Source organism: Aethalodelphis obliquidens, unplaced genomic scaffold (genome assembly GCF_003676395.1).
Source record: "Aethalodelphis obliquidens isolate GAN/ISIS:26980383/991018 unplaced genomic scaffold, ASM367639v1 scaffold5, whole genome shotgun sequence".
NCBI lineage: Eukaryota > Metazoa > Chordata > Mammalia > Artiodactyla > Delphinidae > Aethalodelphis > Aethalodelphis obliquidens.
The window spans coordinates 13,338,805-13,460,700 of NW_020837949.1; the positions used below are offsets into that span (position 1 = coordinate 13,338,805).

At 43.7% G+C, this 121,896-nt stretch overlaps 3 protein-coding genes and 1 non-coding gene across 12 annotated transcripts; 2 read left to right on the forward strand and 2 right to left on the reverse strand.

The window, feature by feature from the left end:
• Positions 1-1,487: 1,487 nt before the first annotated feature.
• On the reverse strand, positions 1,488-1,560 carry TRNAG-UCC (transfer RNA glycine (anticodon UCC)). Its single transcript has one exon. It is a non-coding gene; the product is annotated as a tRNA-Gly (tRNA).
• A 16,124-nt stretch (positions 1,561-17,684) lies between these two features.
• Positions 17,685-46,665, forward strand: MKRN1 (makorin ring finger protein 1). 3 transcript variants are annotated; one of them, XM_027101728.1, is made up of 8 exons: positions 17,686-18,023; positions 25,597-25,725; positions 38,855-39,084; positions 39,856-40,082; positions 42,828-43,042; positions 43,793-43,903; positions 44,460-44,598; positions 44,955-46,665. In XM_027101728.1, the coding sequence occupies exons 1-8, from the start codon at positions 17,845-17,847 to the stop codon at positions 45,165-45,167; spliced, it is 1,443 nt and encodes a 480-aa protein (XP_026957529.1). In that variant the 5' UTR covers positions 17,686-17,844; the 3' UTR covers positions 45,168-46,665. The 3 variants fall into 3 exon arrangements, with proteins under 3 accessions (XP_026957530.1, XP_026957529.1, XP_026957531.1); XM_027101730.1 differs by lacking the exon at positions 17,686-18,023 and adding an exon at positions 18,217-18,329; XM_027101729.1 differs by lacking the exon at positions 25,597-25,725 and having other exon boundaries at positions 17,685-18,023.
• An 11,208-nt stretch (positions 46,666-57,873) lies between these two features.
• RAB19 (RAB19, member RAS oncogene family) lies at positions 57,874-73,698 on the reverse strand. Of its 2 annotated transcripts, none has more exons than XM_027101731.1 (4): positions 72,368-73,698; positions 69,911-70,123; positions 68,544-68,727; positions 57,874-59,319 (listed from the first exon to the last, which is right to left on the reverse strand). In XM_027101731.1, the coding sequence occupies exons 1-4, from the start codon at positions 72,626-72,628 to the stop codon at positions 59,051-59,053; spliced, it is 927 nt and encodes a 308-aa protein (XP_026957532.1). In that variant the 5' UTR covers positions 72,629-73,698; the 3' UTR covers positions 57,874-59,050. The 2 variants fall into 2 exon arrangements, with proteins under 2 accessions (XP_026957532.1, XP_026957533.1); XM_027101732.1 differs by having other exon boundaries at positions 72,352-72,476.
• A 2,425-nt stretch (positions 73,699-76,123) lies between these two features.
• SLC37A3 (solute carrier family 37 member 3) lies at positions 76,124-121,688 on the forward strand. Of its 6 annotated transcripts, none has more exons than XM_027101734.1 (15): positions 76,124-76,218; positions 85,220-85,380; positions 86,625-86,733; positions 93,313-93,405; positions 98,171-98,254; positions 100,094-100,239; positions 105,540-105,636; positions 107,831-107,915; positions 108,651-108,829; positions 111,045-111,186; positions 112,743-112,844; positions 113,448-113,495; positions 114,455-114,606; positions 118,589-118,654; positions 120,293-121,688. In XM_027101734.1, the coding sequence occupies exons 2-15, from the start codon at positions 85,292-85,294 to the stop codon at positions 120,383-120,385; spliced, it is 1,485 nt and encodes a 494-aa protein (XP_026957535.1). In that variant the 5' UTR covers positions 76,124-76,218; positions 85,220-85,291; the 3' UTR covers positions 120,386-121,688. The 6 variants fall into 6 exon arrangements, with proteins under 6 accessions (XP_026957535.1, XP_026957540.1, XP_026957538.1 ...); XM_027101733.1 differs by lacking the exon at positions 76,124-76,218 and adding an exon at positions 76,300-76,474; XM_027101735.1 differs by lacking the exon at positions 76,124-76,218 and adding an exon at positions 77,356-77,965.
• The last annotated feature ends 208 nt before the right edge of the window (positions 121,689-121,896 follow it).

Genomic DNA, 121,896 nt, shown 5'->3' on the forward strand with positions numbered 1-121,896 from the left:
ATGGTGGGGAAGGGGGGAGGGATAAATTGGGAGATTGGGATTGACATATACACACTACTATATATAAAACAGATAGCTAATAAGAACCTGCTGTATAGCCCAGGGAACTCTACTCAATACTCTGTAATGACCTATATGGGAAAAGAATCTAAACAAGAGTGGGTATATGTGTATGTAAAACTGATTCACTTTGCTGTACAGCAGAAACTAACACAACAGTGTAACTCAACTATACTCCAATAAAAATAAAAATAAAAAAAAAAAAGGAAGAAGAGGCACACAGGGCAGGACTTCTAGGATATGATAATATTCTACTTCGTGATATGGGTGATAGGTGCCTGGGTGTGTTTTGTTGGAGGAAAACTTCCTCTGAGCTCTTAGGGTCTGTGAATTAGACTAACAAAAGACAGATTGTCAGGATAAAATGTACACAGTTTTTATCAATATTTATGTGCATGGGAGTTGACAGAAAATAAGTGAAAATCAAAGAAATGGTGGGACTCAGGAGCTCATATACCATTTTAACAAAGGAAACATGGTTTGGGTTTCAAAGGACGATAAACTGTGGAGAAGGGACTAGGAAATATATGGGGGAAGCTAATGACAGATAAGGGTTATGTTAGTGAGATTTGGTTGTGCAGACTCACCCCAATGCTGGTGCCTCCACCTCTGTAATAAGAGTTGCATTCTTCTTTCTGGTACCTTCACAAGGGAAATATATATCCTGCTTTTAGGAGGAAAAGGGGCAGAAGGACAGAGAACCCTTCCTGCATCTGTTGATTCTCAATTGCCTTCAGCTCAAAATAATCTTCATTCCAGAATGGCACATTTTGGGGTAGCATAGACTGTTCTTCTTCAGTTCGAACTATGCACGTTGTTTTTACACACTCTTCTGTTTGCATGCATGTGCGTGCGCGCGCGCATACACACACACCAGAAAGAAAAGTCGTCACCCCCGTTGTTTTTTTTGTTTGTTTTTTAATTCATTTGATTGCACCAAGTCTTAGTTGCAACTGGCAGACTCCTTAGTTGCGGCATGCATGTGGGATCTAGTTCCCTGGCCAGGGCCCCCTGCATCGGGAGGGCGGAGCCTTAACCACTGCGCCACCAGGAAGTCCCACTCCCTCACCAGGAAGTCCCACTCCCTGAGTGTTTTGTGTAGGCCCAGCAGATGGACATCTCACTGGCAAACTGATAATGTCCTATAGCCTCACCTGGGGGAGAGGAAGAGATAAATTTCAGCCACCCCTCCGGATTCTTACCTGTCCCCCGGGAAGGCCCTGGCACCAAAAGGACAGTGAAGTTTGGGAGAGAGGGAGGCATGGAACATCCTCACCCAGCTCTGCCTCCGGGTGACGGTGGAACTTGGGGCACAGCTCCTCGCCTCCAGCCCTTCCATTTCCCCATCTGTAAAGTAGGTGAAGAGGTCCCTTCTTAATTATTTTTTATTCTTTGGCCACGCCATGTGGCATGTGGGATGACCTTAGTTCCCCAACCAGGGATCAAACCTGGGCCCCCTGCATTGGAAGTGCAGAGTCTTAACCACTTGACCACCAGGGAGGTCCCTGAAGAGGTCCCTTCTGACCCCAGACTTGACTACCTGCTGGAGCACCTGTGGCCACAACCAGGAAGTGTGTCTATAAGCCCGGTCAGGGCAGGATCCCAGGGCCTTCAGCTGATGGGGCCACTGGGGAGATGCAAGAGGGAGGGAGCAGCTGGAGGCCTTGGCAGGACAGGTGGGGTGTGAGGAGGGAGGAAACACACTGAGCTAGAGCCCAGTGTATCCCAGGCAGCTAACAGCTGAGCTGGTCTTAAAGTCAGGGCATGCCTCAACCAGTCTTAGCAGCTATTTATATCTCATACACCTCCTTATTTGGTAGCTGCCTGCAGTGCCCGGTACTGGATCCTCTTTCCAGTGATGTCTGCCTTCCTGATGAGCACGCTGGGCTCCTGGTGCAGCTCTGACTCACACAGGGCTTCACACAGAACAGGCACTCGACTGTGTATGTGTTATCTGTTCCAAATACTCCTAAACCCATTCATATTTTTGAAATTTCTAATTGTGTTAAGTTACACATAATACAAAATTGGCCACCTTAAGCGTTCCTGAGTGTAGAGTTCGCAGTGGTGAGCACATTCATACTGTTGTGCAACCATAATGACATCCTTCATCTCCACAAACTTTTCACCATCCCCAACTGAAAATTGGTACCCATTCTCCCAGTTCCCTGCTTCTCCCCTCCCCTGGCCTTGACAACCTCCATTCTACTTTCTGTCTATGAATTTGACTAGTTTAGGTACCTCATATAAGCAGAATCATGCAGGATTTGACCTTTTGTGACTGGCTCATTTCACTTAGCATAATGTCCTCAAGGTTCATCCATGTTGGAGATGTGTCAGAATTTCATTCTGTTTTTTTTTTTTTGCGGTACGTGGCCCTCTCACTGCTGTGGCCTCTCCCATTGTGGAGCACAGGCTCCGGACGCGCAGGCTCAGCGGCCATGGCTCACGGGCCAGCCGCTCCGCGGCATGTGGGATCTTCCCGGACTGGGGCACGAACCCGTGTCCCCTGCATCGGCAGGCGGACTCTCAACCACTGCACCACCAGGGAAGCCCTTCATTCTGTTTTAAAGCTGAATCATATTCATTGCATCGTATTAGTTCCCAGACTAGGGATCGAACCCATGCCCCCTGCAGTGGACATGCGGAGCCCTAACCACTGGACTACCAGGGAATGTTAAACACGTTTTGTTTTATCCATTCATCTGTTGATGGACACTTGGATCACACCACACATTTTTACATTTCAAATGCAGTGTTGGAACCAGAATCCCCATTGCCAGAGTATAATCAAATGGAATCGGCCAGCTTTCTATCTTTCTATTTATTTTTTATTTTAAAATTTTATTTATTTATTTATTTTTGGCTGCGTTGGGTCTTCATTGCTGCTCGCGGGCTTTCTCTAGCAGCGTCAAGCAGGGGCTGCTCTTCATTGCGGTGCTCAGGCTTCTCACTGCAGTGGCTTCTCTTGTTGCGGAGCACGGCCTCTAGCTGCGCGGGCTTCAGTAGTTGTGGCATGCAGGCTCAGGAGTCATGGCTCACGGGCTCTAGAGCGCAGGCTCAGTAGTTGTGGCACACGGGCTTAGTTGATCCTTAGTTGTGGGATCTTCCCAGACCAGGGCTCAAACCCACGTCCCCTGCATTGGCAGGTGGATTCTTAACCACTGCGCCACCAGGGAAGTCTCAGCTTTCTATTTAAAGCCTGAAGCTTTTCATTGATTTAGGGCAGGATCTGATGACCAAGAAAGATTTTATGACAAGTGGCATTTTCTTGGGGGGTCTTGGGCTCACAGGATGATTGTCCCTGAAACCCCTAGAGAATGGGCTATAAGAGCAGTGGCTGGAGGTAGAGCAGTTAGGGGGGCTGAAAAGGCCTGGGTATAAACAGTAGAGAAGGTATCTGGGATTTTTTTTTTAAATTGGAGATATATATATATATATATTTATTTAAGTCTAGTTGATTTACAATGTTGTGTTAGTTTCAGGTGTACAGCAAAGTGATTCAGTTATGCATACATGTATATCTAATTTTTCTTCAGATTCTTTTCCCTTATAGGTTATTACAAAATAATGAATACAGTTCCTTGTGCTATATAGTAGGTCCTTGTTGGTTATCTATTTTATATATAGTAGGGATTTGTTTTTTTAAGGTAGGAAATGGCCCCTGAGGGTGAGTACATGGAAAACTGGAGTCAGGGTGGTCCCCGTGGATTTGATTTGCTTTTTTTTTTTAATCTCTAAAGTGAGTTAGTTTATTTTATTTATTTATTTTTAACATCTTTATTGGAGTATTATTGCTTTACAATGGTGTGTTAGTTTCTGCTTTACAACAAAGTGAATCAGTTATACATATATCCCCATATCTCCTCCCTCTTGCATCTCCCTCCCACCCTCCCTATCCCACCCCTCTAGGTGGTCACAAAGCACCGAGCTGATCTCCCTGTGCTATGTGGCTGCTTCCCACTAGCTATCTACCTTACGTTTGGTAGTGTATATATGTCCATGTCTCTCTCTCGCTTTGTCACAGCTTACCCTTCCCCCTCCCCATATCCTCAAGTCCATTCTCTAGTAGGTCTGTGTTACCCCTAGGTTCTTCATGACATTTTTTTTTCTTAAATTCCATATATATGTGTTAGCATACTGCTTTGCTTTATTTATTTTTTTGGCCATGCTGCGTGGCATGTGGGATCTTAGTTCCCCGACCAGGGATCGAACCCACGCTCGGAGTCTTAACCACTGGACTACCAGGGAAGTCTCCCCGTGGATTTTAAAGACAACTGACCTTCTGGTCTGGCCTGGGGTGGAGAGACTGCGGGGCAGGTGCCAGAGTCCTTGATGAATGGTCAGGACCCATTTCCTTGACTCAGTTAACAGGGTTGATTTGTTTTTCGGAACAGCTTGTGTGGAGAAACCTTGCCTGGGACTCAGAATCATCCCAGTTAGAAGGGTAGGTAACCACGGTGAAGCTGGCAGCTCAGGACTCAGAGCTACCTTTCTTCTGCTGCTAGATTGTGATCTGACCACCTGCACCGGCGCCAGGCTCCTGCCCAAGACCTTCCCAGGGCTCCCCACTGCCTGCAGGCCAAGTCCAACCCCTCCCTGCCCTCCCCACCTCCCCCAGAGCTGGCTGCAGCCTGCCCTTTCCTGCCGAGGATTTTATGCTTCAACAGTGAATGTAGAACTGCTTCCAGCTGCCCTCCTCCACCATCCGGTCCCTGAGCTCCACGCCTGTGCATCTGCAGTCTGCAGCAAGGGCACACGGCTGGCTCAGCTCATGTGGCACCTTCCCTGCTACCCTCACTCTCAACCAGTCTGGCATAATGGCTGCTTCTCTGACCTCTGACAGCACCTTGCAGGTGCCTCTACCACTGCACATTCCCAGTAAAATGTTCTGCTTTGGGGTCTGCTTCCCCTCTTAGCTTCTAAATTCCTTGAGGACAGGTGCTGCTACTTTTCACCTTTGTTTCCCCCATTCATTCACTCATTAGACATATATTGAACTGAAATGATGCACCAGACACTGCTCTAGTTTGAATGAATGCATGTCCTGGGATTGGGCCTTTTTGACATTCATTCATTCATTCATTCTACACATATTGAGTGTCATAGATACTGGTGGTACAACAGTGAACAAATATAAATACAGTCCCTGCTCTCAAGAGATTTTGGGGGGAAGACCGACATTCAGATAATCATACACAAACAAACATAATGTTTCCATCATGACAGGTGTTATGAAGGATGGGGAATTGGAGTGTGAGAGTGGATCAGAGGGGTTGGACTTGGTCAGGAGCCTAGAGAACACTTCCCCAAGAAAGTGATACTTGAGCTGAGGTCTGAAGGTTGGGGAGAGGAGGGAATAGCATTCCAGAGAAGGGAATAGCATGTGCAAAGCCTTAAGTCATACATTGGTTAGAAATGCTTTTGGCTTCAAGAAACAAAATCTGACTGCCAGTGGCTAAAACAATGGGGTGTTTTTGTTTTTCCTCATACAACAAAAAATATGGAGGTGGTGGCTGCTGGCACTGGGCCAGTTCTTGCACTCTGTCTTTGAGGCTCTTTCTGCTCTACCATCTTCTGTACATTACTTCTTGTGCTCAGGCCTGTCCTCTTATCAGCCCAGCTCCAGACATAAGGATGGTTTTCAAAGGCAGGAGGTAGGGAGGACCAAGCAGAAGCCTGACTTATCCAGAAAACCCAGGACATCTTTCCCAGAGGCCTCCCTGCAGCCTTCCCCTCATAGCTCCTTGGTCTATGATCATATGACCATCCCTTGGTGCAAGGGATGCTGGGAAAGCTAGTATTTCACTTCTGTGGTGGGAACAGGCAAGGGAAAGAAGGTTGGGAATAGCTTGGTACCGATACATAGTGGGAGGGACCAAGGCAAGTTCTAGAAACTTAGTAAAGGGAGCTTTGTAGAGACATTAAAGCTGGCTGGGTACGTAGGGGCCAGTATTAGTTTGCTAGGGCTGCCATAACAAAGTACCACAGACTAGGCCGCTTAAGCAATGGAAATGTATTGTCTGACAGCTGGGGAGGCTGGAAGTCCCAGGGTTGCTTTCTTCTGGGGCCTCTCTCCTTGACTTGCAGATGAACTGTATCTTCATATTGTCTTTCCTCTTTGCTTGTCTGTGTCCTAAGTGCCTCTTTTTTTTTTTTTTTTTTTTGCGGTACGCGGGCCTCTCACTGCTGTGGCCTCTCCCGTTGCGGAGCACAGGCTCCGGACGCGCAGACTCAGCGGCCATGGCTCACGGGCCCAGCCGCTCTGTGGCATGTGGGATCTTCCCGGACCGGGGCACGAACCCGCGTCCCCTGCATCGGCAGGCAGACTCTCAACCACTGCGCCACCAGGGAAGCCCTAAGTGCCTCTTCTTATAAGGACACCAGTCATTTTAGATTAGGGGCAACCCCAATGACCTTATATAACCTCAGTTACCTCTTTAAAGGTTGTGTCTCCAAATACAGTCACATTCTGTGGTGCTGGGAATTGGGACTTCAACACAGGAATTTGGGGGAGAGAGGGCCACAGTTCAGTCCATAACAGGGCCAAAATTTGTAAGGCTCTGTAGATCCTACTAAGGATTTAATTCTCATTCTAAAAGTAACCAGAGGGACTTCCCTGGTGGTGCAGTGGATAGGACTCGTACTTCCAATGCAGGGGCCCCAGGTTTGATCCCACATGAATGCCACAACTAAGATTTCACATGCCACAACTGGGGAGCCCACATGCTGCAACTAAGGAGCCCGCCTGCTGCAGCTGAGTCCCAGTGCAACCAAATAAGTAACTAAATATATATATATAAATGATGTTTAAAAAATAAATTAAAAAATAATAAAAGTAACCAGAAACTATGAAAAAGTTTTAAGCAAGAGAATGACACAGCATCTTCAGATTTAGATCACTGGCTACAATGCAGAGGATGGAATGGGATGAGCCAGAGTAGATGCCCACAGACCAATTACCAGGCCACTGAAATAGCCCAGCAAGAAATGATGATAGCTTAGAGTAGTGGCAGTGGAGATGCAAGAGGGCAAATTTGAGATAGATTTCAGAAGTGAAAAGGCCAGGACTTGGGCACAGGGGGGCTTTGGGAAGAGGGAGAGGAAGGCATCCGTCGCTTCTGGGCCTGGCTGGTGGTCCTGCATGGGAACCAGTGCTCAGGAAGCCTGGCCGCTGCTGTGAGAGGCAACAAGGAGCTGCAGGCACCGAGCTGAGGTGGGGTCAGCGAGGTGAAGGCTCCTCTGCGGCTTGGGGGGCTGGTGGTCTTGTACTGCTCTTCAAGGGTGAGTCCTAGGAGCTCAGATCCCCGTCCTATGAGGACACATAAAGTGAGTATTCTCTGCGCAGCTCTCTGATCAAAGGGCATTAGTTTCATCTGTCAATTACCTGTGCATTTTTATATTTTGGAAAATAGGCACAAGATGCTATGAGATATATATTAGATAATGTGGGGACCCACTCAAGGCCCCAGAGTTGATATCAAGATGATTTTAAGCTAAAGACATTTAAGATTCAACAGATGCAGAAAAAAAGCTTTTCTGAGTTTTCCTTACCTAACTAAAATCAGCAACTGCTAGGAAATGAGGATACCATAAATCCCCTTAATGGCCCTCAAGAAGGCAGAAATACAGTGCATACCCATGTAGACAATCATTATCACAAACCTTCTTATCTCTCACCTGTTCTAAAAACCCACTGGGCTTCCCTAAAGAAACCTATTGGGTTTTTCCCATAGAAGCCTTCTCTCTCCCTCCCTTTTCCCTACTAAGTTAGGTGTATAAGCCTTTAATTTTAGCCATTTAAAAAGCCAGCTACTTCTTTCGCTGGCTACTCTTATGCGTATGAAACAAACTCTTTTCTCCTGTTAATCTGTCTTTTATCAGTTTAATTTGCATGTCCTAGATAATGAACCTAAGAGAGTAGAGAAAGTTTTTTTTTCTCCCATGTAATTACCAAATCCAGAATGCATTGCCATAATCCTTCAGATCAAAGCTCCCTGCTACGTGTGAAGCCAGAAAGATAAACAGACAGAAAGCTAGAAAGACACTCTGTACCTGTGATTATTTGAGAATGAAAAAGGAGTCTGTGTTGTCCCTCCCCTCCCCTCACAGTATCCCTTTGTCTCCTCCCTTCAGGTAGCCACACCAGGATGCCCGCTGCTTCGGTGCAGTTTCAATAGGTTTGATAACTTCTGCCTGGCTGGTAGACTCTCACCCAAAGCATGCTGTGAACTGGTGTTAGGAGGAATCTGCTCCTCGGGACCCTGGCTCTCACTCTCTCTTCCCATTTCTCCCCAGCCAGCCTGCCCCATCTCTGGCCACACTCAGCCTGGCTCAGTGGGCTCCAGCCACACTGGCATTGGCAGTTCTTGGATTATATCAAGCATGACCCCATCTCAGGGCTTCTGTACTCGCTGTTCCCTCTGTCCTGTACACTATTCCCTTAGATTTTCAATTGGCTTATTCTTGCCAATCCTTTAGGTGTCTGTTCAAATATCATCTTAGAAAAGCCTTCCCTGGACTTCCCTGGTTGCGCAGTGGTTAAGAATCCGCCTGCCAATGCAGGAGAGATGGCTTCGAGCCCTGGTCTGGGAAGATCCCACACACCGCAGAGCAACTAAGCCCATGGGCCACAACTACTGAGCCTGCGCCCCTAGAGCCCATGCTCTGCCACAAGAGAAGCCACTGCAATGAGAAGCCCGCATAATGCAATGAAGTATAGCCCCCGCTCTCTGCAACTAGAGAAAGCCCGTGCAGCAGCGAAGGCCCAACACAGCCAAAAATACATAAATAAATAAATTTATAAAAAAAAAAAGAAAAGAAAAGCCTTCCCTGATGATCCTATCTAAATGAATGAATAAGTGAATACATTCACTGATGCCATCATTCTAAGACTGTGGCCCATTTAGACTGTACCCAGAAGAAACTTTTTCTTAAAAAGACAAACAAACAAACAAAATTCTGTTTTTTAACCAAATAAGGCTAAGGAATTGTTTTTTTAATTGATTTATAATATCATGTGAGTTTCAGGTGTACAGCACAGCTATTTACGTATATATATACACACACACACATATATATATGCTTTTTTAGATTCTTTTCCCTTATAGATTATTATGTAATATTGAGTATAGTTCCCTGCGCTATACAGTAGGCCCTTGTTGGTTATCTATTTTATACATAGTAGTGTGTATCTGTTAATCCCAGCCTAGGGAATTCTTAAATTCATTCTCAGCACCCATTTCTTAGTCTGGACTCAAGAAGTCTTCTGAAATAGATAATTCCTACGGAGATTAGGCTGCCCTCTCCAGCCTCTGTTTCCTAGAAAGCTTGGTTTCACTAGGGCAGAAGAGAGAGTAGCATTTACTCTAACGGTTAAAACACACACACACACACGCACACACACACACACACACACACACACACACACACACACCCACACACACACCCTAGAAAGTACAGGTTAAAGCAGATAAGATTTTTCTAACTTCTTGGTATTTTAAATGCTTACTTTTCTCAAAACTAGTTGATCTTTTTCCCACCCACCCCTAGGGCTGTCCCTGGGCCTTTTTGTACTTTTGGAGATTACAGCTCACACTCCTAGCAAGGGCAAGAATGGAAACTGGAAACATTATTAGCATTTTTTTGCTCCCTGCTTAAAAGAAAGCCCTCAAACTGCAAAAGCTATTTGGTCTGCACAAAGGCTTGGGGGTGTGGGAATGCCGAAGGGCTGAGACACCAGGCCATTTAAAGAGGAGGCACTGAGTTTGCTACAAGTTTTCCTAATTTTTTTCCTAAGACCTTAGCTCCTGTCCTTTAGAGTGGGGGAGGGGAGCTTCACACTAGGGTAAACCAGCACAAACCTAAATTTGCATGCATTCCTGCATCTACCCGTTGGTTTATCTATTCATTTGTTTACTCAACAAAGATTTTGGGCCAGGCAGTGAGCTAAAGCTGAGGACAAAGAGCTCCAAGCATTATGTGCAGATTGTGGGAGGGGTAGGGCAAAATGTTTAAGGTTAAAAATAAAAATAACAGGATTTTAAAAATTAGACAATCAGATTCTAAATTTCATATGTAAAAGATAAAGTGAGAACTTTTCTGGAAAAAATAGTAGGATGGCACTAACAGATATTATATACCTTCAATAATATACAGCACTGGGATTTAAATAAACAGAACAGAAAGTTCACAAACAGACTTGAGTATAAGAATTTAATATGGGACTTCCCTGTGGCGCAGTGGTTAGGAATCTGCCTGCCAATGCAGGGAACACGCATTCGAGTCCTGGTCTGGGAAGATCCCACCTGCTGCGGAGCAAGTAAGCCCGTGTGCCACAACTACTGAGCCTGTGCTGTAGAGCCCACGAGCCACAACTACTGAAGCCCGCTGGCCCAGTGCCGGTGGTCCGCAACAAGAGAAGCCACCGCAATGAGAAGCCCGCCCACCACTCTGTAACTGAAGAGAGCCCGTGCAGCAATGAAGACCCAATGCAACCAAAAATAAATAAATTTCTTAAGAAAAAAAAAAGAAATGAACACTATTAAAATTTTTAAAAAAAGAATTTAATATGCCATAAAGATGGCATCTCAAGTCAGTGGAGAAAAGATGAACTATTCAATAAATGGTGTTGAGGCAACTGGGTAACCATCTGGGAAAAATCAAAGCTGTCACACCTAACACCTTGTGCCCGGACAAATTACAAAAGGATCATAAATTTAAACGTAGTAAATCAAACCATAAAATTACTAGGGAAAAAAAAAAGGGGGTGAATACTTTAATAACCTTGGGGTGGGGAAGACTTTTATAACTATGATACAAAATCCAGAAAACATAGAATTAGACTGCATCTTAAAAAAAAAAATCCACATGGCAAAAATCACAAGGAAAATCAGAACACCAACAACAAACTGAGAAACATATTTGCAGTTCATGAGAAACAAAATGCTAATTTCCCTAATTCCGCTTACAAATGATCTAAGAGAAAAATGGGCAAAGGTTGAGAATAGACAGAAAAGGAAATAAAGTGTCTCTTAAACTTATGAGGATTAAGGGGAATGGCAAATAATTGTAAATCAACTCTACTTCCATTTAAAAAAAGAGAGAGAGGGGAATTCCCTGGTGGTCCAGTGCTTAGTGAAACGGGGGTGGGGTTATGGGATCCTGGGCAAGGAAGCCTTTTTTTGTCCCCCGTTTCTTGTAGGCAAGACTCCAGCCTCCTTGACCTTTCCTGAGTTCCAAAGGGCAGATTCGAACAGTTGCTAATCAAAGGAGGAGCTGCCGAGAAACCACCCGAGGCAAGATTAAAGGGAGCAGAGAAGCCCATCAAATCAGGAGACCCTGAGACCCTGCACACACCCTCATCTTGTCAGCAACCCCACCTTTGAAGTATTGTTATAAAACTCCTCCTCAAATCCTCTTGGGTTGGCACACACATTTTTTTGAGGCAGGAACCTTGTGTGTTCCCATTTGCCTGGCAAAGCAATAGTGTCCTTTACTACTTCACCCAAAACTCTGTCTCCCAGATTCGACCCGGCACCGGTGCGATGGAGGATTCTGGCTAAAGCAATTTAACAGGATTCTTGCTAAAATTGGATGCAGAGATGAACACGGAAGTCCAAAAATTGAGGCCTCATTGTAAAGTTCAGGGGAGCCTGAGTAGAGTTTAGTCAAAGAATCTTTGTCATGACCTCCTCCCCGCCCTCTTTTTTTGGCTGCCCTGCACGCTTGTGGGATCTTAGTTCCCTGATCAGGGATCGAACCCCGGCCCTGGGCAGTGAGAGGCTGGAGTCCTAACCACTGGACCACCAGGGAAGTCCCTGTCAGGCCCTTTTCTACTTTTAAAAAAATGTTTAGTCACATGATTGTATTATTATAAAAAAAATTATACAAAGGAAAAATTAACACAGCCTCTAATACAAAATAATTCATAAATTGTTGGAGAGGATACTTACACCGAAGAAGGCAGGGAACCACTGACCTATGTGAAAATACAAAGTGTTTTTACAGAGACCAAATCATTATTTGAACCCCCTTTGGAAAGAAAATAACAGGAAGATTAATATTGGTGCTTATTGTGTGGACTAGAATTCACACAGTAAGGTTTTCAAGGTTGTTCCACAGAGTGCAAAGTAGATCTGCCCACAGCAATAGAATCCACAGCAGCTTGGCACGATGCTAGCCTTATCTCTTATACTTTCTTTAATTTTGTAGCACTCGGCACAGACCGACAAGTGGGATTGCATCTTGTCTGTAGTCTTCCCTTTTACATTAAAAGCTTCCCGTAGGGGAGAGCCTGACTTCCAGTACCGGCTGGGGAAGGAACACTAGCCCCACAGCTACAATTCCTCAAGCTTCAAGCTCTGCTCTGTCACTCATGGGCTGTGTGATCCTGCACAGCATCTCTGCCTGTCTCTTCAACTTCATCTGCTCAGATTCATAGGGGCAAAATAATCTGTGCTTGCTCAACTTGACAAGCCTGTTGTGAGACTAGAACTAGACAAGGAGGTGACAGGCCTTTGAAAAGCATCAGTATGATTCTGATGTAGGGTTGCCAGATAAAATATAGGAGGCCTAGTTATATTTGAAGTTCAGACAACGAATGCTTTAAGTATAAGTATATCCCATGCAATATTTGGGATATACTTACACTAAAACTCGATTTGTTATTTATCTGAAGTTCAAATTTAACTGGGCATCCTGTATTTTCATATGCTAAATCTGGCAACCCTGTTTTAACATCATATAACAACATCAATGGAAACAATAATAAATACTTACCTAGCAGTTACTACACCTAGGGACTGTTTCTTGAGGCTTATATATATTAACTCATTTAATACTTATAAGGAAGGTGTACCACTGGCCTTATTTCACCAGTGAGGAGACTTAGGCAGGAACTTGCCCAATGTCACCGGGCTACTATGTTCAGGCACTAAAGTCCGCTCATGATTCCTATGTAACCTGGCTGTTTGGGTAGCATGGGTCCAGCAAAATCAAAATCACTAATAAATATTTTGTGAGGGAAGAGGTAAATGGATTGCCTTGTGCTGAACTTTTCTCCCAGAGAAAGGGATGACTCTGTTTATTTTGTTTCCCTATAATACAAAACATCATTATTCCTATTGGTATGGATGGTGAGACAAGGCGTAGTAATTTTTCTAACAACAGAGAATTCTTTCATCCATTGCTCACATATTATTGAGCACCTACTATATGCCAGACACTGTACTAGGGACTTGGGATACATCTGAACAAAATAGGTAAAGATTCCTGCCCTCAGGGAACTTATATTCTAGCTAGGAGAGATAGACAATTAAAAAATAAATAACAAGAAATTCTATAGTAAATTAGAAGGTAAATAGTATGCAATAAAGAAGAATAGAGAGGGACTTCCCTGGTGATCCAGTGGTTAAGACTCCAGCTTCCACTGCAGGGGCATGGGTTCGATCCCTGGTCGGGTAACTAAGATCCTGCATGCCAAAAAAAAAAAAATGAAAGAAAGAAAAAGAAAGATGGAGCGGAGTAAGGGGATTAGGAGTGTAGGAGGGTGGGGTGAGGTGGTGAGGAAACGTGTTGCAATATTTTAAAAGGCAGTCAGAGGAGAAATTGAGATTTGAGAATTTCTTTTTCTTAATTGTTTTAATTTTTAAATTAATTTTTAAAAATTTATTTGTTTAAATTATTTTTCACTGCGTTGGGTCTTCGTTGCTGTGCGCGGGCTTTCTCTAGTTGCAGTGAGTGGGAGGCTACTCTTCGTTGTGGTGCGCGGGCTTCTCATTGCGGTGGCTTCTCTTGTTGCGGAGCACGGGCTCTAGGCACACAGCCTCAGTAGTTGTGGCGCACGGGCTCAGTAGTTGTGGCTCGCAGACTTAGTTGCTCCGTGGCATGTGGGATCTTCCTGGACCAGGGCTCGAACCTGTGTCCCCTGCATTGGCAGGCGGATTCTTAACCCCTGTGCCACCAGGGAATCCCTTAATTAATTTTTTATCGGAGTATAGTTGATTTGCAATGTTGTGTTAGTTTCTGCTGTACAGCAAAGTGAATCAGTTATACATATACATATGATAAATGGAATATTGCCTGCCATTATCAGTAAACAAAGGATGTCACAGTCATCAGCAGTTGCAGCTCACTAGGCTGCGCTGGTGATCCCTGAGGGGACTCAGGAAGGAAAGAATACCTGCCATCTAGCAGCCATCAGACTGCAGCCACTCCCTGCGGTGAGCCCTGAGGAAACTCAGGACGTGAAAACACAGGATACTGGCCCCAGACAGCTGAGGTGCATATCAAAGGAATGATTTCAGTGAGCCCAACTCTTGCATCTTCCCATACATAGAAAAATGTTAAATTCCTTAACTTGAGATATCTGGTTTTCTTTTATTAACAGTAATCTTTTGTTCCTACTAACTTCCCTTTGTTACAAAAGTATATATCCCAGCTCCCCTCCTCTCCTCGGAGCAATTTTCTCAGGGTTACTTGAGACGCTGACTCCCGGGCTTGAAGTCCTAAAAACTCCAGCTGAATAAAACACAACTCTCAATTTTTAGGTTGTGAAGAGTTTTTTAGTCAACACATTTATCTACTCTTTTTAGGAGTCTTTTCTCATATAGGTCATTACAAAGTATTGAGTAGAGTTCCCTGTGCTATACAGTAGGTCCTTATTAGTTACCTGTTTTATATATAGTAGTGTGTATATGTCAATCCCAATCTCCCAATTTATCACCCCCAGCCCCGAGATTTGAGAATTTCTGGTTGAGTTTTGGCAAAAGCTTGGAGGAGGTAGCCAAGGAAATGTCTAGATGATGAGGTTGTGAGAGTGTGACTTGCGTGTTTGGGTCAGCATGAAACCAAGTACAAATCCTTTCCCTGCCCCCAGTTTCTTGTTTATAAGCTTCATTCAGCCTCCTTGATATTCCCTGAGTCCCAAAGGGTGGATTCAAACAGTTGCTAATCAGGGAAGGGAGGGAATACAGAAACAAAGAAGGAGTAGTCAAGAAACAATAGTGAAACCTCGGGGCAGGGTCCTGGTTCTTCCTGAAGGAATGTACATAACAATATCTTTGAGTTCTTCTGCAGGAACTAAGGTCCCCACCCAGGTGGAGGATGGTAACTTCCGCAACTTCGGGCTGAACGCTAGATTCCTGGAGCACCGTCCAGTTACCTCACCACCAACCAGTCAGAAGAAAGTCACACACCTTGCAGCCCTCACCCCTAATTTTGCCTATAAAAACTTCTCCTTGAAAACCATCGAGGAGTTGGGGTTTTTTGAGCCACCCGTTCCCCTTGCTTGGCCCTGCAATAAACCTCTCTCTGCACCAGACTCTGATGTTTAGGTCTGTTTGGCCTCACTGTGCCTCGGGCACACAAACTTGCATTTGGTAACAAGCTTGAGGTCAGAGTTCCTGGAGAAGCGAAAAAGGGGCAGAAGAGAGATGAGGTCTGTAGATGGGGCCTAGTAAAGCCTTACCCTGATTGAAACCCTCCTTGGAGAACTTGGAGCAGAGAAAGTCACTTTGGCTGCAGGGCTGAACAGGAAGATCTAAAATTCAGAGCTCAGCTTGGCTGGGCACATGGGGTCTCGGGGACAGTCTGGGTTCCATCCTCAATCCATCTTAAAGTTGAGGCCCAGGGCCTTTCCAGGTGTATCTCTGTGACTCAGATCTTTTACCATCTCATGTGACTGCTCTGAGGGCCCTGAGCTGAGCATCACTGCTTCCAGGTGAGGGCAGCAGTGAGGAGACAAAAAGAATCCATACTTTACAAGAGGATTTTTCTAAAATAGAATTGTTTTAAATGACCCTCTTTCTTAACATAAAAAAGTTTCAGTACTTCCTTTCCTACTCCCACATTTTAAAAACACAATTTATCACTTGACTGTGTTAAAAAGGAGACAGAAGGCCCAAAATGGAGTCACTTGTGCTAAACCTCACATCACCAAACCAAGACTTAATGCCTAGCCTGTTGTCTCAACCCCCCAGGAATGTAACCTTTAACCAGTCAACCTGGAATTACCTGGTCAGCACTAGGTGAGGTGATAATGACCAGTAGTCCCCTTCTGTTCTTTTTGGGAGAACAATGCTTTCTTTGCTAATAAGTTCCTTTTTCTGCCCCCTTTCAGCCTTTAAAAGCCTTTCCTTTTCTACAGCTCAGTGCAACTCCTTTCTAGATGTCCAATTAATGAATTGTTCAATAAAGCCAATTAGATCATAAAATTGACTTGGTTGAAATTTTGTTATTTAACAACAACAGATAAACCCTAACAGATAAAGACTACCAGGGACACACCTGTAGTCCAACAAAGATTTATTAACTTGCCACTGCAGGGGAGGCCACCCAGGAGCGGAATGTGGGCATCTTGGAAAGGGGAATAGGGAGGGGCTTCTCACAGGGTTGAAGCTCTTTTTGGGTAACAACACAGCAGAAGAGGAGACCAGCTCTGGTTTGGGGTGCTGTCGTGAGGTGGGGCAGTTTAGAAACTGGGTGTCTCATAAATCTTCTTTGGGAGGTCAGAGGGAGAAGTGAAAGTGGGGCTGGGAAGGTCTTTAGCAAAAAGCTGTGATTACTCAAAAGGGGATTGTTAGTCATTTTGCAGTCATGGTGTGGCCTTGGGTGAAACATTGTTTTCTGTTGGCTTTGCCACTGTCCTTGTTTGTGTCTGTTGGGTACATTGTGGTCTGATTATCAGTGGGGTGGATTTTCACTTTCTCAAGGTAGAGAGACTATAGAAAAGCAAATTTAAGGGCTCATGAAAAACTGCTCAGGATTTAATATGCAGCATCTGTGTGGACCATGGGGTTTAATCAGAAAGTAGGATTAAATACTTTTTAATGTTCTTAGTTTTAGAAATAACTCTTAGAAGCTGGGATATTTCAGACAGCTTTTGTTATTCAATATCTATTAAGTTAAAACTGTAGTGTGAAGCACAGTGGACTCTCATTTAATTTTCATAATCGTCTCTGGGGTAGGGAGTTATTTTTAAATTATTATTATTATTTTACAGATGGAAAGCAGGAGACTAAGAGGTAAGTTAACTTACTCAAAAACACATTGCTAGGAATGGGAGAAGCCTGGAGGTAATGGAGACAAGCTGACTGCAGAGCATTTGCTTAGCCACCATACTATTCTCTTGGGTTGAGAGATCCCACCTCTGATGGGAAGAATAAGAGAGAACATTTATTAAGTGTTTAGTCTGTCAGGCACTAAGCTCAGTGATTGCCACACATATATAAACCTCACCACAACCCAATGTGGTGGGGCCTACTCTCACCCCCATTTGAGAGATCAGGAGACTGAGGCTAGAGAGAATGGGTAACCAGCTCAAATTCGTACAGCTAGTAATTGGTAGAGCCAGGGAAGTCTGGATTCAAACCCAGGACCCCAATCCCACTACGCCTCTCCACTGCATCAGCCTATGCTGGGACGCGTTCCTCTAAGTCAGTGCCCTTGAAATGAGGACTTTGGTTCCCTGGATGTGGAGCCTGGGGGCAGTAGGTGGGGGGGTGGGCCTCACCTGGGGTAGCCCGCCCTCGCCCCGCCCCTCCAAGGCGGGGCTGCCTCGCCCACCAATCAGAGAGCCCTGGGGGCGGGCTGGGGCGCTCGGGCTCCGGCCCGCAGTGCTAGCAGCGAGATCGCTCTGAGACGCGACGCGGGGCAGAGGGGAACGAGCGGGCGCCTCAGTGTCCTTCTCCACCCCTCGCCTTGCCGCCTTCTCCTCCCCGCAGCCGGACCGGAATTATGTGATCCCGGAAGTTCCGGCGCCATTGCTGTGTGGGATAAACAGTAATGGCGGAGGCTGCAGCTCCCGGAACAACAGCCACAACATCAGGAGCAAGAGCGGCAGCGGCGGCAGCGGCCTCCCCCACCCCTACCCCCACAGTCACCTCCCCGTCCCTGGGGGCGGGGGGCGGGGGAGGCGGCAGCGACGGCAGCAGCGGCGGCTGGACTAAACAGGTCACCTGCAGGTGAGACGCAGCGCGGCCGGCGCCGGGCGCGGGGAGGGGACCGAGACCCCGGAGGAAGGGGCGGGCGACCGGCCGGAGGTGGGAGGGGAGCCGGCGTTTCGTAGCCGCCGCCGACGGTGCTGCTGCTGCTGCCGCCGCCGGCGCCGCCGGCGTTCCTGTCCCCGCGGCCGCCGCGGCCTCGCCGCCCGCGCTGCGTCAACCCCCGCCGGCCGCTGAGGCTCGGGCGCGCGCGGCCTCGTTGCGGAGCCGCCGCACCGCCCGCAGTCTCCCCGCACCCGGCGGAGCGCGCAGCGCGCACGGGGAGAGGTAGGATGACTCCTCCCTCCTTATTGTCGCCGGAACCCCCAGCCCCTGCCTCCAGCTCGCCGTTTCGAGAAGGAGGTTGGCGGTGTCTCCTGGAGCCAGCCGCCTCCCCGCGACCCTGCCTGGCCGGGGAGCGCCGCCGCGGGCCCCGGCGAGGGGGCTTGGCTGCCGGGCCCCGCCGCCGTGTCATCCGTTTGTAAAGTCTTCTCGGGTCTCTCGGCCCCCGCCCCACCTGGAGCAGGAGCTTTGGTTATTTCTTCTTTGTATGTTTATCGAGGTTGGCGGTTCTGAGCTTTGTCTTAGAACCGAGTGCCGGGCCGGGGTCGTCTCCTCCGCCTTAAATTTGACGAGCTGCCGTTACCGTGCCCCGGCTAAAGGTATCATCTCTTGGAAATCCACGCATCTTACTTAAGGGAGTCGAGGAGCTCGTCGCTCCCAAAGGAGAGAGATTTTGTTTTGGTTTGGGATGTCGGATGAAAATGTTTGGAAAAAAAATAAGTGATTAGTGGAGGACGGTTATACTGACGTGTGCACGCCTGTAAAAAATTATCGAGCTGTACGTTTAAGATTAGGGCATTTAATTGGATGTTGTACTTGGATTTTTAAAAAGTGATCAGTAAGCGCCTAGAAGCTTTTGTTTTTCAATCGGTTGAAAAAATCAGTTGAAACGCCCGTTTTCACTTAGGTAGGGTAATTTAATTTATATGTAAATGTTTGAAAATATTCTTAATATACAAAACTCACTTCCCTGGTATTAACAGCGAGAGTGAAGCGTTCTCAGTGCTTAACATGATACATTTAAGGCATGAATGATAAGTTTAATTAAGTTTATTTTCAATAACGGGATGTAGAAAGCATAAAAGCCGTTTTAGGTAGCTTCTTTTATCAGTGATCTGTAGATCCTTAGAATACTTGTGCAGTATCCCAAAGAATGAGAATTTTAAAATTCCTATTAATGGAACCAATTATTTGAGTCTGTTACTTCTCTTTTATCTACAATGTTACAGTTGATATGTATGTGCTGGTTGACTCTTTTAAAAATAAAGGGACTAGGGGTTTCCCTGGTGGCGCAGTGGTTGGGAGTCTGCCTGCCGATGCAGGGGACACGGGTTCGTGCCCCGGTCCGGGAAGATCCCACATGCCGCGGAGCGGCTAGGCCCGTGAGCCATGGCCGCTGAGCCTGCGCGTCGGGAGCCTGTGCTCTGCAACGGGAGAGGCCACAGCAGTGAGAGGCCAGCGTACCGCAAAAAAATAAATAAATAAAAATTAAAAATATAAAAATAAAGGGAGTAGTGTAACCTTTTACATTCCTGAATTTTCTAGCCATTCATCCTGCAGTTCCAATCTATCTATACACAGACTAATCTTCCTTTAATATGTGGGTTCTTTAAGAACTCTATTCAGTGCCTTGATTTTACACAGACTGTGATCTCAATATAGTTTAGCCTTGAATACCCATCACTAACTTGACATTACTATATATTACTTGTCTCATTACTATCCTGTTGCGTCTGTATCTGAGCTCAACTCATTTCTGCCCAGAATGCGTTATCACTTCTACACTTTACTTTCCCCTCTGTTAGGCACTTTTCCCTGATCTACTTCTCCTTTTCTACTTCCTCACCAGTGTCACCAGAATTCAGAACAGCTCACCAGACTAATCATTCCTTTTTGTCTACCTTTAGGATCTTTGAGTTTCTGAAAGATCCCAGATCGATCCTGGACCAGTGGGAGTTCCTTGCCCATGAACCAATAGATTTATATATTTAAGGAATTTACGTAGCTGAGTAATATTTCTAAGAAGCATTATGTATCAGATACAGGCTTAGATATGCTGTTGTTTTTGTTTTTCATATAAAGCTGTCTATAGCTTTTGCTTGAGACAGTTATCCAAAAAAGCACAGGCTAGTTGATGAGTCTTGGGTTTTAATATTTGATATTGTTTTCAGTTGTTCTAAGTAGTAACACGATCTCCTGTTAAAAAATCTTTCTTCCTTTTGAATAGGGGAATACCAAATATGATATCTTCATTTATTTATTGTAAGCTTTGAGCTTTCTGAGAGCAGGGGCCCTGTTTTGTTTATCATTGTATCTGTAGGGCTTTACTCAGTGCCTGGTATACTCAGTAAATGCTTAAATTGATCTTGATAAATCCACACCTAAAATTACCCACTTTGATATGTGCTTGTAAGATTCCTCTGCTTTCGTTAAGAAGTGGACGACCCTTGTAAATCAGCAAAGACAAAGGACTTAGTAGAACATGTGTATATCTTTCTGGGACTACCTCATTCAGTTATTCAGTAAATAAGCATTAGTGCTTACAACGAGAGACATAGAGCTAGATGTTGAAGAAAATGCAGAAATGCACTGTATTATAAATATTTTCATTGTGTTTGATAGCAAAATCTCCTTTGAAGAGAATTCAAGATAGTGTTCTAGTTTGTGCCTCTTCCCCTCTTTATATCTAGGAATTTGACTAAGGCCGTTTTCTTCACCAAGGGTATAATCCTCTTAGCTGTTTGGATGTTATAAATTTGTTTTTGGTTGCTCAGAATCATCTGTATTTTCTTGTTGGTTAGTAATTGTCTAAATATTTCTCTTGAAATTCTGTCATTGTGTTTATCTTCGCGGCCTTTAAGGAAAACCTAGGTATACTTTTCCCAAGGAACTGTGTTATGCTGCCCCCACCAGGCCATTTTGATATCTTTTATTAGAATTTAGTGCTGTGAACTAGAAATGCTATTGCTTCTTCTAGTTTTCTTGAGTGTTGGGGGTTAAAACAACAAAGTCGTAACTTGCAGGTTGTAATTTTGAACTTAGACAATGTTTTATCAGAGTGCTTCTACAATGGTAGACGAGTGTATTGAAATAATACACAAAAACCAAGTGTTTTTTCATTTTGATTTTTCAAAAACTTTAAGTGTAGTGTAAAAATGAAGGAAATTTTTCCGGAAAGTCTTTATCCAAGTGCTGTGATATCCACAGTAAAATTTATTGCCTTCAGACTTTAGTGTTTTTTGAAGGGATGGCATTGAAAAAGTTATTCAGCCCAGGGAAAGAGAAATTAATTTGCTACTGGCACTGTGATTCCCCATGACACCTAGTGTCTTCTACAGTTTTTACTGAACACATATCTAAGTATTACGTGTACAGGTACTATAGAAGATAAAAAGCAGAATAAACTATAGTTCTTAAACACCAGGAATTTACAATCTAGTTTGAGAAATAGGGTACATGTACTTATCAAGAATTAAGTAACAGAGTAAACAGTGTCACAGCAGATTAAGTGATTAAGTGCCAAATTAATTAATATTCTGTAAATCCCCAGACAGGTTGTTATGACGCCTAGAAGTACTTTGAGGGTATTGGGTGGTTCTCTTACACCCTCACAAGCTACTGTTGGGGTTTCTTATATATATCTTGGTAACCATGCTTACGTTTCCAAGAGGTACAACAGTCGGGGATTCTAGTCAGTTGTATTTGTCTTTATTAGTGGACAATGTCTGATTGGAGTCATAGAATCTTCAAGGTGGAAGGAACCATAGAAATCATATGGCCCAGCCTTTAACTGAAGGCAAGCTCAGCCTGGACACTGGCATTAAGGTGAATTTGGATAATGACTTTTTGGTGGTGGCATTTAAAAAAGAAAATGGGGAGAAATTCTTGGGAGAGTTGCCTTTCTTCCTCTTTAGGTTATAACTTACACTATCATGTCATAATCTCTTAGACATGGATTGGCAAGAAGGGATTTCACTGTGAGGACTGTTTATACCAACAGTGTTAATATCACTGAGAGACAAAAGGCAAGTAAAACAAACCAGAAACCCAGACCATATGTACCAAACAACCATGTAAAATAATGCTTAGTATTTGGCAGTAACTAATTAGGGCTTGTATTCTAGTGTTTCTGTTGATTCTGCGGTATCAGGTGATTTGTGTCTGCTTGAATTCCTTTGGTGATGCTAGTTCTGGACCTCAGGAGCTTATTTCATTGCTGGATAGTTCTAGTTCTCGGTCCTTACGCTGAGCCAGGTTTATGATGTAGCTTCCCACATGTATTGACTTTGCCAGGAATAGTGCTGCCAAAGGCTATTCCTTTGTCTTCTGGCCAAACTACTCCAGTTACTTAAAATCTTCTTATGGCATGACATCTAGGTCTCTTGCTTTTCTTATCCGATTCGTTAGTGTGTACCTCTTACAGTGTGTGGTTGGAAACAAATGTAGTCAAGGCAGAGAAGAGATGTGGAAGGGGAGATGGGGAAATGAACTCAGTGCCAGCAAAGACACTATGCAGCTGCTACTGCACACATGGAGGGGTTTTTTTGTTTTTTTTTAAGTTCTTAAATCTGAAAGAGTGGCGAAACTAAGGCAAAATAGCTTTACTGAGGGTCACAAAGCTGGAATTTAAACAGTCTTCCCAGTTCTTAAACTGTGTGCTTTTTATTACTACCTGGATCCAAACAGTTGACTGCTGCTGCAGCCCGATTGTATTAACTGTTCTGGTGGCTGCATCCACTGCTGGCTCTTGAAACTTGGAATCAACTGAAGTCCCTAGACGTAAATGTAATCAGCTGGCCCAGACACGTCACCTGGAAGAAGGCAGTTTAATGTAGTGTTTTAAAATTTAAATTTAATTCTGACATGTCCTTGTTTCAGATCTTTAAGTGGTTTCTTACTGCTTTAAGATAACTTGACTTAAAAGGCCCTGCAGAATCTGTTTCCCTAGCCTTCCAGCCTGTCCTCCCCTCTGTTCTCTCCATTCTTGGTCATTGCTGTATTATGCTCTTGGTCAAAAGGTGCCAACAGGCCATGCTACACTGTCTTGGGCCAGTGACTCTGAGTTTTACTCTTTCATTTTGGATTCTCGAGAACAGTTTTTACTATCATGGATGTCAGAAAGTAATAGTGGTGTGAGGTGTTGCACAAGTGTTGAGGAAGAGCATCCTGCTGGACATTGAAATGCAGGTGTCAGGGAGCTGAACTCCTTGGAGTAACGGCTCTGCAATCTCCAGGGGCAGGTATTTTATCAAGCCTTAAAACTGTATCAGGGGCTTCCCTGGTGGCACAGTGGTTGAGAGTCCGCCTGCCGATGCAGGGGACATGGGTTCATGCCCCGGTCCGGGAGGATCCCACATGCTGCGGAGCGGCTGCACCCGTGAGCCATGGCCGCTGGGCCTGCGCGTCCGGAGCCTGTGCTCCGCAATGGGAGAGGCCACAATGGTGAGAGGCTCGCGTACCGCAATTGAAGGTATAGACAGCTTTGTCTTGTGTTGAGAATTGTGAAAGTTCCCACTGGGGATGGGACAGTAAGCAACTGTATTCAAACAGTGAGACACTTTGAAATGAATAAGCAATTACCAACTGTGGATACTTTTTTTGTGTGTGTGTGGATACTTTTATAGATACTTTGAAGCATGATTATACTAGTGGTGATTACAATGAAATTATTGACTTGTTGGGTTGTTGGGTTTTTTTAAGTGTTAATCTGTTCATTTATACAGTCAAAAAGTACCTATTGGCTCAAGTGGTTTAACTCAAATTTGTGTTATGTGGTGCTCAGACAGCTTCAAAGCTTGCAGAAAGTTGCCCTGTAGTTGAGCAAAAGTTCAGACCTAGTTAGATTAAGTTAAACCTGATAATAGTTGAAATTAGGTTAATTATAGTTAGAATTTGACTTCCTATTACTATATTCTTATGTTTTGTTACAGACTGAAACCCCAGGGTAGTTCAGGATCTTCTCGATAATTATAACTGTTCCACCAAGATGTTAACATTTTTTCTTTCTGTGTCACATAGAAGGTATACATGCCAGTCATTTTTTAAAATTAATTAATTTATTTATTTTTGGCTGCGTTTGGTCCTCGTTGCTGCTCGCGGGCTCTCAGGCCACTCCCTGTTGCGGTGAGCTGGCCTCTCATTGCAGTGGCTTCTCTTGTTGTGGAGCACGGGCACCAGGAGCGTGGGCTTCAGTAGTTGTGGCACGCAGGCTCAGTAGTTGTGGCTCTCAGGGCTCCAGAGCGCAGGCTCAGCAGTTGTGGTGCACAGGCCTAGTTGCTCTGTGGCATGTGGGATCCTCCGGGACCAGGGCTCGAACTTGTGTCCCCCACATTGGCAGGCGGATTCCCAACCACTGCGCCACCAGGGAAGCCCCATGCCAGTAATTTGAATAGAACCTTTCACATTTCAATTTGGGGCAGGCTTCTTCAAGGCTCCTTTAGGTAAATATGAGTCTCTTTTCTATATATCCTTCAATCCAGTGGACAAGTGGAGTGTACTTAATGCTATTTTACCTTCCTTCTCTAGATAATTGACACACCCAGGAGGTAGGCACTTTTTCCTTACTCTGGATCAGCTGTACATAGATGCATATTTGGGGCAGTTAATGGTTTGCCAACATGAAATTTTCATAACTCTACTCAGGAGAAAGAGACCAAAGTCAGTGATGGGAGGGAGGATGCAAGGGGTGGTGGTAGTTCTACCCACTTTACAAGATCAGGATTATCTACAAAAAAATAAAGCCCCTTATCACTTCCCTGATCCACCTAGTTACTTACAGATTGCTGCTTGGCCGCCCCCCCCCCCCCGCCCCATTTCCAGTTTAGTTGGTCTGAGGTGAGGTCTCAGAAGTTGCACTTGTAGCAAATTCCCAGGTCCTCTTAGAAACTGAGTCATTCTCTGATACTTAGTTTTTGGAAACTGCTAGATAGGTACACATGTTCTCCTTCAGAACAAGAGTCTGCTAAATGAAGGACGGAAAGTGATTTCCCTTTGCCTCTACCTTTGCAACAAATTTTACTTGTATTTTCACATGTGGCTTTTAAAGAATTAAAATGGTTTCTCAAAGAATTGAAACATATACAGTAGTCTGACCCGTTCAGGTTTACGTTGTTTCTTGCTTATCTTTGATTTTTTTGCAGATAGAGCTGCCATTATGGCTGAAGTTAGTGGAAAACAAGAAGCTACCTCTGTAGGACTGTAAAATGAGAGCAGTAGTCAGACTTAACCCGTAGAGACAAGATTAATGATGACCTCAAAGTTTAAATTGGTGTCTGTATCTATAAGCAACCTTCCTGTAGTACCATCATGGATAATTTTATGGTCATACAGTCTAGTTCTACTTTCTTTGTGTTCATTTCTCATGTTTGTGTAGATAGACTATAACAGTAGAATAAAGTACTAGTATATAGTGCTCCTGTGTTATTAGAATATATTGGTCATGAATTCTTTGAGTACTGACTTATAAACCAACTTGTGGTTCTTTGTCTCACAGGTATTTCATGCATGGGGTTTGTAAGGAAGGAGATAACTGTCGATACTCACATGACCTCTCTGACAGTCCATATGGTGTAGTGTGCAAGTATTTTCAGCGAGGGTACTGTATTTACGGAGACCGCTGCAGGTAAGAATTTGTTTCCAATTCAGTTTTGTTCAGGGGTGGATGGAGAGGTTGGCAGAAAAAAATGAGAGGAAAATACATAATTCCAACAACTTTGTAAATAATAGATTTAAAATAGTCCTTTTTTTTTTTGCCATGCCTCGCAGCTTGCAGGATCTTAGTTCCCCAACCGGCGATTGAACCCGGGTCATGGCAGTGAACGCACCAAGTCCTAACCACTGGATGGCCAGCAAATTCCCTAAAATAGTACTTTAAAAAGTGCTCATTAGAAATGTTAGCACACTGACATCTCTCTCTTGGAGGGAATGTATTACATTTAAAAAATGAGTTTATGATACAGTCCTAAATTTAAATAGTGCCTGAGGAGCAACTTAGGAGCAAACCTAGGAATAGGGTGTGGTGAAGGCATGTTTGTTAATGGCATCTCCTCTTAAAGACCAAGAATAAGGTTCATATTTGACCAGTTGGGACTAGTTTCAGTTCTCTATTAGTATGAATTATGGAGAGAAAATGAGATCATAGGCATTTGGAACAGTGTATTAGGTTACTAGTTAAGAGGGCTTCTCATTCCAACTAAACTTTCATAAACCACTTGAGCTCGCAAGACTAAATTTTAAGCCAAGATTTACAGAAAATGCTTCAGAACAGTCTCTAGTATCTATCTCAGAACGTGGAAAATCAAGAGGGATTAGTTATTAAGTAATCTCTATAATCATTCATTGAATTGGTATCATAATCCTGTTAAATTGCAATTCAGCAGTAGTGGGTTCTGTGGGTTCTGCTAGCAATTGGGTAGAGCTTTGCTTCTCTTTCTCTTTTTGGCCGCACTGCGCGGCACGTGGGATCTTAGTTCCCTGATCAGGGAACAAACCCATACCCGCTGCAGTGGAAGTGCTGAGACCTAACCCTGGACCACCAGGGAAGTCCCAGTTAGAGCTTTTCTTTATCTTCTCAGTTTAGAAAATATCTAAGTGTATTAGTTATCTATTGATGTTAAACAAGTTACCCTGAAATTCAGCAGCTTGAAAATCGTAAACATTTATTATCTCATAGTTTCTGGAGTCTGGAATCTTGGCGTGGCTTAGCTGAGTGGGTGGTTCTAGCTTGGAGACTCTCAAGAGATTGCAGCCAAGATTTCAGCCAGAGCTGCCATCATCTGAAGTCTCAATGGGGGCCGGAAGACCACTTGGAAGGTGGCTCACTCACACATCTGTTGGTGGGAGGCCTTAGTTCCTCGCCTCGTGGACATTTCCCTAGGGCTGCTTTAGTGTCCTCACACTAACTTGTCCCCAGAGTAAGTGATTCAAGAGAGACAGCAAGGACGAAGCCACAATACCTTTTTATGATCTAGTCTCAGAAGTCACACACTGTCACTTCCACTATATTCTGTTTATTACAAGCGAGTCACTAAGTCCAGCCCACTTTCAAGGGGAAAGAAATTGGCCTCCACCTGTTGAAGGGGGGAGGACTGTTAAAGAACTTTGGGCATATTTTATTTTATATATTTTAAGGTTTTTTAAAAAATTTATTTAAAAATTTCTTTTTGGCTGTGTTGGGTCTTCGTTGCTGTGCGCGCTTTCTCTAGTTGCAGTGAGCGGGGGCTACTCTTTATTGCGGTGTGCTGGCTTGTCATTATGGTGGCTTCTCTTGTTGTGGAGCACGGTCTCTAGGCACGTGGGCTTCAGTAGTTGTGGCATGACGGCTCAGTAGTTGTGGCTTGTGGGCTCTAGAGTGCAGGCTCAGTAGTTGTGACACACAGGCTTAGTTGTTCCGCAGCATGTGAGATCTTCCCGGACCAGGGCTCTAACCCGTGTCCCCTGCATTGGCAGGCGTATTCTTAACCACTGCGCCACCAGGGAAGTCCCAGGCATACTTTAAATGATCACACTAGGTAAGATATTTTGACAGTGTCATAGCCAATTTTAGCATCCTGTTATCAGAAAAGAATTGTGTCAGCTATTGGGTTCAAATGCTTAGAGTTCAAAAGACTAAGAAATTATTGACGGGTGGGATATTGATGTTAGGCTATCTCACATCTGTTTTACTTAGGAAATCTAGTAAGGGTAGAGAAGAAATACAAGATTCTTTCCATGTGACTGTAGGAAGGATCCCAGAAATGGAACCCCTGGTATCTGAGTTTAGTGGTCATTTTGCTCTCTGCTGATTTTTTTCATTGCAATATTGCTAGAAGGAAAAAACTGATACGACACTCCTCAAAAAAAACACCCAAAACTAAAAAACCCAGATATGTCTTTTGTAGTCAGTCACAATATTAAAAAGGGCAATAGGTGTTAGAAATCCATCCCACTGTGAATGAGCGATTCTTTGTAGTAGGATGGTCTCTGCAAGATTTTTTAAAAAAAAATCTTTATTAGAGTATAATTGCTTCACAATACTGTGTTAGTTTCTGTTGCATAACAAAGAGAATCAGCCATATGTATACACATGTCCCCATATCCCCTCCCTCTTAGCCTCCCTCACACCCTCCCTATCCCACCCCTCTAGGTTATCGCAAAGCACCAAGCAGATCTCGCTGTGCTAAGCTGCTGCTTCCCACCAGCCAACTATTTTACATTTGATGGTGTACATATGTCCATGCTACTCTCACTTTGCCCCAACTTTGCCCTCCCACCCTATCCATGTCCTCAAGTCCATTTTCTATGTCTACCTCTTTATTTCTCTCCTGCAACTAGGTTCATTAGTACCTTTTTTTTTTTAGATTCCATATATATGCGTTAGCATACGGTATTTGTTTTTCTCTTTCTGACTTAACTTCACTCTGTATGACACACTCTAGGTGGATCCACCTCACTACAAATAACTCAGTTTTTTTAACGGCTGAGTAATATTCCACTGTATATATGTGCCACATCTTCTTTATCCATTCATCTGTTGGTGGACAGTTAGGTTGGTTCCATGTCCTGGCTATTGTAAATAGTGCTGCAATGAACATTGTGGTGCATGTCTCTTTGAATTTTGGTTTTCTCAGGGTATATGCCCCGTAGTGGGATTGCTGGGTCATATGGTAGTTCCAGTTTTAGTTTTTTAAGGAACCTCCATACTGTTCTCCTTGGTGGTTGTATCAATTTACATTCCCACCAATAGTGCAGGAGGGTTCCCTTTTCACCATACCCTTTCCAGCATTTATTGTTTCTAGAGTTTTTTTTTTTTTTCTAGATTTTTTGATGATGGCCATTCTGACTGGTGTGAGGTGATACCTCATTGTAGTTTTGATTTGCATTTCTCTAATAATTAGTGATGTTGAGCATCTTTTCATGTGTCTCTTGGCTATCTGTACGTCTTCCTTGGTGAAATGTCTATTTAGGTCTTCCGCCCATTTTTAAACTGGATTGTTTGTTTTTTGATATTGAGCTGTTTGTATATTTTGGAGATTAATCCTTTGTCTGTTGTTTCATTTGCAAATATTTTCTCCCATTCTGAGGGTTGTCTTTTCGTCTTGTTTATGGTTTCCTTTGCTGTGCAAAGCTTTTAAGTTTAATTAAGACCCATTTGTTTATTTTTGGTTTTATTTCCCCGAACTCTAGGAGGTGGGTCAAAAAAGATCTTGCTGTGGTTTATGTCAAAGCGTGTTTTTCCTATGTTTTCCTCTAAGAGTTTTATAGTGTCTGGTCTTATATTAAGTCTTTAATCCATTTGTAGTTTATTTTTGTGTATGGTGTTAGGTAGTGTTCTAATTTCATTCTTTCACATGTCCAGTTTTCCCAGCACCACTTATTGAAGAGGCCGTCTTTTCTCCATTCTATGTTCTTGCCTCCTTTATTGTAAATTAGGTGCCCATGTGTGTGTGGGTTTATCTCTGGGCATTCTATCTTGTACCATTGATCTATATTTCTGTTTTTGTGCCAGTACCATACTGTCTTGATTACTGTAGCTTTGTGGTATAGTTTGAAGTCAGGGAGCCTTATTCTTCCAGCTCCATTTTTCTTTCTCAAGATTGCTTTGGCTAGTATAGTCATTTTCCATATGTGTTTGTGTTTCCATATGAATTGTAAAATTTTTTGTTCTAATTCTGTGAAGAATGCCATTGGTAGTTTGATAGGGATTGCATTGAATCTGTAGATTGCTTTGGCTAGTATAGTCATTTTCACAATATTGATTCTTCCAATGCAAGAACATGGTATATTTCTCCATCTCTTTCTGTCATCTTTGATTTCTTTCATCAGTATTTTATAGTTTTCTGAGTACAGGTCTTTCACCTCCTTAGGCAGGTTTATTCCTAGGTATTTTATTCTTTTTGTTGCAGTGGTAAATGGGAGTGTTTCCTTAATTTCTCTTTCTGATTTTTCATTGTTGGTGTATAGGAATGCCAGAGATTTCTGTGTGTTAATTTTGTATCCTGCAACCTTACCAAATTCATTGATTAGTTCTAGTAGTTTTCTGGTGGCATCTTTAGGATTCTCTATGTATAGTATCATGTCATCAGCAAACAGTGACAGTTTTATTTCTTTTCCAATTTGTATTCCTTTTATTTCTTTTTCTTCTATTGCTATGGCTAGGACTTCCAAAACTATGTTGAATAAGAATGGCGAGAGTGGACATCCTTGTCTTGTTCCTGATCTTAGTGGAAATGCTTTCAGTTTTTCACCATTGAGTATGATGCTTGCTATGGGTTTGTCATATGTGTCTTTTATTATGTTGAGGTAGGTTCCGTCTTTGCCCATTTTCTGGAGAGTTTTTATCATAAATGGGTGTTGAATTTTGTCAAAAGCTTTTTCTGCATCTATTGAGATGATTATATGGTTTTTATTCCTTAATTTGTTAATGTGGTGTATCACATTGATTGATTTGCGTATATTGAAGAATCCTTGCATCCCTGGGGTAAATCCCACTTGTTCATAGTGTGTGATCCTTTTAATGTGTTGTTGGATTCTGTTTTCTAGTATTTTCTTCAGGATTTTTGCATCTGTGTTCATCAGTGATATTGGTCTATAATTTTCTTTTTTTGTGATATCTTTTTCTGGTTTTGGTATCAGGATGATGGTGGCTTCGTAGAAGGAATTTGGGAGTGTTTCTCCCTCTGCAGTTTTTTGGAAGAGTTTGAGAAGGATCTCTACATGTTTGATAGAATTCGCCTGTGAGGCCGTCTGGCCCTGGACTTTTGTTAGAAGATTTTAAGTTACAGTTTCAATTTCATTACTTGTGATAGATCTGTTTATCTTTTCTAATTCTTCCTGGGTCAGTCTTGGAAAATTGTACCTTTCCAAGAATTTGTCCATTTCTTCGTGGTTGTCCTTTTTATTGGCATGTAGTTGTTTGTAGTATTCTCTTATAATCCTTTGTATTTCTGCAGTGTCAGTTGTGATTTCTCCTTTTTCATTTCTAATTTTATTGATTTGCGTCCTCTCCCTTTTCTTCTTGATGAGTCTGGCTAAGGTTTTTCAATTTTGTTTATCTTCTCAAAGAACCAACTCTTAGTTTTATTGATCTTTACTACTGTTTTCTTCATTTCTATTTCATTTATTTCTGCTCTGATCTTTATGATTTCTTTCCTTCTACTGACTTTGGGTTTTCTTTGTTCTTCTTTGTCTAGTTGTTTTAAGTGTAGGGTTAGATTGTTTATTTGAGATTTTTCTTGTTTTTTGAGGTGAGATTGAATTGCTATAAATTTCCCTCTTAGAACTGCTTTTGCTGTGTCCCATAGGTTTTGGGTCGTGGTGTTTTCGTTGTCATTTGTTTCTATGTATTTTTTAATTTCTTTGATTTCTTCAGTGATCTCTTGGTTATTTAGTAGCGCACTGTTTAGCCTCCATGTTTTTTGGGGTTTTTTTTTTGCAGTATGCGGGCCTCTCACTGTTGTGGCCTCTCCCGTTGTGGAGCACAGGCTCTGGACACGCAGGCCCAGCGGCCATGGCTCACGGGCCCAGCCGCTCCACGGCATGTGGTATCTTCCGGGATTGAGGCATGAACCTGTGTCCCCTGCATCGGCAGGTGGACTCTCAACCACTGCGCCACCAGGGAAGCCCGCCTCCATGTATTTTTGTTTTTTACAGTTTTTTTCTTGTAATTGATTTCCAGTCTCATAACGTTGTGGTCAGAAAAGATGCTTGATATGATTTGAGTTTTGTTAAATTTTCCGAGGCTTGATTTGTGACCCAAGATGTGATCTATCCTGGAGAATGTTCCATGTGCACTTGAGAAGAAAGTATATTCTGCCACTTTTGGGTGGATTAATATCAATTAGATCTGCCTGGTCTGTTGTGTCATTTAAAGCTTGTGTTTCCTTATTTATTTTCTGTTTGGATAATCTGTCCATTGGTGTAAGTGGGGTGCTAAAGTCCCCTACTATTACTGTGTTACTTTCGATTTCTTTCATGGTTGTTAGCATTTGCCTTATGTATTGAGGTGCTCCTATGTTGGGTGCATAAACATTTATAATTGTTACATCTTCTTGGATTGATCCTTTGATCATTATGTGGTGTCCCTCCTTATCTCTTGTAACAGTCTTTATTTTAAAGTCTATTTTATCTGATACAAGTATTGCTACTCCAGCTTTCTTTTGATTTCCATTTGCATGGAATATCTTTTTCCATCCCTTCACTTTCAGTCTGTACGTGTCCCTAGGTCTGAAGTGGGTCTCTTGTAGACAGCATATATATGGGTCTTGTTTTTGTATCCATTCAGCCAGTCTATGTTTTTTGGTTGGGGCATTTAATCCATTCACATTCAAGGATATTATCGATATGTATGTTCCTATTACCATTTTCTTAATCATTTTGGGTTTGTTTTTGTGGGTCTTTTTCTTTTGTGTTTCCCGCTTAGAGAAGTTTCTTTAGCATTTGTTGTAAAGCTGGTTTGGTGGTGCTGAATTCTTTTAGCTTTTGCTTTTCCGAAAAGCTTTTGACTTCTCCATCAAATCTGAATGAGATCCTTGCTGGTTGGAGTTATCTTGGTTGTAGGTTTTTCTCTTTCATCACTTTAAGTATATCCTGCCCCTCCCTTTTGGCCTGAAGAGTTCCCGCTGAAAAATCAGCTGGTAACCTTATGGGGATTCCTTTGTATGTTATTTTTTGTTTTCCCTTGCTGCTTTTAATATTTTTTCTTTGAATTTAATTTTTGTTAGTTTGATTAATATGTGTCTTGGTGTGTTCTTCCTAGGATTTGTCCTGTATGGGACTCTCTGTGCTTCCTGGACTTGGGTGACTATTTCCTTTCCCATGTTAGGGAAGTTTTCAACTATAATCTCTTCAAATATTTTCTCAGACCCGTTCTCTTTCTCTTCTTCTTTTGGGACCCCTGTAATTCGAATGTTGGTGCTTTTAGTGTTGTCCCAGAGGTCTCTGAGATTGTCTTCAATTCTTTTCATTCTTTTTTCTTTATTCTGCTCCTCGGAAGTTATTTGTACCATTTTGTCTTCCAGCTCACTTATTCGTTCTTCTGCCTCAGTTATCTGTTACTGATTCCTTTTAGTGTATGTTTCATTTCATTTATTGTGTTGTTCATCTCTGTTTGTTCTTCTAGATCTTTGTTAAACATTTCTTGTATTTTCTCAATCTGTGCCGCCATTCTGTTTTCCGAGATTCTGGATCATCTTTGCTATCATTACTCTGAATTCTTTTTCAGGTAGATTGCCTATTTCCTCTTCATTTATTTGGTCCTGTACGTTTTTACCTTGCTTCTTCATCTGTGATATATTTTTTTGCTCTCTCTCTCTCTCCCTCTCTCCTTTTTTTTTTTTTTTGAGTGGGATTATGTTCCTGTCTTACTGGTTGTTTGGCCTGAGGCTTCCAACACTGGGGTTTGTAGGCTATTGGGTAGAGCTGGGTTTTGTTGCTGAGGTGAGAGACTCCGAGAGGCCTCACTCCGATGAATATTCCCTGGGGTTTGAGTTTCTCTGTTAGTACAGTGGTTCAGACTTGGAACTCCCACCACAGGAGCTTCACCCCGACTCCGGGCTCGTGAACCAAGATGCCGCAAGCTGCCTGGGGTGGCAAAAAAAAAGAAAAAACCCAATAATATAGTAAAAAATAAAATTAGCCTAGGAAATTAGCAGATATTTTAGGAAGAATATAAAAATAAAATACAGATGAGTCAACAACCAGAAGGTGCATCAGTATCACAATAGTAAAAAAAAAAGGAGGAAGGAAATGAAAAAGTTGGGGGCAGGGGAGAAAGGCCTTAGCTGTGGAGAGTGGGGCCCAAGCAAGGGCAAGGTTTGGGCAGTGGGTGGGGCCAGTGCTCAGGACCCACAGTGCTGGAAAAGGCCTTGGGGACTGTGGGGGCTGGGGCTTCGGCTCAAGGAGCAGAGGTTGGTCTCAGAGGGCCGGGAACCTCACCTGGGAGCCCAGCAGGCTTCCTGGGCTTGAGTAGGCGGGGCAACGCCCTCCCCTCCTCCTGGAGGGCCCCTCCCGCCTGCCTCTCCTGATCTCCCTGCCCGCAGGGGCACCCATCCTGTCTGGCCTCCACTTCTCCTGCCGTCAGTCTCCCTATGTCCTACCGGTTCACTTTGGGGTTCCTCCTGTCTCCTTGGGTGTCAGAGTTCACCACCAGCGGCCAGCAGGTGTCCTAGTTGTGGGGAGACGCTAACTCTGCGTCTTCCCACACTGCCATCTTGACTCCACCTCCTCTGCAGGATTTTTAAACCAACGTAATTCCTTGACTAGGCAGTCAGTTGAGAATCCTTGTAAACTATAGGGAGAGAGGAATTGAATGTAAGCAAGAGTGGACACGGGGCTCTAAGGTGTGCAGCAGAGAGACTTGGAGAATAATGTACTGTGTGATAGATTGTGGAAAATTATGGCTGTTAACAGATGAGCCTCTTATTTCAGAAGAGGTACTCATATGATTGGACCATAGAGGTGAAATAACTGGGAAATAAGGGGGTAAATTGAAGAAATCCGAGCTAAGGCCTAGGCTCCATGTGTTAATCAGCAGTTTTCTCTTTAGTAAGGGTATACAGCTCCGTTTTTGGGGAATGATCCTGATTGAGCTGGGTTTAGTGCTCTTAGGGTAAAGTGAAAGGAGTTAGAGAAACCTACATCCCAATAGTCTACCTGAAAGGAAAGTTTGGTGATAATTGTTTGGGACAGGCTGATATAGGTGACTATTAAGAGCGTGATTATAGATTAGCTAAGGAAGGAATCTCATGGAGTGGCTTGTCCCAAGATCCAAGACTGACTGTTTCCTCATTAAAATTGTACTTGGGGGCTTAAGCCTACTTTTCACTCTTACTATGTAGAGATCTTTTTATGCAACTTGGCCAATGCCTAGGGATTTTGAGTAGTTTAACCCCTCATGAAGGGACTAGTTTATAATGAAATGATATCCTAGTTCCAACAGGTCAGAAGTGTTGCTGCATCTGTGTTGCAGAAGTGTTGCTGTATCCGTATTGCAGAAGTATTGCTGCATCCGTGTTGCATAATGGGGTGCTGTTATTTAGTGATGCCAGTTCTTTGTTGCTCAGGACTGTTGCAGGAGATCTAGCATCCTTTGCCCCCACTGAGTAAGTGCCATTAGAACTCCTGGGCATTGTTTCTGAACACCCACTTGGGAAAGGGACAGGACTGCCTTGGTTGACAACCATTGTTATGGTAGATCTTGTTTCCTTTGGAGTGACCATGAGGCATGCGGGATCTTAGTTCCCTGACCAGGAATTGAACCCATGCTCCCTGCAGTGGAAGCCTGGAGTCCTGACCACTGGACTACCAGGGAATTCCCCTTTGGAGGGATTTTTTTTTTTTTTTTTTTTTTTTTTGCCCTATAGACCTACCAAATCCCATAAGTTAAAATCTTTAAAGGCAGATATCAAAGCTCAGAATGATTGGGGGTGGGGAGTTGCAAGCCAACCAGAGGGAGGAGTGTCTGTCTTTTGTGTAGAGGTAGAAGAAAAATGGATTAAACTTCCTTAGATAGAAACTGATACTGTATCAAAGTATTCTTTGCAAGATGTGAAAGAAAAACTCAATATTAGTTTCAGTGTTGCCTCAGTATTAACTTACCACTGTGGCTTAAAGGATCAGCAATTCTGTGTTAATTTCTTAAAGAATTAATAACTTTACAAAGCCACTGTCATGGACTGAATCCAGTAGATGTGAGGATTCTCTTTAACGGGGCCTGGAAGACTTTCAGTGTGGGACCAGAGAATTAATATTTGTGGTTGGGCAGGCCATACGGTTTCTTGTAGCACAAAATCAGCCCTAGGTAAATACATAAGCTAATAGATGTGGCTGTGTTCCGATGAAACTTTATTTTGGGACACTGAAATTTTATTTAATTAGTTAATTAATTTAAACATTTCTGAGAGAGAGTTTATTTTATTTTATTTTTTTTTAATTTTGTTTTTGGCCATGCTGTGTGGCACACGGGATCTTAGTTCCCCGACCAGGGATCAAACCCATGCCCCCTGCATTGGGAGTGCAGAGTCTTAACCACTGGCCCACCCAGGGAAGTCCTTGAAATTTTAATTTCAATTACTTTTCGTGTCATAAAATGATCTTTTTTCCAACTATTTAAAAATGCCAAAACCATTCCTAGCTCCCGTTGGGTTTGACTTGAGGGCCGTAGGGGGCCAGTCCCTTTTCTACGAAGAGTTCCATGCTTCACTGAACCATTAGTTTTTAGTAAACTCCTTTCAAAATGGGAGTATTGCTTTTGCCTTTGTCATTTTCTTTCTTGCTTTATTCTTTCTTATTTGTGCCCTACCTTTCCTAGTGCTTACTCACAAAATTTTACTTCAGAAGCGTATTTTATATAGATATATTCTGCACTATTTACAAGTGTGAACTTTCTTGCTAATATTCTGTGCTTTCAAAATTTTTATTTATACCTTATTGATTCCTTGATAAATTTTCCTTAAAACCAAAATGCACTCCTTTCAAAAACTTGGTAGTATTTGCAATTTGATAGATGGTGATAAGCATTCGAGTCCTGTCTTTTAAGTAGTTTTTTGAGTCATTTACCCTGAAATTCTTGAAATGAATATGGCAAAGGAGAAAGAAAGAGAACTAAAATATGGGTGTCATATCTATTTCTTAGACCCTTTATGTATCTTGACATTTAGTTTTATTTAATCCTTTAAAACTTTCCCAAAGCCCTGAAGGCTTTCTCTATTGGTGAAGCTGGCATTTTAAATTCGAGCCTGTCTTAATTCTGAAACCCGGGTTCTTTTCTAACTTAAAGGCGGTGAAAGCAGTTAAAATGTGAGGATCTGGGGATAGATTTCTAAGGTTCCTTAAGGCTCTGAAACAAACTTCAGAGCAGTGCTGTTTAATAGAACTTTGTGTGATAGTGTGAATGCCCAAAAAGGTGACCCCCTAGCTACGTGTGACTACTTATTGAACACTTGAAAACGTAGCTAGTGCCAGGACCAAGGAACTGAGTTTTAAATGTTATTTAAGTATAAACAGCTAGATACGGCTAATGGCTGCTCTCTTTTACAGGGTGGCTTTGGAGTCACATTAGACCTAGAGCACTACTTACACGACGTCATCTATAAAACGAAAGAGTACTTTCTCAGAGTTTTTTGATGATGAAGTGAGGTGGTGCAAGTGAAAGAGCATATTTTCAGCTGGCATAATTCCAGTCTGTGGGATAAGTGCACTGGGTTTTGTAGCTGATATCAGGATACTCAAATTACTTGTACTGCAAAGCAGAGTAGGTTACCTAATGCTTAGGAGTAGGAAATAGGAAGATTTGAGATAATATAAGGATAAAGACCAGCTCAGCAAATGTTTGCCATAAGCTAAAGGACAGTCTTTAGTTAAAGTGTTACCTCTTCCTTAGATGTAAACCCAGACACCTATAACACAGATGATCCATGCTTAGTACTGCCCAGTTAACTAATTAATTACAACAACTGCTGGATACATACTGTATAACACAGTTTATATACTGCATTCATAATTAATTTATTGTGTCTGGGTGAATCTCTCAGCATAGAATGCTCAAAGAATTGTGAGGATTTTCTCAGGCAGCAAGGTGCTTCTTAAAGGAAATAAACAGTTTTTTTCTGTATTTGGGGATAAGGGTCAATGATAATTTTACAGATGAAAAGCAAGCAGAAGATGCGTAGGGTAAGAATTTAGAAAAGAAAATTAGGTGAATGGATGGATGTGGGAAAAGAAAATACATACTGCATATTTTGTAAATACTATCTCTGCGTTTTAATATTGGGGGAATTTTATGTGTTGGTAAAATGTTTCACATATTTACTTGTTGAATTTGAGTGTCAGCCTTGCTTTCTTAATCAATGTTAATTTTGGCTGCACAATCTCTTTAGCAGACTTGCCATGGGAATGGTAGTCAACTGTCTGAAACTCCTAATTAGAGTGGAATTTGAAGGGTAATAGATGTTCTACAGCATGGGTAGGTGAACTATATGGCCTGTAGGGCAAACCTGACCAAAGGCTGTTTCTGTAAAGTTTTACTGGAACACAGCACGCATTGTCATTTAGATAATGCCTATGGCTGCTTTTTTTTTTTTTTTTTAATTTTATTTATTTTTGGCTGTGTTGGGTCTTCGTTGCTGCGCGCGGGCTTTCTCTAGTTGTGGCAAGCGGGAGCTACTGTTTGTTGCGGTGCGCGGGCTTCTCACTGCGGTGGCTTCTCTTGTTGCGGAGCACGGGCTCTAGGCACGCAGGCTTCAGTAGTTGCGGCTCACGGGCTCTAGAGCGCAGGCTCAGTAGTTGTGGCGCACGGGCTTAGTTGCTCCACGGCATGTGGGATCTTCCTGGACCAGGGCTCGAACCCGTGTCCCCTGCATTGGCAGGTGAATTCTTAACCACTGCGCCACCAGGAAAGCCCCCTATGGCTACTTTTGAACCACAGCTGCAGGGTTGAATAGTTGTAACATGGGCAATATGACCTGCAGAGCCCCGAATCTGTGTGTATTTGACTCTAAGTTTGCTGACCCCTGGTTCATGGCCTTGCTGCTCACACTGGTCCCTCCCTGGAGCAGCAGCAGTGGCACGTTTGAGGGCTGCTTAGACACGCAAAACTCCGGGCTGCACCAGACTTAGAAATTAGGTATCTGCCTTTTAACAGTTTTCCACGTGATTCATAGGCACAGTAGTTTGAAAAGAACCCAAGGACAGGATAGGGAATATATTCCATCTAGAGGCTTCTGGTTAGACAGTGACTGCCGACTTTTTAAATTTTGTTTTATTTTATTTTTAAGATATGAACACAGCAAGCCATTGAAACAGGAAGAAGCAACTGCTACAGATCTAACTGCAAAGTCACCCCTTGCTGCTTCCTCAAGTCTCTCATCAGTAGTTGGACCGATTGTTGAAATGAATATGGGCGAAGCTGAGTCAAGAAATTCAAACTTTTCAACTGTAGGAGCAGGTTCAGAAGACTGGGTGAACGCCATTGAGTTTGTTCCTGGGCAGCCCTACTGTGGCCGTAGTGAGTATTTTGAAGAATAAAAACAGGTCAGAGGGATAGGGAGTAGTTCATCAATTAGCTGAGTTTTCACAAGCTTCCTGCTTCCAATCTTCATATTTAGTCTAATCTTAATACTCTTAAATTAGGTTACCTAAGACTTAACAGATGGAGTGAAAGAAACTTTTTGAATCCCAATAGTAATGAATTTAGAATGTTTTGAAAAACTGAAGCCTCTTGCTCTCCCTTTTTTTTTCTTTTTAAACATTTTTCATTTTTGGCTGCATTGGGTCTTCATTGCTGCGCACGGGGGCTACTGTTCATTGTGGTGTGTGGGCTTCTCATTGTGGTGGCTTGTCTTGTTGCGGAGCACGGGCTCTAGCGCACAGGCTCAGTAGTTGTGGCACACACACTTAGTTGCTCCGCAGCATGTTGGATCTTCCCGGACTAGGGATTGAACCTGTGTCCCCTGCATTGGCAGGCGGATTTCTTAACCACAGTGCCACCGGGGAAGTCCCAAGCATCTCTCCTTTAATCAGTACAGTTGCACAAGAAATACGTAAAAAGGTTTTTAAAAAAAATTTTAAAACAAGGCTAATCTTGGAAATGTCAGTATCAGAAGAAATTCATTTTTTCAAGAGTAAGGGAATTAGTTCAATAGACTGCTTTGGAGTTTAACTGAAGTTCTTTTCATTTTTTTTTTTCTTTTCAGTTAGTTTCTCAGTTACCTTATTTATAGTTCATGTATCTGCCTTATCCATTTTGGACCTTTACCACACTCTTAAACGTTTTCAGCTGCCCCTTCCTCCACTGAAGCACCCCTGCAGGGCTCAGTGACCAAGGAAGAATCAGAGAAGGAGCAAACTGCAGTGGAAACAAAGAAGCAGCTCTGCCCCTATGCTGCGGTGGGAGAGTGCCGATATGGGGAGAACTGTGTGTATCTCCACGGAGACTCGTGTGATATGTGTGGGCTGCAGGTCCTCCACCCAATGGATGCTGCCCAAAGATCACAACATATAAAAGTAAGTCTTAAGGAAGATATTCTGTTAATAGGTGTGAGAACTATATTTTCCCTTTCACAACATTGTCAGTTCATTTCAAAGAAACGTTTGGTGAATTGAATGGTGATTATCATTAAGTTGGGGGTGTTCTCCTTCCTAGGCTTCTTGACTGCTTTATCAAGAAAATTGTGCTTTAGAACCTCAGACTTTTTTGGGCTTTTTTTCCTTTTTATTTCTTCTTTTTTAAAATAACAGCTTCTCTATTCACATTCCATACAATTTACTCTTCTAAAATGCACATTTCATTGGTTTTTAGTATATTCGCAGAGTTGTGCAACCACTATTCTCTCTAATTTTAGGACATTTTCATTATCCCAGAAAAGAAGCCTCTGGCTCATTAGCTCCACTGCTCTCCGTTCTTCCCTCCCTCCAGCTCCTGGCAACAACTGTTTTACTTTCTGTCTCTATGGATTTCCCTGTTCTGGACATTTCGTATATGTGGCCTTTTGTGACTGGCTAAAAGATTAGCAAGATGTTCTCAGGATTCATTTGTGTTAGAGTGTGTATCAGTACTTCCTTCCTTTTCATGGCTGAGTAATAATCCTCCGTATGGCTGTACAGCACTTTGTTTTTCCATTTGGGTTGTTTCACCTTTCAGCTATTATGAATAATGCCATGAACATTCGTGTGTAAATTTTGGTGGACATATGTCTTGATTACCTTGGAATAGAGTTGCTGGGTCACATGGTAACTCTATGCTTCATATTTTGAGCGACTGCCAAGCTTTCTCCACAGTGACTGCACTGTTTTACATTCTCATCAGCGATGGATGAAGGTTTCAAACTATGGTTTCCTAAGCCCATTTGCTGCATGAATTTCTTTTTGTTGGGAAGACCCTGTATTAAAAACCTTATATTTATTGGAGCAGATTTTGCTTCTAATCATAATCATCTCTTAATAAACTCACTTTGGCTGTGGGTGGTGGTGAAGCAGTGGAGTGTGGTTTGACCTCTGCCTTCTCAGCGTATTGGCTGTGTGATGTAGCAGTTTGAACCCCTGTATATATTCGGGAGAGCAGTGCCTACTTCAGGGGATTGTTTTTAAAAAAAAAAAAAAAGTTTAGCCTAAGTGTCCATCAACAGACGAATGGATAAAGAAGATGTGGCACATATATACAATGGAATATTACTCAGCCGTAAAAAGAAACGAAATTGAGTTATCTGTAGTGAGGTGGATGGACCTAGAGTGTGTCATACAGAGTGAAGTAAGTCAGAAAGAGAAAAACAAATACCGTATGTGAACACATGTATATGGAATGTAAAAAAAAAAAAGTCATGAAGAACCTAGGGGCAGGACAGGAATAAAGACACAGACCTACTAGAGAATCGACTTGAGGACACAGGGAGGGGCAAGGGGAAGCTGGGATGAAGTGAGAGAGTGGCATGGACATATATATGCTACCAAATATAAAATAGATAGCTAGTGGGAAGCAGCCGCATAGCACAGGGATATCAGCTCGGTGCTTTGTGACTACCTAGAGGGGTGGGATAGGGAGGGTGGGAGGGAGACGCAAAAGGGAGGGGATATGGCGATATATGTATACGTAGAACTGATTCACTTTGTTGTACAGCAGAAACCAGCATTTATGTAAAGCAATTATACTCCAATAAAGATGTTTAAAAAAAGGTTTAGGAAAAGGATAAAAATATATACTAAAATAACTGGTTATATGGGACTATGGGTGACTTTTCTATTGCTTTTTTGTATTTCCTATAATTAGCATGTTTCTTAGAGATTAAAATATGTGTAATATAATGTTATGTAAATTATACCTCATTTAAAATAAAAAGTATGTGATGTCCACACAGAAACTTGCACATGAGTGTTCATAGCACTATTCATAACAGCCCCAAAGCAGAAACAACCAAAATGTCCATCATCTGAAAATGGAAAAACAAACCGTGGTCTCTCCATACGATGGAATATTACTCAGCAAGAAAAAGAAAATGAAATAATCATATATTGTGCCACCGTAGATACCTTGAAAATGTGCGAAGTGAACAAAGGCAGTCACAGAGGGCCGTGTATTTATACGAAATGTCCTGAATAAGCGTATCCACAGATGTGTCGTTGCCTAGGGCTACAGGTGTTGAGTCGGGGGAAGTAAGTGACTGCTGTGGGTTTGGAGTTTCCCTTCGGGGTAATGAAAATGTCCTAGTATTGATTGTGGTGATGGTTGTATAGCTCAGTGCATATACCAAAAACCATTTCATTGTACACTTTGAATGAATGCATTATATGGGATGTAAGTTATATCTCAATAAAGCTGTTTTATTTTGAATGTGAATTATATGCCTGGCACATAATTGTCACCTAATAAAGGTTAGTTTCCTTCACCCTTATTTTCTGATAGGTTATAAATTACAGCCTTAATCCTAATTACATTTTCCATCTAGAAACCTGTAAAATCAACAAACTTAGTGTGAAAAACTATAGTGTGAATAACAGCAGGGGTTGAGTTGCAGAATAGAGAAAATTAGGTAATTTTTTAGTTCCTGAAGTTGAGTCCTCAGAGTTTGACTTTATAGTATCGTGAAGTCCCCAGATGTCGGTGCACCTGTACTCACTGGTGAACAAAGCTGTCTTCAGTGTCATATTGGGAACATTATCTTTTCACCTGACTGTTCGATTCTCTGCACAGGAGTCTTTAGCTGTCAAGTTGTTGTGATTCCATGACTTGATTGCACCTCTCTCCACTTCTTCTAGTCTTGCATCGAGGCCCATGAGAAGGACATGGAGCTCTCGTTTGCCGTGCAGCGCAGCAAGGACATGGTGTGTGGGATCTGCATGGAGGTGGTCTATGAAAAAGCCAACCCCAGCGAGCGCCGCTTCGGGATCCTCTCCAACTGCAACCACACCTACTGTCTCAAGTGTATTCGCAAGTGGAGGAGTGCTAAGCAATTTGAGAGCAAGATCATAAAGTGAGGCTCCTCCCCAGTCTTCGTTTGTGCTTTTCTATTTTGGGGAAGAATTTAGTATCTTGTGCCAACTTTCAACCAGATGGACCGCATTTAAATGCATGCATTTTATCTTGAAACTGGGGGTTCTTCTAATTGGGATTTCTTCTTTGTATTTCAGCTAGCTTCTAGATTAGTTGATATATCTACTTTTATTTGAATGAGGAAACCATATGTATCAGTTAGTAGAATCTTCGTGCTTTTTTCTGAGGAGATTGTGTTTAATGGATTAGCCAGTTTAGGTTCAGAGAACAAACTTATCTAGCTCTGAATGTATGTTTCCTGACATTTTACATTTTCCACTTTCCTATTCCATCCATTAAGCTAGCCAATAATCCACCATCCTTTAAAGATTGTTCTCATAACTGAACAAAAACTACATAATCTAAACAGAGCAAAGTTACAAGAAATAAATTTATTTAAACGAAAGAAAAAGGAGTCTGTGTGAAATGTCTTCTTTTTTTTTTTTAACCTAAGTTATTATTATTTTTTTTAATGAACTGGCTAGCCGTTGAGTTGAATTTATAAAGGAGTTTGTCTTGCCTCAAAATAAATGGTCAGTTGTGTGACCAGTGTGTGGAACCCTTTCAGGAAAAGCCCATTTGCCTTTCAGTTAAGTCTTTAAACCTGGAGGTGACACACCAGGGTGTGTCCTTGAAGGAGAGTGGGCCTGTGAAGGGGAATTTGCATTGCAGCCTGTTCATTGTTTCCCAGGTCCTGCCCAGAATGCCGCATCACATCTAACTTTGTCATTCCAAGTGAGTACTGGGTGGAGGAGAAAGAAGAGAAGCAGAAACTCATTCAGAAATACAAGGAGGCAATGAGGTATGAGCACTGCAGCCTTTTCTCAACCTAAGATCCCAACGTCGCTTGGGTTCACTTTGAAAAGAACAGTGCTGCATTATATACTCCTACCTCCTTCCTACCCTTTCTTTTACTTCCCAGTACAGTTTATTTTGTCACCGCTGATAACACTTAACCTGTTCTGTATCTTGCTATAACACAGTCCTTGGGGTGCACGCCAGAGGGCTGCGTTACAATGAAGTCTGCACTGCTGAGAGAGCTAAAGCCCCAGGAATGGGGTCTGCCTTGTCCTGATTCCATGTTACAGTTGTCCTATGTTCCTGTGTGTGGGCTTTCTCGAAGGTTTTCTCTCTGCTGGATCTGCGGTACTAGGGCTGTTAAACAGTAGACTTGACCATTTTCCGTTTCTGGTCAGTGTTTCATGCAATAGCACACACGTGTTTAAGAACACACCTTGGGAAGGGATGTAAACAGACGTACCAGTTCTATCCCTCCCTGTTTAAAGAAACCCTGGATGATAGTCAAATACAGACCTGAAATCCACTGTGAATAAGGGTTGCGATATTTTCCTTTCCAGCAACAAGGCGTGCAGGTATTTTGATGAAGGACGCGGGAGCTGTCCATTTGGAGGGAACTGTTTTTACAAGCATGCGTACCCTGATGGCCGTAGAGAGGAGCCACAGAGACAGAAAGTGGGAACATCAAGCAGATACCGGGTAACTCTCACTGTTTTTTTGAAGGAGGGGAAATACCACACTCTCAGTTGAGTCCCGCACAGATTGGGGTAGGGGAAGGAGAAGATTAACACTGGGAACGAGACTAGAGCATTAAAGGAGGAAACCAACTTCGGCAAACTGGGAGGGCTGTGAGAGGAGAAACTAGAATGCTTAAAGCTCTAGACTAAGCTGTTGGCCTCAAGTAACCAGAGGGGAGGAATTGGTAAAGTCGAAACCCTAAATAAGAAGTCTGGTTCGTCATGCCCTCTGGTGTGCTGGACGTTTTGCCTTAGAAACAAGAGAATAGAAGATGCTACTCGGCAGTGCCATCCCTATCACGGCCCTGTTTTTTACAGGCCCAACGAAGGAACCACTTCTGGGAGCTCATTGAGGAAAGAGAGCACGGCAACCCCTTCGACAACGACGACGAAGAGGTTGTCACCTTCGAGCTGGGCGAGATGTTGCTTATGCTTTTGGCTGCAGGTGGGGACGACGACCTGACGGACTCTGAAGACGAGTGGGACTTGTTTCACGATGAGCTGGAAGATTTTTATGACTTGGATCTATAGCAGCTTTGCGGGGCGTGTGAACTGGTCTGCTGAGCCTCAGACGGCAGCCGTGCCCGCTCGTGGCGGCAGCGCCCGTGGTTCTCTCCTAGGCAGGCCTCGCAACTCCAGGTGCTGTCGTAACAAGTTTTACCCAGGGCCTGTCTTCTCAATCCCTCACCTTTCCCCAAGGAGTATGTTGTTTTCTCTGTTTCAGAAAGTTACAAAAATAAATCTTAAAGTTAGTTTTTTTTGTAACATGAATTTAACTGTCAGACAGTTAGAGTGTAGGTTTGTTGCGTCATCTGTTTTCAGCCAGATTCACACAGTTCAAGGGTAGCATTTCTGGATTTGCAGTGCTCACTTTTGAGGACCCCAGGTTCAAAAGTAACAGCATTGGCCCTGCTGTGGGGTCCAAGAATTGGGGTGATAGGTGAAGGATCTGAACTGTGGCATGTAGCCTTCTGCTATAGACTTAGGCAGATGCTTGAGGTTTCTGGTGAATTCTGCACATCTGTGTTTTTATATCTGTTCCCTGCCCTGTAATCCCCACCCTGTGCACTTGTTCTGTGGTTTTGGTCTCTTGTTTAATTGCACACAAGTACTACTGCTGGGTAACCAGAACCAGGTGCGACTGTGTTGAGATTTTTACTGTGTTTAGCCTGATAGGAAAATTGTGAAAGAACACATATAAAGATATAGTGGAATAAAATAAATGCAGAGTTGGAAGTTGACTCCCAAGGGCTGATAGACTTGGTACGTGTGAGTGTGTAACAAGCTTCTCATCCCTGCATAGATGCAGTGTCTGTAGCCTTAGTGGAAAAACTCAAGTTTAGTGGTTTCAGCCTCGTGTGGCAAATAGATCTTAAAGGACAAAGCAGTACATTGGTAGCTGTTAATAGAGCAGGGCTAGCTCTGTCTCTATAAATAGGGAAATGGGCTTAGCCATAGAAGTTCAAACTATCTGGTTGTCTCATGTATTAACACAAACTGGGTCTCAGTTACACAGTTGTATTTAATGTTTTATGATCTCCTAGACTTTCTAGTCCAGGCACTTTTTGACAAAACTTTGTCCTCATTTGAGGGGTTTTGTTGTCGGGTTTTTCTGTTCGTTTTTGTGGGTATTTGCCTCATTCCATCCCTGAGCTTTGCAGCTAGACAGGTGTGATTCAAAACTATGTTCTAAGGTGTTTCCTGTAGTGGAGTAATTGGTTTGCAGTAGTAAGTCATGCTTTTCCACTAAAAGGGGACGGAGAGGTGGTAATCCACGAGATAAGCTAAAGTTAAATTGTTAGAAGAATTCCTTGATCAGAAATTATAAATTTGCGTTTTGTTGCTCTATTTCCTGAAAATAACTTGGAGATGCCCCTGATTTGTCCATCTACTGCTTTGATTCCTTGGATACCACTCATTCTTTCACGTTAAGCAAAAACAAGTAATTGTTGCAGAGGTCTCTGTATTTTGCAGCTGCCCTTTTGTAAGACGCACTTTTCCCAAATAAAACAATTTTAAAAACCCATAATTTGGCTTTCTGTTTTGTGTAATGAGCCATTTTGAAATGTGCAGATGTCAAAGCATATTTGTTTCTTTCATTGCCTCTTGGATCAGTTCATCAGTTAGTCAAATTTCTGTGGATATAGGTTCATTGAGAAAAGTTGACACCTTTCCTAAAACATCTAGCCTGCTGAGAAATGTTTGAGAGAGAAAGAGATAAAGAGGAAAACCTTACCAGCTGGGATCATCAAATTTCTTTTTAGGATTTTTAAGACTAACCCTTAGGCCTTCTTTATTGGACAGTGGCACTGACAGTTTCTGTTGCCATGTGCTGGTTGAACCTGCTTCAGACCCGCAAATAACGGTGTTTTTGTTCCTAATTCTATTACGTGATTTTTTTTTTTTCTCTTTGACCGTGCCGCGTCGCTTGTGGGATCTTAGTTCCCTGACCAGGGGATCCAACCCAGGCCCTCAGCAGTGAAAGTGTGGGGTCCTAACCACTGGGCCACCAGGGAATTCCCTATGTAAATTTTTTATTATTAAAATAAAAACCCTTCCACCACTCCAATGGAAGACCTTCAGTAACCTTTTTACAGTGCCTGTTTGTAAAATAATTTAGTATCTATAATTAAGAATTAATAGTTGTAATATCTATATTAAGAATTAATGCTATTGAAAACGTCTCCACATCTAGGGTTGTGTGTATTGCAACTTACTGTAGTCATGGTCATAGCTGAAGGTCCACTGAGGAGTCTGTTCCTGTAAGCTCCCTTCTGGTGGATTTTTAGCTGAAGCTGCTCCCTTCCAGATGTGCCCAAAGTTCACCTTCAGCTGCTGCTGCTGAGGCCTTGCTGGGGACCGCATGTACTCCCAGAGGGGTGCTAGAAAGCCTGAGGCGAGGTGGAAGTGTTGGGGATCTGAGCCGGGCCAGAGACTCAAGCCTCTGGTTTTTTTGGTGTCCAGAAAGTAGGAAGAGGCTCATCAGGAGCTGCGCCGTTGGCGGCATGTCCGAGTCTGGTGGGGAGAATGGTCTAGGCGTGACCCAGGTGGTGATAATGGCTTAGTGCTGGAGTTTAGGGGGGTTGATGTTCGGAGCAGCCTTCTTTGTGTCTCAGAAAAGGCAGTGGAAGCTTATGTATAAGCCTGTCCTTACTGCGTGTTGCTGCCTGGTCACTGCCTACGTTGAAAGTGAGCTCTTTCTGTGTGCTTTGCCGATTGCACACGGTTGGGGGACCACCGGTGATGAGTGAAGCTTCTTTCCCATTTGCACAAAACTACCATCTCAATGTCTTTCCTGCCACCACACCACGATAAGTGATGTTTACATCTGTGACTAACTCCTGTGGACATTCACAGATTATTTTTTTTTAAGATTGGAGGAAAAGTGAAGCAAATACTGCCGAAGATTTGGGGGAGAGAGGGAGGAGGTATGCTGTCGATAAAGGTATTTGTAGTCGTCGTTATTCACGCTCTTCAAATGTCCAAGTCGCCTTTCTGTAGGTGCGCGGTACAGTGGCAAAGCCCATCTAACTTTCGTGAGCTGATGAAATGTGAGCGGAAGTGACAAATATCATTTCCAGATGAAAGTTAAGAGTCAGTCAGCCCATGGTTTTCCTCATTCTCCACTTTCCTGTGGCCACGTGTGATTTCTGAGGAGGTGGCGGTTCCACCGGCCTGGGTCACACTGCAGGGAGAGGTGGGGTGAACGCTCAGCTGACCTCTGAGGGGCATGGGATGCCAGCTGGGGGGTGAAAAGCCTCTGAAATTCTGGATCTTCATGTTGTCACAGCGTAACAACCAGTCCTGTGTTGAAATCATCTGTTTAAAGAAATGAGTTGTCATTTTATACAGAAATCTAAGTAAAAGACTTTCAGTATTTAAAATATTCATTTATGTTTACAGTACTTTTTAGGCACCTCTATTCAAGATAATCCAGTGGAAAGTAAGTTGTAAGGTGATCAAGTAAGTTGTACTGATGAACAAACATAAATAAACTTTGTCTTTTAAAATTGATACATCATATACAGACATGATTAGTAGGAAAAGCATTATTACAAACTTCACTTGCTTTTTTGCCTGATCTTTGGTGATAAATACTACTAATGAAAATATGTAATTTTTTTTAGAAGAACGAGATTTTGTACTACAGTTTTTAAACATGTAGGAAGGCCTTTAGTTGAATTGCTGCCATGTGACTGACCCAGACCACGTGCTGCATGCCTCCTCCATCCCTCCTCCTGCCAAGGAGATGTTGAAAGCCACCCCGCTGAATCGACAGTTACAAGGTGGAGGGATCCTGAGTCCCCAGGTCACTGGAGAAGAGAACCCCTCCACCCCAAATCAGATTTTGCATGAACAAGAGATTCACTGAGGTTTGCGAGTCTATTTTGTTTTGTTTCTTTGCCGATGTAGCCTAGCATGAAATACCCTGATAGCAACAGTTGTGGTCCTTTCTTAATGGAGTTGGAGATATTTGTGTTATTTATTTGTTTGTTTGTTTGCCACAACACGCGGCATGCAGCATCTTAGTTCCCCAACCAGGGATGGAACCTGTGCCCCCTGCAGTGGAAGTGTGGAGTCTTAACCACTGGACTGCCAGGGAAGTCCCATTGTGTGATTATTTTTGGTAATTATAAATTATGATAACTACTATAAAGGTGTAAAATGAGAGCTTTCAATGGGAGGCCTGGCTCGTCTCTGGCCAGGGAGAGCTCATCTGAGCTGAGACCTGAAAGGGGGGAAAAGGGCATAACCCCTCAGACCAAAGACATGTGCTGAAGCCGTGAAGCCGGCAGAGGCAGAACATATGATACCTCATACTGAACCCTACCATCAGTGGCAGTCGATACCCTGCAGGATATGCCCAGTTTACTATCTTAGCTACAACAGTTTCTTTCCTTTTAGAAAAGAATATCAATGCAAGTGTGTCGGTAACATTTATAGGGATAATATTGGATTGCCCTAATATATCAAGATGATCTTGCTAAGTTTCAGTACTTTAGTAACATGTGACACACCCAACTGGTCCTCTTCTTAGCCTAACCAGAACTTAGCCGTCCCCTGAAGTCACTGCACCCGCAGAATCCTGTCCCACAGGGACCTCAGCTATCACTCTTCTAAAGCCACTTGCACATTATTGGGCCGTCTGTGCCATAGTTTGAAGTCCGTGCCACCTAGCCATGACACTGTCATCATGGAAGAACTTGCACAATGCTTTATAAGGCGCTTTGCGAGCTTTCTTTTCTTTTCTTTTTTTTGCAGTACGCGGACCTCTCACTATTGTGACCTCTCCCGTTGCGGGGCACAGGCTCCGGATGCACAGGCTCAGTGGCCATGGCTCACGGGCCCAGCTGCTCCGCGGCATGTGGGACCTTCGCGGACCGGGGCACGAACCCGTGTCCCCTGCATCGGCAGGCGGACTCTCAACCACTGCGCCACCAGGGAAGCCCTCGAGCTTTCTGAACTGATCCTCACAAGCCTGTAAAGTAGTTAAGGCCAGTTTTTGTCTCATTTTGCAAATGAGAACACCAAGGTGCAGGAGTTAACTAGCCCAGTGTCCAGCAGGTAGTGTGTCCGTGGAAGCCTTATAGCTTTGGACTCCACGTCTGGGTCTACACAGATCTGCTGCCATTTGCTTCCTTTCTGGATATAGCTCACTTTTCTGGGTGACTTGAGTAACAGATTTACACTCTTCCTCACCACCATCCCCTCAGTTGGCCTTTGTGACTTGAACATCTGTTCTCTCTTGACACTGTGGAGTCCTAAGCCTCAAGGTTTGGGGGGAGTGAGTTTTTTGGTCATTTTTCTAGTTCTGTTTACTTGCATCAGGAGATTCAAATGTAAGAAATGTAGTTTCTTACAGAGGATATGCTTTGTTTAAATCCTGCAGACTTCAAAGATAGGCAAAACACAACTCTTACCCTCTAGCTTATAATCTAGTCTAAGTGTCTGAGATGATCAGTGCATTTAAGTGGTTTGCTTGCTAATCATACTGCTGGTATAAAGGAGTAAAGGAGTAGCAGAGACATGGAACCTCCGCTCCAGAGCAGTGTTATTCACTGCAGGTTGTAACCCATTCATGGATGGGGAGAACAATTTATGGGCCACAAGCAACATTTTAAGCAAATGAATGGTATATTTATGTCAGAGTGCATCTCATGTGATAAGGACACGTCTTACCGGGTAGAAATGTAAATTGTGTTTCTTAATATGGATTATAGTCAAAGTTCCGAAAACACTGCTGTCATAACCTACAGTCTTAGGGACTCTAAGGGTCATTTCCAGAGACAGTCTGTGGACTGCAGCTTGAGACACAGGTGCATTACAAATTTTGGTACCAACACAATTATAAAAGGAAAGGCAAACGGGCACTGAAATTAAGGGACTGTGTTCATTTACATGATAACTATTCACAGGTTTATATTAATAACATTTTTATTAAACAAATGTAACAAAATCATAAAGAATAAAGTTTTAAACCCAAAGAATCCAATGTGATAGGTAAAACTCTAGAATGACCCTTGCTCAGATATCATACCATCCCCTTTGAGTGGATGGAACTTGTGAGTATGATGGGAGATATCACTCCTGTGATTATGTTCCATTATAATGCAAAAGAGACCTTATCCTGGGTAGGTCTGACCTAATAAGGTGAATCCTTTCAAAGTAGAGTTTTCACTGGCTGGTTGCCAAAGGGAAAGTGGAGAGAGATGCTCCAGCTGGCCTGGCTGAAAGCAAACACACATGTCGTGATTGCCTATGGGGACCGTGTGGCAAGGAACTGCAAGCAGCCTTTAAGAGCTGACAGGAAGGGGCTTCGCTGGTGGCGCAGTGGCTAAGAATCTGCCTGCCAACACGGGACACAGGCTCGAGCCCTGGTCCAGGAAGATCCCACATGCCGTGGAGCAACTAAGCCCGTGCGCCACAACTACTGAGCCTGTGCTCCGCAACAAGAGAAGCCACCGCAGTGCGAAGCCCACGTACTGGAACAAAGTGTTAACCCCCGCTCGCTGCAACTAGAGAAAGCCCACGCGCAGCAACAAAGACCCAGCGCAGCCGAAACAAACAAAAGAACTGACAGGAAAACAAGGACCTCGGTCCTACAACCACAGAAAATGAATTCTGCCAACAATCAGTGAGTTTGGAAGAAGAACCTGAGACCCAGATGAAAACCACAGCCCTGCCTGACGCCTTTCTTTCAGCCTGGTGAGACTGAGCAGAGAATCCACCTAAGCTGCGCCTGCACATATACAGAAACCTACAGAAGCTGTGAGATAATAAACGTGTTGTTTTAAACCACTAAGTTTGTAGCAATTTGTTATGCAGTAATAGAAAACTAATATATCCAGGAATAACACTTTGGTTTATATTCTTGTAGTTATATCGTTTGTAGTTTTCTTTCTGTGTACATCTATACTTTTTTGTTTGTAACAATCATACTTTTTCTTTAATCATTTTTTTTTAAGATTTAATTTTATTTATTTTTGGCCGCGTTGAGTCTTCATTGCTGCGCACGGGCTTTCTCTAGTTGCGGCGAGCAGGGGCTACTCCTTGTTGCGGTGCGCGGACTTCTCATTGCTGTGGCTTCTCTTGTTGCGGGCCTCGGTAGCTGCGGCTCGTGAGCTCTAAGGCGCAGGCTCAGTAGTTGTGATGCACAGGCTTAGTTGTTCCGCGGCATGTGGATTCTTCCCAGACCAGGGCTCGAACCCGTGTCCCCTGCATTGGCAGGCAGATTCTTACCCACTGGGCCACCAGGGAAGTCCCTCTTGAATCTTTTATTTACCCTATTATTGAATATTTTTCACCCCATTAAACAATGATACCACAAGGTTTTTTTTTGGAGTATAGTTGATTTACAATGTTGTGTTAGTTTCAGGTGAATTAGTAATACATATACATATATCCACTCTTTTTTAGATTCTTTTCCCATGTAGGCCATTACAGAGTACTGAGTAGAGTTCCCTGTGCTATACAGTAGGTCCTTATTAGTTATCTATTTTATATATAGTAGTTACCACACCTTTAAAAGTTGTATAGAATTTATGTAATAATCCCCTATTGTTGAAGATTATTTTCAGGTTTTCATTATTATTAGCAGTACTGTCTCACACAATCCACGAAGAATTCCTGAATCTATATACCTAGAAGTAGTCTTCCCAATATTTAAAAAACCTTTGCTCGTTTCCAGTCATCAACTAATTCTCTCCTACTTTCTCATTGTGAGAGCTCTTTTTTTTTTTTTTCGGCCCCTCCATGCAGCAGTTCCCTGACCTTCTCTGACCAGAGATTGAACCCAGGCCCTCGGCAGTGAGAGCCCGGAGTCCTAACCACTGGACTGCCAGGGAAGTCCCTCATTGTGAGAGCTCTTTTTTTTTTTTTTTTTTTTGCAGCACGCGGGCTCCGGACGCACAGGCTCAGCGGCCATGGCTCACGGGCGCAGCCTCTCTGCGGCATGTGGGATCCTCCCGGACCGGGGCACGAACCCGTGTCCCCTGCATTGGCAGGCGGACTCTCAACCACTGCGCCACCAGGGAAGCCCATAAATTTTATTTTTGTAATTGAAATTTCATTTCTAAATTAGATGAGGTTTCAGGCTGCTATTCGTAAGTGACTTTCTAAAAATTAACACATCATGTGTGGATAATTTTTATTGCCCCAAAATGAAAAACTGATTGAATATAATTATAACTGTATGATCTCTTTTATTTTTTTAATATATTTATTTATTTATTTTTGGCTGCGTTAGGTCTTTGTTGCTGCGCACGGGCTTTCTCTAGTTGTGGCGAGCAGGGGCTACTCTTGATTGTGGTGCGCAGGCTTCTCGTTGCGGTGGCTTCTCGTTGCAGAGCACGGGCTCTAGGCACGCGGGCTTCAGTAGTTGTGTCACATGGGCTCAGTAGTTGTGGCTCACAGGCTCGAGAGCGCAGGCTCAGTAGTTGTGCACGGGCTTAGCTGCTCCAGGGCATGTGGGATCTTCCTGGACCAGGGCTCGAACCCGTGTGCCCTGCATTGGCAGGCGGATTCTCAACCACTGCGCCGCCAGGGAAGTCCCTACGATCTCTTTTAAATGTTGGTTTTTCAAGTTCTAGAGACCTCTTGATACACTATGTAAGAATAAGTAAATGCAAGTCTAAATGATAGGTAAAGGAAACTTCTATTCAGGTGAAGAGCAAACTTTGGTTGATTTTGCAGAATTACCACCTATTCTGTACTATTTATTAACTTGTACTTTAAGAAACTGCAGGATGTCAAAAACACTTTAGCAGCTCCCCTTCTGCTGGTGGTAAACCAACTAGTGAATCGTTTGTGAATTGTAAAATCTACACATGTTCATTCAATAATTGATCACAGGCTCTTGAACAGGTTATACTGATATTATTGAGAATAAAAAAAAAATTAAGCAGGCACTGTTATTGCCTTTGGTGATATGAATCCCCAGAACCTCTTCTCAATCATCTGGAGGTTTACAAGCGACCTGCGGGGAGCTGCGATGTGTACCGCTGGCCGAGTCCTTCCCCATCCTTTCAATCTAAGCCTTGGGTCGTAATGGCTGGTGGAAGCCAGCCTGGTTTGCCCTGGGTCAGCCACGTCACCTTACATATGATGGAACTGGAGTTTCTACATCATCCCTGTTCAAAAGGCAGAGCATTCAGCCTGGGCCGGGTGTATTTCAGGCACAGCTCCTCTGTAATTCCCCCACAGTTAAACAGGACTCGCGCAATCCACCCAACCTGCTACCCTTTCTCTACCCTGCCCCTTCCCCACTGCCTCCTCGCCCCTTCAGCTTTTTTTTTTTTTAATAAATTTATTTATTTGTTTATTTTGGCTGCGTTGGGTCTTCCTTGCTGTGTGCAGGCTTTCTGTAGCTGCGGCAAGCAGGATCTACTGTGTTGCGGTGCGCAGGCTTCTCACTGCGGTGGCTTCTCTTGTGCTCTAGGCACGCGGGCTTCAGTAGTTGTGGCAACGCGGGCTCAGTAGTTGTGGCGCATGGTCTTAGCTGCTCCGCAGCATGTGGGATTTTCCCAGACCAGGGCATGAACCTGTGTCCCCTGCATTGGCAGGCGGATTCTTAACCATTGTGCCACCAGGGAAGTCCCCCTTCAGCTTCTTTTATAGAGAGAGCTGCACAACTTTACTTTGAAGGATATTGAAATGTATGTTTGTGAGTTTATCTTGCGGTGAGTGTATTTTTGTGTGTGTAGAGGTTGTTGAGGAGTTAACATGATGGAGCCCAAATCCAATACTGGTCATTATCTGAGAGAGAGTGTAGCATAATTGTTAAGTGGGCTCTGGAGCCAGGTGATTTGGGTTTGCATCCTGGCTCTGCCACTTACTAGCTGTGTGACCTTAATCTCTCCGTGTCTCATAGCCTCATTTTTATTTATTTATTTATTTTCCTTTTTTTTCTTTATTAGAGTATAATTGCTTTACAATGGTGTGTTAGTTTCTGCTCTATAACAAAGTGAATCAGTTATACATATACATATGTCCCCAGATCTCTTCCCTCTTGCATCTCCCTCCCTCCCACCCTCCCTATCCCACCCCTCCAGGTGGTCACAAAGCACAGAGTTGATCTCCCTGTGCTCTGCGGCTGCTTCCCACTAGCTACCTATTTTACGTTTGGTAGTGTATATATGTCCATGCCTCTCTCTCTCGCTTTGTCACAGCGAGACATACCCTCAAGTCCATTCTCTAGTAGGTCTGCGTCTTTATTCCTGTCTTACCCCTAGGTTATTAATGACATTTTTTTCTTAAATTCCATATATATGTGTTAGCATATGGTATTTGTCTTTCTCTTTCTGACTTACTTCACTCTATATGACAGACTCTAGGTCTATCCACTTCATTACAAATAGCTCAATTTCGTTTCTTTTTATGGCTGAGTAGTATTCCATTGTATATATGTGCCACATCTTTATCCATTCATCCGATGATGGACACAATCATAGCCTCATTTTTAAAATAGGAGTTACAAATAGTACCTACTTCAAAAATAGTTGACAGGATGCACTGAGTTAGTGTAAATAAAATGCTTGGGGAATTCCCTAGTGGTCCAGTGGTTAGGACTCCGCACTTCCACTGCAGGGGCCTCGGGTTCCTTCCCTGGTCAGGGAACTAAGGTCCCGCAAACCACGCGGCCAAAAAGAAAAAAGCCTGGTACAGTGCCAGGCACATAGTAATTGCCATATGTGTGTGCCATTATTATTACCGTAGTAGTACTATTACTGTTACTACTAATAGACCTTTTCAGTAATAGAGTGGGGAAGAGATTCAGGAATAATCTATGAACAATGAAATATTGTTTGTTTTTTTTTGGGGGGGTTTTTTTTTTTTTTTTGCAGTACGTGGGCCTCTTACTGCCGTGGCCTCTCCCGTGGCGGAGCACAGGCTCCGGACGCGCAGTCTCAGCGGCCATGGCTCACGGGCCCAGCCGCTCCGCGGCATGTGGGATCCTCCCGGACCGGGGCATGAACCCGCGTCCCCTGCATCGGCAGGCGGACTCTAAACCACTGCGCCACCAGGGAAGCCCCATCTATGAACAATGAAATATTAACTGAAAGATTTTCTCATACATGGAGGTGTACTTGACACTGGCAGACGAAATAGAGACATTCATAATCTTTTTTTATTAATTTTTATTGGAGTATAGTTGCTTTACAATGTTGTGTTAGTTTCTGCTATACAGCAAAATGAATCAGCTATACGTATACATATATCCCTTTTTTGGATTTCCTTCCCATTTAGGTCACCACAGAGCACTGAGTCGAGTTCCCTGTGCTATACAGTAGGTTCTCATTAGTTATCTATTTTATACATCTATAATCTTTTTTTCTTCCAAAATGTCCCTTTTGGAGCTTTATTTCATATAATTCCCTTGTTAACAACTATACAGTTTTGAGGATGTGAGAAAAGTGCGAGCTTCAGTTAACACAGAGTCTTCCTGGACCTTGGCTCTAAAGCAGCGCCTGCCTGAGTGAGCTTCACAGTGTGGTACAAGCCTGCTCTGAGCTTCAGAAAAGCCTGTGCCTCTTTTCAGAGCAGACATTTGTGCGCCCTCACCCAGGGAAGCTGCTCCCTTCCGCTTGCCCTTTCCAGTACTTCTGTCCCAGCACCATCATTTCAACAGGAGCCCACGCTGGTTAATTACAGGTTGCTGGTGTTCAGGTGACCTTGTTCTCACGTGTGTAACCTGTTGGTAGGAATATTTTAATTCCAGATAACCCGCAGAGGACATCATCCTAGAAGCTGATGAGGTTTTAGAGTATTGGTTGAGACTGATGTGCAGATAAATGGAGGAGCATTGGTGTGAACCATTAATCTCCTATCCTGCTCAGCCTCTTGTCTGCATACTTTCCTCTGATCCAGTCAGTTTTCTTTCCCCTTCTTCTTCTTCTTTTTTTTTAATATTTATTTATTTATTTGGTTGCACCGGGTCTTAGTTGCAGCAGGCTGTCTTCTTAGTTGTGGCTCCCAGGCTCCTTAGTTGTAGCATGTGAACTCTTAGTTGCAGCATGCATGTGGGATCTAGTTCCCTGACCAGGGATCGAACCAAGACCCGCTGCACTGGGAGCACAGAGTCTTATCCACTGTGCCACCAGGGAAGTCCCTTCCTCTCCTTCCCCTTCTTAAGGAGTGTCTGCTCACTGCCTCCTCTGAAAATTGCCCAGTGACTTGGTACAGGTGTATTCCTGATCTGCCTTGTGAACTCCTGCTTCACATAACCCCTTCTTTAGAACAAGAATATGTATGTGAAAAAAGGTTAATCTGCTTTGATGCCTTTATTATTTCTGGCTTGTAATAGATTTCCCTCATGTTTCCAAAAGGTAAGTTGTTCGCTTCAAAAATGAATATATATTGCTGTGAATTAAATGTAATTTATTCTCTGTGGTTACACTTCCATCCTCACCTAACCTCTGTATGGTAGTAGTTCTCAAGGTTTAGTGTGGGGAGAATCACCTGGCAAGCTTGGTGAAGTGTGGGTTTCTGGAAAGATTCAGTCAGTCAGCCATGGGTGTCAGGAATCCTAGACAAGCATCTCCTGGCCCCTGTCCTAGGTGTGGTCGGGGAATTCCACTACAGAAGCATTGCTCTATTGTACTGTCCAATGGACATATGGTGTGAGCCACACACATAATTTAAGATTTTCTAGTTGCTACATTAAAAAAAGTAAAAAGAAACAGCTGAAATGTTAATATATATTTTATTAACCTGGAATGATATTAATCTAAAATATCATTTTAACATATAATCAATATAAAATTATTAGGAAGATACTTTACATTTTATTTTTCATAATAAGTCTTCAAATTCTGGTATGTATTTTACATTCAGAGCTCATCAAATTGAAATTAGCCAATTTCAAGTAGTCAGTCACACGTGGCTAGTGGCTATTTGTTTTGTGCTGGTCTCAGCCTGCAGATAACAGTGCTACAGCTAGAAATGCCTGGGGGGGACCCACCTGCACCCTGGGTGCGCCCCAGACAGACATTTCCTCTTTCAGAGCTGATGTTGTGGCCGGACCAACACTTGCAGTTCTTACTAGGATCGTAAGACACCCTCAGCAGCAACCGTCAGGGAGCTTTGCGGACACAAGGGTTATGACTCACAGCTTCCGGAGGGTAGACAGCACGCCCCGGCCATACAGCAAGGTCAGTACTGGTTTGATATTTGTCTATGAGCCAATTTAATTTCAATTCAGAAATGACTTTTGATCCAGCAGATGATTGGGTGTTTTGGAAAGAAATTGTAGGCATCTCCCTCATCCTAGGAGGGTGGTCCAATCCGCCCAACTCGGATAAAGTGAAATCTAATTCTCTCTCCATCACATGGCTCCTGACCATTTGGCAAGACCGTATTTATCATCTTTAGGTCAAAAAGCTTTGCCCCCCCAAACTAAGACCCGAGGTGTGAATGTCAGGAAGCAAAAGTTAACAGCATCTGGTTCATCATTGCAGGCTTTTTCCCCATCTTCCCACGCCCACACTGTTTTCAACCACTCTGCAATGTTCCAGACATCTTCTCCCCTGTCTTCTTTCCTTCTTCTACTTCTCTTTTCTTCTTTCCTTCACTACCCTCTTCTTCAAGTGAGAAGCAGAGTTCAGTAGAAAACAGCTGAAGGGTTGGGGAGACAGAAAAGGGAAAGATGAAAAGGAACAAATCTTGTCCTCCTACCACTGGGCCTTGAGTCCTAGGAAAAGTCAAGAAAAACAGTGGTGTCCTCTATCCTCAGAGTCAGGGTTTCCCCCTCTGGTGTGAACTGAGGCAAAAGGGTGCCCCCCCACCAGGCAGGAAGAAGTAGGACCAGCTGCAAGTCTGCACTGGAGTCCGAGGTCTACTCAGCAGACACGAGGCCGTCCGCTGCCCTTGGTTTCGGAGGTGGCCTCTGCTGGGTGCCACCGGCCCGGGGAACATACTCAACAAGTGCACTGGCTCTTCTCCCTCGGCCCCGGGGCCGTGAGGACAGGACTGGAATCCAGGGGGAGGCTGCCCAGGGTGCCCTCCCCGTACAAGGGCAGGCTGTGGCGAGCCATCAACTCCCTGGCCATCAGCACGAAGACCTCGTCGATGTTCTTGGACTCCTTGGCAGACGTCTCCAAGACAGCCAGGAGGCCGTATTTCTCAGCCAGTGTGCAGGCATCCTCAAACAGGACGTGCCGTTTTTCCCACATGTCACATTTGTTCCCTGGGAGTGAGAGAGAAGCAAATATTCCGATGAGTAACTTAATCTGGTTTTTTAAAAGGTGAACTTCAAAGAGAACATTTTAGTTTAGCAATATGCGCACATGCATTTGTTCACAAATAGTTACTGATGGCAGATTTACTGAAAATGAACCCAACGATGAATGGAAACAGAGCCACTATCTTTTATTTTTTTAATTGAAGTACAGTTGATTTACAATGTTGTGTTAGTTTCTGGTATACAGCAAAGTGATTCATATATATATATAAAATTTCAGATTTTTTCCATTATACTTTATTACAAGATATTGAATATATTTCCCTGTGCTGTACAGTAAGACACACACACCTGCGTGTCCGGAGCCTGTGCTCCTCAACGGGAGAGGCCACAACAGTGAGAGCCCCATGTACAGCAAAAAAAAAAAAAAAAAAATTGCACAGACTTGAAGCAGACAGGTCAATGAGTTTTGGCAAATGTCTATGTCCCATAACCGCCATCCCTCTCAGGACACAGAACATTTGCAATTCCCCCAGAAAGCTCATGAGGGGTTTTGCCAGCACAGCCCAGGATTTACTGTAAGAGAAGTACCGCATTTCTTTTCCTCCTCCTCAATCCTACATTCATCTAATCACTGGACTTTGATCTCTCGGAGGCAGGAATCTAAAGGCGAAATTACTTTCTCACCAGGGTTGTTTCACTAGACATCAAGGTTTATTACAAAGCTACAGCAATTAAGATGGGCTAGACCAGTGTTTCTTGACTGTCCTCATAGAGGGTCTTTTTCGATCTTTTTTCCCCCTAATTACCCCTTCGCCTCTGAAAAACAGTAAAACTTCCTATTTGGAAAAAAGATCTAGATTCACAGGAAATTGCACACACACACACACACACACACACACACACACTACATATATATATATATATATTCAGGGAGGTCCAGTGTACTCTTCTCCCAGTTTCCCCCAATGGTAACCTCTTGCACTACAGTACAATACCAAAACCAGGAAATTGACACTAATACAACCCACAGAGCTTATTCAGATTTCACAAATTATACACACATTCCTTTGTATGTGTGTGTGTGTGTGTGCGTATGTATTTGTGCAATTTGATCACATATGTAGATTCCTACACCTACCAGTGCAGTCAAGATACAGAACAGTTCCATCACCACGAAGTGCTCGCCGTGCTACCCTTTACAACCTCCCACCAGCTCTAATCCCTGACCCCTGGTAACTAATCTGTTCTCCATCTGTATAATTTTGTCATTTCCAGGATGTTATGTAGGGGCTTCCCTGGTAGCGCAGTGGTTAAGAATCCACCTGCCAATGCAGGGGACACAGGTTCAAGCCCTGGTCCAGGAAGATCCCACATGCCGTGGAACAACTAAGCCTGTGCGCCACAACTACTGAGCCTGTGCTCTAGAGTCTGTGCTCCGCAACAAGAGAAGCAACCACAATGAGAGGCCCACGAACCGCAATGAAGAGTAGCCCTAGCTCCCTGCAACTAGAGAAAGCCCACGCACAGCTACGAAGACCCAACGCAGCAAAAATAAATAAATAATAAATAAATAAATTTATTTTTAAAAAAAGAATCATACAGTAGGTAGCCTTTGGAGATTGGCTTTTCTCAGCATAATTCTCTTGAGATCCATCAGAGTGATGTATATATCAGTAGTTTCTTTTTTTTTTTTTTTTTTTTGGCGGTACGCGGGCCTCTCACTGCTGCGGCCTCTCCCGTTGCGGAGCAACAGGCTCCGGACGCGCAGGCTCAGCGGCCATGGCTCACGAGCCCAGCCGCACCGCGGCATGTGGGAACCTTCCTAACCGGGGCACGAACCCGTATCCCCTGCATCGGCAGGCGGACTTTCAACCACTGCGCCACCAGGGAAGCCCCCAGTAGTTTCTTTTTTATTGCTGAGTCATGTTCCATGGTATGGATGTACCACAGTTTCTTTAACTACCCACCCATATGAAGGAAACTGAGTTGATTCTAGTTTTTTATTATTATGAATAGTGCTTCAGTGAACATTTGTGTACAGACCTTACAAAATTTGTGTACAGACCCTACAGATACACTGTATATCTGGCCCTTTGGAGGCCACAAACCACTGTAATATCTAAAATATTTTTGCCCTCCAAAAGAATGCATGAAATAGACCAGTAGAATAGAATAAAAAGCTCAGAAACAAACTCACGAATATATGTACCCTTCACAGAAAGATGGTGCCACAGAGCAGTGGACAAGATTGCCTTTTTAGTCAATAGTACGGAGGCAATTGGATCTTTACATGAATAGTTACAAGTTTTGGCCCAGACCTCTCACTGTACACGATAATCAATGCTGGATAGATTGCAGATCTAAATGTAAAAGTCATAATAAATTATAAACAAACAAACAAATACAGCAAGCAAGGGAGGGTGGGAGGGAGACGCAAGAGGGAGGAGATATGGGGATATATGCATACGTATAGCTGATTCACTTTGTTATACAGCAGAAACTAACACACCATTGTAAAGCAATTATACTCCAATAAAGATGTTAAAGAAACAAAAAGCATACAGCAAGCAAGCTTCAAAAGATAATGTAGGGCTTCCCTGGTGGCGCAGTGGTTAAGAATCCACCTGCCAATGCAGGGGACACGGGTTCAAGCCCTGGTCTGGGAGGATCCCACATGCCGCGGAGCAACTATGCCCGTGTGCCACAACTACTGAGCCCGTGCTCTAGAGCCTGTGAGCCACAACTACTGAAGCCCGTGCCTACAGCCCGTGCTCCAGAACAAGAGAAGACACCGCAGTGAGAAGCCGGTGCTCCACAACGAAGAGTAGCCCCCGCTGGCCGCAACTAGAGAAAGCCTGTGTGAAGCAATGGAGACCCAATGCAACCATAAATAAATAAAAAAAAAAAAAAAAAAAAAAGATAATGTAAGGCTATGTTAATGATTTCAATTAGGGTAAATTTTCCTACATAGGATACAGGAAGCAATAATCATTAAGGAAAAGTTTGATGGATTGAAATATATTAAAATTAAAAATGTCTGTTCATCAAAATACACCATCAAGAGAGTGAAGAGGAACTCTGAGAGTAAAAAAGTGAAAGATGAGGGACTTCCCTGGTGGTCCAGTGGTTAAGACTCCAAGCTTCCAATGCAGGGAGCATGGATTCGATTCCTGGTCAGGGAACTAAGATCCCACATGCCGCATGGCACGGCCAAAACATTAAAAAAAAAAAAAATTTAAAATAAATAAATAAAAGTGAAAGATGTATTTGCAACACATGCAATTGACAAAGGGCTCAGAGCTGTTCAAGAGAACTGACTTCAGGGAGCATAGGTGACCCCAGCCCAGCTGCTACCCCACTGTCCTCCACCAGCTGGTGCAGAGGCCCCAGCACAGGGAGGCACTAACGCAGGCCCCTGCTGCAGAGACCAGGGTTCCATTCCTCTATCAGGCAGCTTTGGTTCAGGGCTGAACAAACCTTTCTTGGACACCATCCTCCTTCCTCCCTTCTCTCCTTCCCAGGGGCAGGTCTGCATGACATAGAAGACTCTCCCTGCCTCCTTCTGCGCCTTCCTCTTTACCCCTCACAGCCATTTCTCCCAATAAATCTCTTGCATGTCTATCGGATCCTGTCCTGACATCTTCCTGGAAGATGCGAACCAACATAGCTTATTTCCAGAAAACATAAGGTACTTGTAGGGATCAATAAGAAAAAGACAAACAACAGGTAGAAAAATGGGCATGAGAGTTGAAAAGAGAATATCCAAATAGCTAACAAGTGTATGAAAAGGTGCTTGACCTCAACAGTGAACAGGGACCTGCAAATAAAAAATGCGAGTGATATCACGACACACTTATCAGGATGGAAGAAATGAAAAGATCTGATAATAGCAAGTGCTGGTGAGGATGTAGAACCAGGGAATCCAGGTTCTAAGAGCTTTTGCTGAGAGATTGTGGACCTTTAAATGTAACAGGGGTTTAAATGGAAAGTTTGCCCGAGATCCTAAGGGGACAAATAGCAGATGCCAAAGAATGTTAAGAGACAGAACAGCCACATAACCTACAAAAGGAGGTTGGCTCCCAAACCCTCACTCTTAGGGAGTAAGAAGAGTTAAGAAGTTAGAAACAGAACAGAGGGGGATGAGAAAAGGGTAAGAAGCAGCCATCTCCAGGCAGAAAGCAGGGCACCTTGTGAATGATGTTCAGGAATTTGTGTGTTATCTTGGGGGTGATGGGGACACCGAAGGTTTTAAACAGAGGGACAGGGGCTTCCCTGGTGGCGCAGTGGTTAAGAATCCGCCTGCCAATGCAGGGGACACGGATTCGAGCCCTGGGCCAGGAAGATCCCACATGCTGTGGAGCAACTAAGCCCGTGCGCCACACCTACTGAGCCTGCGCTCTAGAGCCCGCGAGCTGCAACTGCTGAGCCCGTGTGCCACAACTACTGAAGCTCACTCACCTAGACCCCATGCTCCGCAACAAGAGAAGCCACAAGCCCGCGCACTGCAACGAAGAGTAGCCCCCGCTCGCCACAACTAGAGAAAGTCCGCATGCAGCAACGAAGACCCAATGCAGCCAAAAATAAATAAATAAAAATAATAATAAAAAATTTTTAAATAAGTAAACAGAGGGACATTACTGAGGAGCTGGGTTCCCTGTGAATGGCTGGAGGGGAAGGAACAGGGCAAATCAACGCACAATGGTCTCTTTGATTTTGTATGGTGGTGACGTGGCCTCTAGGGTCTGGGGTAAACTTTTGAGAGAGAAAGAGCCATTTGTGTGAAGAACCATGGAGACAGAATGGAAAATATGGTAAAACGGGCAGGGCAGGGACACTTCTGTGAGGGAACAGCACAGTTGGCTATCCCAGATTAAAGGGAGGAGGCCACTGACAGTAAACAGGAAGACCCGTGGTGTCAGCCCTTGGGATTGGATGCGTCATAAGCGGGAACACTGGGGACACGTCCTGATGATCTTTGGGGGCATTTCTAGAACCAGTTAAGAAGTGGGGCAGAGATATTTGTTACAACAGACAGACGAGGGAGTAAATATCAAGCAAAAGTTGTGAGATTCGTGGAAATCCCACCACATCTTGGCATTTGTTCCCGTACTCTGACCCACCTCTTTGTGCAGTAGGGGGAGGAAGAGTGAAGGACAATGCTGGTGGGGGCGGGGCCATCAAAGGGCGGGGCCAGCAAGGGAGGAGAAGGCGGCGGTGGAGAAGCGGGTGAGGCCTTCCAAAGACAGCCCAGAGGGGATGGCTGGTCGGGGTGGCTTTGCATGGCAGCTTTCAAGGTTCTTCTGCTTCAACGTTTCCTGGGAAGCCTGTGAATTTAATGGAAGAGGGATCCAACCCACCTTCCTGGGTAACCGCCAGTGAGTTTAGGACGGCGTGGTTCCCCTCAGCGAGATGCAAGGGATTCACACCCAAGCTTCCCTTCCCTGGGAGCTACTGTTGGTGGGGTTCCCACCTTCCCTGGCGGCTCAGCTGTGTCCCCCCTCTCCGGGGGATGCCCTCTGAGCCCCTCGTTCCCTGGACTGAGGTCTCAGCACTGTGCTAAGTGCTTTATATGTTACCTTGTTTAATCCTTTCAATTCAACAAAACCTTTGAGGCAGGTTACCAGTTTTATAGATGAGTAAGTAGAAATTTAGAGAGAGGGATGAGACCAAGTTCAGACAGGAAGGACAGAGAGGGAGATTTGAACCCAAATCTGTCTGACTGCAAAGTCCAGGCACTGGAGTGGACGAGACATTGCCTCAGCCAGAGCTTCAGGGGGCGACTGTCGGCCTGACCAGCTACTGGAAAGTGGCTGGACAGGAACTGAACCACCCGGGACTCTGATTCGAATCCTGCCTCACCTGTCAGTAGGTAACTCGGCTGAGCTCCTTGGCAGGATACTTAACCTCCAGAGGCCTCGGTTTCCTCAGCTGGGAGACGAGGATGGTCGTCTCTGCTTCTCAGGATGGTTGTGAGGATTAAATGAAGGGACCCAGGGGCAGACTCAGAGTGGAGTTTAGTAAATGTCACCTGTCGTCAGATCTTGTCACCCCTCCTGGTCATCACACTTCAGGAGCAGCTGCTGTGAAGGGTGTCAGAAACCTTGGCCAGTGTCCTCCTCGGTGCTTCGAAGAAGTGGTTATTGAGGAAGAAATATGGCTCTGTTGGGGGTCAGTGTTTATTTTTATAACTCTGAACTCTGCCTTTTTCTTTTTTAAAAAATAAATTTATTTATTTATTTGTGGCTGCATTGGGTCTTCATTGCTGCATGCGGGCTTTCTCTAGTTGCAGTGACCGGGGGCTACTCTTCGTTGCGGAGCACGGGCTCTAGGCGCGCAGGCTTCAGTAGTTGTGGCACGTGGACTCAGTAGTTGTGGCTCGTGGGCTCAGTAGTTGTGGCTCGTGGGCTCTAGAGCGCAGGCTCAGTAGTTCTGGCTCGTGGGCTTAGTTGCTCCGCAGCATGTGGGATCTTCCCGGACCAGGGCTCAAACCAGTGTCCCCTGCATTGGCAGGCAGATTCTTAACCACTGTGCCACCAGGGAAGCCCTGAACTGTCTTTTGAAGAAGTGTTCTTTATATCTGAAGTCAAATCAAAAATGTTTCTGGTTCCAGAGGGGACCTTTGGCTGAGAAGTAACAAGAGAGAGGAGGCAGCTCACGCTTCTCCAAAAAGACAAGTCGCCCTCCATGTGGAAGACGCTTCCCAGTCTCACTAATCTCTCCTGTTTTCTGCCATGAGGGAAAAGACACAGCCCCTCTGAAAAAAGGGGCTAAGTTTGAGGCGCATTTTCTTTGGCAACTGGCTGTGGATAGGGAGCTTTTGATCTGATGCAGCACGAAGGAACGAGCCCCATCTAGGCTCTTGGAATGACTTTGATTCTTAAGTTACAAGAAGCAGAATGAGTTACAAAGCAGCATTCTCTTCAAGGCCATGCATATGATAGGGGCTAGACTGTGACTTAAAACAGCAAAGACAGGGAAAACATGGTTCTAGAATAACAAGTCCTTTTTGGAATGACAATAGTAATAATAGATGGGCTAGATGTGCCAACGATGTGTGCGAGTGACCTCTTCTGTGGACCGTCTGCAGCCCAGCTATGCTTCCTGTCACTGCCTCCCCCCTCGGGGCCCAGCTGCTTGGTCCAGGCCTGGCACCTTACACCAGGCCTGCCCGCCACCGTGAGGTTGGCCAGCAGCCTGGGCCAGGCTTTGCCATGAGAAAGAGGAATGGGGCGGGACTTCTCTGATGGTCCAGTGGTTAAGACTCCGTGCTCCCAATGCAGGGGGCCTGGGTTGGACACCTGGCCAGGGAACGAGATCCCGCATGCGTGCCGCAACTAAAAGACCCTGTGTGCTGCAACTAAGACCCGGTGCGGCCGAATACATAAATAAATAAATATTTTTAAAAAATTAAGTATTAAAAAAAAAAGGAACGGGGCAATGGGATTTCCTTTCTGAAGAATGTGAGCTGGAGGGTATGAGAGAATGAGGGATTCTGTGGCAGGAGCAGGCTGGGGATAATGCTTTGAGGAACCCAGGAGGGATGGTTCAGAGGGAGAGTGCTGCAGGCCCACAGTATCCTGAATGTAAGAAGCAGCTCTGAGAGAAGACATAGATACACAATGGTGGAGGAGGCTGGTACACAGAGCCCAGCCCTGAGAAGAGGGTCCCCAACTTCCTGCTTGCGATGGGTGGCCTGGCTCCACTGTGTCTCCCACTCTGCTGGGCTTGAATGCTGGGCTGGGTTTTCCTAGGTCCCAGGGACTTGCACCCTCACCATAAGCACCCCACCCCATTGTTTAAGGAACACAGAGGAGTTTGTTCCCTCAAACAAATGAACCTTCTAGAAACAAATCCCACACCCGTTATGAAGCTCCTACTATGTGCTAGGCACTGTCAAGCGATGTATACACATTATCTCGTCACATCTTTACAACAACCCTAGTGAATACTGATTGCATATTATAGATGAGGAAACTAAGGCTCAGAGGTAACTTACCACACAGCTAGGATATGCCTGTGCATGGATAAATAATCCACTAATCATTGCTATGTTTAGCGCTCAGTCCCACAGCAGCTCTCTAGACCTGTGCTCTGCAAACTTTAATTTGCATGTGAATCTCTCTAGGATCCTGTTAAAACGAAGACTCAGATTCAGTAGGTCTGGAATGGGGCCTGAGATGGGGCACTTTTAACAACCCCCAACGTGATGCTGATTCTGTGGATTTTTAGGGCAGTGAAAATACTCTCTCTGATATCATCATGGTGGATACTTGTCATTAGACATTTGTCCAAACCCATAGAAAGTACACCACCAAGAATGAGCCATAATGTAAACTGTGAAGTTCAGATGACTATGATGTGTCAATGTAGGTTCATCCTTTGTAACAAATGTACCACATTGGTAGGAGATGTTGATATGGGAGAGGCTATGCATGTGTGAGTACAGGGGGCATATGGGAAATCTCCGTACCTTCCCAATTTTGCTGAGAACCTTAAAAACTGCTCTGAAAAAATAAGTCTTCATACAAAAAAAAAAGAAAAAGAAACCTAAAACCAAAAACCCCAGTGATGCTGATGCTGCTGGTCCGTGGACCACGCTTTGAGTAGCAAGAACCTAAACCAACTTGCCACTTGGTAAACATTAGTGTCCTTAGGAGGGGCACTGCTTGCAAAGCTAATACTATAGGGAAGTGAATGCACAATGTGACGGCACGTATTTCAAGCTGTGAGTTCACTGTGTATAGTTGAAGTTGCGGTTCATTTTGATGTTGGCTTGTTGTTAAGATTTGCTTAGCATCTTAGCAGGTGTGACAAGTCATTCAAGAGTGTTGTCAGTCACAGTCATCTGAGCGGCTCTTCCGGGGATTGAGAGCCATCTGACGCTGTGAAGCTCAGACTACAGAATACTTCCTGTGTAGTCTGTACAGACGTGTGTCGAATCAGCCAGGGTGTACCTTCATCTAGATATCTGGCCCCATCTCAGGTTTTTGCAGTGAGGAACTCTAGGGTGGGGCCCTGGAATCTGTATTCTTAACAAGTTCAAACCACCCCACTCTCATGCTCAAGTGAACCTGATGGGAATTTCTGGCCCAGATGTTTTCTGAGGTCCCATCCGCCACGTGCACTGTTACGGCTTCCTGTTCCACTGCCACTGGAAACACAGAAAAAGCTGAGCATGGGGGGCGGCGGGCAGTCAAGGAAAGCGAAACACTTTGAAATCGACCTACCAATCAGCATGATGACCAAGTTTGCCGCCCCGTATTTCTCTATCTCGTGAATCCAGTGAGGAACAGACTCGAACGTGGACCGCCGGGTGAGGTCGTAGGCAATGATGGCCGCGTGGGCACTGCGATAGTAGCTTTGGGTGATGGTCCGGAAGCGCTCCTGGCCTGCAGTGTCCCACACCTGCATCTGGAGAAGGGCAGGAAAGGGGGTCCGCATCAGGAGTTCCCACCCCTGATGGGAACTTGCTCGCCTAAGTCGTTCCCTGGGTCTCACTTCTAGAGATCCAAATTCAGGAGGTCTGGGGTGGGGCCCAGGAATCTGTCTTTTTTCAGGTGCTCCCCGGGGTAAATCCCCAAGGTTTTCAGGTTGGGGGCCATCACCTAAGGTGCCCTTCAGTGGGAGAGGCGGATCCAGTGTCCTAAGGTCTGGTGTTCTTTTGCCTTCCTACCACACTCATCCCTTCGTCCAGATGTTTTATCTTTTTTTTTTTTTTTGCGGTACGCAGGCCTCTCACTGTTGCGGCCTCTCCCGTTGCGGAGCACAGGCTCCGGATGCGCAGGCTCAGCGGCCATGGCTCACGGGCCCAGCCGCTCCACGGCATGTGGGATCTTCCCGGACCGGGGCACGAACCCGTGTCCCCTGCATCGGCAGGCGGACTCTCAACCACTGTGCCACCAGGGAAGCCTCAAAATGTCTTTTTACTATTGTGTTTGTTTAATAAGGATCCCACACAAAATCCACTTATTACATTTTCACCAACACTTTTTGATCTTTTTTGGTTGGTCAAATGGGTAAATGATATTATCTCACTTAGTTTAATTTCATTTCTTTAATCATGAGTAACAATGGGCACTTTTACTTTTTCACATAAATGTATGAGCCAGTTCACATAACATCTGTGAAGTAGCTGTTTTGTCTAATCTGTGAAGTGCCTACTTTTTGTATTTGGTTGTTGGTCTTTTCTTCGATATTTATCAGAGCTCTTTTCACATCAGAGAAATTAGCTCTCTGTCAGTTCCATATTTGCAAATGTTTCTTTCCAGTTTGTCACTCATCTTTGACTTTGTTTATGGTATTTTTGAGTATGTAGAAATTTGACCTTTATATGATCATATAGAAGAGTATTAATTTGACCTTTAAATAGTTAGATGGAGCAATATTTTCCCTTATGGCTTCTGGGTTCTTGTCTTACTTTAAAGCCTGATTTCTCTATTCCTCAATGATAAAAATAAATACTCCCATGGGTTTTTTTTTCCTGGTATTTTAATTATCTCATATTTTATATTTAAATCTTTCACTCCTCAGGCATGTGTTTCGGGGTTAGGAACCATGGCTAAAAGAGGCAGACCCACCCCTGTCCCCCTCTGACCTTCACTTTCTTGCCGTTGATCTCCAGGGCACGCACAGTGAAGTCCACCCCAATGGTGTTCTGCTGCGCCTCAGTGTAGACCCCGGACGTGAAATGCCGCACCACACACGTCTTCCCCACGTTGGAATCCCCGATGAGGATAATCTTGAACAAATAGTCAAAGTTCTCATCTGCTGCCCTGGCTGAGCTGGAGAATTGCATGGCTCTTGCCACCTAGAACAGATCAAGGAAGAAAAGAAGGAATTCAGTCTCTCTTTAGTGCAGCCATCCCCAACCTTTTCGGCACCAGGGACTGGTTTCGTGGAAGACAATTTTTCCTCAGACAGGGTGGGGGGCTAGGATGGTTCAGGAGGCAACGTGAGCGATGGGGAGCAATGGGGAGCAATGGGGGGCGATGGGGGGCGATGGGGAGCAGTGGGGAGCCATGGGGAGCGATGGGGGCAATGGGGGGCGATGGGGAGTGATGGGGGGCAATGGGGGGCGATGGGGAGCGATGGGGAGCGGCAGGTGAAGCTTCGCTCACTTGCCTGCCGCTGACCTCCTGCTGTGTGGCCCAGTACCTAACAGGACCGGTACTGGTCCACAGCCTGGGGATTGGGGACCCCTGTGTTAGTGACCACCTACCAGGGGTCGGGAACTATTCTTGGCACTCGGGATTCAGCACAGGACAAGACAGAGTGAGGTTACTGTTTTCCTAGCACTGCCGTCCTCGTGGGAGAAGGATGTTAATTACTGGTCAGGTAAGAGGGAGCTGCCCGCACAAGCCCCACCTGTCCTAGGTGAGTTAACATTACTTTAGGGGTGACCTTGGAATGAAGAGGTTCTACTGTTCTCTGCTGGGCCCAGTACACGGTCAACACTCTCAGATGACAGCATTGACTGGGACTTCCCTGGCAGTCTAGGGGTTAAGACTCCATGCTTCCAGCGCTTCCACTGCAGGGGGTGGTGGGTTTGATCCCTGGTCCGGGAACTAAGATCCCACATGCCTCGGGGCCCAGCAGGAGTGTTTTACCTGCCAGTTATCAGGTGGGAGACATGCCTAGCTGTCAGCCTATCTCCATGTCACACGGGAGGAAGACAAATTACTGGAAGACTGAATGGCAAGGCAACCAGCCGCAAGCATCCATGAGACCTGACAGGCAAGTCAGTTTCGGGAAGAGTCACACAGCCCTTTTCTTACGGTTGGCACCTGCTTTTCCTTGTCCTGGAAATTATGATTCTGAGAATATTCAGAATGAAAACTGTGGGGAATTCCCTGGCAGTCCAGCGGTTAGGACTCTGTGCTTTCACTGTCAAGGGCCCGGTTTCAATCCCTGGTTGGACAACTAAGATCCCACAAGCCTCGAGGTGCCACAAAACAAAACGAAACCAACAAAAAAACCCTGTGGTTCGAATGTTTGTGCCATACTCTACCATAGGCTGGAAAAGAAAGTTTCTCATGACAGTGTCTCCCAAACTAACTGATTATCAGAATTACCTGGGAAGATAATTAACTATCTATATATTCCTGGAGCCCATCTTAGGTCTGCTAAATAGATTTAAAAACATGCACACACTCCCAGGTGATTTTGAGGACTAGCTAGCCTTGGGAAGTGTTGACCGACACAATCACCCACCTGAAACTTTATTCCCACCTTCAGCGTCTCTGCTTAAATACCCACAGCATCTCAGATCACAAGGAACTCACTACCTCCTGAAAAAATCTATGTTGTGTGCACAGCTCTAACTTACATGGGGTTGAAATCTATCTCCCCCAGGTTTCCATCTGTGGACCCTCATGCTACATCGGGACTCCCATTCCACATGACAGCAGATTCCTACTCCACAGCCCAGCAGATAGTTGGAGCAGCAACATGTCCCCTCATGGCAGATATACCCGGGCCCTTCAACTGTTCTTTGCTTGTGTTGGGTCTCCTCGTCAGATGTCTCTTAAAAATACAGGAAACCTTATTTCATTTGATGACGAAATTTGATGTGTTGCAAATTGTTCCTGCCTATGACACCCTTCTTCATTTCCCCCAGTTTTAGTTTTTGGCTTTCTCAGAAGTCATAGAAAAGGACAAGTCTGTATCATGACACAGATTAAAATCTGTACGTAAAAACTGCGAGCTTTAAACAGACGGAGGATCCTACACTTCTCCTGGACTCCTCTGAAATCACTATGGCTAAATGATCCAGCAGACACGAGACATAATCAAACAACTCTTCCCCGGGCTTTTCAAGTAAAGAAAGCCATTCCACTTCCGGTGTCTTATCCCTGTAATTTGAGCTGAAATCTTACTTCCATGCCCCCGCCCCCATACACACACACCAAGTAAGTCCTCAGGGTTTCCACAAAAGCCCCCTTCACCTCCGCCTACACGCCCTGCAAGGAGAAACAAGCGATGTCCACCCTCCAACACCCTCCATCCTGCATCCTGTAACCTGCACCTGTTGCTTACCTGCTGGCTCTCTCACCTCTGCCAGTAGGTAACGTTTGCTCTTTCTCCTGGTTTTCCTTTTGGTCCTCCGTGCCCCTTCTTCCTCCTGTCTCGAGGCGTGGTGGGAACTGTAGTTCTGTCCCCAGGTGTCAGGTTTGGTGGCCTGAGAAAGTGAAAGGAAAGTGTCAACCCTCCCTCCCTCCGCCTCCCCCTCCCTCCCCATCCGGAGGAGCTGCCATTGGGTACAAAGCACGGGGTGAGGCCACACTAGGTCACCTTTCCTCCGGCTTCTTAGCATCACATGTTATCCAGCAAACCCAAAATGAAAAGGACTAGCCTGCTACCTCAGCCAACACCTACTGAGCCTCCCTGTTATTTCTTTCAGCTCACATTCTCTTAGGCGGCCCTTACCCCCAATTTTTCCTGGTGTCCCCTGTTTGGCTGGGGTGGGAGTGGCTAGTTGAAGGACAGCAACTTAAAGGAGGATACAGATCTGGGTTTTGAGTCATTTAACTGTTTTGTGGACTTGAATAACCTTTTCTGAGGAGCCACTGAGAGAAAGGAGGTGATCCAAAGAGAAGATTAAAAAACGAAAACAACTTTGAATTTGCAGGGGAAGAAGGAGCTGAAAAAAAATGTTTCCTTCCCCCCACAAAGTGTACCCCAGAACCAAGGTTAATTTCTAGGAAGACCTGGAGTTCGTCAGTCCCTGGTGCTGGCAGGAGAAGCATGGAGCTGAGGTGAATTTTCCTTTTTATTTTTTCCCCACAGAGTCTGGAAGAGTCACTGCTTCTAGCATGGGGACCAGATCAGCTCCACTCTGTGGAATGTGCTGAGCAGGCAGTGAAGCTATAGGCACAACATGCAAAACAGAAACATCCCGATCGATAAAATATTAAACTGGTGTAGTGTTTTAAAACTGTGGGCCGAGACCCGTTAATGAGTCATGAAGTCAAATTTAGGGGGTTGTAACCAGCGTTTTTACAGAAAAGATTAGGAAACCAATTCAGAATGCATTCCATGGAGTAAGGGTATTTTTGCACGAGCTGTTTGGATCAGTTGTGAACAGGCACGTGTGTGCTGGGGGTGATGTAAGATGTATTTCTTACTGTGGATTGAGGCCTAGCACTGAAATAGAGGACAATTTATTCACTACTCAAGAACATTTCTCCAGAAAACCTGTAAATGATGATTTATCTTACCCCAAATTCCATTTACACATCACTTTCAGGAACCTCTCTTTTGGGGAGGCTAAATCCAATGTTGGCAGGTAGAGCAAGAAGACAAAAGACACTGCCAAATACTGCTGCTGCATACCGTGCTTTATTGTGTTTTTAAAAAATTTTTATTTTATTTATTTTTTTGCCCATGCCATGCAGCATGTGGGATCCTAGTTCACATTCAGCATGCGGGATCTTAGTTCCCTGATGAGGAATTGAACCCGTGCCCCCAGCAATGGAAGCGTGGAGTCCTAACCACTGGACTACCAGGGAAGGCCCTGCAGACTGTGCTCTGAAAGCCACAGTCATGCATATGAGGCTTCAAAATGAAATGTAGGTCAAGATCCATGACAAATGTATGGGCAGGGGCAGGAAATAAAACCCGTGAGATGTGTCCGTGAGGTTAGGTGTCAAAATGTTCTCTTCTTCCGGTAATGATTACTGATAAAGAAAAAAAAAAACCCCAAACCAAAAAACCCCAGCTGACTCAGATTTCGCACTTAGAGAGCAAGTATAATTCGAATGGTAAAATGCCCGAATGGTTATGGACGTCAAGGAGAGGTGCTGCTTTTCCCTACCCCGACCCTCTCCACCAATGCTGACTATAAGTGCAAAGAGCAGAACTTGGGTTATGGGGAAGAAGGCATTCTTGACCTGGCTGGTGGTGATGCAGGTCATATACTTATACACACACACATACATACGTGCATATACACACATATATCTCACAATATATATAGTTTACCATTTTAACCATTTTTAAGTGTATCATCCAGTGGTCTTAAATATATTCACATTGTTGTGCAGCCTCCAGAACTTTTTCATCATCTCCAACTGAAACTCTATATCCTGTTAAACAATAACTCCCATTTCCCCTCCCCCCCAGCCCTTGGTAGCCATTATTCTACTTTCTGTCTCAATAAATTTGATTACCCTACGTACCTCATACAAGTGGAATCATACAGTAAGTGTCCTTTTGTGCCTGGCTTATCTCACTTAGTTTAATGTTTTCAGGGTTCATCCATGTTGTAGCATGTGTCATAATTTCATTCTTTTAAAGTTGAATAATTGTCCACAATTTGTTTTTTACAATAAGTGTGAAACGCCTGGTCTGGTTGATTTATGGTTGCTCCCCATAATATCACATTTCCCCAGCCACACCCTCTGATGACTGGAAACAAAACTACCCCTGCATTGTGTAAAGGCAAATACAAATTAAAAATAAGAGACTTAATTCTCCTTGTTGAAAATAAGGGAAGAGGACCCCCCTCCCTCCTTTTTCTTTCAAAATTTCTGTCCTTTTCGAATATATGTATATCTTTAGAATGGCTAAATAACCTCTGCCGGTCTCACAACTCTGGAATGTTTCCTCCAGGACCTGGGAGCCATCTTTTGAAATTCAAACATCCAGGGAGCTATTGCCCCTAACTCCCAGTTCCTGTGGCAGGATGGGAGGCTAACTTCCGTGGGGGCTTTGCTCCAATTTGCAAAACCATCTCCTGTCCTGAAGGTGTGAAAAGTTTGTTTGTCCTAAAGGTGTGAGAAGTTCTCTGGATAAGCCAACTCCGGTGGTCTCCCCAGTGACCATGATAAAGTTAGGAGAAATATTTGTGACATAAGGTCCAGTCGAGTCCTCTCACTTGAGGAGTAGTGATTATCTGAGAACTTGCCTGGAGTGGGTAGTGTCTGCCTGGCAATGTAAGGGGGAGATTCCTTTCTTCCTTTGTTACCTCTTAGCGCGTTGCCTGTGATGTGCGTCACAGTCTGATTCAAAGCGTATTCAATAATAAAACTGTTTTCTAATCTGCTATCTTTGTGGACAGGTTTTCTGGGTTGAAAGACTTATTTATTTATTTATTTTCCCCCTAGCAGTTGAAAGAGAGCCCGGAGGGCAAAAGACCCTTGTTCAGAGTCGTGTGTTGTAAGGCCTTCAGTTTTTTTTTGTTTTACATCTTTATTGGAGGCCTTCAGTTTTTGCTTGAGGTTGCCAGGATCTTAACACTCATTTATTTGTTTGGGTGATGGGGGTGGGATGTACAACAGTGAATTATACCGACAGACTAATAACCCTGTCCTTATGGGCAACTGTATTTAATTCAACAAAAATTTAAAGCTTATGCCCTCATGGCAGGTCAGTAGCACACCTAGCAGCGCATTTCTTTCTCTCAAAACAAAATGCAGAATAAAGGTTTTTTTTAAAAAAAGATGATTTATATATACATAATTTTTTCCCAGATTATATCTTTTCTCTCCCGCACTGCTTCTTTCCTAACAGTCCTGGCTGGTGTCCGTCCCTCCGACCCCCACTTCTCCCTCGGAGCTGCCGGGTCCACCCAGGCCTCTGGCGCCGTCTGGAAGCCGACACTCCCCCTCCCCCTCCCCTCCCCTGTCCCTCCCTTGTCCCTCCCCTCCCCTCCCTCTCCTCCCTCTCTTCCAGTCCCTCCCCTCCCCCTCCCCCTCCCCTCCCTGCCCAGTGGCCCTCAGGTAAAGCCGCGCGGTCGGACTACAACTCCCAGCATGCCTCGGGTACCGACGGGTCACGTGAATGCCCGGAAACCCTGGCAGCGGCGGCGCCGGTGAGGTGGCGGTGGGAGCGGCAAGCTTGCGGGCGTGGCGGAGCGAGAGGAGCTATCGGCCGGCCGGAGTGCGACTGCTACTGCGGACTCGGGTGCGCGAGTGGCGACGCGCCGGGCCCGAGCCGAGAACGGCCGGAACCCGGCTTGGGGCGGGGGTGAGGGGCGCCGCAGGCGAGGGCAGGTCCGAGGAGCTTCCAGGCGACGAGGGGACGGGGCGGAGAGGCAGAAGGTGGCGGCCGGTGGGTGTGGCGCCGCGGGCAAGGCCGGCCACCCCTCGTTCCGTCCACGCTGTGCCTGGCTCCTCGGCGCCCAGGTGCTCCGGGACCGGCGGAGTACCGTAGCGGGCCGGCGAGTACCGTAGCGGAGGGGAGCGGGAGGGTCGGGAGGGCCTCCGGGGAGAGCCGGCGGCCGGGCCCCACGCCAGCGCGGTGGCGGGGGCGCCTGTGCAAGAAAAGGGTTTGTCGTCTAGACCAGGTGGAAGGGTACCTCACAGGTAGGGCGGGCAGGCTTTTGGAGAGGATGTAGTGAGGCCACAGAGGGAGAAGGGTCTTAGTGGAATAACTGGGCTTTGCCTTTTGGTAACTACCACGGTCTCGGTCAGGAATTTATCTGATCGCTTTTTCGTCATTAACTCAGTATTCTTGTGTGCACAATGTGGTCTGTTTATTCTCACGTCTCACGGGATTATGGGAACGTGTCCACAGGGTTTTTGGTGTTTCCAGAAACTAGGCGATCTCCTGATAACTTACTGAAAGGATTGTAGGGAGTTCCTGGGGTGAGCAAAATATGATTTTTAATGGCCACCTTCTTTCTTCAGCGTTTTGATGGTTGAATTCTTTTTTTTTCCCATTTGTTGAATGTTTGTTGTATGCCAGGCACTGTACTTACTTACTAAATTAATTTATTTTTGGCCGCGTTGGGTCTTTTTTAAAAAATTATTTTTGTCTGCGTTGTGTCTTCATTGATGCGTGCGGGCTTTTCTCTAGTTGCGGCGAGCGGGAGCTACTCTTCGTTGCGGTGCGCGGGCTCTCATTGCCTTGGCTTCTCTGGTTGCAGAGCACGGACTCTAGAGCACAGGCTCAGTAGTTGTGGCGCACGGGCTTAGTTGCTCCGCGGCATGTGCGATCTTCCCGGATTTAGGGCTCGAACCCATGTCCCCTGCATTGGCAGGCGGATTCTTAACCACTGCGTCACGAGGGAAGCCCCAGGTGCTGTACTTAGATAAATTGTCTCATTTAATCTTCAGTGAGGAAATTGAGACTCAAAGAAGTTAAGTGGAGGGTCTTGAATTCCAACTGGAACTTTCATGCCTTTGTGTGGGCCATGTTGTGGCTTCAGATGACAATCTTCTATTAATCTTTGATATCTGGTCTCTGCATCAGAAAATAACCCTGAAATGATACTTTCATAAGCTCAAAGTCGGTGCACTGTCTTGTTGCTCACTAGCTGTCAGGATCCAGTGTATTAGTCATTGTCTCAGGTTCTGATTTGTCTTGTTCACCAGTGGTAAGGAGATGTCAGAGCAATGACCATTAACTTGAGTATAAGTCCTTTGTCTAGGAGAGGGAAAGATTTTTATCTTGAAAACTGTTGTCTTTGGAATATGTTCAAAATAGGTAGGAAGAACGTGGTTTGGGGAACCCTGAGAGAATTTTACAGAAAAGTGCTAGGTATTTTACATCTGTGGTAAGGAACAATTTAAGAAGAGAGACAAATTACAGGAAGACTTGAGTTTCGAATAAAAGGATTTACATGATACAGGGAAACGACCTCAAATGAGGTCATGTGGGATAAAAAAGATACTTGTGTAAATTACAGAATGCACAACTGTCACAATAGGTGAGCTCAACTATCCATTTAGTACTTTTCCCCCTACCTCTATACTGAGTATACATAATCATTTTACTTTGCAAACATAAAAACTGAAGTCTAGGGAGTGAAGTAATTGCCCTTCTTATTTAAGTGTGTGCGAGAACCACAGTTACTAATAAGGTGCTTTTTTTCCATCCTGCATCTATACTTCCATGTTTAATGTGTGATATTTTTAATTACTGTGTTTTACCCAACTTGGGATATTTTAACCTTTTAACCTTCCCTCTTACACAGTATAACGTAGGGTCTAGGGTCAGGTCTGGGTTTGAATGCTCCTTTCACCTCCTAAGAGATATTACTTTGTAAAATCCATTTTTTTATCTGTAAGATATGGTGAGAACTAAATGCAATGGCACATGGTAAGTACCTAGCACAGGGCCTGGCACTTTGAAAGCATTCAGTGTCGGCCATCAGTCAAAGCATTCATTCATTCAGAAAATCTTTACTGATCATTCTAAATGCTCTGCTAGGCCCTGGGGTTGTAGCTGTGGTGTTAAGACAGATGTGGAACTTACAGATGAACAATAAACATGTGAACAATTAAAGCAGATAATGAGATTGGGAGAAATGCTGTGAAGGGAAAAAGCAGATGGAGATGGGAGAGGTAGTAACGGAGGGAGCCCATTTTAGATAGGACGATCCAGGCAGCCACTCTAGCGGATGACACTTGAGGCTGAGCCAGGGAAAGGCAAGAGCAAGCCGTTTGCAAAGAACCAGGAGGAAAGCATGTCAGACAACAGAAGAGCAAATGCGAAGTCCCAAAGCAAGGAAGGGCTTGGTGTGTTCAGGGGCAAGAAAGGGATTGGGTGCTAGGGAGATGGTAGCCATGTGGAGGAGTGATGCTGGTGGGGGGCGGAGCAAGGGGGGCACAGAGGAGAAGGAAACGGCTAGCCCCACGCTGTGTACAGCGGCAAAGGACTGGGACCCACCCAGATGTCCCGCAGGAGACTGGACTGCGGCAGCTCTGTAGGTGCAGATGGGGTGGACCTCCACCCTCTGATAAGTGAAGAGAAAAAATAGTGCAGGATAGTGTGTGCATTTGTGTATGTGTGAGTGTGGGGCTACGCCTGGAATGCACGCACAGGTGCAGATTCTGCAGGAATGCAGAAGCAATGGTAGGAGCCCCTGGTGACATGAGAACAGGGAGGGAGGTGTCACCGTGTATATACCCTTTGAACTTTCTACCGTATGTATATAGCATCTACTGCATACAGGTTTTGGAGGCCATGGCAAAACTCTTGTGGTTTTATATGAGTCTTGGGAAACAGTGAAGAAGGCATTTTAAGCAGAAGAATGACAGCTGATTTATGTTTTAAGATATGTTTCTGGCTGATGTGTGAAGAGTGATGGGCAGCAGGGGGCTGGTGTGTGTGCTAGATGTAAAATAGTGAAACCCTGCCGGAGGCTGTTGCACTAGGCTTGGTAGAAGATGTGGGTGGTTGACCTTGGTAGTGGCTGTGGGGATGGAGAGAAGAGGATGGATTTGGGCTGAATTTTGGGGTGAAAAGGACTGGATTTAGTAATGGGTTGGATGTGGAAGCTGAGAGGAAAGGAGAAATGAGGGCTAAGTGTTAGTTGCCTTGGTGGTACCATCTTGTGAGGGCAGTGCTGGGGACGAATGGGTGTGGAGGGAGGAAGTGAAGAATTGTGAAATTGTCTTTTAGTTCCAAGGAGGGCTCTCAAGTGGTTGGTTGGCTGTGCCCCTGGGAGCCCTGGAGGGTCTGAGTTAGAGCTGGCGCTCTGGGAATCATAGGCAGAAAGCCGTGGTACCAGATAAAGGGGACAGAGATCTTGGAAGTTTAGAGAGAGAAGTGTAAGTGGTTATCTCAGATGTTGAGAAAGCAGGTCCTTAGGCAAGTGTGGACTTGCTGGGCAGAGCTGCATGCCCTCTGAGGTTTGTGGTTTTGAATCTGAAAAGTGAAACCAGCCGGCTCCTTTGATTTTTCTCTGGCAAAACTCAATCACTTGGGCCCAGGGGAGGAGGCCAGAGGCAAGCGAGGAAAAAAAGGCCCATAAGGGAGATAGTGCAGATTCTAAGTTGGGAAAGAAGGGAATGAGGACAGGAGGAGGGTCATGGATGAAGGGAAAAAATGGGGAGGTGACCTAATTGGGAGCTTGCTGAGGTAAAATGACTTTGGAGTGGGGAGTATGAAGTAAGCAGTTTTCTGGAAGGAGACAAAGCAAGATGTTTGAAATGCAGTTTGGGAGGTGATGCACTTACTGCTTAGTAGATGACACGGGCTGGGTTTTGACCACGGAGTGGGTTTTGCTTGTGGGATAGAGGAAAAGATTGGTGGGAAGAGGACAAGGGTCTGCTAGGTTACCCATCTGGGTGTTGACATGAGACAGAGCAGAGGGGGGACAGCAGGTGACCAGGAGACAACGGCTGTGAAGGGCAGTGGGCAGCGAGGCCCAGGAGCTTCGGAGAAGCTGGGGTCTTGCAAGGAGGAAGAGTGGTTGTGAAAAGGAAGATTGCTTCTCGCTGAGAGACCCCAGAGGAAGCAGTGTTATCTGGGGGCAGGCAGGAGTCCGCCAGGGTAGGAAAGGCAAGAACTCGCAGAACAGGGTCATAGTATGGAGAAGTAGATTAACTGCTTCTCTCCATTTCCAGAGAGCATTTCCTTCCAGTGGGGGTCGGGTGAGGATGGGTCCGATGAGATGGAGGTGGCAGGTGATCTCCTTTCTGCCAGTCTCTCCCCTTTCCTCTCCGCAGTCTGTTTCCCCCAAAGTGTTCCTAATATGAGACTTTATTTATTTATTATTTTTTAATAATTAATTTTGGGCTGCGTTGGGTCTTCGTTGCTGTGCATGGGCTTTCTCTAGTTGCGGCGAGCCGGGGCTATTCTTTGTTGCGGTGCGTGGGCTTCTCATTGCGGTGGCTTCTCTTGTTGCGGAGCACGGGCTCTAGGCGCCTAGGCTTCAGTAGTTGTGGCTCGCGGGCTCTGGAGTGCAGGCTCCGTAGTTGTGGCGCATGGGCTTAGTTGCTTCACAGCATGTGGGATCTTCCTGGACCAGGGATTGAACCTGTGTCCCCTGCATTGGCAGGCGGATTCTTAACCACTGCGCCACCAGGGAAGTCCCTACAAGACAGCTTTAAATCTTACTATTTTGAGTTGGAATGGACTCTAAATATGTATGGAAAGTGAAATTTGGGGAATGTTTTATATTCCAAGGCGGTGTTTTTAAGGGGGAGATTGCCCTCTGCCTGGGCGTGTCACATGTGAAGCCATCTTTTTATTTAGCCTCCAATCACACAATATGGAGTGTTCCATCCTGGAAAGTATATTGTGTGGGTGATCCTATAGGATCTCAGAAAGCTTCTTACAAGTCAGATGAGTTAATGATCATGAACTAGCCTTGAAAAGTAGAATAAGGCTCAATGGTTCTGCATCCTTTTTTTTTTTTTCTGCATCCTTTTTGATGGCAGGGATCTTACTTTTTATAAGTTTTTTTTTTTTTTTAAGGTCATTCTTGTTCTCACATGACAGTTGTATATTTAGTATCCATGGATTAAGAAAATACTAAATGACAAGCTTCTGTTCAGAAACACTTAAAATGAATTTTGGCTTTATTAATTATAACAGCATTTACATATGCTTGAAAAATGTTAGACATTTGTTCAGTCTGTATTCAGAGCCGGAAAGAAGATGGTCTAAAAGTAGGATGTGCTTAATAGAGTTGGACTTGGCAAAAACTCTGTGCTTCTGCAGGGCTCCAGAGCTCACAGATGATCAGAAATCACTTCTGTGAGGTAGGACATATAAATGCAAGGTATTGTTATTAATGATTATAATTATATAGGACCAGATGTTATAATAGTATTCATTTTAAATGGCATTCTGCCAACATCAGATGAATGTTTAAACTCTTTTCCCATTGAACTTATTAAGCATTTTCTTCCCTGTCACTGTAGCTAAGGAAAAGGTGGTTTATTTAGAAACTAAATCCAGATGGTCTCAAACAGCTTGGTAGTCATTTAGCACCATTAATGTAACTGTACAGGCCTGAAATCCACAACCATTATTGCCGAAGCAAGTAATTCCAATCTGTTGGAGCATACATTTTTGGAATTATTCTCTTACCTAATTAATTATAGAATTTCATAACCCACAACCTTTTCTGAAGTATTCAGTACAGTGTTGAGTTGTGAGTGTGTTCAGGTCAAAGAGCTATGATTTATAAAGAATGGTTAAAATTTTGAGTTGTTTCACTTGGGTGTCATGTTTAATTTGGGGGATAGAGGTAAATTTAGCAGTAACACTAGTAGCTCTCAGGTTTGTAACTTCCTGGAATTACAGACAGAAAGTTTATTTACATTTTGTGAGTGGAAATTTGTTGTCTTACTTGGCTCATAATTTTGTTTTAACATTTTTCAAGGAGAATGATTATGTGAAATTAACTATATTCTCCTGATGTGGGATTAACCCTGGGCAGATCAGTGGCTAAAATAATTATCTTAATACCTTACATGCATTGTTTATTTTGGTCCCAGAAGAGATAGGCCATTTTACACATGACAGTCTGTGCTTCAGACAGATTGATGTGTCCAAGGGCTCACAGCCAGTAAGTGAATCAGCTATAATGTTTATATAACTTTAACCATCTCAACTTTGTATCTTTTATCCAAAAGTTTCAAGAATGGCCTTTCAGGGCTTCCCTGGTGGCGCAGTGGTTGAGAGTCCGCTTGCCGATGCAGGGGACACGGGTTCGTGCCCCGGTCCGGGAAGATCCCACATGCCGCGGAGCGGCTGGGCCCGTGAGCCATGGCCGCTGAGCCTGTGCGTCCGGAGCTCCGCAACGGGAGAGGCCACAACAGTGAGAGCCCTGTGTACTGCAAAACCAAATAAACAAACAAACAAACAAAAAGAATGGCCTTTCAGCTGGGTCTCTCAGCATTTAAGGTTTTGGGTTCATCTACCAATCAGTAGTATAAATTGTAATAGAGAACAGGAGTATAAATAGCAGTTACAGGGAACACAGCCTTGGGCAAAGTCCTGTGATTCACTAATTTTAGCGCTGGAAGCTTTTGAGTTTGTCTCCTACCTTGACTATTATTGTAGTATGTTTATCATACAAGGTATTTTGTTAATTTAATTTTTTTTTAAAGCTTTTTTTTTTTTTTTTTTTTTTTTTTGCGGTACACGGACCTCTCACTGTTGTGGCCTCTCCCGATGCGGAGCACAGGCTCCGGATGCGCAGGCTCAACGGCCATGGCTCACGGGCCCAGCCGCTCCGTGGCATCTTCCCAGACCGGGGCACGAACCTGTGTCCCCTGCATCAGCAGGCGGATTCTCAACCACTGCACCACCAGGGAAGCCCTGTTTTTGTTTTTAATTTATTTGTTTTTGGCTGCGTCGGGTCATCGTTGCTGCACGCAGGCTTTCTCTAGTTGCGGCGAGCGGGAGCTACTTTTCGTTGTGGTGCATGGGCTTCTCATTGTGGTGGCTTCTCTTGTTGCGGAGCACGGGCTCTAGGCGTCCAGGCTTCAGTAGTGGTGGCACATGAGCTCAGCAGTTGTGGCACGCGGGCTCTAGAGCACGGGCTCAGTAGTTGTGGTGCACGGGCTTAGTTGCTCTGCAGCATGTGGGATCTTCCCAGGGCTTGAACCCATGTCCCTTGCATTAGCAGGCGGATTCTTAACCACTGCACCACCAGCGAAGCCCCTGTTAATTTAATTTTATTTTTTCCTAATATGCAGATAAACTATAGGACTTTTACAATGCTGTGGATGTTTTCCCTCCTGATTATAAAAGTAATATACATGTTTATTGTAGAATTTTTAGGAAAATATATAGAAAAGTACAATTACCCATAATCCCACTGCCTAGAGAGAACTATATATTCCCTGTTTACTTGTAAATATTACGTAAATCTAGAGTTCAGTTGATTATAAGTCATATCCTACACGTTTCACTTGCCATTTACTCATGTTATTATAAAGTCTTAATCATCATGTCAAATGATAAAATATTCAGCCATTTGGATATACCATAATTTGTTTAATTATTCCCCTCTTATTGCATGTTTAGGTTGTTTCTGCAGACTCATAGCTGGAGACATTAAGTGTAGGTGCTTACTTTATGCTTCATTAGTCTTGGTGTCAGAGTGTGGATGTGGCTTTCCGAGAGGACAGAGGAGAGGTGAGAGGAAGTGGAAGGAGATGGCAGAGGTGTGGCCCTGTCTCTTTTCCCTGTTCCTTTATGACTGGCACAAAGTTCATTTCTTCATATAGGAGAGCTCTTCCGACTTTTTGTGAAAACTACCCTTGTGTATAGAGCTGAATGCATCTTGTATTTCTTTAGGAATAAATCCCTGGAAATTGAATTTTTGTGTCAAAGGCTCTCAATGCACATGGCCGGATCGTCTTCCTATAAAATTGTGTTACTTTTCGCTTCCATCAGCAAGTGTATGAGAGTTCAGGATCATTAGACCTTGAGCTGCATTGAGCACAGTCTTTTTTAACTATGCAAACTTTTTTTGTTACCATAATTAGCATTTCTTATGTTCTAATGAGATTGGAACTCATATTTGGTAAGTTTAATAGCCATTTCATTTCTTCTGAGTTGTCTGTTCATTTCCGTTGCTCATTTTCCAGTCAGAATTAGTGATTTTCTTGTCAGTTTGTATGAGAGTTCGTTCTGTTAGGAGGTAATCTTTCATCAAGGATTTCTTTTTTTTTTAAATAATAAATTTATTTATTTATTTATTGGCTGTGTTGGGTCTTTGTTGCTGCGCGCAGGCTTTCTCTAGTTGTGGCGAGCTGGGGCTACTCTTCGAGTGGGGGCTGCTCTTCGTTGTGGTGCACGGGATTCTCATTGCGGTGGCTTCTCTTGTTGCGGAGCACCGGCTCTAGGTGCGCGGGCTTCAGTAGTTGTGGCTTGCGGGCTCTGGAGCGCTGGCTCAGTAATTGTGGAGCACGGGCTTAGTTGCTCTGCGGCATGTGAGATCTTCCCCGACCAGGGCTCGAACCCGTGTCCCCTGCATAGGCAGGCGGATTCTTAACCACTGCGCCACCAGGGAAGCCCCAAGGATTTCTTTTTAAAGGACTAGTTAATAGCTATAAAACATAATTATCAATCTAGTTTTTTGGTGTCAACTAATCCACGTAATTTTTTTTTTCGAGGCCTGATTATACAGTGACTGGTTGTAAGTCTAAATAATTCTGTTTTTGGATAATATGCCTATTATGAGTAATGTTAATAATGTGTTTTGTTTTTCCAGAAAGAAGAAATGATGTAAACCATTCACTATCCAGACTTTAAGGTCAAGGTGAGAAGGAAGGTCAGGAGGAACATGGCCTGGCCAAATATTTTTCAAAGAGGAGCTCTGCTCTCCCAGTTCAGCCATCATCATGTGGTGGTGTTCCTGCTCACCTTCTTCAGGTAAGTGGACCACTGAAACTCTTCTCTTGTTGTTCTTGTCCTTGTTTTCCTTTTGCAGGAGCTATTTATTGCATGTCAAGTGCTTAATGCAGTGATTGGCCTGGGCTAATCATGAGCTGGACCAGCTAGTCCTTCTGCAGTACTTTATGATAGCTCTAATACAGTGGTTCTCGAGGGTTGTCTTGCCCATATTTGGCAATGTCTGGAGACATTTTTAGTTTTCACGCTGGGGGAAGGGGTGCCACTTGGATCTAGTGGGTTGGGACCAGGGATGCTGCTAAACATCCTGCAGTGCACGGGACAGCCCCCCACAATAGAGAATTTGGGGGGCCCAAAATATCAATACTGCTGTGATTGAAAAACCTTGCTCTAACATAAAGTCCTTTAATTGTTGAAACCAGGAGCTTGCGAACAAAAGATGTGTGTATTCAGGGAATGCTCTATGCCTCCTTGAGCAGTAAAGGTGGTAGGAGACCTCTTTGAGGAACTTCGGTCACTCGTGTGAGAGCCTGACCAGTCAGTGTGACTGAAGAATCGTCCATGTCTGACTCAGTGGCCTTCAGTGGCTCTCTTTAGTGGTCTATAGATGACTTCAGCCAGGCTCTTTGGTGTTAAGGGCACGTTTTTCATAACCCTGTGACTCAACTATTTTGATTATTTCTTCTGAATACATTTTATTTATAATTAATCTTTATTGAAGCCACCGCAAATGATGGTGATGGTTGTTTTTTTTTTTAAGGCAGAAACTAGGAAAATGGTTTTCTAATTATGTAAGAGTTGATAGGTAATTTTGCTTTAGGGGAAATCCATTTGTGAGGGGTTGGGGGAGGCAACAGTATGAGGAAAAGACAGGCCCCAAGTAAAAAGCCACTGAATGGCTAGTGCAATGAGTGGCCAGTGGTTGGTAAAGACTTAAAATCCTTTACAGAACTGCAACCATGATTTAAAGGGGTTGCAGTCCATCACATCTCCATCTTCTAGGTCCAGAGACATGTTATGAGTGAACATGGGGGCTCATACTGAAGAAGACAAGTCAGTTGTTTCTTTGCTTAGCAGAGAGTGTTTCAGTGGATAGTTCTTATAAAGCAGTTTCTTCCCTCCCTCTTTCCCTCTCTCTCTTTCTTTCTGAATTTCTCTTTTTTAAAAGAAGAATTCCAAGTTGTATAAAACAAATGGGAATATATCTGTGATTTTATTGAATCTGTTTTTCTTTCATTCAGCTGTCTTTCTTCTCTCTTTTGTAGTTACTCGTTGCTCCACGCGTCAAGAAAAACATTTAGCAATGTCAAAGTCAGTATCTCTAAGCAGTGGACCCCAAGTGCTTTTAACAAGTCAGTTGAACTGCCGGTAGAGGTAAGCGGAACGAAATGCTGGGGTGGATTTAAGAAGGGAACCACGCCCACCCATAAATTCTTCTAAGTTCTGTTTTGTTTCATTCATCCTTAGGATGGCTTACTATTTCCTATGGCATAAAATCCAAACTATTCTGCCTGATTTCTTAGCTTGCCCTGATTCAGGTCTGTTTTACCATTTCAACCAACTTATTTCTCACTGTTTTGAAATCACACAATTCTGGCTAGGCTGGTTTTTTCATCGAGTTTCACAAGTACCATGCTCATTTCTGCCTTTGAGATTTTGCCTGTGTTCTTTTGTATGATCTTTCACCTTCCTTACACCCATCTAAATTTTGCTTTTTCCTTTGTGTCAAGATAAAATGCCACTTTTTCTATCAAATTTTTTTCCCAGCTTCTGCTGATTTTTTTCCCCTCCTGAACTGTGCACTGTAATATGCACTGCATATTACATAGTTTAATGTCGAGGTACTTACGTACTTTATAATCATTTCACTTGTTTTTATCTTGTTTAAGTGACTTGAAGTCAGGGAGTCTGTATCCAGTTTTATATTCATTTTTGTTTGTTTGTTTTGTTTTTGTTCTTTGGCTGTGCCGTGTGGCTTGCGGGATCTTAGTTCCCCGAGCAGGGATCGAATCCAGGCCCTGGCAGTGAAAGTGCTGAGTCCTAACCACTGGACCTCCAGGGAATTCCCTCTTATATTCATTTTGGACCAAGTAAATTCTTTGATGACTATTTGGAATGGAGATGCTATTCTTTTTTTTAAATAAATTGATTTGTTTTTGGCTGCGTTGGGTCTTCATTGCTGCGTGCAGGCTTTCTCTAGTTGCGGGAAGTGGGGGCTACTCTTCATTGTGGTGCACGGGCTTCTCATTGCGGTGGCTTCTCTTGTTGTGGAGCATGGGCTCTAGGCTCGGCGGCTTCAGTAGTTGTGGCTCATGGGCTCTAGAGTGCAGGCTCAGTAGTTGTGGTGCACGGGCTTAGTTGCTCCGCAGCAGGTGGGATCTTCCCGGACCAGGACTCGAATGCGTGTTCCCTGCATTGGCAGGCGGATTCTTAAGCACTGCGCCACCGGGGAAGTCCTGGAGATGCTATTCTTTATGATGCCATATCTCAATACAAAAATCCATACCTGTCAAACTTTACTATGTTGTTTGAGCTGTACTTATGTGGAATTATAGGTATATGTTAATATGCTTTGCACTTTTTAAAATATTTATTTATTTTTGGCTGCGTTGGGTCTTTGTTGCTGCACGTGGGCTTTCTCTAGTTGCGGTGAGTGGGGGCTACTCTTCGTTGTGGTGCGCAGGCTTCTCATTGCAGTGGCTTCTCTTGTTGCGGAGCACGGGCTCTAGGCACATGGACTTCAGTAGTTGTGGCCCACGGGCTCAGTAGTTGTGGCTCACGGACTCTAGAGCGCAGGCTCAGTAGTTGTGGCACAGGGGCTTAGTTGCTCCGCGGCATTTTTATTTCTTAAAAATTATTTCCCCTATTTGGACCAATTCAAAATTGACAGAGATTCGAAGGTTATATGAATATACCCTGAAGTTTAAATAAGTTATTCAGTCAATTGCTTATTCAGTCTGTCTTGCACTGAGGATACAATCAATCAATCAGTCAATCAATAAAAGTCTAGAGGATTAAAAAAAGAAAAGAGCCTGTCCTCATGGAGCTGACATTGTAGTGGAAATGCTCTTGAACAATTTTTCTGGAATTGAAGTTATCAGGGACTTTTTTTTTTTTTAATCAAGGACTTTTAAAAGGGAGGCTGTTAAGACTAGGCAGCTACATTTCTTGATGGAGCCTTGACCAGTGTTGTGTGCACGGTAACTACGTCTGTATGATCATTAACTGACTCGTCACAGACCCTCAAGGTGAAGTGGCCTTAGAGAGATCTTATGCCCTAACCTCTCAAATGGTATAGAATCCTTCTTTGTCATTATTGACAGATGACCACCTAGCTTCTGCTTTAAAACTTCAGGGAGAAGAAACTCCCTGTTTTCTAGGTGGACGATTACATTTTTATTTAACTCTCATTATTAGGAAGTTCTTTCTTATAGTGAGGTAAGAGTGTTCTGCTGTTTAATTTTGATCTTAGGTTTTATCCTGAGCCGTGCATACTAAGTTGATTCGTGCTGTAGGACAGCCTGTTAAATATTTGAGGAAAATCCGTCTCCCTGAATTTCTCATGTTGAGGCAAAACATCCCTGCTCCTTCGGCTGTCGTTTAGTGACACAGAGCACTAAATGAGCTCTTTCAGGTACAGGCTGACCAATATATAGATAATAGGGTTTGATTTAGGCACTGAATTTCTGGTTATACAGCCTTTGTTTTTTAGGTGACTGGGTTGGAGATCCCCAGCGCCACCCCCAGGTTTGATGATTCACTAGGGGGACTCATAGGACTCAGCATATGACTCAAAACTATGGTTTATTACAGTGAAGCATACCGAGCAGAGTCAGCAAAGGGAAAAGCACATAGGGTACGGTCTAGAGGAAAGCAGGCAAAACCTTCCAAGAGTCCCTTTCCAGTGCAATAATATGGATGTGCTTAATTTTTCCAGCAGCAAGTCATGACAGCTCCGGTGAGATGTTGTCTGCTAGGGAAGCCCATTAGAGACTTGGTGGCAGGGTTTTTACTGGGGCTAGTCATGTAGGCACCCTCTGCCTGGCACATATGAAAATTCCACATTCCCATAAGGAAAGCAGGTGTTCAGCACAAACCATATTGTTTGGACAGACAGTTTAGGTACAGGGAGCCACTCTTAGCAGGGAATGATGGGAACCCTCCCAAGATCCAAGTTTCCAGGGGCCAGCCTTTCAAGTAGGCCTTGTTAAGGGTACATATCAGGTCTGCTATGGTAACTCTTTCCTGCCAGTGACCGTGTCACATTATTAGCTTGTGCTGAACTTGCATTAATTTTCCCGCTAAGATATTTACTTACTTATTCTAATTGCTGCTTATTGAAGTAGGTTTCACCATTCTGATCTTTCAGAACTATGTACTCAGTAGCTTGCATGGATTGATTATGTAGAAGTTGGGTTCTGACTTATCTTGGAGGTCTTTGTATTTCCATACCTGCCCTCATAGAGAGCAGTGCCAACCTTCCACTCCCTTCTGTAGACTTTAAAATCCAGGTTTTTTCTTTCCTGAAGCCTGCTGCTGGGAGCAGAGTGGCTAGGGCAGTATGTACCTTTCACTCCTTCTGTGCTTCTGGGTCTGTAACTATCTTAACTCTAGCTTCCTTTGGAGACTTACTTTCTTGTCCAAAGTGGAAACGTTCTTAGAACTGGAAATATACGTAAAATGAGTCAACTCTAAAAAACATTTTGTTTATATATGTTTTTTTAACATTTCTTAAGTGCCCTAAACAGCATCCTCAAAAAGTGCTTATTGTAGCTTTCATGTTTATGCATAGCTATCTTAGGTGCTTTACAAAAAAATTAAGCAGACCCAGTCTGTATACCTTGAGATTTTATAATGGATCCCACTGACATGGGCAAACATTGGACATAGTAAGAGATCATGATATAAAATCTCTGTTTATAGATAACGAAGAGGAAATGGTCGAATCTAAGATTTGAGGACAACTTGATTGAAAATTGTGAACAAAAATTTGTTCCATTAAGTTAAAAAGTCATAACTCTCCAGACAGCACAGTCCTTCCAGGGTGTAGGGAATAGTGTAAGAGTCTAAACTTCTCTCCAGGAGAGGAAAGCAGGATTCAAGGTGCCCTCAACATTCCAGCTCAACCTCGGCCACAGCTGCTCTTACTCAGATTCTCACAGCAACAGATACCTGACCCCTGAACACAAGTCAGCTTCAGCTTCCTCCGAGCGCCGCTTCAGGAAGCGCTTTCGTGTCAGTTTCCCCACCCCCATGCATAGCTATAGTTCAGTGATAAACATTCTCACTTAGGAAACCCACACTGTGACCTTTTGTGTTTCCTGGAAGTGCCCCAATGTGTAGCGGTTGTCGTAGCTTAATGCAGGCCCTCCCCTGACAACACAAGAAGGGCCTCCACACGTACAGGCCGGTCCTTTCACATGGCAATTGTGCATATGTGCAGGCCAGCGGGTGAGATTTGAGCACCTTAAAGTCACTTTGTTGATGACCTTCAGGTTCATTTCATTCTCTTTTGAGGAAATATCTGCCAGATACCCAAATCTGAATAACTAGAGTTTGTCTGTCGGTCACTCTTACGAGTAAAAATGACTTTTCAGCTTGCGACTCACAGTTTTCCTCAAGACAGTCATCTTCTCTCCTGTTTGTATAGCTGTATTATCGATGTTAACTTTCTTCACTAGTAACTTTCTTCACTAACTTTCTCTTTTATCCTATTTCCTGAATCTTTTTGTTAGTCCTGCTTTTTTTTTTTTAGTTTTGGGGTTTGTTTACACTTGTTAAGTAGGCAGTCAGAAGTGTATTTCAGCTGAATTTTAAACAGAAAAAAGCTGTTTGAAACCTGTCAGTTTTTGTGTCAGCCACACCTGCAGGGAGATTTTGGTGGCTTCTAGTAAGAGAAGAAGAAAAAAGAAAAAAACCCTGAAATTTGGAGCAGCTGCTTGAATGTGAGCTCCTCACACTGGTGTGTGCCCCCCAGGGCTTCATTCTCCTCACACTGGTGTGTGCCCCCCAGGGCTTCATTCTCCTCACACTGGTGTGTGCCCCCCAGGGCTTCATTCTGGGTCCTGTTGAGCCTGGATGGCATCAGGGATCAAAGATTGTGGTTAGAGAGGAAGGTGGCAAAATGACTCTAATTGGAGATATTTCGGGCCCCAAGCTGGCACACTGAAATACTGATGGGTCTCAGCCGTGTGGGCTGCTTTCTTATCGCTCATGAAAGCAGTGTGTGAGGGAAAGTAACAAGACTGTTGGCGTTAAGCCTCATGGAAGTGAGTCACAATGCTTTAGGATCACACTTTATATATTCTCTTACAATTTGGGGATTTTACTTTCTGTTAAAAGGTAGAGTGTATTTTAAGTTGCCGATTGTGATTTTTCTCTTTAATATTCCAAAGTCAAATTTTCTATAATAACCCATCTCAGAAATCATTTAGTATAACAGCTTTTTGGTCTGGAGACCCCAAAGAGCTATGGGTTTGTATTTATGGAGACTTACTGTTTTAGAAATTAAAACCAAGACATTGAAGAAAACTACATTGGTTTTAAATTATTTATAAATGAACTAAATAACCTATAACACGTTAACATAAATAACATTTAGTGAAAAATGACTTTTTCAAAATGGAAAAAAACCACTTAATAAGGAGAGTGGCATTGATTTACATTTTTGCAAATCTCTTCATGTCTGGCTCAATAGAAGACAGTGGGTTTTCATGTCTGCTTCTGAATTCAGTCGCTTGCAGCTTGATCCTTTAAAGTATATGAAGAGAATTTGGCTTTCACAGATACATAGTAGGAAGGGGAGAAGTATTTTAATAGCCTTTTTCGTTAATTGTGGATATTTGTCTTTGATACTACATGAGAATTTGACAAGAGGCAATTTCTTAAAGGTTAGTTACAATGTGGAATCTGAAACTGTATTCATTAACTTTTTTATACACTTGCATTAAGATCCATTTGTCTGTCTTGTCCTTTGAATGGATCCTGAAGTGACAGGCTCATTTCATTCTTTTCTGAGGAAGTATCTGCCAAATACCCAAATCTGAATAACTAGGGTTTGTTTGTCAGTCACTCTTTCAAGTAAAAAGGACATTCCAGCTTGCAGCTCAGACAGCTTTCTCAAGATAGCCATCATACTTTGGTGTGCATAAGTGCTGTATGCATATTTTCTGCTTCATCACACGAAATATTTTAAAAAATGTACTCAGGGGCCAGATTTAATAAAATCAATAATTTTTACTGCTCGACAAATATTTATTGAACGTCTAGCATGTGCCAAGGACATTCTTAAGTGAAATTGCCTTTGTTTTTTTTTAAACTGCGCGACATTAAAGAATACAGTGATTAATAGTACAGTTGTGGGGCTTCCCTGGTGGTGCAGTGGTTGGGGGTCTGCCTGCCGATGCAGGGGGCACGGGTTCGAACCCTGGTCTGGGAGGATCCCACATGCCGTGGAGCAACTGGGCCCGTGAGCCACAACTACTGAGCCTGCGCGTCTGGAGCTTGTGCTCCGCAACGAGAGGCCGCTATAGTGAGAGGCCCGCGCACCGCGATGAAGAGTGGCCCCTGCTCGCCGCAACTGGAGAAAACCCTCTCACAGAAACGAAGACCCAACACAGCCAAAACTAACTAACTAAATAAATTAATTAAAAAAAAATATATATATAATAGTACAGTTGTGTAACCGCCTTGATCCGTGCTAAGGCACAGGAGTTTTACCCACCATTGCTTTTGCACCATCAATGGAAAAGTTAAAGGGAAAACGCAAATAACATTTTAGTGTTATGCAAATGATTTTGGCCTTGTGGACCTTTTTTGCATATGTGTTTCCTTATGTACAGAATGCTGATTTGCTCTTTTCAGTATCACCACCTGGTGATGCGGGGGTGGGTGGTAGTTGTGTGTGTAGGTGCTTTGGACCAGCGGGACTGACTGGTTCTTGTGTGACTGCAGATCTGGAGCAGCAACCATTTGTTTCCCAGTGCAGAGGAAGCCACTCTTTTCCTCGGAACACTTGACACCATCTTCCTCTTCTCCTATGCTGTGGTAAGTCTCAGAACTCTAGGCTTTTATGTTGAGGAAAAATGTAAAATTACTCCAAACCTTATGAAGTTGGCAAGGGATTTTGAATTTGCTGACTGAGGAGAGTTTATATTTTGTGTCCTTCCCATTCCTCTATTCCTCCATTCGACACATATTTTTTGAGCACCTAGCATGTGCCGAGCATGTGCCAGGTACTTTTCTAGTCGATGGGGAATTCATCAGTGAGCATCACAGGAGAAATCCCTTCCTTCATAAAGCTTATATTCTTTTTTAAGCTTCTCTTCTTGAGTGGGAGCTAAGGGAGACAAATGATAACAAAATGCTGTAAATAAGTAAATGACTGAGTGTATTCGAAGGTGGTAAGTGCTGTGGCAAAGAGCCAGGCCCGGGTGGGGGGGCAGGAGGGGGTTTGTCGTGTATGTAGGACAGCCGGGGAGGACCTCATGAAGAGCAGAGGCCTGAGTGTAGGTGGAGATTTCAGAGCCCTTCACATATAGATGATTTTTTATTTTTATTTTTTAAAATTTATTTATTTATTTGGTCGTGCTGGGTCTTAGTTGTGGCTCACTGGCTCCTTACTTGCAGCACGTGGGCTTCTTAGTTGCGGCAGGAGGGCTCCTAAGTTGCAGCTCGCAGGCTCCTTAGTTGTGGCATGCGAACTCTTAGTTGCAGCATGCATGCGGGATCTAGTTCCCTGACCAGGGATTGAACCCGGACCCCCTGCATTGGGAGTGTGGAGTCTTAACCACTGGACCACCAGGGAAGTCCCGTAGATGATTTTTTAAATTATGAGACTGGATGAAAATGGTCAGGAGAGTTGATAAGGACAGGGAGGAGGTAGGAAGACTGAGCCGGGGCTGGGGCGTTTCCAGTATTTCGAGGTGGGGAAGATGAGGGGTGCGCCAGGGAGGCTGAGAGGGAGCAGGAGAACCGTGAGAGGGTGGCATCGTCCTGGGAGCAGAACCGGGACAGCCGGGGCCAGCTCTGGCTGAGGGAGTATCCCGGGATCGGGCAGCCAGAGTCTCTGTCTGGCCTTAGGGAGTGTCTGTGGTGGCTGCTGAATTAGAGTGGTGGTGGCCATAGCTGGAGCTGTGCCCCCGGGGGAGCAGTCTGACCTTTTCTCCCCAGCATCTTACTGTTTATCTTTAAAATGTGTCCAGTTACAGGGCTTCCCTGGTGGCGCAGTGGTTGAGAGCCCGCCTGCCGGTGGAGGGGACGCGGATTCGTGCCCCGGTCTGGGAGGATCCCACATGCCGCGGAGCGGCTGGGTCCGTGAGCCATGGCCACTGGGCCTGCGCGTCCGGGGCCTGTGCTCCGCACAGGAGAGGCCGCAACAGTGAGAGGCCCGCGTACCGCAAAAAAAAAAAAAAAAAAAAGTGTCCAGTTATAAAAAAGCCTTTTAGGTATAAATGTGCAGGTGATGTGAAATGCTGGGTGAAAGTCCCAAAGTAATCTCCAAATGTTTATTTGGGCGGTTACTAGAATATCTTTTCTTTTTTTTTTTTATTTTTTTTTATTTTATTTATTTATTTATTTTAAACATCTTTATTGGAGTATAATTGCTTTACAATGGTATGTTAGTTTCAGCTTCACAACAAAATGAATCAGTTATATATATACATATGTTCCCATATCTCTTCCCGCTTGCGTCTCCCTCCCTCCCACCCTCCCTATCCCACCCCTCCAGGCGGTCACAAAGCACCGAGCTGATCTCCCTGTGCTATGCGGCTGCTTCCCACTAGCTATCTACCTTACGTTTGGTAGTGTATATATGTCCGTGCCTCTTTATCGCTTTGTCACCGTTTACCCTTCCCCCTCCCCATAGCCTCAAGTCCATTCTCTAGTAAGTTTGTGTCTTTATTCCTTTTTCACCCCTAGGTTTTTCATGACTTTTTTTTTCTTAAATTCCATATATATGTGTTAGCATACGGTATTTGTCTCTCTCTTTCTGACTTACTTCAGTCTGTATGACAGACTCTAGGTCTATCCACCTCATTACAAATAGCTCAATTTCGTCTCTTTTTATGGCTGAGTAATATTCCATTGTATGTATGTGCCACATCTTCTTTATCCATTCATCCGATGATGGACACTTAGGTTGTTTCCATCTCTGGGCTATTGTAAATAGAGCTGCAATGAACATTTTGGTACATGACTCTTTGAATTATGGTTTTCTCAGGGTATATGCCCAGTAGTGGGATTGCTGGGTCATATGGTAGTTCTATTTGTAGCTTTTTAAGGAACCTTCGTACTGTTCTCCACAGTGGCTGTATCAATTTACATTCCCACCAACAGTGCAAGAGGGTTCCCTTTTCTCCACACCCTCTCCAGCATTTATTGTTTCTAGATTTTTTGATGATGGCCATTCTGTCTGGTGTGAGATGTAGAATATCTTTTCTTTGAAGAGGAAACTTACAGGCATAGTTGGAGCAGATCTTGGATCATTTAGCCTAGCTTCTCAGGCCAGCCTTTTTTTTTTTTTAATTGGGATATAGTTGTTTTACAATGTTGTGTTAGTTTCTACTGTACAGTGGAGTTCCCTGTGCTATATAGCAGGTTCTTATTAGTTATCTATTTTATACATATTAGTGTATACATGTCAATTCTAGTCTCCCAGTTCATCCCACCCCTCTCCTCCTGCTTTCTCCCCTTGGTGTCCATATGTTTGTTCTCTACATCTGTGTCTCTGTTTCTGCCTTGCAGACCAGTTCATCCATACCATTTTTCTAGATTCCACATATATGCATTAATATACAATGTTTATTTTTCTCTTTCTAACTTACTTCACTCTGTATGACAGTCTCTAGGTCCATCCATGCCTCTACAAATGACCCAATTTCGTTCCTTTTTATGGCTGAGTAATATTTCATTGTATATATGCACCACATCTTCTTTATCCATTTGTCTGTCAGTGGACATTTAGGTTGCTTCCATGACCTGGCTATTATAAATAGAGCTGTAATGAACATTGGGATGCATGTGTCTTTTTGAATTATGGTTTTCTCTGGGTACATGCCCAGTAGTGGGATTGCTGGGTCGTATGGTAGTTCTATTTTTTTTTTTTTTTTTTTTTTTTTGCGGTACCCGGGCCTCTCACTGATGTGGCCTCTCCCGTTGCGGAGCACAGGCTCTGGACGCGCAGGCCTAGCAACCATGGCTCACGGGCCTATCCGCTCTGTGGCACGTGGGATCTTCCTGGACCGGGGCACGAACCCGTGTCCCCAGCATCGGCAGGCGCAGTCTTCAACCACTGCGCCAGCAGGAAAGCCCTATTTTTATTTTTTTAAGGAACCTCCATACTGTTCTCCATAGTGGCTGCGGGAATTTACATTCCTACCAACAGTGCAAGAGGGTTCCCTTTTCTCCACACCCTCTCTAGCATTTGTTGTTTGTAGATTTTCTGATGATCAGGCCAGCCTTTTCTGTACAAAATCCCAATATAGGATCGCTTGGCTTTGGCTGGAGCACTCCCAGTGATGCTTCTCCTTCAGCCTTAGAAGAGGCTGTGTCGTCTCATGGAACCACTAGCTCACCACCACCAACTAGCTATGATAAGCTTTGTATCAAAATGGAATTTAACCTTTTTTTTGATACTTAGTTTCCTTACCTACAGAGTTATGATGATACAGAATTATGATGATAATAGTTGTCTATAGGATTAAATAGGTTTAGGAGATAAAAGATAAATGCCATGAAAAACCAGTGATCATAACTCTTTATATTGAGCTGCATTTCCTTCTGTAACTGCCAGGTATTGTGTGGACCTTTGGAACAATACAGAATAAATTGGTTGCCTAATCTGAAACATAATTGAGAGATTTTCTTCACCACCAACCCCCCCCTTATATGTATAGTATAAGACCATGTGAATTGGAGCTATAGAACATAGACTCTTCTCTAATGTTTGCGGGTACCTCTTTTGATGTAGTGAAAGCTTGACAATAATGAGGGAGAAACATTTATTATGCCGTTTATCATCTAAATTTTCTCTAATATAGATATATTTATACAGCTATATTATATTTATAATGTAGTCAATTTATGAGAAACACTTGTATCTGAATTTAGGTATTTAGTCAAGACATTTATTCATTTTACATATTTGTGGAAGAAACCTAAAGTGTGTTGCCCTTAGCTTTTTGGCTGCCTTGCTGCCATGATCTCGGCATTTTAATTCCTGCCACTCAGTGGGAGGAGAGCAGAAGGCAGAACATTTGTGCCTCTCTTCAACTGATTATTGTCTCTGCCTCCGTGCTCTCCTTGCCTCGTGATGTCATGAAACCCAAGGATCAGATTAAGCAGGCAGTGCATGTGCCCCCAAAGCTTCTGTTCTGCAGGACACGTAACATCTTAATTCAGAATGTAAATGCCTAAGAGGAATCCCTTTGGGAAAGCAGGTAACTGATTTTTAGGAGTTCATCTGTTCTAGAAGAGGAAATATATTTGTGTGCTTGTTTTATTAGAATTATTCTTTGTGTTTTTTTTTCTTTTCTTTTCAGTCTCTTAGGCAGTTAGGGGATCAAATAGAATGGAAATTTGCACTGAATTGTACGGTCTTGGTGCATGAAGTATTTACAGTATAGTGTGCAGAAACAATTGTCATTTCCTGAAATGTTAGTGAAAGTGATTTAGACGGCTAGGCTAGGCAGGAGAATGAGATTTAATTTTTGTGTTTTGTTTGCCTCGCCTTGTTTGCTTTGGAATGCATTTCACTTTTTCCAGGCTGTGTTGTTATCCAGAGCTATAAAATAAAATGCTTTATTTTTAGGGCCTTTTCATCAGTGGTATCGTTGGGGATCGGCTTAATTTGCGATGGGTTCTGTCTTTTGGCATGTGCTCCTCTGCATTAGTGGTAAGTTGAAAGGTGTTATTCTTATTACTATTACTGTTGTCTCAGCCAGGTATTTTACCATCCAAGCAGTCCCCCACTTCTGTATATAGAGTAGAATAGAAAAATTAATCTTCAGTGTTCTAATCCCTTCTGTGCCTTTTCGCTTAGGTATGTCCTTAAAGTATGACTTCAGTCATGCCCCTTGCTTGATTCTCAGTCACCAGCAAAATCAAAGCATAACTTGCCTGGCATCCAGTGCCCCCGAGAACCTGGTCCCAGCCCGCCTCTACAGTCATGTCCTGTGCTTCACCTCTCTGCACTCCCACATCAAACTATCAATACCTTTTGTGGCCCTAACATATCCTGCTTCCTTCTACCTCACGGCTATCGTTCCTGCTGTTCTTCCTGCCTTGAATGCTCTCTGTTCAGCTCTTGATAGTATAACTCAGCGTCTCCTTCAAGTCATTGGCCAAATGACTCTTGTTTCATTATGCCTTACTTTACCAGCCCCACTCCCGGAAGTCATCCTTCCCTGTCCTGAGCTCCCGTGCCTGGATTTCTTTGAAGGCACTTCTCTTGTCTGCTGCTCAGCCTGCTTGTTTCTGTGTCGGTCTTGCTTTCCCTAGGAGCCTGCAGTGGGGTGATTAAGACCACAGACTTCCCCAGACCTGCACCGCCTGGGCTTCAGTCCTTCCCCGGGAGTTTCCAGCTATGGTTTCTGTGTGCTTTAGCCTCCCCTTTTGAATACCTCCACCTGGGGTTGCAGTGAGGGTTCTGTGTGTTACTATGTGTGGGGCATTTGGAACAGTGGCTGGTGTATTGAGTGCTATAGAGGGCAAGATCCATATTTGATTCATCTTTATTTGCTTACAAGCATCTGGTGATAAATTTTTGTTGATTGAATGAAAGCATGGAGTTTAGTTAGACTCTATTATTGTTTTTCAATGTCTGCCATTTGTGTATGGGGAAAAACTTCTTTTTCTATTTCAGAGATTGAAGCACTTTATTTATTCACAAGCTGCTCACCCACACATATATACATACTATTTTTAAACCTGTATACATACTTTCTTGTTTGTTTGTTTTTTTACGTTTTTTGAAAAATTGAAGTATGTACATAAACTCAATAAACTCACCCTTTTTAGTGTATACTCCTGAATTTTGACAAGTGAGTATAGTTGTGTAACTGCCACCCTTCCTTCTGCCCCCAGCCTCTGGCAGGCACTGACTGTTTTTCTGTCGTTATAGCTTTGCTCATTCCAGAATGTCATATAACTGGAGTCATACAGTATTAGACATACCAGTTTGAAACCCATGCCAAGTATTCCCGAAGGAGACTGACTACAAATAAAATGCCCACGCCGAGCAGAATGCCTGGAAAAAAGCAGTCCTTTGATGAATGCCACCAAATGATTGAGCCAATCACAAGTTACGCCAATGCACTTATTAGGCACGGTGTTAATAATAGCTGGCGCTTTCTGGTCCGCGTGATGTGCCTGGGCTGTTCTAACGATATTTAAACATGTGAAGTCAGGTAGTCCCCAGAGCTGTCTTCCATAAACAAGAGGAAAGGGAAATAATGTAAAAAGAGGTCCAACAATCGGGACTTAACCTTTTAGAGTTGAAGATGCAAGTTGGAAGAATGGTCCTCGCTGTGTTTTACGCTCTTTGCCATCTCTGCCTCTCTGGTGGGGGTGGTTTGGTGGTGGTCTCACTCAGCACTGCTCTGGGTGGGAGCATCTGAATAGTTGGCCACACGTCTCTCAGGCCCCAGACATTGACTGTATCTTTCACATAGGGTCTTTAGTCGGGGTGTCCACAAGGATGTTACATGTGTCTTTTTCTTTCTTCTTCTCTAAGGTGTTTGTCTTTGGCACTCTCACAGAATGGCTGCATTTCTACAACAAGGGGCTATACTGTAGCCTGTGGATCGTGAATGGCCTGCTGCAGTCCACTGGTTGGCCCTGCGTCGTTGCTGTTATGGGCAACTGGTTTGGGAAAGCTGGGTATGCCACTTCCTCCTCCTTTCATTTCTCTACTTAAGTAGTTTTAATATGGGATTGTTCAAGACTTGTTAGAGTCAATGCACTTGATCCCTTCGACACCACCCACGTCTTCCCTCTATTTTAGAAAGTTTAGAGCAGCCGGGAGAGGAGGTTTCATGTCAAAGTACATTGGAAGTAATGTGGACCCTAGATATGGTCTAGCCTGTGGGACTCATTCACAGCAGTCTCCTGGCCATGGTCAGATATTGAGTGTGGCTAAGGCCATACGTCTCAAATTTTTTTTTTTTAAATCTTCCCTTTAGAGAACATAAATAACACACCATAATAACAAATCTCACGTGCCATCTCATCATGTATCTTCCTGTGGGTTTTGCTTTCCCTTTTTTTGAGACTCAGTGATCTAGTTTAACCTTCTTAAAGATAAGGAAACTGAGGCCAGAAGTTATCCATAGGGCTTGCCCTAAGGTCACAGAGCAAAGGCTTCAAGAAGATGCAGATGGGGCTTCCCTGGTGGCGCAGTGGTTAAGAATCCACCTGCCAGTGCAGGTGACGCAGGTTCAAGCCCTGGTCCAGGAAGATCCCACATGCCGTGGAGCAACTAAGCCTGTGCGCCACAACTACTGAGCCTGCGAGTCACAACTGCTGAAGCACGCGCACTCTAGAGCCCATGCTCTACAACAAGAGAAGCCACCGCAACGAGAAGCCTGCGTGCTACATCAAAGAGTAGTCCCCCCCCCAAAAAAAAATAGTCCCTGCTCGCCACAACAAAAGAAAGCCTGCACGCAGCAATGAAGGCCCAACGCAGCCAAAAATAAATAAATAAATAACAAAAAATAAAGTTCCCTTTAAAAAAAAAAAAAAAGGAAAATGCAGATGAAGAATGCCAAACTTTGGGGCTTAGTTAAGTTGGCCATTTTTTCCATAAACCTTTAAGTACTTATCAGTTGTATGTGAGTTTGTGTGTGTGTGGCGGGGGCCATGGCTTGAGGATGGGCACCTACTGCCACTCAAGAAGAACCATACTTAATTTACAGGATAGGAAATAAATTGAGCTACCCAAAGACCTGGCTTTGTTGTTTATTGTTGTTTGTGGCACTCTGCCTTTGTTGTTTATCACTGTTTATGACACTCTGCCTTTAGGAATACTGTTAATTTGGATTTCTATCATTTGTCCTGGATAAATATTTATGTGTCGTGAGATGCACATTTATTTCATCGATGGCTCTATGTTTCTTGTTTGTTTACTCTTTTACGTAAGGACCAGTGTGCACAGCAGGCATTATCCACCCGCCGCAGTGATCAGTGCATGCTTTGACCAACTCCTCTCGGTTTTCCAGCTTCCCCAGTCTCATAGTAGGAGTAGAGGTGCTTGCTGGCTAATGATCTCTGTATTGTTGTGAAAGTTCACCTGTAAAATGCCTTGTGGTTAGAATCAGCACCGCTTAATGAGAATGCTCTGATTATGTTCAGTGTGCTAGTGATTTCCAGTTCTTTCCAACTCTAGTGTCACTGGTTTAACAGAATTGATTTTCGGAGGTACTCATTCCCCTGGGATACTTTAGTTTTCTTTTGGAGTAGGAGATGCTGTCTGCTTGTGTGTTGTTTATTTTTATTAAGATTTTTAACATAACTTCTTTCCAAGCGTGATTTTTGAAAATTATACAAAGGTTACTTGATTATTGTAACCAAACTAGATAATATAAATGAACATAGAGAAGTAAAGGTAAAACCACCTGAAATCCTGTCACTTCAAGGATAATCACTTTGACTTGTATAATTTTGAGATAATCCTTATCTGAACTTTTATAAATTGGGTGACACTTGGTGGTAGGTGGCAGTGACTGGGTAGGCTGACCTTGATTATTTCTCTGGCTCAGTCACAAATTCAAGAAAGCCATTACAGTTTACTTTCGAAAGTAAGACAGCTTGTTTTTAAGCAAATAACACTAGTAATTGAAATCAATGATGCATTGCCTGACACGCAGTGACTCTTCCTGTGAAATGTAACAATAAACCATGAAGTACCAATAAAACTATGATAACTTAAAGTCACAGTTGTTTTCAGCCAGTTTCTTCTGAAATCATGTCTTTGGTCAGCCAGTGTTATTCAGACCCTCTAGGACGCTCTTGGTAGGTTTGTGATCCACTGAGGACGTTGCCTTGGAAAGCTATTACCTTGGCTGAATCGTGTCCCTCCTCCCGTTGTTGGGGTCATAGTTTTTTAAAACACATTGAGGCAGGTAGTACTAGTAGGTACACCCTTGCAGGCCCAAACTGTCAACTCTGTCACTGCACTCATTCCTTTGAGGAGCACAGCGCTTTCCGGATGAGAGCCCTGAGCCTGGGCTGGGACTTGCTGGAGATCACCCAGCTGGAAGTGGCAGAGCTGGGACTTCTGAAAAGACTTTATTTTTCACTGTTAAATGTTGTCTACCTGTTCATTTCTAAGATTCCTTCTGTCTCAGTGAGGTTATAAAAACGTTGAAAGAGCTGAAGAACCTAGACCTAACACCGTGTGTTATTGATATGTATTAAGTAGAATAAAATACAAATTTTTTTTTTGTTGTTTGTTTGTTTGTTTTGCGGTACACGGGCCTCTCACTGTTGTGGCCTCTCCCGTTGCGGAGCAGAGGCTCTGGACGCGCAGGCTTAGTGACCATGGCTCACGGGCCCAGCTGCTCCGCGGCATGTGGGATCTTCTCGGACCGGGGCACAAACTCGTGTCCCCTGCATCGGCAGGCGGACTCTCAACCACTGCGCCACCAGGGAAGCCCACAAATTTATTTTTTAATATTAGTTTTAAAAATGTAACACATACATTTTTTAAAAAATAAATTTATTTATTTATTTATTGATTTATTTTTTGGCTGTGTTGGGTCTTTGTTGCTGCGCGCGGGCTTTCTCTAGTTGTGGCGAGCGGGGGGCTACTCTTCGTTGTGGTGCGCTGGCTTCTCATTGCGGTGGCTTCTCGTTGCGGAGCATGGGCTCTAGGTGTGCGGGCTTCAGTAGTTGTGGCACATGGGCTCAACAGTTGTGGCTTGCGGGCTCTAGAGCGCAGGCTCAGTAGTTGTGGTGCACGGGCTTAGTTGCTCTGTGACATGTGGGATCTTCCCGGACCAGGTCTCAAACCCGTGTCCCCTGCATTGGCAGGTGGGTTCTTAACCACTACACTACCAGGGAAGTCCTAATACACAAATTTAAACGTTAAAAAAATTAATTTTTCTTAACTGCTTTTTTTTTTTTTTGTCTTTTTCTTTTTTCAGCAGCCCTACTGCCATTGCCTATGTCCAGAGCTAGTTGTTTTTCTCCAGGACTGTTGTAATAGCTAGTTTCCCTTCCATAGACTCTTCATCCACATATCCATTTTTTTTTTTTGATGGCCTTATTGAGGTATACAATATGCTGCACATGTTCAAAGGGTACAGTTGGATGAGTTTTGGCATGCATGCACCTGTAGAAGTATCATCACAATTAAGATCATGACATATCCATCACTCCCAAAGTTTCCTTATGCCCCTTGGTAATTCCTCCCTCCCACTGCCGTCTCCAGTCAACCACTGATTTGCTTTCTGTCACTTTAATCTGAATTTTCTAAAATTTTATATAAATGGAATCACGCAGTATGTCTTCTTGACTGTGTTCTTCCACTCGGCACAGTAACGTTGAGGTTAATTCATGTCTGCATTCCTTTTTATAGCTGAGGAGTCATCCATTATATCACAATTTATCTGTTCACCTATTGGTGAACATTCAGGCTTTTAGTTTTCGGCTTTTACTAGTAAAGCTACTGTGAATATTTGTTGATGTATCCTTGTATGGACATATGCTTTCACTTCCCTTGGATACATACCTTGGAGTAGGATGGCTGGATCATATAATAGGGGTGTGTTTATCTTTTTAAGAAACTGGCAATTTCTTCTAAAGTGGTTGAACCATTTTACATTCCCACCAGCAGAGTATAAGGATTCTAGGTGCTATACATCCTTGTCAACACTTGGTATGCTCAGTGTGTTTTGATTTTAGCTATTCTAGTAGGTGTGTAGTGATACCTCCTTGTGGTTTTAATTTGCATTTCCCTAATGTCTGATGATGTTGAGCATCTTTTCATGTGCTTATTTGCATCTTATTTATTTTTAATTTTTTTAATTTTTTGGCTGTGTTGGGTCTTCGTTGCGCGCAGGCTTTCTCTAGTTGCAGTGAGCGGGGGCTATTCTTGGTTGCGGTTCATGGACTTCTCATTGCAGTGGCTTCTCTTGTTGCGGAGCATGGACTTTACGCGCGTGGGCATCACTTGTTGCAGCACACGGGCTCAGTAGTTGCGGCACACGGGCGCTAGGGCGCACGGGCTCAGTAGTTGTGGCTTGCGGGCTCTAGAGCACAGGCAGTTGTGGCACACGGGCTTAGTTGCTCCGTGGCATGTGGGATCTTCCTGGACCAGGGATTGAACCCGTATTCCCTGCATTGGCAGGCGGATTCTTTTTTTTTTTAATATAAATTTATTTATTTATTTAATTTATTTTATGGCTGCATTGGGTCTTTGTTGCTGCACTCAGGCTTTTTCTAGTTGTGGTGAGCGGGACTACTCTTCGTTGCAGTGCACGGGCTTCTAATTGCGGTGGCTTCTCTTGTAGCGGAGCATGGGCTCTAGGCACGCAGGCTTCAGTAGTTGTGGCACGTGGGCTCAGTAGTTGTGGCTTGTGGGCTCTAGAGCGCTGGCTCAGTAGTTGTGGCGCACGGGCTTAGTTGCTCCATGGCATGTAGGATCTTCCCGGACCAGGGCTCAAACCGTGTCCCCTGCATTGGCAGGCGGATTCTTAACCACTGCGCCACCAGGGAATTCCGCATCTTATTTTTTTTGTGTGTGAAGTATTTATTAAAATCTTTTGCCCCTTTTTCAGAAACTTTGTATTTGAGATTATTGTAGATTTATACTCTTTAACATTTTATTGCATTGTCTATTTTTCACCTTATTGAGTTTTGAGAGTTCTTTATATTCCAGTGACAAGTCTTCTGTCAGATAAATGATATCCAAATAGCTTCTCCCAATTTGTGGCTTGTCTTTTTAAATTCTCTTAATGGTGTTTTTCAGTGAGCCCCAAATTGAACTTATAATAAAATCTTAGAGTTAGAAGAGACCTACCTGATGTTTTGCCATTTGGGTGTACTTTAAAAAAACGTTAAAGTAGAATATTGATTCTTTGTAATGCGAACCTGCACTATTTTGGCCATTTTGTATTTGAACTGCACATAAAATCCCTTCTGATTCTATTGTCTTCTGTTTTGCACTGTTCCCATCATAGACGAGGAGTTGTTTTTGGTCTCTGGAGTGCCTGTGCTTCAGTGGGCAATATTTTGGGAGCATGTCTAGCTTCTTCCGTTCTGCAGTATGGTTATGAGGTAGGTGTTTCTTTCTAGCTTTTTCTTGAGTATATAAATATATTTTCTATTTTAGGAAATAATCCTGTGACCATTTAAAATGACCTAGAGCTATGTCTGGGTGGGGCAAGGTTTGTATTAAGAGTGGACAAACTCTTGGTAAATTCAAACACGTTAAAAAATTAGTCATGGAAAAACAACCAAATCTAGAAGACATATCGGTTGGGGAAAAGTATTTGCAACTCATGTTACAGATAAAGAGCTAATTTCCTTAATATATAAAGAATGCCCACAAATTGATAAGAAAAAGACGAACACACAGAAAGAAAGGTAAAGGATTTGACTCTGTAGTTCATGAAAAGGAAATAGAAATGGCTTGTAAACATACGGCAGGGTATTCCACTTCACTCAGAATTTATTCCTTCATTCAGTAAATATTTTTAAGCTCCTCTAAGTGCCCCAAGGCAGTAAAGAATAGAGCCCTGACCAAGAGACAAAAATCTCTACCCTTATGGAGTTTAGGTGTAGTCGGCAGAGAAATGCAAATTAAAACTACACTGTAAAAAAAAAAGAAAAGAAACGACACTGTATACTTATTATATTGGTAAAAACCCCAAAGCTTGGTAACATGTTTATGAGGATGTGACAAAACAGGCATTGCAGATGGGAGAGTAAATAACCCCTCTTGGGGTCAGTATGGTCTATCAAAATTATAATGGCTCTCACCAAGCAGTTCCACATCTGTGAATTAATCCCATTGGTGAATATACTTCAGCATGTACAGAGAGATACATCTACAAGGTTATTTACTTCAACATTATTTGTAATAGCAAAAGATTGGTAACATGTCAACCAAAAGGGAAATAGTTACACTAAGGAACTCCTATTCAGTGGAATGCTGTGCAGCTGTGAAATAGAATTATGCAGCCCTAATGTCCTGACAGGGAAACAGCTCAATGGTGTGTTAAGTGAAGAAAGCAAGGGTGCATAACCGTGTGTGTTGAATGCTGCCATTTGTGTGAAATGGAGGAAGAATTAAAGAGTATCTATTGTATTGGCTTGTATGTTTCCAAAACAATCTCTGCAAAGTAAAAATGAAATAACAGTGCTTATATGTGGAAAAATGAGAATTGAATGGCTGGGAGAAGGGATGGGAGGGAGGGTTTAACTATACATCTTCTACTTTTTGTTACTTGAATCATTGTCAACCTATTGCCTGTTCAAAACCCTAATAATTAAAAGTAAATTGCTCTTTTGAAAAGTAAATTGCTCTTTTGAAAAGCAGCAGATACATTTTTAAGCTGCTCACCAAGTGTTTGGTCCCTGAAGAATTCTGGTCTAGTTAGGGCCAGTGGGAAGTCCTTCCTGTGTTCACATTCACCTTTTCCCAGGTTTCTTAGCTTCACACCTGGATTGTACTAATTGGCTCAGATGGGAATTTCAGTTCGCCCTACGTGCTGCTCCCAGATTTGACTTCTGGCAAAACTAATTTTGTCACCTGTCTCTCTGCATCAGGCTCCACTCTTAAATAAAATAATATTCAGCGATGCAGCCTGGCTCTTGAGTCTTTCATCTGGATAGCACCTTTCCAAGTCAGTGTTCTTCCCTGTTACCCCCAGCAGAAGCCCTCAGCTCCCACCATGCAGAAGGCTTTCCATCTCCCTCCCACCTGGTGCCTTTGCCTCAGCCGTGCCAGGAAAGGTGGTCAGTTGCTATGATTTTCAGCTGCTCCCTAAAGCATTGTCTCCCTCCTTCAACCTCTTTAGCTGTTTCCTTCTTCTGAATTCAGTTCCTCTGTTTGTTTCCTATTAGGACTGGGCCTTCTCATTTATCAGCTACATGCTGCCTTATACTATTATTTTGTGTACTGTTTAATCCTCTCAACTGGAAAATATCTTTGAGGGCAGATACTGTCTTTTGTAGGAGGCCGAGTAGTGTAAGGATTATTACTTTTGGAGCTAGTTCTGATTTCATGATCGTAATAGTACCACTCAGTGTCCCGTGGACCTCAATTACCCTGAGTCCCATAGAGTCACTGGGAAAAACTTGTGAGAAAAACACAAGTAAAACACTTAGCTCAGTGCCTGGCACAGGCTAGGCGCTCAGCGCTCATTTCCTTTCCAGTCGCCCTGTCCTCCCCCCGTGTGCCTCTAATGAATGTGCCTTTAATGAGCATCTCAGATGCGTCAGGAACACCTTTCCCTTCCCCCTCCAGTATGCCTTTCTGGTGACGGCGGCTGTGCAGTTTGCTGGTGGGATCATCATCTTCTTTGGACTCTTGGTATCACCCGAAGAAATTGGTGAGAAGCTGCTCTTCTACTCAGAACGTCTTACTATTATAGGCAAAGAGAAACCTGTGGCCAGAACAGCCTATCTCTTTCTTCCTAGGAGAACTGTGAGCTCCTTTCAGTGAATGCAAGGAGCAGTATTGCTGTTTGTATCCTGTTGACACTGCGGCCTCTCCTGGCACAGCTGCAAATGTTTGAGGCAGTGAGGCTCACCTTTTTATAGATTCAGGGAAAACTCATCATTTGCAAATGGGTTTTATAATGGAGATGCTGGCTAGAAATTAGCATGGATGTATTTCGAATTTCACTTCTTGAGACAGATTTCTTTTCCTTCATAAAAATAATTTAGTGTGATACTTATCTGTGGTTAAATACAGAACGTGTACAAGTGAAACCACAGAAGCAGATAGATGTATGATTCTTCTATCTTTTGAGTATACTAAAGAGACATGTCAGTTTAAGAGCACGTAATTAATGGTGTTTTTGGTATTATGTAAGAGAGATACTGTGATGTAGCTGAAAAAGCTTTGCTTTGAAGCCAGGTCAAGGAGAATTAGAGGCCTGGGTTTGTGGCTCATTAGCTGTGTGACCTTAATTGACCTTGGACTCTGAACCTTAGTAGCTTCTTCTGTAAAATGGAAATAAAGATAACATGGACCCCGTAAGTAATGATGCATGCAAAGCACTTAGCCCAGTGCTGGGCACCTGGAGGGCCCTCTGTAAACATGGATGTCACTCTTGTTGTAGGTCTCCCAGGTATTGAGGCCGAAGAAAATTTTGAAGACGACTCACACAGGCCATTGATTAGTGGTGCTGAAAATGAAGATGAAGCTGAGCCTAATTATTCAATCCAAGAAGACAAGACTATTACCCAAGTCAAGGCGATAAGCTTTTACCAGGCTTGTTGCCTTCCCGGAGTTATAGCGGTAAAGCCTGTTCAAATCTCCTTACCACAGCCAGTGAGATGTTATAGCCGGGATAGTAACTCTGCCTGGGATAAAGCATCTTGAAGTATTTCGCTTCTCTCTGAGACTTTATTTTAGGAATATATGTTCAGAGGAATAGTGAATATTGGCCCTCAGCTTGTTTCTGTATTGGCACCACTTGAAGTTTTATCTGAAATCTAATGCAGGGTTTGGCAAAACCTTTTCTGTACAGAGCCAGTTAGTAAATGTTTTCAGCTTTGGGGGCACCATACAGTCTCTGCCACAATCGCTCAACTCAGTAGAGGAAAGGAGTCCATGGACGATACGGAACAAATGGGCCTGGCCGTATTTGGCCCGTGAGCTGGAATTTGCTGACCGTGGTCTAGCCTTCGAGTAAGAAGGCAAAATTGATATTTTAAAATATATACCTTTTGGCCTGTTGAAGTCTTATAGAATTATAAATAGCCCAAGAGAGGTTTGAGTGGTTCGTTAGGTCTGTTTGATTTGCCTATATCCTTACTATTCTAGGGGAAGAAAAGTTTTCCCTTCTGTTAAAAGTCCAGAGCAGAATACTCCACAGCATTTCCTGGTAATGCATTCCAGTGTTTCCGCAACCTTTACAGTTAGGTTTTTTCCTAATGTCTGAACTGAAGCCCTTCTGCTGCAGTTTTTCTGTCTTGGTGTTTCGGGCGCTCTAGCATAGGAGTGGAAGTTAAGAGGCCTAGGTTATGTTGCCAGCTTACCCATTAACTAGGCCTGGGGTAAGTCACTCAGCCCGTCCTCGTGTCTCAGTTCCCCTTCCTATGGACAGAAAGCCTACCAGTCCTCCCTGGAGTCTGTAACACTGGGTTATTGTATTGTGAATAAGCACCTTTTTTATTTTATTGTGTAATGGTGCTTTATGAACGTAACCCGTCAGTAAATTCAGAGTCTGCAGGTTGTCCTATTTCATACTTTCCAGTTCCCTTCTACCTGCCCCCAAGCTAAGAGAACTGACATTTACAAACAAGATAGTTTAAGCGTGAGTTAAAATTTAAGTGTAAGTTCCCACAAGTCTTCAACCAAAATATGATGTGTAATACAAGGGAAATGCAAGTTCCTTTGGACCTGTTCTTATGCTAATGATCAGTATTATTTAAAGTAGTTATTAAAATGTTCTGCTGGTAATAGGTTAATTTCTGAGACAGAACTTAGATTTGTTGTGACTAAACGTGGCCCTCTTTTGCTATTGCTTTGTGTTTCACAAGCTATTGTTCCCTGCCACGGGCAGGGTGTAAAGGAAATCCAGTTAACTTAATTCCTTTGTCTTTGTGGCAGGCTGTCTGGACAAAATGCACTCATGATTGGGATTTGGCTCTCTAGGGGGTGGCTGCTGCCCTGCCTGGGAAGCTGCTTTAAAACAAGTGATACCTAGGGAATAACTGGCAGCTCCAGGGAAAAGAATATACTAGCCAGACACCCTTTGAAGTCAGTCTCTCTGTTCCTCCCCCTTTTTCCTTTGATGCTAAATGTCAGGATTTCCTGGTAATAATGTGTTGAATATAGGATTCTCAGCCCCGCTGCCATCTTAAGGCAGCTGTAACTTTCATTCCTCAACCTAGAGCCACAAGACCCATGACGATCCTGTTCTTTCACTTTTGACTCAAAGCTTGTGGAAACTACAGCGTGGAAGTAGTTTTCATGTTGATGCTTTTCTTAAGACCTTGGAACCGTAGTCCGGTCCCATTGCTTTGCATTGTCCATAATGTTAACTTCACAGGAAGTAGAGCCAAAAAAGTCTGGCTGCTTGCAATAAAGGCTGTGATGTTACTGGATTTGTTTGCGTATGGTTAGTGCTAGTCAGTGGCATGAATACCTTTTATCTTTATCCATATAAAGAAATATGAGTATGTGCCCTGCCTTGCAGGTTCAAAACACTGGTTTGCTTCTACCAGAGAACTGAAAGAAGAAAGTGGGGGGACAATTAAGGAGTAGTCCTATGTGTTTTTTATCCCAAGGCCTACTGTACTGCCTTTCTAGACGCTAAGGGGGGATGAAGAGAAGAGGGAGACTGGGTAAAGTCAGGCAAATAGGAATTTGTAGAAACGTTTAATTTGAAAATCAGGTACTATTCGCCCCATACTCCTCTGTTTTGTTTTGTTGTTTAATTACATTTACATGGTAGTTATGTTGTGCCGTTTGTTCCTTACTGGTAGTTGGATGTTTTTCCCTATAGTATTCACTGGCCTACGCCTGCTTGAAGTTAGTGAATTACTCCTTCTTCTTCTGGTTGCCCTTTTATCTGAGTAATAACTTCGGATGGAAGGAGGCTGAAGCCGACAAGCTGTCCATTTGGTACGATGTTGGAGGAATTATAGGTAAGGCCAGTGATACATCTTTTTCTGTAATAAGAATTAGTCACTAGTCATATTTTACTGGGTTATGAAATCTGGCATCATTTAAAGTTTTATTACTTATTCCACAGCTATTTTTCTTAAACTGTCCTACGAGTAAATAGCCAAACTCTTAAAAAAAAAAAGTCCTCAGAAAAGAAGCCCTGGCCTGTGGCAGCCCTGCGATTTACAGGGCTCTTTTTCCCAGTCCTTTGTTGATGGATCAGTTCTTTTGTCTTGGGAAGTGCAGGGATGTCTCTCTCTGATCCCTTTAAGTGTAACCCTTTTGTACACTTTCAGCGATAGCTTAGCTGTAAAGCAAATTGTATGTCAGACATTCAAGTTAGGATGTGAATGTGTTCATTTTATATAGCACACCGCAGCCAAAGAAGGGAAACATACTAGCTTAGTGTATTGATTGTCAGATCATAAAGGTAGGAATAATAGCAGGGATTAATTTTTTTGTTTTGCAGTTGCTTCATTGTACACAGCAGATTTTTTTGTTTGTTTGTTTTTTTGCGGTACGCGGGCCTCTCACCGTTGTGGCCTCTCCCGTTGCGGAGCACAGGCTCCGGACGCACAGGCTCAGCGGCCATGGCTCACGGGCCCAGCCGCTCCGCGGCATGTGGGATCCTCCCAGATCAGGGCACGAACCCGTGTCGCCTAGCATTGGCAGGCGGACTCTCAACCACTGCGCCACCAGGGAAGCCCCACAGCAGATTTTAACAGTGACCTTTTGTTCTAACTGGAAGTGTAAACAAGGAAGTAGGAAACTTTCAAATCAGACAGATGTACAGGTTGCATGTTAGTGGGTACTGCTTACATGGCTATGGCAGAACCTTAATATCCTTTCTGTAATGTTTACATTTAGAAGTGTGGGAAGCCTAAACTTCCCTGAGCGCATGAAAGCACAGTATATCCTTAGGTGATATACTGTTGCTGTATTTGAACTTGGGTGCCCTTGTTCTTAGATCCAGAGCCAAGGTGAGGTTGCTGCCTTTAGACCTGCACGTACTTCTGATGAGGGTGTACCAGGTGTCCCATTGCCCCTAGACTCCAAGTAGGAATGCATCTAAATGTGACTGTGTTGCTTCAAGGATCCACATCACTTCTTTTAAACGTCTTGACCTATTAGTTATTACCAAACCATGATTGCTGCACTTAATTTTAGTGAATATTTATGTTCACTACTACTAATAGCTGATGAAGCACAGTCCTTAATTAATTATCTTTTAAAATAAAAAGCAGGAAAAGCCTTCACAGCTGGTTGGAGAAGCAAAAACAGCAAGGAACAGTGGGGTAGTTTTGATGATTTTCCCTTATTTGTGGTGTCCCGTCCCCATCAGCCATCATGGCAGTTAATAGTCAGGTAACCTTTCTGAAAGGAAATTACGGAGGAAATGTTTTAGGAGAGCCAGCTCTCTTTTTGGATGGACCAGTGTTAGGATCCTGATCGCAGGTGGAGGGTATGTGGTAAGCAAGAGTCAGGTAACTGAGCTAAATTAGACATGTTGATTGGGTTGCACTCTTTGTGCTTGAAGGTGGAACTCTGCAAGGCTTCATCTCTGATGTGCTACAGAAGAGAGCCCCGGTGTTAGCTCTCAGTCTGCTTCTGGCCGTCGGCTCCCTCGTTGGATATAGTCGTGAGTATTCCCTTGCAATTAAACTGTTTTCCTCATCTCTTAGGACTAAGGCATTTATTTGCCTTGAGTCAGTGATCAACCCTGGGGGGATAGTTGAGACCAGCCACAAAGGCATAATATTGGACCTTTGTATTGTCCTGTAAATGCCGCTAAAAGTATCACATAGTTTTATTTGTGTTGGGGAGGAAACTGGCATCTCTTCTGCTTTGTTGGTTTGTTTAAAAGCTTGCTTGGGAGTGTATATGCTTTGTTCAAGGGTAGGCTCCAGAGTGGCAGCATTAGAGCCAATAAAACAATAAAAGGGACAAGATTTCAAAAGAGGAAAGATGGTAATTAGGTTTGGTATATGTCCCTTAAGATGCTGCTGAGATAGAAGCAGAGTTTTCCTGTAAGCTTTTAGAAGTCACATTAGCTTGAGCACCAGCAAGAAGCAGACATTACAAATAAAAGCTGGGGGAGGTGGTGATGGAGCTGTATGCGCTTGTATCCCTGGGAGCGATCTGTGAGGTCACGGAGATCCAGGCGCAGATCTGTGTGTACTGTTGGGTGGAGGCACACGTAATGCGCTCCTCAGATCGTTGTTCTGTGTGTGTCTCCTCACAGGTTCTCCAAATGATAAGTCCATCAATGCGCTTCTGATGGCTGTCACAGGTATGGCATAAGCTCCATTTCACTGTACTGTTTCTCTGTAAGGAAAAAGGAAAAAAGGAAACTGATTTCTCCTTCAATTTGAGTAATGCTAAAATCACAATTATAGAGAACTCAGAAGGTAAAAAGGAAAGATGCCTCCTTCAGATTCTACTTCTCTGCTCTCGTGTGACCTCCTCAGTCCTGTCGTGACAGAGGCAGTCCCTTTTGACAGAGGTTTCCTAAGATTTTTGATTGCTGCCCCGCCCGCTCATGTTACTTGCGGAAGTGGCTTAGGAAGATGCCGCATTGGAAACCAATTCACCAGCCTTCAAAAGGTCCAGTATAGCTAGTTTTTCCTCCTGTGTTGGAATTGGTCAGAATTTCTTCACTTGAGCCCCAGGTGAAACAATTCGGTGCAATTAGCGACCGTGTTATAGAAGAATTCTTATTTTTCAACTTGAGATCATAGGATGGTGGGAGCTGCTCCTGCTCTATGAGGCACGTGGGACTGATGCAGCCTCATGGACAGAGTCACATGGGCCAACTCCTGCTCAGTCCTTGGACAGCCTCACCGTGAGCAGTGGCCGATGGAACCCCCTACACCGCTGAAATCGCTTTTTCTCCTCTCTTTTTTTTCAATACGTTTGGTTGAATTTGGGCAGTCAGATGCTCTGCGCTGCACCTCTACCATAAGAGAATTTGACAAGCTAGTGCAGTTAGTTGTCAATGCATGCGCACTTCACAGGATTAGAAAGCTGTGTGTTCACTCTATTTTCTAGAGAAAAGTGGATGCTAACTAGTTTGAAGATGTTACTATCTGGGGGAGTTTCCATTTTTATTGGTTATTTTTTTCCCCTCTTTTTGTTTCTCTCCAACATACTGATCGGAGTATTGGGATTAAGAGTTTGCTTTATTCAGTAGATTCCTAGTGTTGTTACAAATAGTGTCTTAATAAGAACCTGTTCTGTTTATGACTTCAGGATTTTTTATTGGTGGACCTTCTAATATGATTAGCTCTGCTATTTCTGCGGACCTGGGTCGTCAGGAGCTGATCCAAGGCAGCACTGAGGCTTTGGCGACCGTCACAGGAATAGTTGATGGAACCGGGAGCATTGGAGCTGCGGTAGGCCAGGTGAGAGAGCAGGGGAGGGCTTGACATGGAGTGCTCAGCAGTTCTTCAGCGGTGGAAGAGTTTACCCCACCCTCTGGGCCACAGTAGGGTGGCACTCTTGTGCTGTAGTGCACTGTACTGAAAGCCTTGTGTTTTTAGTCTTTGAGGTCCAGCTGATGTGACCTAATGTGGAAGGTTGCTCTACATTTATCAGTTCCTTCTTTCCACTTTTACCTCCAGATTCTTCCTGTCTGAAAAGAAGCTAACACCTCATAAGACAGATTCTCCAGTCCCAGCCCGCCACCCCTTTCTTCCAGCCTGAACTTGGCACTCCAAGGAGGCCATGAGACACATGCTTCTCATTACCCCACACCTGACATGCAGGCCCTACCTCTGTCCCCCTACCAGACACACACACGTACACACATTCTTCCCATGGATCCCTGCCAGAAATTGCCATGGACTCTGCAGCTGCCCTGAGTCGCTTACTCTGCTTCCTACAACTGTGTCTCAAAAGGCGGTTCATAAATGTCTTATGCCAGAATCATCTGGGGGTTCATTAAAGTACTGAACACTAAGCTTACTGTAGACTTGCTGAGTGAGAGCCTGGGGATCTGTATTTCAGCAAGCCTTCCTGGCGATTCTTACGCACTCTGAAGTTTGAGATCTTCTGGGCTAAGATTGGCCTACTCTAGGTAATCAGAACTATTCAAATCGATCCTTTTTGCTTACATTCAGCTTCAGAAAGGCATCCCTTCTCTGGGACAGTCATGAGTCATGCCTCGCCTAGGGTATACTACTCTAGGTCATTGCAGAATGTGGATTTTGCAAAATGTGGATTTGAGAATCAACTGCATGGATAAAATGGTTGAAACCGTGGAAGTGATGTGATGTTTAATGGGGAAAGAAAATATAGGCAAACCCTCAGAGGATGCCCAATGGTCACAGAAACAGGAAGCCAGAATTTGAGGAGGTGTGTTACTCAGATCATAGAGGTAGAGAGGTCAGGAGAAAGAGAATGGAAGGAAAAAGGCTTGTAGTTTTGACATTGAGGTCATTAAATGGCCTTGAAGATTGCTGCTTAATGGGAGTGGATCAGTGGTATCCGATTGCTAGTGGTTAATGCAAGAGCAAATACTGAGGGAGATAAACCATCTTAGTGCTGGTCTCCACCCAGCCATATATTACACATTTATTTGTTAATGTCTGTGTCTCCCACTGTAAGGTGAGCTTCACGAGGGCAGCATTTTATTTGTTTTGTGTTCTACTGTAGCCCTGGTACCAGGAACGGTACCAGGAATGGTGCCTGGCACACAGTAGACATTCAGATATTTGTGGAATGATTGTAGAATGAGTGATTTATAGGATCAGTGTGTTAGCATATTTGATTCTGAGACTAAAGGAAAAACAAACTTAGCAAAGGTAGGAGAAATTTGTCCTGGAGTAGGAACTAAAAAAAATGCTATTGGCCACCTGTTCAGATGTCTTCATATAAGGGGTATTGGGCATCCTTTTCTGAAATTACTGTATTTTAAGTTTTCCTTCCCAACTAATGTTTTCTTCATTAATCAAATGGGTAGATTGTAATTAGCATTTCAAGGAGTTTCTTTTTATTTAGAATGCCTGCCAGTGTTACGATCCCTATCTGTGAACATGGGTCAGCATTAGGTTGACTTTCATGGTTTGGGAAGCAGGACCAGGACCAAAGCATAGCTAGCTTTACTCATTCCCCCGCCATGTTGATTTTTGAATGATTTTCTATTGCTTGAGGTATGAAATCCCAAACTCCATGACTTAATAGGGACTTAATAAAGCCCTTAGAAGGAAACATAGGGACGACGCCTCATGACAGATATACACCAGTGGTCAGTAAGCACCTGAAAAGATTCTCAGCATCCTTAGGGAGATGCAAAGCAAAAACATGAGCTACCACTTGACACCTAATGGCTGTAGTTAAAACAAAACAGAGTAACAGGTGTTGGTGAGGATGTGGAGAAATTCACATACAGTGCTGGTGGGAATGTAAAATCGTGCAGCTACTGTAGAAAACACTATGGTGGTTCCTCAAAAAGTTAAACATAGAATTACCATATGACCCAGCAATTCCACTCCTAGGTATGTTGTACCCCAAAGAATTGAAAACGGATTCAGATATTTGTTTACCGATGTTCACCACAGCGTTATTCATAGTAGCCAAAAGGTGGAAACAACTCAAGTGTCCGTTGATAGATGAATGGATAAACAAAATGTGGTATATCTATGCAATGGGATATTATTTAGCCATAAAAAGGAATGGAGTTCTGATACATGCTACAACATGAATGAACCTTAACAACATTATGCTAAGTGAAATAAGCCAGACACAAAAATATTGTGTGATTCTACTTAACATGAAATATCTTGAATGGTAAATTCATAGAGACAGAAAGCAGATTAGAGTTTATCAGGGGCTGAGGAGAGGGGCCATGGAGAGTTCTTGCAGAGAGTTAACGGGTGCAGAGTTTCCGTTAGGGGTGATGAAAAATTTTGAAAATAGGTAGTGGTGATGGTTGTGCAACATCATAAATGTATTTGATGCTGCTGAGTTGTACACTGAAAGATGGTTAAAATGGCAAGCTTTATGTTACATGTATTTATTTTTTAAAAGAGCATGGGTTAAAAACTATTGGATACCTTTTATTAATTGAAAATAAAAGAATGTGCTGTAGCGTGTCAAAGTCATACAGTAATCCTATGAGCAAATAGTGTAATTGAAAAATGAGTGGTATACTTAAAAGACAAACTTAAAAAAAAATTTTTTTATTTATTTATTTATTTATTTGGCTGCATCGGGTCTTAGTTGCAGCATGCGAACTCTTAGTTGTGGCATGTGGAATCTAGTTCCCTGACCAGGGATCGAACCCAGGCCCCCTACATTGGGTGCGGGGAGTCTTAGCCACTGGACCACCAGGGAAGTTGCAGAGACGAACTATTTTTAAAAGCATCAATTATAGTACCATTCACTGGAAGAAGGACTGATTAAGTGGAAGTGACTTGAGGCTGTTCATCATCCTCTCTTAATTTTTTTTTATAAATTTATTTATTTTATTTTATTTATTTTTGGCTGTGTTGGGTCTTCGTTGCTGCACACAGGCTTCCTCTAGTTGTGGCGAGTGGGGGCTACTCTTCGTTGCAGTGCATGGGCTTCTCACTGAGGTGGCTTCTCTTGTTGTGGAGCATGGGCTCTAGGTGCGCGGGCTCAGTAGTTGTGGCACATGGGCTTAGTTGCTCCATGGCTTGTGGGATCTTCCCGGACCAGGGCTCAAACCCGTGTCCCTTGCATTGGCAGGTGGTTTCTTAACCACTGCGCCACCAGGGAAGTCCCCATCATCCTCTCTTAATAGAAAAGTGAAAAAAAATATACCTCCTGAACTTGTGCCTTCTGTTACACAGATTTTGGACTGTGCCAGCTTACCAAATGAAGGGTGTCAATAAAGCTTAAATAGGAGCATGTATATGCAAGAGCTCTGCAAACTGCAAAACATTATACAAATCCTAACTCCTTTTTATTTTCTAGAAGAGATATGTTTAATCTACTTTTTTAAAAAAAATTATTTATTTTATTATTTATTATTTTTGGCTGCATTGGGTCTTCGTTGCTGCGCGTGGGCTTTCCCTAGTTGTGGTGAGCAGGGGCTACTCTTTGTTGCAGTAGTACTTTTTGAAGCACGGGCTTCTCATCGCAGTGGCTTCTCCTGTTGTGGAGCATGGGCTCCAGGCGCACGGGCTTCAGTAGTTGTGGCTCGTGGGCTCCAGAGCACAGACTCAGTAGTTGTGGCGCACGGGCCTAGTTGCTCTGCGGCATGTGGGATCTTCCCGGACCAGGGCTCAAACCCGCGTCCCCTGCGTTGGCAGGCGGATTCTTAACCACTGCGCCACCAGGGAAGCCCTAATCTACTTTTTAGCTACTTCAGTTTATTATTTTATAAAGGATTATATTGTGATTTCTTTTTCTCCCTTTTAGTATTTAGTGTCTTTGATCCAGGACAACCTAGGATGGATGTGGGTTTTCTACTTTTTCATTCTTATGGTAAGTGTGTGCCCTTTTTGTTTTTTTTAAACTAGTAGTTTTTAAATTAAATTAGTTCAAAGCATTTACTTAAATCACTTTTTTTACACGCAAAGTAGTTTTTTTTGGTTGAGGAATAATTGACTTAAAATAAATTGCATATATTTAACAAGTAAAATTTCGTACAGTTTAACATATGTGCATGCGTGTCTGTGAACCCATCATCCCGATCAGGACAGTAAATGTATCCATCACTCCCAAAAGTTTCTTCATGGCCCCTGTGTAATCCCTGTCTCTTGCCTCTCCACCATCCCACCTCTCTCCAGGTAACTACTGATGCACTTTCTGTTGCTATAGATAAACTTGCGTTTTCTTGAGTTTTATATACATGGAATCATACACTATGTATTTTTGTCTGCTTCTTTCCTTCAGCATAATTATTTTGAGATTCATCCATGTTGTTGCATGTATCAGTAGTTCATTTCTTTTTATGGTTAAATCACTTCTTAAACCAACAAAATTGCTGACCACTTTTAAAGATTCTTTCGTGAAAAGTAACATTTTATTATTCTGAAAGACACATTCATTTTTCAAGGAAGGAAAGGGCTGTTAGTTTGCCCTTGACCTGAGTCTAATGAGTATTGTCATTTATAATTCCAGAAAAAATGAAGAGAGACTTATACCCCCAACCATTAATCAGGGTACTCTTCCAGAGTACTCTCTGTCTGCTAAATATAATTTGGGAATTCTGAAGGAAATGTGTATGCCAAGCCACATAGGGTTAAAAAAGAAGCATTGCTGTAATTAACACTGTGGTGTGCAAGTTCTAAAATGAACCTCGAGTCTCTTGAGAAAATATCTGTTGTGCCTTCGACATTCTTGGCTGGAACTCTGTACTTTCTGGGAAACAGCCAACACAGAATAAGGCCTTGTGCTTTTAAAACATTGCTCTCTTTTGAATAAGCATGTGACATACTCTTATCACATATTGAGACGGTGCTCAAGACAGGTCTACTTGAGAGTCTGGTGATGGCTTCGTCCACCAGGGGATGCATTCAGTATCCTGTCCCTAAATCTAGGGCATCCTAATTGGAGGCAGCCTCCATTGCCCAAGTCTAGATGCTGTCCTCCAGCCTATCCAAGGAGCCTTTGGGATAGCTCAGCACCTGGAATCCCCTGGAGCTGCCTTAAGGCTTATGTACTCTGCTATCACAAAGGATGCTTTCTTCTGCCTGAGTGCTCTCCAGCTTCTACAGACTGGGCCGTATAACTCGGTCATCTACTTCTGAGTAGAGGGAAGTATCTCCTGATGAACCTGTTGGTGTGATCATGCTAGAAATGTAATAGAAAGAAAACGGAATCTGTTAGAAGAAACACTGTTTAAATCTGAGCTCCAGTATCAATTTTCTGCCCTACCTATGAGTTATTTAATCTGTGTACCTTAGTTCTTTTTTTGGAGACTGTAATGTAACATTAAGTATTTTGTAATATTAACTGTAATTTTCAAAATCATTTTCTAATTCATTAAAGATTGAGTTGTCCTTGTACGAAGTCAAAAAGAATGTAATTGTCCAAATTCATTATTATGTTCAAAACATGATGCTCTAACAGAATTAATTAACTTGTCACTGCATGTTCAATGCTTTTTTCTCTTCACAGACAAGTTGCACAATTCTATTTATTTCACCATTAATAGTGAGGGAAATATGCTATCTTATGCAAAGACGAGAAGCTCGCATATTGAGTGGGTGACTGGTGCCCACAAAAGAACAAGAATAATAGGAGACACATCAGGACTATTTCTTTTCATTCACCTTATTTTGGGGTTGTCTTAAGAGCTCCAGCATAACCTCAGATCGTCAAGCCTCTTTCAACAGTGTCAGCCGCCGGAGATGCTGACCAGAGTGAAGGCTGGGCTGTTTTTCTACACTACAGGAATCATTGTTAATGATTTTTATCGCTGTTGTTTCATGAATGTACTGAATGGCCTATGAATCTGCCAGTGTCTTTTTTGGCCTGTGGAGGTTTATCCCTTTAACCGTAAATGATGTATTGGACTTGGACCCAAGTTCTCCAGTCTGGAAAGCCGAGTGACCACAAGGCAGTCAGGCATGGTTTGTATCAGTGACGTGCTCCACGAATAGAAAGGATCGTTGCATTTTGCTTTGGTCATGAGTTTGCAGAGCGTGCCTCGTCTCTGAAGCATCAAATCCGGATAAAGCACTCTAGCTGGGTCCTGCGTAAGCCTGCTTGGACAGAGAATCCCTTTGTTAACAACGGTGGGAAAAATCACACTACATGCTGATTGGCTCAGTCACTCTGTATCTGCTCTAAAGTCGTTCAGCTCCAGAAGCAGAAATATCTTCAAGTGATTGTCAACTTGTTCTCCTCCGTCTTCATTCAGAATTCCCTTTGGCTCCTGGAAGTCTTTAGTCTTCCTTTCAAGGACCATAAGGTACCTCGATTGTGAACATGCCAGTGTGTAATTTACAACTGAAGTACTCAACCCCAGATTGGTTCTCTGGGAACTTTAGGATCCACTAGGAAGCTGATCTGCTTAGCACTATTTTCAGAGGATTGATCTCTGTCGCAGCTGGGTTCCTTGCATTACCTCAGCAGAAGACTAGAATTAGAGAAAAAAGAAAGACCTTTTGGCCCTGTAAGTGTTAAGTATGTGACCTTGAATCACATTAATGGATTACTAGGGCCTGAGGTGTATCTAGGTATCTATTCTTTAGAAGTTTGTAGAATATATGTCTTCAAGGCTGTGAATTCTATACTAATTATGAATATTTTAAGGTCATACTGTATATATATTTTAAATTATGGAAGTTAACAGGTGAAAGCTGTGCAGTTTTGAGGGAGGGCTGCCTAATTTGCATCGGGTTAGGGAATATTTTTCAACCTCTTGCTTTATACTCTCAAATGCGGTGCGTTTATGAGCTTGTTAATGTTATTTAATCAAGCACATTTCCAATCAGTGAATTGCTCATTACTGACAAAAAGGGAAAATATGAAACACAGAAAGGGAAAATAAACTGACTTTTATAATAAATATCTGTCCACCTGGTTATTTTATATATACCGTGAGCTCCGCGCTGTAGAATGTGACTCATGCCTTGCAATTTCCTGCTACTGAGTGTTCCCTGGTGACTATTCACTGACCCTACGGTGTTGCCAGATTGTACAGGTCTATTTCTACTACATTCTGTGAAAGCCTTCCCTTCCCCTTTGTGTAAGACTGTGCTGAGTTTGGATGAGCT

Coding starts and splice junctions, on each gene's coding strand:
- MKRN1 (XM_027101728.1), top strand. CDS start 17,845: ATGGCGGAGGCTGCAGCTCCCGGAACAACAGCCACAACATCAGGAGCA. Junction 18,024..25,596: donor ACTAAACAGGTCACCTGCAG/GTGAGACGCAGC, acceptor TTTGTCTCACAG/GTATTTCATGCATGGGGTTT. Junction 25,726..38,854: donor ATTTACGGAGACCGCTGCAG/GTAAGAATTTGT, acceptor TTTATTTTTAAG/ATATGAACACAGCAAGCCAT.
- SLC37A3 (XM_027101734.1), top strand. CDS start 85,292: ATGGCCTGGCCAAATATTTTTCAAAGAGGAGCTCTGCTCTCCCAGTTC. Junction 98,255..100,093: donor TGTGCTCCTCTGCATTAGTG/GTAAGTTGAAAG, acceptor TTCTTCTCTAAG/GTGTTTGTCTTTGGCACTCT. Junction 112,845..113,447: donor CTCCCTCGTTGGATATAGTC/GTGAGTATTCCC, acceptor GTCTCCTCACAG/GTTCTCCAAATGATAAGTCC.
- RAB19 (XM_027101731.1), bottom strand. CDS start 72,628: ATGCTAAGAAGCCGGAGGAAAGGTGACCTAGTGTGGCCTCACCCCGTG. Junction 68,728..69,910: donor TCAACGGCAAGAAAGTGAAG/GTCAGAGGGGGA, acceptor GCCCTTCTCCAG/ATGCAGGTGTGGGACACTGC. Junction 59,320..68,543: donor CTTGGTCATCATGCTGATTG/GTAGGTCGATTT, acceptor TCTCACTCCCAG/GGAACAAATGTGACATGTGG.